This window comes from Rhinopithecus roxellana, chromosome 14, assembly GCF_007565055.1.
Source record: "Rhinopithecus roxellana isolate Shanxi Qingling chromosome 14, ASM756505v1, whole genome shotgun sequence".
Lineage (NCBI taxonomy): Eukaryota > Metazoa > Chordata > Mammalia > Primates > Cercopithecidae > Rhinopithecus > Rhinopithecus roxellana.
In genome coordinates, this window is record NC_044562.1 from 134,058,772 (window position 1) to 134,202,950 (window position 144,179).

Here is a 144,179-nt window from a genome sequence, read left to right on the forward strand (position 1 = left end):
TACCATTATGTAATGGCCTTCTTTGTCTCTTTTGATCTTTGATGGTTTAAAGTCTGTTTTATCAGAGACTAGGATTGCAACCCCTGCTTTTTTTTGTTCTCCATTTGCTTGGTAAATCTTCCTCCATCCCTATGTATGTCTCTGCATGTGAGATGGGTCTCCTGAATACAGCAGACTGATGGGTCTTGACTCTTTATGCAGTTTGCCAGTCTGTGTCTTTTAATTGGAGCATTTAGTCCATTTACATTTAAGGTTAATATTGTTATGTGTGAACTTGATCCTGCCATTATGATATTAACTGGTTATTTTGCTCGCTAGTTGATGCAGTTTCTTCCTAGCCTCGATGGTCTTTACATTTTGGCATGTTTTTGCAATGGCTGGTACCGGTTGTTCCTTTCCATGTTTAGGGCTTCCTTCAGGGTCTCTTGTAAGGCAGGCCTGGTGGTGACAAAATCTCTAAGCATTTGCTTATCTGTAAAGGATTTTATTTCTCCTTCACTTATGAAACTTAGTTTGGCTGGATATGAAATTCTGGGTTTAAAATTCTTTTCTTTAAGAATGTTGAATATTGGCCCTCACTCTCTTCTGGGTTGTAGAGTTTCTGCCGAGAGATCTGCTGTTAGTCTGATGGGCTTCCCTTTGTGGGTAACCCAACCTTTCTCTCTGGCTGCCCTTAAGATTTTTTCCTTCATTTCAACTTTGGTGAATCTGGCAATTATGTGTCTTGGAGTTGCTCTTCTGGAGGAGTATCTTTGTGGCGTTCTCTGTATTTCCTGAATTTGAATGTTGGCCTGCCCTACTAGGTTGGGGAAGTTCTCCTGGATGATATCCTGAAGAGTGTTTTCCAACTTGGTTCCATTTTCCCCCTCACTTTCAGGCACCCCAATCAGATGTAGATTTGGTCTTTTTACATAATCCCATACTTCTTGCAGGGTTTGTTCATTTCTTTTTCTTCTTTTGTCTTTTGGTTTCTCTTCTCGCTTCATGTCATTCATTTGATCCTCAATTGCTGATACTCTTTCTTCCAGTTGATCGAGTCGGTTACTGAAGCTTGTGCATTTGTCACGTATTTCTCGTGTCATGGTTTTCATCTCTGTCATTTCGTTTATGACCTTCTCTGCATTAATTAGTCTAGCTGTCAATTCTTCCACTCTTTTTTCAAGATTTTTAGTTTCTTTGCGCTGGGTACGTAATTCCTCCTTTAGCTCTGAGAAGTTTGATGGACTGAAGCCTTCTTCTCTCATCTCGTCAAAGTCATTCTCTGACCAGCTTTGATCCGTTGCTGGCGATGGGCTGCGCTCCTTTGCAGGGGGAGATGCGCTCTTATTTTTTGAATTTCCAGCTTTTCTGCCCTGCTTTTTCCCCATCTTTGTGGTTTTATCTGCCTCTGGTCTTTGATGATGGTGACGTACTGATGGGGTTTTGGTATAGGTGTCCTTCCTGTTTGATAGTTTTCCTTCTGACAGTCAGGACCCTCAGATGTAGATCTGTTGGAGATTGCTTGAGGTCCACTCCAGACCCTGTTTGCCTGGGTATCAGCAGCAGAGGTTGCAGAAGATAGAATATTGCTGAACAGCGAGTGTACCTGTCTGATTCTTCCTTTGGAAGTTTCCTCTCAGGGGTGTACTCCACCCTGTGAGGTGTGGGGTGTCAGACTGCCCCTAGTGGGGGATGTCTCCCAGTTAGGCTACTCAGGGGTCAGGGACCCACTTGAGCAGGCAGTCTGTCCGTTCTCAGATCTCAACCTCCGTGTTGGGAGATCCACTGCTCTCTTCAAAGCTGTCAGACAGAGTCGTTTGCGTCTGCAGAGGTTCCTGCTGCTTTTGTTGTTGTTGTTGTTAACTGTGCCCTGTCCCCAGAGGTGGAGTCTACAGAGACAGGCAGGTTTCCTTGAGCTGCTGTGAGCTCCACCCAGTTCGAGCTTCCCAGCGGCTTTGTTTACCTACTTAAGCCTCAGCAATGGCGGGCGCCCCTCCCCCAGCCTCGCTGCTGCCTTGCGGTTAGATCGCAGACTGCTGTGTTAGCAATGAGGGAGGCTCCGTGGGCGTGGGACCCTCCCGGCCAGGTGTGGGATATATTCTCCTGGTGTGCCCCTTTGCTTAAAGCGCAGTATTGGGGTGGGAGTCACCCGATTTTCCAGGTGTTGTGTGTCTCAGTTCTCCTGGCTAGGAAAAGGGATTCCCTTCCCCCTTGTGCTTCCCAGGTGAGGTGATGCCTCACCCTGCTTCAGCTCTCGCTGGTCGGGCTGCAGCAGCTGACCAGCACCGATCGTCTGGCACTCCCATGTGAGATGACCCCAGTACCTCCGTTGAAAATGCAGAAATCACCAGTCTTCTGTGTCACTCACGCTGGGAGTTGGAGACTGGAGCTGTTCCTATTCGGCCATCTTGCTCCGCCCCCAGAGTTTTTCAAGAGATGGGTCATACTTTCTATGTCTTGTGATTTTGCTGTTGTTGAGAGTTGGACATTTGAATCTTATAACATGGTAACTCTGGAAATTGGGTTCTCTCCCTTCCTCAAAATTTGTGTTGTTTTTGTTTTTGCATTTTGGTGGGATGTTTCTGTCTTGAGAATCAACGTAAAATAAAATCTTAAGGTCTTTTAGGTTTTTTCTGAGCCTACCTCTTTCCCTGGGAATGCACAATGGCTTTATAAATTTCTTCACATGCATGTTGTTGGTGTCCAAAACAACAGGTACTGCTCTTTTAATTCTCCTGGAATCTGTTCAGTTTTTGGTGTCCAAAACAATAGGCACTGCTTTTTTAAGTCTCCGGAAAGCTGTTCAGTTGATGGAGTTTAAAACAATGACAAACAGCCTCCATGCCTGCCCCATCAGTGGTCAGAAACAACAATCCATAGTCAGAACACAGAACCCTAATATTTGGAGGACAAAGTCCTTACTGCACACTCTAGCTCCAATGAGCCATACAAGAAACATTGGTTGCTGCCAGCTGAGGATTTGAGATGGGTAGTTGTCACTGTGCTGATGGCTGAAATAAATAAAAAATAGCTAAAATTTTGCAGCCAAACTGTTCACTGGAAGAGATAAACATTAAAATAAACTCCAGAGTTCCAAAATAGTCACTTCAGACTGTTTCTAACAGTATAGTTGTTGTCTAGGTGGAGAGACAGATTCTTGCTGCTGCTTACTCCACATTTTCCCTTCCATCACTCCTGACATGTATTAAAAGGACCACTCTGACTGCTATGTTGGATATGGACTATTTAATAGCAAGGACCAAAGTATGCATACCAATTACAAAGTTATTGAAGTAATACAGGTGAGAGATCATGGTTACTTGTACCAGAGTTGTATCAGGAAGTTGGTGAGAAAATTCAAATTGTGAATATATTTGGAAGGTAAAGCCAATGGATTTCCTAACACATTGAATGTTGGGAGAAAGGCAGAGTGAGAGAGATAAAGGAGATCAAAGTTGACACCAAAGTTTCTGATTAAAACAACTGGAGGGATGAAATTCCCATTAAGATGGATGAAAAATCAGGAGTTTTGTTTTGGCATACAGTTTGAAATGCCTATGCAACATATATGTAGAAATTGAAATCTGAAGTTCAAGAGAGAAGTTTGATCAAGAAGTAGAAATTTGAAAATCATGGAATTTAAAACCATGAGACTAGGATACATCACCAAGAAAGTATGTAAGAACGGAAAAGATGACAAAGGCTAGAACCCTGGGGCACTGCAACATTAAGAGGTGAGGAAAAGAGAAGGGATGAGCAGAGTGAACCAAGAGTGACCAGTAAGATAGGAAGACTATCAAGAAACTGTTACGTCTTTTTTTTTTTTTTTTTTTTTTTTTTTTTTTGAGATGGAGTTTTGCTCTTGTTGCCCCGGCTGCAGGGCAATGGCGTGATCTTGGCTCACTGCAACCTCTGCCTCTGGGGGTCAAGCGAGTCTCCTGACTCAGCCTCCTGAGTAGCTGGGATTACAGGCATGCACCACCACACCCAGCTAATTTTGTATTTTTAGTAGAGACAGGGTTTCTCCATGTTGGTCAGGCTGGTCTCGAACTCCCAACCTCAGGTGATCTGCCCGCCTTGGCCTCCCAAAGTGCTGGCATTACAGGCCTGAGACACCATGCCCAGCCAAGAAACTGTTAGGTCTTAAAGGAAAATGTAGAGATTATTTCATGGAGGAGAGAGTGAGCAACCCTAAGAAATGCTTCTGACAAATAAAATGAAAACTTGAATATGACCATAGGATGTCACCATGCAGAGTTCACTGGTGATATTAACATGAGTGGTTTGGTTGAGTGATGGAAATGAAAACTCCACTGGAGTTGATCTAAAAGAGCATGGGAGGAGAGAAATTGAAGACAGTGGGTACAGACAATTCTTTTGAGAAAATTTACTTGAATAGAGAGCAAGAAATTAGGTAGTAAGTTGTAGGACAGGGTGTCAAGAGTAGGTGTTTTAGAATATGAGAAATGGTATGTATGTTCAGCAGTTGGAAATAACTTCAGTAGAGACTGTGGAATCAATGTTGAGAGGAGATTGAAGGAAGAATTGCTACTGAGAAAATGCCCATGAGTAGGTGAGAGGGGATGGAATTAGTGCACAGGTTGAAGTACTGCCTCTTGATAGGAACTTAAAAAGTTCATCTGCATCAAAGAGAGGCAGGCAAGGCCGGGCGCGGTGGCTCAAGCCTGTAATCCCAGCACTTTGGGAGGCCGAGACGGGCAGATTATGAGGTCAGGAGATCGAGACCATCCTGGCTAATACGGTGAAACCCCGTCTCTACTAAAAAATACAAAAAAAAACTAGCCGGGCGACGAGGCGGGCGCCTGTAGTCCCAGCTACTCGGGAGGCTGAGACAGGAGAATGGCGTGAACCCGGGAGGCGGAGCTTGCAGTGAGCTGAGAGCCGGCCACTGCACTCCAGCCTGGGCGGCAGAGCAAGACTCCGTCTCAAAAAAAAAAAAAAAAAAAAAACAAAGAGAGGCAGGCAGAAGCCTTAGCACAGATACTGGTGATGGTGAACGTGCTTTCTGGTTGTTTGGATTTCCTCAGTGAAAGTAAGGTAAGAGTGAAGACAAGATTAAAGAGAAGACAGGTGTGAAATATTTATTTCGGAGAGTGAGTTGAATAAAGACTATTGTACTATTCCCAGACAGGATTAAGGTTTATTTGCAGTTCACGTCACAAAATTAAAGTAAGATCATCAACATGGCCACATCGTTCTCTCCAGTTACATTCAGCTGCACTGAGAGTTGGATCTAACCAGGATTGTGGGTTTTGTCAAGTGAGGACAATGAAGCAAAAAAGGGATAAAGGAGTTAAGGATGTGTGCAAGGGAGTGAGTAACCATAAATTTAAGCTGATTACATAGGGAAGAGAGGACATAAAGTAGATGATGGGCAGTGGCAGAGTAGCAGAATAATAGATAAGAGGTCCTAGAGTCAAAAGATTGTTGGAGTTAGTGCTAAAGAAATGAGCTGGAAAGATAGGAGGCATGGCCAGAAAGAGGAATCAATGAACAATTAGGAAGGAGTTACAGTCACTAAAAATGACAAGATAGGGCACAACCCCACGAGTACATGACTAAGGGAGGGTGAACAGCAAGCTCTTTGGAAAGGGTAAGGTTCTGTTTTCTTTCTCTACTAGCACAGAGCTTGGAACGTAGTAGGCACTCATTATAAATCTGTTGAATGAATGAATGAGGAATAACTACCACCTCCCCAGCAGCTCTAATTGAATTCCTGACTTCTCTATTCCATCCATATGCTCTCAATCCAGGATTGGTCAGGCAAAATGGTTTCAGGTCAATGCAAATTAGCACAGGTGACCCTTGGTAGAACTGTGAAACCTGTAAAGTTTTTATTAGTGGCTCTTGCTCTTCTTTCCATGCATTTATAGCACTCTCTTGTGCAGAGCTTCTAGGGCCTGGGTGCTTCCACTCTCTCTTGTGCGCCCATCTCCTTCAATCCTCCAAACCTGCTCTGAAAAAGAATAATATTGCTCATTTACACTTCAGTGTATGTCTCTGTTTCCTCTCCTAGAGGGGATGTATGTTTACATCTCATTTCTAATTGAGGGAACATAAGGTTTGGTCCCCTGTGAAAACATTGCAGGTGTCAGGAAGGCAGGGCATGGTGTCTGGGGTCAGGAGTACTGGTGTTCCTGAAATCAGACCAGGAAGGCTGCAGATTTCCCAGCCTCTGCCCTTTATGGTCCCTGAATTGGGAGTGCTGAGTCAGTGGAAGAGTCTCATAAGAGACCAGTTTGCTTCTCTTTTCTTTCCTATGTTCTCACAGCGGAGTTTGCAGTCCGAATTCTGCAATCCCAGTGTTCCTGGAACCAAGCTGGGTCTGGCTGCATTTTCTCAAGGCCCAATAATGAGAAGCAGACAAACTAGGAAAGAAGAGAATTTATTGCTGTAGCCGGATACAGGGAGAAGGCCGGAGATAATTCCACCAGACCAACTCAAAGTAGTGCCATTTTCTTAGTGCTTATATAGGTTGGGGTTATGTGCCTACATGCAGTATAGCATTCACTTAAGTCTATTGATAACTAATTTTATTTCAGCTAGAAGGTCAGAGGCAAAAAATACTTGCTAAGTCCAATGAAAAGGTCCCTAGTGCTTTCAAGGCCTGTATACTATGGTACCCGAGTGATTATTTCTGTGTTATCTCCTTTACCGCTTGGTCCAGAGAGCTGCCTTAGGCTCTCCAGTGAATCTATTCAAACAGCTGCCTCAGTTACCTTGAGTCGTCTCAAATTTCATCCACGTGAGACGGGTGCTGGCACTAGGAATGTAAGACTGTCTCTATTATTTTGGCTTGCTTTAGGTTAGGAAGAAGCCCATGCAATGCTCCTACTGACCATGTTTCATTTCTAGCTTTGATATCTGGGCACTGATTTCCCTAGGTTTAACTATTTGCTCAATGTTAAGGCAGCTCTGTGGAAATTTGTAACTGCACAGTAACTGGGGTGCTGTGCAGGCCTGTCTGTGTGACTGTCATGCCTGCCTGTCTGTGTGATTGTCAGGGAGAACTGACCTGCCACACCAGTGAGTGTAAGGATCCTCGTCAGGCAAGAGAGGGTGTGGGTGGCCAGTCCACACCTGTCAGTGGGAGGCTGGCACTGTCACCCTCTCATTCCAATGACTCTCAAACAACAAACCTCTGTGAGTTGGGCCAAGGTCCAACAACAATGATTCTTTTTTATCCTTTAACTTCTGTTTTAATTAACTTTATTGAAGCATGATTTACATACCGTAAAATGCACACACTTCAAGTGTAAAGTTTAGTGACTTTTGTAACTAACACCTCAAACAAGATACAGAACACTTTCCTCTCCCTAGAAGTTTCCTTTGTGTTCCACTGTGGTAGAGTCCCCCTTACTCCCATCCCAGGACCCAGTGGTTCCATTTGCTGACACTTTGAATGAGTTTTGCTTGTTCTAGAAGCCTGTATAAATGGGATCATACGGTATGTCCTGTTTGAAGTCTAGCTTCTTTTGCTCAGCATAATGGGTTCTGAGACTCATTCATGTGGCGTATTTCATTTTACTGCAGACTAGTATTCCACTGCATAGATAGGACACAATTCATTTGCCTGTTGATGGTCGTTTGTGTTGTTGATTTTCTCTAGTTTTTAAATGATTAACACTTCTTGAGCTTCATTAAGTACCAGGAGCTTAGGTAAGCCTGGGCACTCACAACTGGCAGGAAAAATGCAGTCAATAGATAGAACTTTTTAAAATATTTCTCTCTTATACATTCCCTTCAGTCCAGGCTCTCCATCCCTTCTGCTGGTGGACATAGGCAGATGACTGAGCAGATGCGTGGAAGGGACTCCAGAACGGTCCCCAAGGCTTGGTTCGCCTGTCTGCTGTGGATTGGTTGGTTGGTTTTGGACACATGGGTTTGTGCTGGTAATTTTTATATCATGTGTTAACTTGGGCCCCAGTTTTAAGCTGGAATTGGGTTGCTCAAGGAGTCTTCTTGATGATTGGCCAGGCAGCTCACTGACTGAGCTAATTTGGAACCCACTAGCTGATAGGAAATCAGGCTCCACGGAGACCATCAAGAGTAGCCACACTTGCCTGGGACTGCAGCCCCACCACTCCTGTGTGATTAAGCATTGGGAGCCACTTGACTATCACTTCAGAGAATATCAGAACTTGATGTAACTACACTGGGCATTGAGCCCTCTCCAAACGCACATTTAAATACTCCAGTCCAATTATATGCATGCCGCTAGACAAATAAAGCTAGGCCCTGCATTTATTGGACAACTTGGTCTCCAAATGCCACTTCACCTGGGAAGAAACAGCTGGATCTGTGTTCGTGGAGATAAAAGTGTCTGAGTAAAACTTCAGAAGAGACTGTACCATATTTCCTAAATTGTGTGTTTTGTATTTGTAGAAGATTTAAAGGATCTGTAAGGGATTCATTGACAATGCAGTTTTGTATGACATGCTCTCTTGATATAAAATGCTATTCTATATATAGCCCTTTTGTTTACAAATGTACTTACTCATTTATTATTTTATTTGATCCATACATCCACTCTATGGGCAAACAGGGCAACTCTGGGTATCCCATTTTGTAATGGGGATGCTGAAACACAGAGCTAACGAGAGGGCCAGGACTAGGGTAAGCAAATGAGGAGAGTCATTGTAAGTGCAAAATGGGATTCTGTCTTTCTTTAAGATGTTGCTATTTTGTTCATCACAGAATTTTTGCATTAGCTTTGATTTTTTAAATATATTGCACTAAAATATTATTTATATTGATTATTGAATCTTTTGCACTCAAGGGTAGTGAATTACTTGCTTCGTCCTAATCCCTGAGTCTCAGACCCTGCAAGGTGAATGGATTAGTTTGAATCATATAAAGTGTCCATTTAATACATATGAAAAACAGATGATATCAGTCATTTCATATCATTCAACCTAATGGATCCTCCTAGGATGGAGTCAGGAGGCCACACTGCACGTGAGTGCCTCAATTATACTGCTCAATGGTCCTAAGCCTGGTGCACATTAGAGCTCCTTCTGAAATTTTTATTAAAACCAGAGTCTCGGGCTTGCGATGGGAAACTGGCATGTGTGTTATCAAAAAGTTCCTCTACTGCAAACCTCTGGATTGGAACCCCTGGATTAAACCAGAATGAAATCTGTCTATAGTCTGAGGCAGAGAGTCTGGATTCAAATTCTGGTGTAGCTCTTTACAACCACACAATTTGAGGCAAGTTGCAAGTTATGAGTGTTGAGCAATGTACATAAACAGTGTCTGGCATAACAGTAAATCCTGGATAAGAATTAATGCTTGTACAAGCCATTACTTTGTGTAGAAGTTCAGAGAAGTAAGTCAATGAAAGTCACACAGCAAGTCAATGAAAGAGTTGAGTTTGGGACCCAAGTCTCTCTGGCCCCATAGCCAGAGGTGAAGTGACTACACTTGACATCCACTAAGTGCTTCCTCTAAGAGCAGAGATCCTCAATAATTAGCCCATGACATTTTCTAATAAGTCCCCTCCCCACACCCACGAGAATCAAAGCTGAGCTGACTAGGCAGAGGCAGAGGCAGAGCAGGGAGCTCTGCCAGGCTAAGTGAGCAGGTTCCTTTGCCTGGGGGATTGCCCTCCAATGAGCAAATCCCCTGTTATCTGGTCCTATCTACCCCTCAGACTCTGGCTGGAGCCATCACTTCCTCATTTCCAACTCTCCTCTTTAAATTTTTCTGTCCTGGCTTCTGCTGCTTGTCCTCTGGCGGAACCAGTGACTTCCTGAATGTTGAAATTGTGGGCACCACGGGGGACCTCTGCTTTTCAGGGCACTGCTAGGAACTCACTTTCCTGAGTTTCATCCCTTTTCACTTTCTGACATACCACAGGCCAAAGAAAGTGACTTAGCCTGGCTCAGCTTCCCCTCCTGCCACCCGTCTTCCTCACCTCTTACATTTCAAATAGGCCAAAAGTCTATGGCTCCCCTATTCCGGGCCGTCGCACCTCTGAGAGGCTGTGCCTTCCCTCCTTCCTCCCTGGAGGGCCTTTTCCTCATCTTGATCTGGATCAATCCCCCATTATCCCTTTAAGCCCAGCTCTGGTATCTCTTGATTCAGATGATAAAGCTTTCTGTCATATTTCCGCCCTGTCTCCCCTGCCTCCAAGCACTTCTGTCTTTTCAGGAACATCAACCTTTGCCGCACTTCACAGCAGCTTTCTGGAATCTGGTTGTAGCCGCATCCATCTTGCATGCTAGACTGTGAATATCTTTAATGAATAAAAGGCCATTTCTTCATCTCCTTGGCACCCAGCAGGCTCACAATGTCTCCAGTGATAATAATAACAACATGACCATAGTGTTTATTACCTAATACTTCCATCCTAGCCACCTTACATGATTTAAGGCTCACAAAATTCATATCTTCCTTACTTTCACAAACAGAATAGTGAAATGCTCAAAGCTCAAGTGACTTGCCCACTGCCAGACAGCTCCTATGTGGAAGATGTGGAATTTGAAGCCAGGCATTCTAGCTCATAGTGTCTGTGTCTTAACCGCCATGCTATACAGCATCCCTGGTAGAGATGCCTGCCAGGAGGAAGAGAGGGAAGAGGTTACTTTCCTTAAGGAGTCCAGATCTCACTGGGGCCTGGACAAGGACACCTGTAACACATGTACACATGTGCACTTATGTGTACACACACACACAGAGAACATGGGAAAACTACAAGAAGAAATACTAAGTGCTAAAATATGTGGTTCAGAGCAGTGCTTCTCAAACGGTAATGTGTATATAAATCACCTGGGGATCTAGTTAAACTGTAGATTTGGATTTGGTCTGATGGGGTGGGACCAGAGACTCATTGTTAGAACAAGCGAACTTGCATTTCTAACAAGTTCTCAGGTGATCCTGATACTGCTGGTCCATAGACCACATTTTGAGCAGCAAGGATGAACTCTAAAGGTTGAGGCAGGTCAGAGAAGGGAGATTTCACTGTGGGGTGGAAAGGTCCTGGGACAGTGAGCTGAGTCTGGGCCCACAGCAGGGCTTGGTTGGCTCTCTCTGGGGCCATCCAGCTTCTGGGTCTCAGGGACCTGGGAGTGAGGGGGTGATTTCAGAGGCCCGTAACTTGTGCCCCAAAGCCTCCTCCATCCCCCTTAACAAGCAGCAGCACTGTGTAGGAGATTCACATGTGAATAGCCCGTGTTTGAGAAATGTCCAATCCTGATCATGTCAGGAAACATTCTGCAAATTCCGAAATCAGAGCCAAAGGGAAGTGCTGCGAGGTTTACAATCAGCTGTAGTGGTTCTATGGGAAGGATCTTTCTCCGAGTGGTTCCTCTTGAGGGGAGCATTTCTGCTGGCTCCAGGACTTTGGCCATCTATAAAGCTTGGCAATGAGAAATAAGAAAATTCTCAAGGAGGACGAGCTCTTGAGTGAGACCCAACAAGCAGTTTTTCACCAAATTGCAATGGAGCCTTTCGAAATCAGTGGTAAAGTACTATTCCTCAATAATGGAATTGATCAGAAATGTAGTCTTTCTGCTAGCGAGATACGAAAATAGACAAGTCAATAGAAAGTCTGAGTTTGGCCTATTGCTGCATTTTGCACGTAACCATCACTAATATGTGTCTGGAGTGCTTCAGTTTGGAATTTCTGGAATGCTAATAATAGATGCTGTGTCTTTAGCATATAATCAGGTTTTTCTTAGCTTCACTATTGTTTTAATCATATTTAAATATTTTCCCTTGAAAAAATGCCAATGCTTATTAAATGTCTCCTTTTTTTATGAGTGTCTTATTCTGACACACAGGTTGGATGATACAATGAAAACGCAAAACAGGGGCACTGAAAGGGGACCACAAAACTGAAGTCAAGCATAACAGTTTTCAAAACACAGCTTCTTTAAAATTGTTTAAGGGGATTTCTGTTATAACTGATATGCTGGTCAGGAAACATTCTGAATTTCATGTTGACTGAAATATGTTCATAGTTTCATAATTAGTTTGTCTTAGGTTAAACTCAGGTCTGTAATATTCAGTCAACTCTGTCGTGTTTATTTTCTCACTCAGTGTTCAACAGGTGATGCATTTTTTTTTGTCTTTTTTTTTTTTTTTTTTTTTTCCTTTTTGTGGAGAACGGGGTCTCACTGTATTACCCAGGCAGGTCTCGAACTCCTGGGCTCAAGCTATCCTCCCGCCTCTGCCTCCCTAAGAGCTGGGATTACAGGCCTGAGCCACCGCGCCCGGCAGGTGATGCATTTTTAAAATCTTCTAGAATTTGTAGCATTCGAAGTCATGGGTGGGCTTGCATTCCATACATGATCTCTGATTTCCTAGTTCTAGAACATTCTCTTGGGATCATCTTCCAAGTTGATCAATCATTTCCACTCCCAGGCTTTGCTGGAAGATGTCTATGCAGGAAAATTGGTGGCTCTGTCTCCTGGCCAAAGTATCCTTCTCATCCCACACCTGTCTGTCCAGGTTCCTGCCTGGAATTTTTATGGGTACAAAGATGAAGCGTCTGGGGCTCTGCCTCTAGGAATTTACAGTGTAATAACAGAGAAAGGCATGAGTGCTAATGACTATAATAATCATTGGCTATTTAGAACTTCTCAGAATGTAACATTCTGGATATGTAGAATGTAACATGACTGTTGAAGAGACTGAAGATGTTCAAGCATACTGAGCACCTATTTCCAGCAAGCCACTGCGCTCAGTGCCAAGGAAACAGGCTTGAATAAACATAGCCTCTGGCCTCTGGCTTCTGGCAGGAGGGGACAGGGGACAGGGTGAGCTGCCCATGAACTGACAATTTCCATGTTGTGACTGAGACTTCCACAGGACATGATGGATGGATCTAACCGAGTGTAGGGCCCTGGAGGGCAGAGCTGACACCTCTTCCAAAGTTTAAAGGATAAAGGGGATCCGTTAGAGAAAGAAATGAGTGCCTGAGGCAGGGGTGGGCACCACATGTTTGTATTGTATTCACAAGAAATATTTGGAAAAATATAAATAATTCCATACTGTTTGGCCATAATTGGGAGGGAAAGACCAGTGGGGACTGACGCCGGAACCAAAAACGTTGACTTCATCTTGAAGTCAGTGGGGAAGCGGGAAGGGGGCGATGTGGGGCTGAAAGACACTAATGTGTATGTGAGGTTGCTCTTTGTCCTACATGGGAATGGCTGGAGAGAAGCTGAGGACAGAGAGGAACTTGGCAGCAAGAGGTGATGAGGGGCAGTGGATGGAAGGCAGGAAAAAGAGAGGAATGCTCTGGAGAAACCCTGGAAATCAGATCAATTGGACTACAATGGCAGGACAGGGCTGGGGAGGAAGACACAAGAGCTAAAGGTAAACCCCAGATTTCTGACCCCGGTTGTGTGTGTCACCAATTAAAAATGTAACCAAACCAGCGCAGGAGGATTCCTTGAGCCCAGAAATTTCAGACCAGCCTGGGCAACATAGCAAGACCCTATCTCCACCAATAAATAAATAAATAATTTTAAAGTGTCTTACCAAAACACCAAAACTACTCTAATTTGGATGAAACATTTTCTTAAATGCATTCACAACATCCTGCCTTCTAATACAAAGATTGTGGAACATATGAAACTTCCTAGAAGAGTGCCATTATGCAGCTAATCACTGTGAGGCTCTGTAACACAGTGACCCCTCAGGGCCGGCTCTAGGCACCTTATTCATTTATTTATTTATTTATTTTTTGAGACAGAGTCTTGCTCTGTCGCCCAGGCTGGAGTGCAGTGGCCGGATCTCAGCTCACTGCAAGCTCCGCCTCCCAGGTTCACGCCATTCTCCTGCCTCAGCCTCCCGAGTAGCTGGGACTACAGGCGCCCGCCACTGCGCCCAGCTAGTTTTTTGTATTTTTTTAGTAGAGACGGGGTTTTGTTGTTTGCTGAAGATTTATTTATTTAGGCCATATATAGTTTTATTTTCTTTTGAAAATACACTGTCTTAAACTTCCCTCATTTGGTTCATGAAAAACAGCACTGAAAAACATTTCTAATGTCATTTTCCCCATTTATTTTTCTCTATTGTTTGTATTGAAATATAAAATGCTGCTTTTCCCTGATGACAAAGTATTAAACTAGTTTATTATTATTATCCAAGGATACCGGACTAGGAAAGTTTTAACCACATGCTGAAGAAAATTTTAGAAGTGAGTTTGGGAAACTTTTGGAATATAACTTTCATTTTTTCTAAAATTAATCTAAAAACATGATGATGAGTATAAATTTCACAGTATACCCTCTAGAAGCACAGTGCACCTTGCCTCCCTCTTTCCTGACATCACCTCCAGCCTCCCTCATTAGAACAAGCCTCCTTCATTCTGCACTAGAATTAAGGTACTCTTTCTTTTCTTTCTTTTTTATTCTAGCTTTTTAGAATTGTGATTAACAATACAAACTGCATATATTTATGATGTACACATGATGATTTGATATATGTATCCACTGACAAATGACCACCACAAAGACTGCTTTAGTTTCCTGAAGGGACTTGACATAGGGTGGGCTTCTGTGGCCCTCAGGGTCCCACACAATCCCAGGTCTCTCCTCAGAGCCATAGAAACTGCTCTTTTGCCCCATCATCCACCTCAACAATGGAACATTTGGGCTTGAATGAGAGGATTTACCTGTTGACAATATCTTTCTGGGATGTGTCTCTTTCTACCTTTTTGAAAATTAGCAACCTGTGTCTCACTTTAGGCTTCCTGTCACACTTCTGGTACATCTCGTTTCTCAAGGAAGACTACTGTTACCACACCAACAAGCACTTGTTAGGCTGTGCAATGTGATCTGTCGAGACCTCTTTTTTTTTTTTCTTTTTTGAGATGGAGTCTCCTCTGTCACCCAGGCTGGAGTGCAGTGGAGCAATCTCGGCACACTGCAACCTCCATCTCCCGGGTTCAAGTGATTATCATGCCTCAATCTCCCTAGTAGCTGGGATTACAGGTGCCGGCCACCATGCCCGGCTACCTTTTATATTTTTAGTAGAGATGGGGTTTCACCATGTTGGCCAAGCTGGTGTCCAACTCCTGACCTCAAGAGATCTGCCCCCCTTGGCCTCCCAAAGTGCTGGAATTACAGGCATGAGCCACACAGCTGGCCCTGTTGGGACCTCTTACCCCAACTTCTCAACTACTTCAGGCTTCCCACCAACTTCAGTCTGAAGAACATTCTTCCTGAGAGAGAAGATTGAAACAAAATACAAGAAGAAAAGTTAAAGTTTTTATTGTTGTTTTAATTAACACTAACCATTGTCTCTCAGTAGTGAGCCTAACCATCCTTTCTTCCCACCCTTAAGATACTCTAGAGCGACCTTTAACAAACCCAAACCCTCAAGTCCATTCAGGCTTAGTCTTGCTGAGACGACTGCTATTATTTCAGGTCATTGTTCTGACTTTGCTGTTTATCATACCAATATTTCTCAACATCATTTAAAATCTGGCTTTAATGTAGAGTTCTGTCTTCACTTTTTATTGTGAAATACTTATAGATTCAGGGAAAGTTGCAAAAAAATGTACAGAGAAGAAGCTTTTCTGACACTTGACTCATTCTCCCCAGTGGTAACATCTTACATTGCATTAATACAAAATTACAACCAGGAAATTGATATTGGTGCAATCCATAGAGCTTATTCATTAATTTTACATGCACTCATCCATGGGTATGTATATAGTTCTACCAATTCTATGCTAAATAACCCCACATACCCCTTACCCCCCCACCAGCAATCATCAACCCCTGGCAACCACTAATCAGCTTCCCATCTCTATAATTTTGCCATTTTGGGAATGTTACATAAAGAAGTTACACAGTATGTGACTTCTTTAAGATTGATTTTTTTCATATAGTGAAACCCATCCAAGTTGTATCCATCCGTAGTTGGCTCTTCTTATTGAGCAGCATTCCTTGATAAGAATGTATCAGAGATTGTTTAACATTCACCCACTGAAGGACATTTGGGTTGTTTTCAGTTTGGGAGCTATTACAAATAAAGTTGCCATGACCATTTCTGTAAATGCCTTTGTGTGACTTTAAGTTCTCATTTCTCCAAGGTAAATGTTCAAAAGTGTAATTGCAGGATTCTAAGTGTATGTTTGGTTTTATAAGAAGCAGTCAATATATTTTCCAAGGTGACTATACCATTTTACATTCCAGCAGCAATGTACAACTGATCCTGTTTTCTGCAACCTTGCCAACCTTTGACATTATCACTATTTTAAAATGTAACCATTCTCATAGGTGTATAGTGATATTTCATTGTAGACTTAATTTACATTTTCCTAATGGCTATGGAATGTTGATTATCTTCTCATGTGCTTAATTACCATGTGTATAACCTCTTCAGTGAAATGTCTCTTTGTGTCTTTTGCCCATGTTTTAATTGGATCTTTTATTTTTTACTGTTTGGTTTTAAGAGTTCTTTGTATATTCTGTATAGAAGTCCTTTGCTAGATATGCGGTTTGCAAATATTTTCTCCCAGTCTGTAACTTGTATTGCTATGTTCATATCAGCATCTTTCACAGAGCAAAAGTTTTTAATTTTGATAAAGTCCAACCTAACAATTTTTCCATCTATATGTTGTGCTTTCAGTGTCAAGTCTAAGAGCTCTTTAGCCCTTGTTGCTGAAGATTTTCTTCTCTATCTTACCCTAATTTTTTTTTTAGTTTTATGTTTTACAGTTAAGTTCATGCTCTATTTTATTTTTATTTTTATATGTTAGAGACAGGGTCTCACTATGTTGCCCAGGTTGGAGTGTGCAGTGGCTATTCACAGGTGTGATCATAGTGCATTGCAGCCTCAAACTCATGAGCTCATGTGATCTTCCCACTTCAGCCTCCCAAGTAGCTGGGACTACAGGCTCGTACTACCATGCCCAGATCATGCTCATGATCCATTTTGAATTGATTTTTGTATAACGTATAAGGTTTAGGCCAAGGTTTTCATTTGTTTCATTTTGTTGACCATGGATATATCGTCATTCCGTGCACCATTTATTGAAAGGCTATCCTTTCCCTGTTGAATTGCTTTTACACCTTTGTCAAAAACAACTTGGGTAAATTTGTGTGCATCTCATTCTGCATTCTTTATTCTGTTCCAGTGGTCTATGTGACTGTCCCTCTGCCAATACCACAGTGCTTTGATTACTATAGTTATATTGTAAGCCTTAATATCAGGTAGAGTTATTCCTCAAATTTTAGTCTTCTTTTCAAAACTGCTTTAGCTATTCTAGGGTTTTTGCCTTTCCATATAAATTTAAGTGTCAGCTTGTCTATGGTTACAAAAAGATCTTGCTGAAATTTTGATAGGCATTGTGTTACATCTATAGACAAATGTAGAGAAAACTGATATCTTTATTATATGCAGACTTCCAATTTATGTACCTCTCTCCATTTACTTAGGTCTTTGGTTCTTTTAATTAAATTTTCAAAAATTTCAGCATACAGATCCTGTACATGTTTTGTTAGATTTATATCTAAATATTTCATTTCTTAGAAATACCAAAGTTGTTGGAAATAGATAATTGGTGCCACGAAGAAAAATCAGCACAGAGACAAAAGATCTCTCAGCAAGGCCAACTTTACTTTCTACAGAAAGGGTGCACAATCACAGATGGAACAATGGCGGGAGCACACCTGAACAAAAGAAAAGCAGACATATTTATCCCTTATACATTTGGGTCATCCTTACTGCTGTGTCCTGCATCTATTGGCTGGAGCAGGACCTCACAATCTTAAACTGATAGCCGATTTGCTAATAGCCTAAAACTTTCCTAAATAGATAAGTACAGGGAAGAACAAAGAAGTTGGTTACAAAAGGTTTAAGGAAGCAATAACATTTCCAAATAAGGAAGGGGCATAGGCTGTGAGCTGGAACATTCCTGTGAGCATGTTCAACAGTTACATAGGATAGGGCTTCACAAAGAGTTGTTAACACAAAGCAAGGAGGCTTGAAGAAAGTTAGTCCTCAAAAGAAACCATCATTTCCAACACTCACAATTTATTCTTCAACAAGAAGGAAAACTTTGAAGAGGAAATTTTTACTTTCTATAATCCCTCCTCTTTTACTTTTTCGTTTTCCTCTTCAAACTTACTTAACATGTCTTGGCTTAATTGCTTTGATGAACTCCTGGATATATGGTACAACATAATACCTAAGAAGAAAGAGTATACTTATTATAGTTGTTAAAGAAGTAAGAATTGAAGCTGCTTTGTTGTTGTTTTCCTTTTCTCGTTGACAAAATACCAGAGTAAAAGGGATAGGCAATAGAACTAGAGCATAAGTGTTGCTCCAATTATTTGGCAGAGTGTCCAGTAATGGTCCTCCACAATCCCACCATGCATCTGCTCAGGGCGGATGTATGAATAAGGGCAGACTGATGGGTCAGCTCTTGGAAGTGCCTGACTTCACTGCATCCTATTATGTCTCCAAGGAACACCAGATTTTCCCCCCTTGTCATTGGAGATATGAGGTAAAATTGGTTTTGGAAGTTGGAGGCTGGATGACCCTCAAGGGCTGACTGCCAGGGTGTTGAACTTCAGGAAATAGCAGAAAAAGAGCTTGGCACAATTCTTTATTCCAGGAGGTGGAGTCTTGAAAAACAGCTACCATGCACTCCATGTCCGCTTGATTTGAGGGCCATACTAGTGGAAAAACAACAACGTGGGCCTCTGGCCTACCATGTACACAAGCGTAACAGTCACTTTTGTTTAAAGTGCGAACAGAATATTTAATCTATTTTAACCAGGCATTTACATCTTTATACCCTGTTTCAATGGCTATGGTTTGCCGTAGGTCTCCTATTTGTACTACTGAGAACTTGCTTTTGTCATTTGGCATGAGGCGAGTCATAGTTTGATTTTGTAGGTTTGGGAAAGGGGCAGCTGTAGGAGGTGCCTATAGGATCTTTCCAGTGACCTCTGTTCCTAAACCACAGAAGCGCCCTACAGTGGGGTTAGAGTTGCTGGTGGTAGGAATAGTAATGGATATAAGCACTGGGTAAGGAAAGGAAAATATAGATAGACTAAGCTTTCCTTAGCTTTAATTTGGTAGGGCTTGATCCAGGAACAATGGCCTATGATTCTGAGGATAATGGCGCTTGCTTGACTCAGGTGTGATGTGTCCATCCCTTTCTGCTATATGAACAGCAGTCTCAGTGGTTAGCAGCACAAGGTACGGTCCTTCCCACGCTGGCCCGAGTTTCCCTTCTTTCCGCCCTTTGAGGAGAATGTGATCCCCAGGCTGGTGCTGGTGTACTGGAAACTCCAAGGGTGGCACCTGTGCTAAAAGACCTTTTGTTTTAAGGGAAGAGAAGGTGGAGGATAAACCAAGTATATAATTTCTAAGAAATTGATCTTTTGTTTAAAATGTGGGGACATCAACAGTGGACTTTATAGTCCTTGGTGCCTTCTTGCTGAGAAATTTTCTTTATCACCTATTTTTATTAGTTTTTAGACCAAAGAAAGCCCAACACCATTTTATATTTGACAATGCTTCCTGTATGATTTTATACCATATAAGCTAAATTTTACCTTTATATTAGTGTGTTATTAATGTTAAACTTAATTTTAATAAAACTTTGTAGACATATTTATCTAATTTTAATGTCTGACCATAAGGTAAGATTTTTATAGACTGTTTTTAACCTTTTATAATTTTTTGTTAAAGCGCAGGTTAGTGCTTTAAGGAAAACCTGTTGTGTTTTTATTTTAATGTCCAGTTCACAGAAAAACTGGATGACACCCCTTTAACTTTAGCCAATATGTTCACACACAGAATTTCCTTTACAAGTAACGTTTCAAAACTTGCTTGAACCTTCAAAACAAAATTTTTTTACCCTTTTAATGTAGGTGAAAATTCACATTCTTATGCCTCTTTATAATCCTTTTACCAAAAGTATGTTTTGCTTTCCTTACACACCTTGCATGTAAACTGTTTCTTCAATAGTTTCACATTCAGAAGGCCTAATTACTTTTAAATTATACAACATTTCTTGCATAAATTCCCTTTTACAACTTTTTTTTTTTGCAACTTTCACAGACAATTCTTCAATACACCTCAACTTTCTGAGTTGTTGAAAACATCCCTTTCTTTAAACAACCGGTTAATTTATTTTAGGACAAGAATTTACCATATAACATTCCTTTTCCAGTGACCTCTGTCCCCCCTCCTCTTTTTTCCTCAAAGGTGATAACCATTCTTTTCCAAAGTGAAATTACTTCATGTCTGTGGACTAGACTGTTTAAGACCACAAGATTAGAAGTTAGGATAATACGCGTTACACTGTTAACATTTAGCAAACTTTACTTTTGTTGAAAACCTTGTAGGTTTTGGGTTTCAATTATCCTTTGCTATTAATAAAACCTAATTTAATCCAAATTTAACTGAGAATTGGTATAGATGACTCCTTCCTGAATCTGTTAAGTATTTTAAGGCTTGGCTGAGTGCAAACAGCTCACATTTTTGAGCAGACCAATTATTAGGCAATTTTCCTAACTCTGCTTCTACAAGAGTTTCCTTATCACTTACTGAATACCCATTGTGTCTTTTTCCCTAAGTCACCTGGGAGGAACCATCTGTCTTCCTGTCACCCAGGAGGAACCATCAGTCATCCTGTCCTGAAGGGAGTTCCTCCTAGTTCTGGTGGCACCTTTGCTTGGTAATTAAGATTTAGATCCCCTGTTAGGAAACCTACTGGGTCAAGGGAATTTTCAGTGGCTAATGTCAAATCATTTTTTTCTAACAGAATAGCCTCATACCCTAAGGTTCTTGAGTCAGTGAGCTACCTTTTAGCTTTTGGGGTTTTTTGTTTGTTTGTTTGTTTGTTTGTTTATTTTGACCTAGGATAGTTCTGACCTGATGACGTGTGCTCACAATGTTAAGTTTCCTCTGAAAGTTATTTTTCTACTTTGTTCTGGTAACAAAGCAGTTGCTGCTACAGATTGAATGCATTTGGGCCATCTGCGGGTTACTGGGTTAAGGATTTTTGATTAGAAAAGCTACGGGTTATCAGTGGCCTCAGTGCTTTCGGGCTATGCCTTTGTTCCCACTGACAACAAGGTGGTATTGGAGTGTTATAGGGTCATGGAGAAGACCTCCAATTATCAATTATAGGTTTTAAACTTACCCTGGCTTTTAAATGAATAGGGTATACTGTTTTCTATTTACTGCTTCTATCTCTCTCTTTCTCTCTCTCTCTTTGACTCTCTCTCTTCCTCTCTTTTACTCCCTCTTTCTCTCTGTCACTTTCTCTCTTTCTCTCTCTCTCTCTGATTCTCTGTCTCTTTCTCTCTCTCTCTTTGACTCCCTCTTTGTATCTCTGTCTCTCTCTCTTTCTCTCCCTTACTTCCTCTCCCAGTTTCTCTTTCCTCTCTGCTGGTCTTTCCCTGCCTCTGCCAGCCGCTTATGCTGCTGTTCTCCCTTCTCCTTCCCCTTCCCCTGGGAAGCAACCAGCAGGAGTGGAGCTTAGCCTCTTTCTTACCCCTGAGAAGAAGGGAAAGGGGAGTTCTGAATATTTTTCTTACTACCAGAGGTTTGTTTGAGGTTCAACCACCTGAAATTTGAGGAAGGCTCAACCCCTCAAACCAGGGGATGTCTTGCCTTGCCTGCCCTGGGAAGTTGACCTGGTTTCTCCCTTTCCCCCTCTGAAGGTCCCTTGCACACTTCCCACTTGTGTTGTCCTCTGTGGCCACTCCCCCAAGGGAGAATTAGGCCCCTCTTAGTGTTGGCATGCCGGTATAAATCCCATGGCGGGATCCGTCCTAAGCCATATGAGGTAGCTAGGGGACCGCAGAGAGGACCCACTCACTCCGTCCAGCAGTAGGACTTGTCACCATCCACACAAACGACACCGCAAGCAGAGTTGTCTGTGATCATTCACGCACATCCACGTTTAGCCCTCCAGAATTTCATCACCAAGGAAGTACTTTACCAGCTCCTGTGGATTTCCTTCCTTGGTCTGTGCACAAAGTCGTTGCCGCAGTATGTGAGGATCCTTTAAGCTAGGTTGCTGGCCAGTTTCTTTCTGCATTGCTGAGAGCTCGGGTTATTCCTCGCACCAGGTAGGTCTTGGTCCCTTACGCCTGAGGCCACGGCAAGAGGTGGTGTGGTGCCTCCTCATGAAAGAGGACTAGAGACGCCCCTGGAGGATTGCCACAAAAATTGTTAGAAATATCAAAATTGTTAGAAATAGATAATTGGTGCCACAAAGGAAAGTCAGCACAGAGACAAAAGATCTCTCAGCAAGGCCATCTTTACTTTCTGCAGAAAGGGTACAATCTTAAACTGATACCCAATTTGCTAATAGCCTAAAACTTTCCTAAATAGGTAAGTACAGGGAAGAACAAAGAAGTTGGTTACAAAAGGTTTAAGGAAGCAATAACATTTCCAAACAAGGAAGAGGCATAGGCTGTGAGCTGGAATGGGCCTGTGAGCACATTTAACAGTTACATAGGCTAGGGCTTAACAAAAAGTCATTAAACACAAAGCAAGGAGGCTTGAAGAAAGTTAGTCCTCAAAAGAAACCATCATTTCCAACACTCACAATTTATTCTTCAACAAGAAGGAAAACTTTGAAGAGGAAACTTTTTACTTTCTCCATTTGATGTGATTGTCAATTCTATTATGCTTTTAATTTGGTTTCCATTTATTGTTAGTATATAGAAATGTGGTTGATTTTTATGTGTTGATCTTGTATCTTCCAACTTTGTGAATTTATTTATTCATTCTAAAAGTTTTCTGGAGGCGGGGGGATCATGGTGGATGAGAGGTGAGACTAGATTTCTGCTCCAGACAGAGCAGCATGCAGAGGCTTGCTTTGTGAACTTTAGCTCCATATCAACTGCAAGAACAAATCAGCAGTCCTGAGAGGATTCACAGACACTCTGAAGGAAGTGGCCTGCTCCTGAAGGACACAGTAGACACTCCAAATACTGTGAGTGCCCCAGCCATGTAAGTGGGAAAGGGAGACCCTCGTCTCCTGAACACATATCCCCACTGGAGAAGCTGAAGATCTGTTTGCAGGAGAACTTTCCAAATTTACCTGGAGCTGATCAAGTTAAAGAGCTGAGCCAAGTGAAATATAGGGGTGGGGGAAGCAGCAGAAAGGCCCTGGGAGCTTGCTGGGTCCCCAAACAGCCCATGACTGGCTGGCACCACAGGGATCCATCAAGAAGGTGGCCAGAGAAGCAGGGGATAAAACTCCACAGGGAGAAGGAATTATCTAGCTGAACTTGGGTGTAACAATTTGAACAAGGTGAGAAGCCTCCTGACCAGAACTCGGTGGAGGGCACAAATCCAGCTTGCAGACTTCACAGGCAGGGGAAGAATTAAAGTCCTTTTCTTTGGCAGCTGGGAGGCGGACAAAGCTTCAGGCAAGTTTTCAAGGCTGTCTCACCCTCTCCCTGGAAACACACTTGGGGCTGTTGCTGGGGGAACAGTGGGAGTGAGACTGGCCCTTTGGTTTGTGTGGGAGCAGGGTGAGGCCTGTAACTGCCAGCTTTCCCCCACTTCCCTGACAACCTGCATGACTCAGCAGAGGCAGCCATAATCCTCCTAGGTACACAACTCCAGTGACCTGGGAATCTCACCCTCATACCCTAGAGCAGCTGCAGCAAGACCTGCCGAAGGAGACTCTGAGATCATACACACCTAGCCCCACCCCTGGACCTGATGATCTTTCCCTACCTGCCCTGGAAGCAGAAGACAAAGGACATGTGATACTCGGAGTTCTAGGGCTGCACCCACCGCCAGTCCCCCTCTACACTACTACAGCTGATGCTTTCTGGAAATTGCCACCTCCTGGCAGGAGGCCAACCAGCACAAAAATAGAGTATTAAACCACCAAAGCTAAGGACCTTCACAGAGTCCACTGCACCCTCTGCCGCCTCTACTGGAACAGGTGCTAGTATCCACAGCTAAGAGACCCTTAGGCAGTTCACATCAGAGGACTTTGTGCAGACAACCCCCAGTACCAGTCCGGAGTTGGGTAGAGTCACTGGGTGATAGACCCAGAAGAGAGACAAAAATCACTGCAGTTTGACTCACAGGAAGCCACATCCACAGGAAAATGGGGAGAGTCCTACATCAAGGGAACACCCTGTGGAACAAAAAAATCTGAACAGCAATCTTCAGACCTAGGCTTCCCTCTGACAGAACCTACCCAAATGAGAAGGAACCAGAAAACCAACCCTGGTAATATGACAAAACAAGGCTCATCCAGACCCCTAAACCCACTGCCAAAAAAAAAAAAAAAAAAAAAAAAAATCACACTAGTTCACCAGCAATGGATCCAAGCCAAGAAGAAATCCCTGATTTACCTGAAAAAAAATTCTGGAGGTTAGTTATTAAGCTAATCAGGGAGGGACCAGAGAAAGATGAAGCCCAATGCAAGGAAATCCAAAAAATTCTATGAAAAGCAAAGGGAGAAATATTCAAGAAAATAGATAGCTTAAAGAAAAAAAACAGTTAAAAATTCAGGAAACTTTGGACACACTTTTAGAAGTGTGAAATGCTCTGGAAAGTCTCAGCAATAGAATTGAACAAGTAGAAGAAAGAAATTCAGAGTTCAAAGACAAGGTCTTTGAATTAACCCAATCCAACAAAGACAAAGAAAAAAGACTAAGAAAATATGAACAAAGCCTCCAAGAAGTCCGAGATTATGGTAAACAACCAAACCTAAGAATAATTGATGTTCCTGAGGAAAAAGACAATTCTAAAAGCTTGGAAAACATACTTGGGGGAGTAATCAAGGAACACTTCCCTGGCCTTGCTAGAGACTTAAACATGGAAATACAAGAAGCACAAAGAACACCTGGGAAATTCATTGCAAAAAGATCTTCCTCTAGACACATTGTCATCAGGTTATCTAAAGTTAAGATGAAGGAAAGAGTCTTAAGAGCTGTGAGACAGAAGCACCAGTTAACCTATAAAGGAGAACCTATCAGATTAACAGCAGATTTCTCAGCAGAAACCCTACAAGCTAGAAAGGATTGGGGCCCTATCTTTTGCCTTCTCAAACAAAACAATTATCAGCCAAGAATTTTGTATCCAGCAAAACTAAGCCTCCTGTATGAAGGAAAGACATGGTCGTTTTCAGGCAAGCAAATGCCAAGACAATTCGCCATTGCCAAGCCACCACTACAAGAACTGCTAAAAGGAGCCTTAAATCTTGAAACAAATCCCAGAAACACATCAAAACAGAACTTCTTTAAAGCATGAATCACACAGGACCTATAATACAAAAATATAAGTTAAAAAGCAAAAACAAAAAACAAAACAAAGCACAGGCAACAAAGAGCATGATGAATGCAAGGGTACCTCACATTTCAATACTAACATTAAATATAAATGGCCTAAATGCTCCACTTAAAAGATACAGAACTGCAGAATGGATAGGAACTCACCAATCAACTATCTGCTGCCTTCAGAAGACTCACCTAACACATAAGGACTCACATAAACTTAAAATAGAGGGGTGTAAAAAGGCATTTCATGCAAATGGGCACCAAAAGTGAGCAGGGATAGTTATTCTTATATTAGACAAAACAATCTTTAAAGCAACAGAGGTTAAAAGAGACAAAAATGGGACATACATAATGGTAAAAATCCTTGTCCAACAGGAAGATATCACAATCCCAAACATTTATGCACCTAACACTGGAGCTCCCAAATTTATAAAACAATTACTAATAGATCTAAGAAATGAGATAGACAGCAACACAATAATAATTACTGAGGTACTTCAATACTCCACTGGCAGCACAAGAGAAGTCATCAAGACAGAAAGTCAACAAAGAAACGATGGATTTGAACTATACCTTGAAACAAATGGACTTAGCAGATATATACAGAACATTTCATCCAACAACCAAAGAATACACATTCTATTCAACAGTGCATGGAACTTTCTCCAAGACAGACCATATGATAGGCCATAAAATGAGCCTCAATAAATTTAAGAAAATTGAAATTATATCAAGCATTCTCTCAGACTGCAGTGTAATAAAACTGGAAATCAACTCCAAAAGGAACCCTCAAAACCGTGCAAATACATGGAAATTAAATAACCTGCTGCTGAATGAGGATTGAGTCAAAAATGAAATCAAGATGGAAATTAAAAAATTCTTTGAACTGAATGACAATAATGACACAACCTATCAAAACCTCTGGGATACAGCTAAGGTGTTGCTAAGAGGAAAGTTCATACTCCTAAACACTTACATCAAAAAGTCTGAAAGAGCACAGCCAATCTAAGGTCACACCTCAAGGAACTAGAGAAACAAGAACAAACTAAATGCAAACCCAGCAGAAGAAAGGAAATAACCAAGATCAGAGCAGAACTAAATAAAATTGAAACAAAAAATACAAAAGATAAATGAAACAAAAATCTGTTTCTTTAAAAAGATAAACAAAATTGATAGACCATTAACAAGATAAACCAAGAAAAGAAGAGAGAAAAACCAAATAATCTCACTAAGAAACAAAACAGGATATATTACAACTAACACCACTGAAATACAAAAGATCATTCAAGGCTACTATGAACACCTTTACTCACATAAACTAGAAAACCTAGAAGAGATGGATAAATTCCTGGAAAAATGCAACCTTCCTACCTTAAAATTACCCCACCTCCCCAAGAAAAACAACAACAACAACAACAAAATGAACAAACAAACAAACAAACAAACAAACAAAAAACAGTCCAGGACCAGACCGATTCACAGCAGAATTCTATCAGACATTAAGAGAAGAATTGGTACCAATCCCATCTGACACTATTCCACAAGATAGAGAAAGAAGGAACCCTCCCTAATTCATTCTATGAAGCCTTCATTACCCTAATACCAAAACCAGGAAAAGACACAGCCAAAAAAGAAAACTACAGATCAATATCCTTGGTGAACATAGATGTTAAAATCCTTAACAAAATACTAGTTATGATGGATATCAAAAAGATAATCCACCATGGATCAAGTGGGTTTCATACCAGGGATGCAGGGATGGTTTAACATTCCCGGGTCAATAAATGTGATACACTACATAAACAGAATTAAAAACAAAATCACATGATCATTTCAATAGATGCAGAAAAAGCATTCAACAAAATCCAGCATCCCCTTATAATTAAAAACCTCAGTAAAATCAGCATACAAGGGACATACCTTAATGTATTAAAGGCCATCTATGACAAAAACACAGACAACATAATACTGAATGGGAAAAAATTGAAAGCATTCCCTCTGAGAATGGGAACAAGCCAAGGATGCTCACTCTCACCACTCCCCTTCAACATAGTACTGGAAGTCCTAGCCAGAGCAGACAAGAGAAAAAAGATAAAGGGCATCCAAATCGGTAAAGAGGAAATCAAAGTGTCCCTTTTTGCTGATGATATGACTGTTTACCTTGAAAACCCTAAGGGCTCCTCCAGAAAGCTCCTAGAACTGATAAAAGAATTCAGCAAAGTTTCTGGTTACAAGATTGATGTACACAAATCAAAAGCTCTTCCTTACACCAACAGTGACCAATCAGAGAATCAAATCAAGAACTCAATCACATTTGCAATAGCTGCAAAAAAAAAAAAAAAAAAAAAAAGACAATACTTAGGAATGTACCTAACAAAGGAGTCAAAAGAACTCTTCAAGGAAAATTATAAAGCACTGCTGAAAGAAATCATAGATGACTCAAACAAATGGAAACACATCCTATGCTCATGGATGGGTAGAAACAATATTGTGAAAATAACCGTACTGCCAAAAGCAATTTACAAATTCAATGCAATCCCCATCAAAATACCACCATCATTCTTCACAGAGTTAGAAAAAACAATTCTAAAATTCATATGGAACCAAAAAAGAGCATGCATAGCCAAAATAAGACTAAGCAAAAAGAACAAATCTGGAGGCATCACACTATCTAATTTCGAACTATACTATAAGGCCATAGTCACCAAAACAGCGTGGTACTGATACAAAAAATAGGCACATAGACCAATGGAACAGAAAAGAGAACCCAGAAATAAACCCAAATACTTAAAGCAAACAAAAAAAATAAAGTGGGGAAAGGACACCTTTTTCAACAAATGGTGCTGGGATAATTGGCTTGCCACATGTAAGAGAATGAAACTTGATCCTCATCTCTCACCTTATGCAAAAATCAACTCATGATGGATTAAAGACTTAAACCAAAGACCTGAAACTGTAAACATTATAGAAGATAACATTGGGAAAACCCTTCTAGACAGTGGCTTAAGCAAAGATTTCATGACCAAGAACCCAAAAGTAAATGCAATAAAAACAAAGAAAATAGCTGGAACCTAATTAAACTAAAGGGCTTTTGCACGGCAAAAGGAACAGTCATCAGAGTAAACAGACAACCCACAGAGTGGAAGCAAATCTTCACAATCTATACATCTGACAAAGAACTAATGTCCAGAATCTACAACAAACTCAAACAAATCAGTAAGAAAAAAAAAAAATCCATCAAAAAGTGGACTAAGGATGTGAAAAAACAATTCTCAAAAGAAGTTGTAAAATGGCCAAGTGACATACGAAAAAATGCTCAATATCACTAATGATCAGGGAAATGAAAACCAAAACCGCAGTGTGATACTACCTTACTCCTGCAAGAATGGCCGTAATCAACAAATAAAAAAACCGTAGATGTTGGCATGGATGTGGTGATCAGGGAACACTTCTACACTGCTAATAGGAATGTAAACTAGGACAGCTGCTATGGAAAACAGTGCGGAGATTCCTTAAAGAAGTAAAAGTAGAAATACCATTCGATCCAGCAATCCTACTACTGGGTCTCTACCCAGAGGAAAAGAAGTCACTTTGAAAAAGATACTTGCACTTGCATGTTTATAGCAGCACAATTCACAATTGCAAAATCATGGAACCCCAACAAGTGGATAAAGAAACTGTGGTGTATGTATGATGGAATACTACTCAACCATAAAAAGGAATGAATTAGCAGCATTTTCAGTGACCTGGATGAGATTAGAGACTATTATTCTAAGTGAAGTGACTCAGGAATGGAAAACCAAACATCATATGTTATCACTGATATGAGGGAGCTAAGCCATGAAGGCATAAGAATGATACAATGGACTTTGGAGACTTGGAGGGAAGAGTGGGAAGGGGGTGAAGGAAAAAAGACTACAAACATGGTGCAATGTATACTGCGTGGGTGATGGGTGAACCAAAATCTCACAAATCACCACTAGAGAACTTCCTCACATAACCAAATACCACCTATACCCCAAAAACTTACAGAAAAATAAAATAAAATAATAATAATAAATAAAAATAAAAATTTTTTGTAGATTTTGTGGAGTTGTCTATGTAGATAGTCATGTACTCTACAAATAAGAACATTTTAATTTCTTTCCAATCTGTAGGCCTTTTGTTTCTTTTTCTTGCCTTATTTATTGCACTGGCTAGAACTTTCCAGTACTATGTTGACTAATAAGGCAAGAACAGATATCCTTGCCTTGTTTCAAATCTTAAGGGAAAAGTGCCCTCTCTTTCACCATTAAGTATGATGTTAGCTTTAGATATTCTGTAGACGCAATTTTTTAAGTTGAGGAAGTTCTCCTCTATTTCTAGTTTGCTGAGAATTTTTATTGTGAGTTTATTATTTGTTACGAGTCATATTTATGAATTATAACGATGGTAGTTTTACTATGAATTGGATTTTGGCAAGTGCTTTTTCTGCATCAATTTTATGATTTTTCTTCTTTAGCTTGCTGATCTGGTGATTATATGGATTAATTTTAAAATATTGAACCATCCTTGCATATCTGGAATAAATCCCACTTTATTGTGGTGTATAATTTTTAAAATATATTGCTTGATATTATTTACTAATTTTTTATGAAAGTTTTTAAAAAACTTTTGTTTCTATTTTAAGTTCCAGGTTACATGTGCAGAATGTGCAGGTTTGTTACATAGGTAAACATATGCCATGGTGGTTTGCTGCACCCATCAACCCATCACCTAGGTATTAAGCTCAGAATGCATGAGCTATTATTCCTAATGCTCTCCCCATACCCCCATTCCCTGACTGGCCCCAGTGTGTGTTGTTCCCCTCCTTGTGTCCATGTGTTCTCATTGTTCAGCTTCCACTTGTAAGTGAGAACATGCAGTGTTTGGTTTTCTGTTCCTGCGTTAGTTTTCTGAGGATAACAGCTTCCAGCTCCATCCATGTCCCTGCAAAGGACATGATCTCATTCCTTTTTATGGCTGTATAGTATTCCATGGAGTATATGTACCATATTTTCTTTATCCAGATGGATATCACTGATGGACATTTGGGTTGATTCTATGTCTTTGTCATTGTGAAGAGTGTTGCAATGAATATACATGTCCCATCTATCTTTATAATAGAATGGTTTGTAATGGGATTGCTGGGTCAAATGGTATTTCTGGTTCTAGATCTTTGAGGAAGCACCACACTGTCTTCCACAATGGTTGAACTAATTTACACTCCCACCAACAGTGTAAAAGTGTTCCTATTTCTCTGGAACCTCACCAGCATCTGTCGTTTCTTGACTTTTTAATAATCCCCATTCTGACTGACATGAGATGGTATCTCATTGTGGTTTTGATTTTCATTTCTCTAATAATTAGTGATGTTGAGCTTTCTTTTCATATGTGTGTTGGCTACATGAATGTCTTCTATTGAGAAGTGTCTGTTCATGTCCCTTATTCACTTTTTTAATGAGATTGTTTGTTTCTTTTCTTGTAAATTTGTTCAAGCTCCTTGTAGATTCTGAATATTAGACCTTTGTCAGATGGATAGATTGCAAAAATTTTCTCCCACTTTGTAGGTTGCCTGTTCACTCTGATGATAGTTTCTTTTGCTGTGCAAAAGCTCTTTAGTTTAATTAGATCCCATTTGTCAATTTTTGCTTTTGTTGCAGTTGCTTTTGGCAATTGCATCATGAAATCTTTGCCCATGCCTATGTCCTGAATGATATTGCCTAGATTTTCTTCTAGGGTTTTTATAGTTTTGGGTTTTACAGTTAATCCATCTTGGGTTAATTTTTGTATAAGGTGTAAGGAAGGGGTCCAGTTTCAGTTTTCTGCATACGGCCAGCCAGTTTTCCCAGTAACATTTATTGAATAGGAGATCCTTTCCCCATTGCTTGTTTTTGTCAGGTTTGTTGAAGATCAGATGGTTGTAGATGTGCAGTCTTATTTCTGAGTTCTCTATTCTGTTCCATTAGTCTATGTGTCTATTTTTGTAACAGTACTATGCTGTTTTGGTTACTACAGATTTGTAGAATAGTTTGAAATATAGTGGTGTGATGCCTCCAGCTCTGTTCTTTTTGCTTAGGATTTTCTTGGATATAAAAGCTCTTTTTTGTTTCCATATAATTTTAAGATAGTTTCTTCTAATTCTGTGAAGAATGTCAGTGGTAGTTTAATGGAAAATGCATTGAATCTATAAATTACTTTGGACAGTATGGTCATTTTCATGATATTGGTTCTTCCTATTTATGAGGATGAAATGTTTTTCCATTTGTTCATGTCCTCTCTGATTTCCTTGAGCAGCAGTTTGTAGCTCTCCTTGAAGAGGTCCTTCACATCCTCTGTTGGCTGTATTCCTAGGTGTTTTATTCTCTTTGTAGCAATTGTGAATGGAAGTTCATTCACGATTTTGTTCTCTGCTTGCCTTTTACTGAAGACTTTTGTGTCAAAGTTCATGAGAGAGTTATGTTTGTTTCTTTCCTTCTTTTTTTTTTTTTTTTTTTGGATTGCCTTTGATTTTCGTATTAGGATCATTCTGACTTCATAAAATGAGTTATAAAGTGTTTCTTCCTTTTCTATAAGAAGTTGTGTAAAATTGAAGCTAATTCTTCTTTAAATGTTTATTAGGATATGCTAGTAAAACTATCTGGGCCTGAATATTTCTTTTCTGGGAGTTTTTAAATTAAAATTTAGATTTATTTAATGATTATAGATATTCAGATTATCTATTTCACCTTGGCTGAGTTTTGGTAGTTTTCAGGGACTGGCCCATTTCCTTTAAATTGTGAGCATAAAGTTAGTGATAGTATTTTCTTATTTTCTTTTTAATGGCTGCAGGATCTGTAGTAATAGCACCTGTTTCATTTCTGATATGGGCTATCTGTGTCTTCTTTCATTTTTATTTTTGTCAGTCTTACTAGAGATTTGTCAATTTTATTGATTTTGTTCAAAGAGCTAGTTTTGTTTCATTGGTTTTTCTCTATATTCCTATTTTAAATTTTATTTATTTATATTCTTATCTTTATTATTTCCTTTTTCTGGTGATCAGGAATTATTTTGTTCTTTTCTAATTTCTTGAAGAAAAACTTAGTATGTTGATTAGAGGCCCTTTTTATTTTTAGTGTAAACAGTTTGTGGTATAAATTTTCTTTTCAGAGCTGCTTTTGTTTTATCCCATAAATTTTAATATATTATACTTTCATTTCTAGTTTTTTAAAATTATTATACGTTAAGTTCTAGGATACGTGTGCACCACATGCAGGTTTGTTACATATGTATACATGTGCCATGTTGGTGTGCTGCACCCATTAACTCGTCATTTACATTAGGTATATCTCCTAATGCTATCCCTTCCCCCTCCCCCACCCCATGGCAGACTCCAGTGTGTGATGTTCCCCATCCTGTGTCCAAGTGTTCTCATTGTTCAATTCCCACCTATGAGTGAGAACATGTGGTGTTTGGTTTTCTGTCCTTGTGATAGTTTGCTCAGAATGATGGTTTCTAGCTTCATCCATGTCCCTACAAAGGACATAAACTCATCCTTTTTTATGGCTGCATAGTATTCCATGGTGTGTATGTGCCACATTTTCTTAATCCAGTCTATCATTGATGGACATCTGGGTTGGTTCCAGGTCTTTGCTATTGTGAATAGTGCCACAATAAACATACATGTGCATGTGTCTTTATAGCAGCATGATTTATAATCCTTTGGATATATGCCCAGTAATGGGATGGCTGGGTCAAATGGTATTTCTAGTTCTAGATCCTTGAGGAATCACCACACTGTCTTCCACAATGGTTGAACTAGTTTACAGTCCCACCAACAGTGTAAAAGTGTTCCTATTTCTCCACATCCTCTCCAGCACCTGTTGTTTCCTGACTTCTAACTGGTGTGAGATGGCATTTCATTGTGGTTTTGATTAGCATTTCTCTGATGGCCAGTGATGATGAGCATTTTTTCATGTGTCTGTTGGCTGCATAAATGTCTTCTTTTGAGAAGTGTCTGTTCATATCCTTGGCCCATTTTTTTGATGGGATTGTTTGATTTTTTCTTGTAAATTTGTTTAAGTTCTTTGTAGAATCTGAACATTAGCCTTTTGTCAGATAGGTAGATTGTAAAAATTTTCTCCCATTCTATCAGTTGCCTGTTCACTCTGATGATAATTTCTTTTGCTGTGCAGAAACTCTTTAGTTTAATTAGATCCCATTTGTCAATTTTGGCTTTTGTTGCCATTGCTTTTGGTGTTTTAGTCAAGAAGTCCTTGCCCATGCCTATGGCCTGAATGGTATTGCCTGTGTTTTCTTCTAGGGTTTTTATGGTTCTAGGTGTAACATCTAAGTCTTCAATTCATCTTGAATTAATTTTTGTGTAAGGTGTAAGGAAGAGATCCAATTTCACCTTTCTATAAATGGCTAGCCAGTTTTCCCAGCACCATTGATTAAATAGGGAATCCTTTTCCTATTTCTTGTTTTTGTCAGGTTTGTCAAAGATCAGATGGTTGTAGAGGTGTGGTTTATTTCTGAGGGCTCTATTCTGTTCCATTGGTCTATATCTCTGTTTTGGTACCAGTACCATGCTGTTTTGGTTACTGTAGCCTTGTAGTATAGTTTGAAGTCAAGTAGCATGATGCCTCCAGCTTTGTTCTTTTTGCTTCGGATTGTGTTGGCAATTTGGGCTCTTTTTTGGTTCCATATGAACTTTAGAGTCGTTTTTTCCAGTTCTGTGAAGAAAGTCATTTGTAGCTTGATGGGGATGGCACTGAATCTATACATTACCTTGGGCAGTATGACCATTTTCACAATATTGATTCTTCCTGTCAATGAGCATGGAATGTTCTTCCATTTGTTTGTGTCCTCTTTTATTTCGTTGAGCAGTGGTTTGTAGTTCTCCTTGAAGAGGTCCTTCACATCTCTTGTAAGTTGGATTCCTAGGCATTTTATTCTCTTTGAGTAGTTGTGAAATGGGAGTTCACTCATGATTTGGCTCTCTGTTTGTCTATTTTTGGTGTATAGTAATGCTTGTGATTTTTGCACATTGATTTTGTATCCTGAGACTTTGCTCAAGTTGCTTATCAGCTTCAGGAGATTTTGGGCTGAGACGATGGGTTTTTCTAAATATACAATCATGTCATCTGCAAACAGGGCATTTTGACTTCCTCTTTTCCTAATTGAATACGCTTTATATCTTTCTCTTGCCTAATTTCCCTGGCCAGAACTTCCAACACTATGTTGAAGAGGAGTGGTAAGAGAGGGCATCCCTGTCTTGTGCCAGTTTTCAAAGGGAATGCTTCCAATTTTTGCCCATTCACTATGATATTGGCTGTGGGTTTGTCATAAGTAGCCCTTATTATTTTCAGATACGTTCCATCAATATCGAATTATTGAGAGTTTTTAGCATAAAGTGCTGTTGAATTTTGTTGAAGGCCTTTTCTGCATGTATTGAGATAATCATGTGGTTTTTGTCTTTGGTTCTGTTTATATGATGGATTGCATTTATTGATTTGTGGATGTTGAACCAGCCTTGCATCCCAGGGATTAAGTCAACTTGATCATGATGGATAAGATTTTTGATGTGCTGCTGGATTCGGTTTGCCAATATTTTATTGAGGATTTTTGCATCAATGTTCATCAGGGATATTGGTCTAAAATTCTCTTTTTTTGTTGTATCTCTGTCAGGCTTTGGTATCAGGATAATGTTGGCCTCATATAATGATTAGGGAGGATTCCCTCTTTTTCTATTGATTGAAATAGTTTCAGAAGTAATGGTACCAGCTCCTCTTTGTACCTCTGGTAGAATTCACCTGTGAATCCGTCTCATCCTGGACTTTTTTTAGTTGGTAGGCTATTAATTATTGCCTCAATTTCAGAACCTGTTATTGGTCTATTCAGGAATTCAACTTCTTCCTGGTTTAGTTTTGGGAGGGTGTATATGTCCAGGAATTTATCCATTTCTTCTAGATATTCTAATTTATTTGCATAGAGGTGTTTATAGTAGTCTTTGATGGTAGTTTGTATTTCTGTGGGATCTGTGGTGATATCCCCTTTATCATTTTTTATTGCATCTATTTGATTCTTCTCTCTTTTCTTTATTAGTCTTGCTAGCAGTCTATCAATTTTGTTGATCTTTTCAAAAAACCAGCTCCTGGATTCACTGATTTTTTTAAGGGATTTTGTGTCTCTATCTCCTTCAGTTCTGCTCTGATCTTAGTTATTTCTTGCCTTCTGCTAGCTTTTGAATGTGTTTGCTCTTGCTTCTCTAGTTCTTTCAATTGTGATGTTAGGGTGTCAATTTTAGATCTTTCCTGCTTTCTCTTGTGGGCATTTAGTGCTATAAATTTCCCTCTACACACTGCTTTAAATGTGTCCCAGAGATTCTGGTATGTTGTATCTTTGTTCTCATTGGTTTCAAAGAACATCTTTATTTCTGCCTTCATTTCATTATGTACCTAGTAGTCATTCAGGAGCAGGTTGTTCAGTTTCCATGTAGTTGAATGGTTTTGATTGAGTTTCTTAGTCCTGAATTCTAGTTTGACTGCATTGTTGTCTGAGAGACAGTTTGTTATAATTTCTGTTCTTTTACATTTGCTGAGTAGTGCTTTACTTCCAACTATGTGGTCAATGTTGGAATAAGTGTGATGTGGTGCTGAGAAGAATGTATATTCTGTTGATTTGGGGTGGAGAGTTCTATAGATGTCTATTAGGTCCGCTTGGTGCAGAGCTGAATTCAATTCCTGGATATTCTTGTTAACTTTCTGTCTTGCTGATCTGTCTAATGTTGACAGTGGGGTGTTAAAGTATCCCATCATTATTGTGTGGGACTCCAAGTCCCTTTGTAGGTCTCTAAGGACTTGCTTTATGAATCTGGGTGCTCCTGTATTGGGTACATATATATCTAGGATAGTTACCTCTTCTTGTTGAATTGATCCCTTTACCATTATGTAATGGCCTTCTTTGTCTCTTTTGATCTTTGTTTGTTTAAAGTCTGTTTTATCAGAGACTAGGATTGCAACCCCTGCTTTTTTTGTTCTCCATTTGCTTGGTAGATCTTCCTCCATCCCTTTATTTTGAGCCTATGTAAGTCTCTGCATGTGAGATGGGTCTCCTGAATACAGTACACTGATGGATCTTGACTCTCTATCAAATTTGCCAGTCTGTGTCTTTTAATTGCAGCATTCAGCCCATTTACATTTAAGGTTAATATTTTTATGTGTGAACTTGATCCTGTCATTATGATGTTAGCTGGTTATTTTGCTTCTTAGTTGATGCAGTTTCTTCTTAGCATCAATGGTCTTTACAATTTAGCATGTTTTTGCAGTGGCTGGTACCAGTTGTTCCTTTCCATGTTTAGTGCTTCCTTCAGGAGCTCTTGTAAAGCAGGCCTGGTGGTGACAAAATCTCTCAGCATTTGTTTGTTTGTAAAGGATTTCATTTCTCCTTCACTTATGAAGCTTAGTTTGGCTAGATATGAAATTCTGGGTTGAAAATTTTTTTCTTTAAGAATGTTCAATATTGGCTCCCACTCTCTTCTGGCTTGTAGAGTTTCTACTGAGAGATCTGCTGTTAGTCTGATGGGCTTCCCTTTGTGGGTAACCCGACCTTTCTCTCTGGCTGCCCTTAACATTTTTTCCTTCATTTCAACTTTGGTGAATCTGACAATTATGTGTCTTGGGGTTGCTCTTCTCGAGGAGTATCTTTCTGGCATTCTTTGTATTTCCTGAATTTGAATATTGGCCTGCCTTGCTAGGTTGGGGAAGTTCTCCTGGATAATGTCCTGAAGAGTGTTTTCCAAGTTGGTTCCATTCTCCCCGTCACTTTCAGGTACACCAATCAGATGTATATTTGGTCTTTTCACATAGTCCCATATTTCTTATTCGTTTCTTTTTACTCTTTTTTCTCTAAACTTCTCTTCTCACTTCATTTCATTCATTTGATCTTCAATCACTGGTACCCGTTCTTCCACTTCATCAGATCAGCTACTGAAGCTTCTGGATGCGTCATGTAGTTCTCATGCTATGGTTTTCTGCTCCATCAGGTCATTTAAGGACTTCTCTACACTGTTTCTTCTAGTTAGCTATTTGTTCAATCTTTTTTCAAAGTTTTTAGCTTCTTTGCAATGGGTTCGAACATCCTCCTTTAGCTCAGAGAAATTTGTTATTACTGATCATCTGAAGCCTTCTTCTCTCAACTCGTCAAAGTCATTCTCTGTCTAGCTTTGTTCCATTGCTGATGAGAAGCTGTGTTCCTTTGGAGGAGAAGAGGTGCTCTGATTCTTAGAATTTTCAGCTTTTCTCCTCTGGTTTCTCCCTATCTTTGTGGTTTTATCTACCTCTGGTCTTTGATGATGGTGATGTACAGATGGGATTTTGGTGTGGATGTCCTTTCTGTTTGTTAATTTTCCTTCTAACAGTCGGGACCCTCAGCTGCAGGTCTGTTGGAGTTTGCTGGAGGTCCACTTCAGACCCTGTTTGCCTGGGTATCACCAGCGGAGGCTGCAGAACAGCAAATATTGCAGAACGGCAAATGTTGCTGCCTGATCCTTCCTCTGGAAGCTTCGTCTCAGAGGGGCACCCAACTGTATGAGGTGTCAGTCAGCCCCTACTGGGGGCTGTTTCCCAGTTAGGCTACTCGGGGGTCAGGGACCCACTTTAGGAGGCAGTATGTCCGTTCTCAGATCTCAAACTCAATACTGGGAGAATCACTAGTCTCTTCAAAGCTGTCAGACTGGGATGTTTAAGTCTACAGAAGTTTCTACTGCCTTTTGTTCAGCTATGCCCTGCCCCCAGAGGTGGAGTCTACAGAGGCAGGCAGGCCTCCTTGAGCTGTGGTGGGCTCCACCCAGTTCGAGATTCCTGGCCACTTTGTTTACCTACTCAAGCTTCAGCAATGGCAGACACCCCTCCCCCAACCTCGCTGCCACCTTGCAGTTCGATCTCAGACTGCTGTGCTAGCAGTGAGTGAGGCTCCGTGGGCGTGGGACCCTCCAAGCCAGTCGTGGAATATAATCTCCCGGCGTGCTGTTTGCTAAGGCCATTGGAAAAGCACAGTGTAATCGGGTGGGAGTGTCCCGATTTTCCAGGTACCATCTGTCACAGCTTTCCTTTACTAGGAAAGGGAATTCCCTGACCCCTTGCCCTTCCTGGGTGAGGCGATGCCCTGCCCTGCTCCGTGGGCTGCACCCACTGTCTGACAAGCCCCAGTGAGATGAATCCAGTACCTCAGTTGGAAATGCAGAAATCACCTGTCTTCTGCATCGCTCATGCTGGGAGCTGCAGACTGGCGCTGTTCCTATTCGGCCATCTTGGAACCTCTCCAAAACTTCATTTCTAGTTTTAAATTCTTTTTTTGAGACTTTCTTAATGACCCATGCATTTTATAGAAGTCCTTTTTTAAATGTTCCCAATGCTTGGAGATTTTCCTGTTGCCTATCGGTTGTTGATTTTTATTTTTATTGCATTATTGCCAAATAACATATTCTGTATGATTTTTTTTTTCATTTTCTTGAAATTTGTTTTATGACCTAGGATATGGTCTATTTTGGTGAATGTCCCATGTGTCCTTGAAAAGGATGTACATTCTGCTGTTGCTACCTGGAGTATTCTGTGTGTTCATTAGATACTATCAGTCAGTCGTGGTACTGTTTAGTTCTTCCATAACTTTGCAGAGTTTCTATCAATTTCTGAAAGTGGGTGTTAAAGTCTCAATTATAATTGTGTATTTTCTATTTCTTTTTTCAGTTAAATCAGTTTTTGCTTCATGTATTTGGAAGTTCTATTGTTTGATTTCTTATTTATAGCACATAGTTGGATTATGTTTTTAAATATAGTTTGGCAATATCTGTCCTCTGATTTAGACCATTTATACCAAAAGTAATTATTGATATGTCAGGGCTTAAACTGGCCATCTTATTGAGTGTTATTTTTTCTTTGTTTCCCATTCATATATTTTTCTTTTCTTGCCTTCCTGTGGATTATTTGAACAAGTTTTAGAATTCCATTTTGATTTATTTATAGTGTTTTTTATTGAATAGTTTTCTTAATGGTTTCTCTACTTATTGCAATATATATATATATACAGAACTTATCACAGCCTGACTATTGCAGTATATATACAGAACATATCAACATTTTACCATTTTGAGTCAAGTGTAGAAATCTTACTTTCATTTATTTTATTTAGCCTTCTCCACTTTTTAAATGTAATTGTCATATTTCCATTACATTCACTGAATACCACATCAGATGGTATAATTTTTGTGTTAAAAATCTAATGTGATTGTTAAAACTTATGAGGAGAAGGATGGTGTAGTATATACCCCTATTTTTACTCATTCTATTATTGTCTTTCTTTTTTGAAATTCTAGTCTGCTACATCATTTCCTTTCTGTTAGGGGAACTTCCTCTAATCATTCTTTAAAGTTAGTTCTCCCACAAAAGGTTCTCTTCATTTCTCTTCCTCTGAGAGTGTCTTTATTTCTTGTCCATTCCTGAAGCGTATTTTTATTGGCAATAGAATTCCTGGTTGACAATTCTTTTTTTTCAGAACACAAAATAAGCTGCACCTCTTACGTCTGGTCTCCATAGTTTCTGATGAGAAATTTTCTGTCGTTCAAATTGGTACTCCTGGCCAGGCACCATGGCTCATGCCTGTAATCCCAGCATTTTAGGAGGTTGAGGCAGGCAGATCTCTTGAGGTCAGGAATTTGAGACCAGCCTGGACATCAAAGTGAAACCCCATCTCTACTAAAAATATAAAAATTAGCCAAACGTGGTGGTGTGCACCTGTAATCACAACTACTTGGGAGGCTGAGGCACTAGAATCATTTGAACCTGGGAGATGGAAGTTGAAGTGAGCAGACTTCATGCCACTGTACTCCAACCTTGGTGACAGAGTGAGACATCATCTCAAAAAAAAAAAAAAGGTATTCCTTTATAAGTAATGTACCATTTGTCTCTGGCTGCTTTCTAGATTTTTCTTTTTCTTTAGATGTTTAATTTTCTCTGCCTTTCTATGTTTTCAATTTTTTAATTATGATGTGTCTTGATATGGATTTCTTTGAGTTTGTCATGTTTGGGATTTTTACAGTTTCTTTAATCTGTAGGTTTAGATCTTCCACAAAATTTGGGAAATTTTTAGCCATTATTTGCTTAAATATTTTTAAAGCCTCACACTTTTTCTAGGAATTAAATGATATGAATTGTAGGTGTTTTGTTACTGGCTCACAGGTCTCTGAGGCTCTGTTCATGTTTTTTTTGTTTGTTTGTTTTCCTAGCTGACTTTCTCTGTTTTTCAGATGTGTAATTTCTATTGTTCTATCGTTGAGTCCACTGATTCTTTCCTCTGTCACATATATTACACTATTCAGCTCATCTACTGAGTCTTTTTTCTTTAATTGGTATTTTTTAGTTCAATAGTTTCCATTCAGTTCTTTTTTTATATGTTATAGTTTTTTGGTGAGCTTTTAAAAAATTTGTTTCAAGAATAGTTTTAATTGCTCACTAAGCCATTTTGTTACAGCTGCTTTAAAATTCCTGTGGAATAGTTTTAACATCTGTGTCATCTCAATGCTGGTATCTTGATTGTCTCCTCTCATGTGAGTTGTGATTTTCTCTATTCTTGGTATGATGGGTGATTTTCCATTATATAATAGATGTTTTGTATAGTATGTTGGGAGATTCTGGGTCCTACTTAAAACTTCTATTTTAGTAGACAGTCACATAGTCACACAGTTTAGGTTTATTAGGTAGGTTCTGGCTGACTTGTGTGGGCTACGGTACAATGACAATTTAATTTTCAGAGCCCTGTCAGTGTTAGTATGGTCCACTTTGTTTATCTGGTGCCATCAGTGTTCTTGCTGGTCCCCGCTGGTCTTTCCTGAAGGGCAGAAGGCACGTTCCAGTACTGCCTGGTGCTATCAGGTAGGAAGTGAGATACATCAGGCCCAAAGGGAAGACATCACTGCTCTGGGTCTGCTCACCAGGCAGCCCATTGCTAGGGTAGAGTGGGGACTCCTGCTCAATGTCCACTAGTGTTATAGTATGGGAGGAGGACACTCTACCAGCACTACCTGCTACCCCAGGAGGTGGCAGACCTGGAAAGACTTGTGTGCAGCCTTTTTTTCTTCATTGGGATCTTTTACAGACTTGAAACATTATTTTTATTTCCCTCTGGAGCCACTTTTTCACTGTGGGTCAGACAACAGAGCTGTCAAATCTGAAACCTGCTTGCCTAAAATCCTTGCCCATACTCACCAAGGTTCACTCCAGGGAAGGCCATTCTTATTTACTCGAGGCTGTTTTTATCCTCTCATGTCAAGCAGCTCTTCGTCTTTGGTCAAACCTGATCCAGAATAGATGTTTTCTTTATAGTTTCTTCTACCCTCTAAGAGATGAAACGAACAGTGTAGAGGCTAAAGACTTCATCAGACTCGCCATTTTGTACAGAGTGAGTTAGATAGGCCTACAGGCTCAACATTCCCAGTTTCTAAAATACTTTGCCTCTATGCCAGGTGGTAGCTCTGAATTTAAAAAGCATTCTGGGCCTGGATAGCTATCCATGAACTACTGTCGCAGCATTACCATACCTCATTTTTTCTCATTGTATCCTTACTCACATGCCTTCCACCATGCTCTGACCATATGGTTTTAAAATATCTGTATTTTTCATGCTTGCTTCAACCTCCGACATCTGTATTACCTGTGTCTCTGAAGCACAGTTTACCTTTCCACTCCCATGGTGTTATGTTTCATAAAATTTAGCGCTGTCCAAAAACAGTGCTGTCCATGACACTGTATTTGCCAATTTGCCATCCACCACCTTGTGTTAAATGTGAGGCTCCCTTCGTGTGTTACTCATCTTCATCATGATGGTTGCATGAATACTCGAGGCCCTGAGTTGCATTCCTGATGCTCTTTCAACACTTCTAAACTCTGCACGTGTTCAGCACCCAAACCTCTGCAGCCACTCATTCATTCATCTATTCAGTCATTGTCCTCCCAGCATATTGTGTGCCAGATACCATATTGGTGCTGGAATACAGCTCAAAGAGCTTCCAGGCCATTTGGAGAGACAGAGATATAAACATACACAATTCAGGGTGATCAGTGCTATGGAAGAGAGAAACAGAGTGATGTGGGAGAGCTAAGTGGGGTTCCACCCAGCCCAGAAGAACCAGAGAAGGTGTCCTGAAACAGGAAGGGCTCTCTGAACTTCCAAAGGATGAGCAGAAATTAGTCTTGTGAAATGGAAGGAGGAGAGCCAGTATTCAGGGGACATACATTGCCCCAAGTCAGAAAAGTGCCACCATTTGTCATCTGGCCTGGCCATTAGTCAGGACCCACGTGGTGGTGTGACATGGAAGTGCAGCCACAGGAGAGCTGGCCAGAGGGGCTTCAGGTCCCAGGTCATGAGCAGTGAGCCCCCACTGACGGGCTGACAGCAGAGAATGACTTGGCCAGGTTATGTGTTGTGGGGCTTACTCAGGCTGCTGTGTGAGCCTGGATTCTGGGGGGCAGGGTGCAGAGGAGACGGGGTACTTCATACTAAACTGAGTATAATCGAGTACCGCTAGCTAAAGAACCAACCCACCAACAAAACCACTCCTCTCTGTGCTGCCAGAGATACCTCTAGATCATTGTTCATCTGGGCAATTCTCAAGCAGGGCTTCCTGCTGTTCAGGGGTTGGAAGGAATATCAGCAGGGTAAACACAAGAGCTGCAGGTGATAGGAGAAGATCTGGGGTTTAAGTGCATCTGTCACAATAGTTAAAACCCACCTGTCCCTATCACAGAAGCAAATATGGTTGGGCACACATCCCCTTGGGCTGCTTAATTATAATCTCTTTCCCTTTCAGATGTGCCCTTGGAGCTCATTTCAACTGGATCTTTCCTAGAGGCAGTGGTCTGTGCAGGCTAGTGAGGCAAGCTCAGGCCTTTGGGTCACATGCCTGCTGTGTCACCTGCCACCTTAACTTTTTAACCCCAGCTCTCTCCTCTGTAAAGGAGCGTAACCATGCCTACCTTGCAGGGTTGCTGCAATGGTTAGAGATGATGTTGGTAAATGCCTGGTGTGGAATAGGTGCTCATTTAATGTGAGTGGTAGGAGCTGCAGGGCCTTCTGCATCTGGGGCCCTCCCTTTAATACACCTAAACAAGACAGAGTAACAACTGACGAAAGGCTAGAGTCAGGACTTCCAGGCAAGAATTATTACAACCTCCTTTGTAACGTCACAAACTGGAAACAGCTCATCAAAAGGGAAATGTTAGCACAAAGTGTGGCTTTTGTCTCTAAGACATATTAGGCAGCTAATCTCTCTCTACAAAGAAAACTAGGAAAATGTCCATGAAAGTCTTTCATTGTGAAAAGCAATGTGTGGTATTTTATGTTCTATGATAGCGTTTGTAAGATTAAAAGAGAAAAAGGCTGTCTCAGACTATATGGGTTTGTAGGATTTCTGAGCAGGATGGATGGGAGGAAGACCATACCCCAGAGTGCTAATAGAGCTTATCTCATTGGGTTAGGACCTTAGGGTGTTGAGGGATGATTATTAACCCTTGTCATGCCCTGTACATTATTTGATAAAATATATCAAGCATGTTTTGCTTTTATAATTTACAAATCTTAAGAAAAAACAAAAAGACCTAGACATGAATTCCAGATCTGCTTCTTATATCCTAATAAGTTATTTAATTTCTCCAAGCCTCACTACTTGTTTGCTAAGTGGGAACAACCCTCCTCCTCCCAGAGTTTTGAAATTTAAACACATTAATTCATAATTTATTCCACAAATATAGATTGAGAACCCAGCAGGGCCAGGCACCATGCTGGGGCTTCAGTGGTGAACAAGGTTGATAAAACACCTTTTCCAGCAAATGATATATGGCACAGATGTTTGTTTGCCCAGCCACACAGATGAGTGACCAACAGTGGCAATTTTTTCTTTGTGGCAAGAAGGAGGATCGGGGGATGATTCGGGGCTCATGAGCTTTTGGCGTCTTTCCTAGCTGACCTCACAGGGTGCCCCCTGCTCACATGGAGTAGGGCCTAAAGCAGGCGGGGACTCCCTGTGCTGTGCTCTCTGCAGCAGCTACCTTCTGCCTGGCTTGTGTTTCAGATCCAAAGCCCAAGAGGAGAAATGGGGTGAACTTATCCCTGGCTGTGGTGGTCATCTACCTGATCCTGCTCACCGCTGGTGCTGGGCTGCTAGTGGTCCAAGGTAAAGCAGGCTTGGTCCTGTGTAGTCCCTCCTGGGAGAGAGAGGTGACCCAGCTGGGTTCCTCAGGTTGAGTGGAGAGCCTTGAGCCATTGCTCCCATCTGCTGGGAGAGAGTCTCAGTCCCTGGCAGCCACAGTGATGAGAGAAGCGAAGAAGGCAGTGTATGTTGTGTGTATGCGTGCATGAGAGAAGGAGAGAGAAACATCGAGAATGCACTTGGGAGCCTATGTGTCTAAGCAGTGAAAGACACAATAATTTCACACAGGGTATGCCACACATGTATGACATCTAAGACTCCCACCTCTGAGTGGGAAGCGCTTTGCTGATCCAAGTGTCCATTTGAACACGATTTTACTTTTGAAGTAATTCGCAATCTAAAGGTTAGAATCATGAAGTAATTCCATGAGCAGACACTGAAGTCACTCAAGAATGCTGAATGCAAAGTTGTCATAAACACATCATGTGTATATTAAGATCACACACGAATGCTGCTTGCACATATTTAGGTCAGACCAACATGTTAGCTGTCATGCATCCACACCCAGAGCATGCAGGAAGGTCTTAACTGCCTGCAGGTTGGAGATTGATTATGGATGCAGTAGGCACAGCTTTAGGCCATGCAGAAATGTTTTGTGGTTGTGCAATATCATGCCTGAGTGTGGAGCACACATGGTCAAGATGTAGAAAAGGCTCTGTGCTCACGCTGGGTCCTGACAGCACGTGGAATTTGTGTTTACAAATTCAGGGCCCGTAGAAGTTATGCACACATGACACAAGAATGTCAGGGATATGCTCAAATGACTCAGTCCCTAAAAGAATGCTGTGGGGTGGGGCCCAGTTCTGAATCTGCAGGAGCGGCTCCAGGTCCTGGAGATGTATCTCCTCAATGACACTCTGTCGGCTGAGGACAGCCTGCCCTTCTCCTTGCTGCGGTCAACACACTCTGGAGAACACCTGGCTCAGGGTGCATCGAGGCTGCAAGTCCTGCAGTCCCAACTCACCTGGGTCCGTGTCAGCCACGAGCACTTGCTGCAGCGCGTAGACAACTTCACTCAGAACCCAGGTTTGGCCTCCTCCCCTCTGGGTTGGGACTTCTCAACAGAGGTCTGGGAGACAGCCGGATCAGGAACCAGGAAATTAAGGGCTCTGTCTAAGCAAAGTGTGACCTCCAAGAGCCAGGGACTTAGAACAACAAACTCAATGCCAAGTCTGAACCCAGAGTCCCCAGATGGATCCAGAATGTCTGGGAGGGAGGGTAAAACACAGAGCTTAGGGTGGTTCTCTGGACCACTCTTCCACAGCTGACTTACATTGACATGAGGTTGGGGAGAGAGCAACTCAAGGCACCAAACTAGTTCAGACAATATGGGGACTTTGGAGGGAGGAGGACAACCGGACCTGCTGGGGGAAACACAGTGACTTGGGTGGTAGGACTGCAGGCTGGGGAAAACTGAGCCAAGGGTGAAAACCCCGGGAGTGCCCCTTCCCTCACTGCTTTCACGGCCTTGCGGCTTCACCCTCTCCTCTCTCAGGCTGCCCCAAAACGGGAAGAGCCTCGCCCTCAGACAGTTTGGGCAAAACCAGCTGCTAGGTGTGGCCCCACTGTTGTAGGGTTTACCCTGTGACACAGAGCTTCGGCCCCAGCAGGGTTCCTTGTTCTGGGCCCCGTGTGAGCTGAGGCTTAGGAGGGTGATCCCATGGCTGGGTCCTGTGACCAAAGGGTACACCCAGCACAGACCCAGGAGGCAAATCCCTCCAGAGGAGCCTCCCCGGGAGCAAAGATGAAGGCTGAGTGGGGATGTGAAGAGGGGTAATAGCTGTGGGCATATGGATGGAGTCCAGGTTCAGACACTCAGACACCGTGGGAGTGTCCCTTCCTTGAAATGTGAAGGAGCTCATTTTGACCAACACGAAGGGGTTCTACCTCCTCAGGCTGGTTTGAAGCAACCTCCTTTCCCCACCTCCAAGGCTCCCAGGGATCTACAGGTCTCAGGGTGCAGTCCGCTAGTTACAGCTTAGCATCTGGCTCTTTCCAAGGACTCTTTCCCAAAAAACAGCCAGGTGTTTGGCTCCTGTTGTCCAAACCCCCACAGCCTAATGGGAGTCTCACATGGGAGGGCTTACCCTCCCACTAAAGAGCCTGGGCACTTCTCAGTTGGGGCTAGGGCCAAGGGTGCTACACAGCTCAGCTGTAGCTCACTCTCCTTCCCTTGCAGGGATGTTTGGAATCAAAGGTGAACAAGGCCCTCCAGGTAAGTTCATTTCCACTGACACCCACACTGCTCTTTCCACAAAACCTCCCCAGAAGGTCCCCTTGGCCTGTGCCATTCTCAGTCGGGACATCTGACCCCAGCTTACCTTCCCCTGTCCCCACAGCCTCCTTTGTCTTCAGTTGAGTCTCCTCTCTGTTCCTGGACCTTAATTGGACTCCCAGCCTCTGGGCTATCATCCCCCTCCTTACTTAAAGTGGCTTCCTCTCTCCACTCCACCCTTCCAAATCTAGCTACCTTCCCAGGCTGGACCAGGCAGCATTCCAGCTGCCAGGGCAGCCTCTCTCCTGGTCTCCCATAAGCACTCCTTCCAGGTGACTCTTACCTACCACATATATAGCACTTCCCACCAGAGGTGCTGTGCTCATTTCCATGGTGTCTGACTCCTCTCTCCTACAGAGCAGTAACGATCGGAGGCAGGTGTCATGGAGGCACAGGCTGTGCAGTTAGGCCGACTTGAGTTCTAATCCTGGGTCTGGGGCTTACTGGCTGTGTGACTCTGGGTCGGTTGCTTAAGTTTTCTGGAGCCTCAGCCACTCACCTGTGTAGGAAGCAGTGGAGGTAATCTGACTCACCTCACGGAGTTGCTGTAGGACTCAAGTGAGATGCTGTGCAAAAGCTGTCTGACAATGGCATGTGCTCTCTGAGGACAAGGCTATGGCTTGTTTGCCTTTTCTTCCCTCCTCAACCCACATGTGTTGTGTTGCACACACGCTTCACTTCACACAGCCCTGTTCCATTTCATCAGCTGAGTGGTTGAAATTTCCACCTGAGGATAAATATACATGCCATTTTCAGAACAGAATCCTTTGGTCCCATAATATTTCAAGGACGGCCCAGATCACACTATTGACCGGGGAGGGTTTTGAGGCAGCCTTGCATAATGATGGAAGCAGGGACTGGGGAGACCTACAGAAAATCCTGGATCTGCCCCTGTAAACTAGGTGGCCTTGAGCAAATCACCTAACGTTTCTGAGCTCTATATCCTCCCCTATAAGATGGAGATAATGGTAGGACCTCCTAGGATTAGTGTCAGGATAAAACAATAAATGTAAACCTCTTAGTCGAGTGTCCAGCAGAGAGCAAGTACTCAATGATGTTCTTGTCTTCGTCATTATTATGACTATTATTTGCTCTTGTTATTATGGTTGTTATTCTGTTATTCTTGAGAAGACTAAATGCTAATGCTAGGAGAGCCTCCAGCCTGATGAATGCTGGCTCCTCTCCTTCAAGGAGGGGCAGTTTCAACAATTTCAATTGCTTTTGTGGACAGAATCAATGCTTAAACTTCTCAATCCATTGGGTTCAGTACAACCTTCAAAATCTGCCTGTCACCCACCCTAGGCACAGTGCTGCCCACCTCAACCCAGAGCACAGAACATGGGCTCCCTCTGGCTCTCTCTTTCTCTGTAGGAATATAGATGTGCGTACATAGAGAAAAACTCCAACTGTCTCTCTTCATGTCTCCCTCTCTCTCTCTCTCTGAATATAGATGTGTGTACACAGAGAAAATCTCCAACTCTGTCTCTCCATGTCTCTCTCTCTCTGTGTATGAATATAGATGTATGCACACAAAGAAAACCTCCAACTCTCTCCATGTCTCTCTCTCTGTCTCTCTCTTTCTGAATATAGATATATGTACATAGAGAAAAATCTCCAGCTCTCTCTCCATGTCTCCCTCTCTCTCTCTCTCTGAATATAGATGTGTGTACACAGAGAAAATCTCCAACTCTGTCTCTCCCTCTCTCGCTCTCTGTATGAATATAGATGTGTGTACATAAAGAAAACCTCCAACTCTCTCTCTCCATGTCTCTCTCTCTGTCTCTCTCTCTTTCTGAATATAGATATATGTACATAGAGAAAAATCTCCAACTCTCTCTCTCCATGTCTCCCTCTCTGTCTCTCTCTCTTTCTGAATATAGATATATGTACATAGAGAAAAATCTCCAGCTCTCTCTCCATGTCTCCCTCTCTGTCTCTCTCTCTCTTTCTGAATATAGATATATGTACGTAGAGAAAAATCTCCAGCTCTCTCTCCATGTCTCCCTCTCTCTCTCTGAATATACATGTATGTACATAGAGAAAAATCTCCAACTCTGTCTGTCTCTCTGAATATACATGTATACACATAGAGAAAATCTCCAACTGTCTCTCTCCATGTCTTTCTCAGTCTCTCTCTGCCTCTGACTTCTGTCTGTCTCTCTCTTCCCATTCTTTCTTTTTGTGCCCAGAAACCAGAGACAGGAAACTTCTTCCAGCAGCTGGGGCTATAGAGTTCTCGGCTCCTCCTCAGGCACTACGTGCCTCTCCAGATTCCCTGCCCATCGCCCTTTCCCACCCAGGGAGGCTGTGTTCTCTCCCCTTCCCCATGGCTTGCCTTGCCTGACAGGGCTCCCGGTTGGTTTCTTGGCTGAAAAGGCCCCAGTGACAAATAAGTGGGCAGGGGAGGAGGGCTGGGTGTGGAACCCAGAAGTCATGGTCTCGCTGGAGGCAGCCTGCCTGTGGAACTGCCTTCCCACGCAGGCTGCCTGGAACACAGTCAGGGGAACTGCTCCTCAGCCAAGCTTCAGGAAGAGGATTGCAAAACCCACCTGTCTCTCTGTTTCTCTCCCCTATCAATCCTGGACTTCTTTGCTTCCTCCCAACAAATATCTATTGAAAGTTCCATGAGGATGAGAAGTCGCCATAGGCATTGGGGATCCAGACATGAAGAAGACAGACAAGGCCCTGCCCTCGTGAGCCTTCCTGTTTAGGAGGCAACCAATTTGGAGCCTGATGCAGTCACAGCCCTGGCCACTGCTCTGAAAGGATGGGGCAGTTCCCTGGGTAAGAAGGCAGAGAGCTAGCCTGAGCTGCCTGCAGGCAAGGCAGAGAGAGCTATGTGTGCAAAGGCCCTTGGATCAGGACGGAGCTTAGTGAGTCAAAGACCACAGAGAAAGAAAGTTCATGTGTCTGAAGCACAAGAGCAATGGGATGGTGCAGGGAGATGAGCCTACGGAGGGGCAGGGATGAGGTAGGCCCTGAGGGTGCCCCTAGATAAGCACAAGCACTTTGCTATAGGGTTTGTTGACTGATCACACTAACCCCAAGCAACTGTTGGGGTTCAGAGGCACATGGACTCACTCAAGATGATGCAGGCAGGTTTGGAGAAGCTGAATTAGAGTCCTGAGCCTGAGCCTTATCCCTATCCCTGCCCCCAGGGGACAAGGCCACCACAGTGGAGCCGGAACAGCTTGCACTGCTCTTCCTGAGAAGGGATGGTAGAGGTTCTGACACTAATGGGAACAGGATCCTAGGAGCTTACCCTGAAAATCCCCTTCTAGCCTGGGAGTAATGGGGCACTTTCCCTCAGAAGTGCCAGAGGCAGAAACCTCCAGCTTTGATCACCCAGGAGGAGGGACAGCTCTGCAGAGGAGGGGTCTTATCTCTGGCATCGTGGGGTCTCTGAGGTTCTTGTCCCTTCCCTTTGGCCAACAGTAAGAGCCCATTTCACTGGGTTTCTTCCATGCGCCATGGCCTCTGCAGTCCTCCCGAAGACCCTGTAGGGTGGATGTGCTATTCTCATGTACAGAACAAGAAACCAACCAGGGCTAGGCCAAGTGAAGACCCCTATCCAGGTCACGCCGCTCATCAGTGGAAGCAGATGTCAAACCCTGAAATGATTCTCTCTCCAGAGACACATCCAAAAGGGATCCCTTGCTGAAGTGAGAGGTTCTAGTCACCAGTTGAAACTCCATCCTTCCAGCCTTGTATATATAAAATGATAGGACATATGGATCCCACACATTGGATGGGATTCTACTTTGAAATAGAAAGCACATCACAGGCTTCTCCGCCACAGTGGCTTGGCAATGGTGCAGGCTTTGCCCTGGGGAGACCTGGAATCTGTGGTCACACTCTAAAGGTGAGATCTCAGGCAAGACCTGGGCATCTCAGAATATCACTGCCCACCTTGGCGATGGGGACAAGGAGCCCTGTATGCCCCCTCTGATTGTTGTGAGATTCCAGTGAAACTCCATCTGCAAAGTGGTCCTTGGAAATGGTAGAGAATCATGTGAGTTCTAGAAATTATAGGCTCCATTTATCCAGAGCTTGCCTTGTATGTTTTCCATGATTGTCCCCACGTGGTAACCTCAGGACATCCATGTGTAACTAGTACACTAATTCCATCTTACTGATGAGGGAGCTGAGGCTCAAAACGATGATGTAACTTGCAGAAGGTCACCCAGCTAAAGGGGCAGTGCTAATACCTGCCCCCAGGACTGTTTAACTCAGTGTCTCTCTTTTGCTTTCCAGACCATGGGTTTCTTGCAGGAGGAACTCTGTCTTCTTTCCTTCTTTCCACACAGTTGGCTCATCTCCATGCTCAGTGAACGTTTGTTGAATGAATCACCATGTGAGTGATTGCATGGCGTTGTTGCCCGATCCTGTTGGCTGACTCATTAGTGTCTCTGCTTCTCTTCCTCAGGTCTTCAAGGTCATAAGGGGGCCATGGGCATGCCTGGTGCCCCTGGCCCACCGGGGCCACCTGCTGAGAAGGGAGCCAAGGGGGCTGCAGGACGAGATGGAGCAACAGGTACAGGTCTTTGTCTGTTGACCCTTAATCGTTTTCCTCCTCCTTCTTTGGCTTCACTCTGAATTCCCTTTCCCTTCCAGGCCCACCGGGACCCCAAGGCCCACCGGGAGTCAAGGGAGAGGCGGGTGAGTAGGTGCCAGGTGTGTGCCCAGAAATACACAGCAAGCTTCTTAGAATGACTGCCGCGGGTTGCAGACTCAGCCCCACTCTAGAGTCTGGACCTCTGAGGGGTCTGTAGGTGAAGGGAGGTCTGGTGGGAGACCCCAGAGGGGCTGAGAGGCTGGGAAGCACCCTTTCTGGTGGCCAGAGTAGGGCCCTCAGGGGCAGGTATGGCTAGATGGCCTTCATCCTGGGTGGGGCTGGTGGGTGTGACTCCTACCCGCTCCTCTGTGTGAGAATGTAAGTCTGCCAGTGCCATTTCGGAAAGTTGGCCTCCTTGGTCCAACAGGAACTCTGTTGTCAGGCACATGCACCTCCACTTTGGACTAGCTCTGTGCCCTTGGGAATGTTTCCTGATGTTCCCAAAGAAACTGAGCCTCAGTTTCTTTTTCTGTGATTGGGGAAGAGAGGGCTGCAGAGGGCTGCCAGGGGCAGGGGTGATTAGAGACAATGACCCAAAGCTCATGATTGCTCCTGGGAAAATATTAGTTTCCATTTTTTTAAACTGTTGCCTAATTCTGCCCAGCCATCTTATTAATATAATTGGGTTCACGGGGCCCAGTCAGAGAATGGGGAACCCAGAGCTGTCCCTCCCCAGGGACAAACCCAAACATTGGTTTTCCATTCCACTCTGCTCCCATCCACCCTTCATTCAGAACCTCCATCTTACAAATTCCCCAAGGGGTCCAGGCTGCTGGGATGTGAAGATGCAAAGACATTAAGACCTTTGCTAGACAAAGGGCAGACGAGAGGATTTACAAGGGAGTTGGGAGTAAACAAAGCAGGGCTCTAAGCTGCCAGGCTGCTGAGGCAGAAAGAAAACACCACCAGTTACAAGAAAGGAAACTTTTTAGAAGGGAGAATCCTCCAGAAATTGATTTTGGGAAGGAATTTAATAGAAGGGTCCCCAAAGAGCCTATTGATCTGTGTCCAGCAGGGGGTTTTCTGAGGAGGGTTTAAGGGGGGAGGATAGGCAGACCATAAGAAGGAAGGTTTATGGTGCAGTCAGAGGTGTGCACGTACGTTCACACCACACATACTCACACTCATGTCTGAGGGCACATCTGTGCACATACTCACATTCTCACACTCACTCACGCACAAACATAATCACACTCATGCACACACATGCACTCACATACACCCATATACTCATGCACATATATGCACTCACATACATGCATATACTCATGCACACACATGCACTCATACACACGCATATACTCATGCACACCAGTGTCTGAGCACACATCCATGTGCATATTTGCATTCTTACACTTGCACAAGTACAATCACACTTGGGCACATATGCATATGCTCACACACATTTGCAGACATTCACACCCCCCATGCATACACACTCACACTCAGCCTGTGGGGGCTTGAGCAGAGCAAGCTCACTCAGAGGGGACTGGGTCTCCCTCTATCCTCTTTCCTCTGAGAGAGAGGGACTCAGGCTAGGTGCCTGAAACTCACCAGAGTGGAGCCACTGAGGCTGGCTTGAAGGAAAAGCCAGAAGCCTGAGGAGCTCAGTCATTTACTTCAAGAAGGAATAGAGTTGGAGCCTCCCCTTCTCTTTAGGACTCTGATAGGCAGGCACATCACACAGCCCTAACAGAGGGATCAGAGCAGGACTGTGCAATCACTAGCACTAAAACCAGGCAACCCCTTCTTCAGCCCAAATCCTCTGGAACCCACATACTGAAACAGATCCACAAAGCAGGCTGTTGTGCTTCCATAGAGAGTGTGGAGTCCAGAGCCCATCTGCACCTTCTGCTTGGGCCCCACTGGTGTTCTCAGGAAAAGCTTTTGTAATTCAGCAACTCACTAAGAGACTCTCTATATACACCCGCCTCCTCTCACTCCTCTCATTCCCATTGTTTTCCACTTTGCCTCCTGGATCCCTCAATTTGCCCACATACTCTTACCGTTTCTCTCCCCAACAGATCCCTCCCTGCCCCTGCACCTGCACCAGCCCCAGGAACACCCAGCACCTCCAGTCTGTACTCCACATGCTAGCCTTGGATACCTGGGCCACATGGGTGGGAATCACCATTCTCAATTCCATTTTTGTCTTAGAGCACTAATTATGCATCTGCTGAAGACCAGGTAGTCATTACCAGCCCCATTTTACAGATGAGAAAATTGAGGTGCAGAATACTTAAGTGTCTTTTCCAGGGTCATCCAGTTTGGGGAGTGACAGAGCTACAATTCAAACACACTTGCCTGACTCTAAAGCCTTTCCTGCACTGCCATGCAGGACATATTCCCAGGTGCTGTTCCGGACCTTTGGGAAGAGAGCTGTCTTAGCTTGTTTTGTGTCGCTATTACAGAATACCTGAGACTGGGTAATTCACACAGGATAGACGCTCATGATTCTGCAGGCTGGGAAGTTCAAGATTGAGAAGCTCCCTCTGGCAGCTTCTGGTGGGGGCCTTGTGTTGAGTCAAAACGTGGTGGAGAAATGGAACTAGCTCTCTTGGTAACTAATCCAGTCCCACAAGAATGAGAACTCACTCCATCTTGCCAGATGGGATTAATGTCTTCATAAGGAATCTGCCTCTATGACCCAAACACCTTCCCACTAGGACCTGTTGCATTGAGGACCAGTCTGCCAATACACGAACTTTTGAGGGACGCTTTCAAACCATAGCAAGAGCAAACGCTGCCTGGAACTGCCAGGGACTCTGCTGTTTGTGTTTGTGCAATCGTGTGTGTGAGTGTGTATGTGTGTGAGAGAGAAACAGAGAGAGCGAGAGAGAGAGAGAAAGAGAGAGATCTCCTTCTGGGCACCTTGCCCAACTAAGCAGATCTAGAATGTCAGCTGATTAAAGACATTTTAGACATTCTCAGGCCACAGCAACTGAGCTCTTTTTCCCTTCCTCACAGGCCTCCAAGGACCTCAGGGTGCTCCAGGGAAGCAAGGAGCCACTGGTAACTTGTGCTTGCTCTGCTAGGGACAAATGATGCCTTGCCTGAGGCACTGAGGCAGTTCTCCCTGACCTCTCTCCACAGCCCCACCCCAGCCCCAGAAGGTTACCGCCCGCCCTACAGTCCTCTTCTCTTGAGTCTTGCCACACCTCTTCAAGACCACCCAAGAAATGAGCTAGCACATCCCCCAGAAGAAATCCAGGGGTCCCATTCCCTTCTCTCCCAAACGCTTCCTGCCCCTTTGCCTCTAGTAGCCTGTCCCCAAAAGGATAGTGGGAGCCCACCTCACCAGCCGTTCTCTTTGCAGGCACCCCAGGACCCCAAGGAGAGAAGGGCAGCAAAGGAGATGGGGGTCTCATTGGCCCAAAAGGGGAAACTGGAACTAAGGGAGACAAAGGAGACCTGGGCCTCCCAGGTGAGGGCCGTATTGGGGGTGTTGGTGCTTGTCAGGAGGCCTGAGGGAACCGGGGCTTGACCTCTGTCCCATTGGGTCTATTCAGTGCCGAGGGCAGGGCAGTGCTCTGTCTATGGGAACCTCTGGAGGACCACACGTGGTCTCTTCTTCCCGAGTGAGCAAAGAGATGCAATGTGAGAGGGAGAACAATGTCATTCCAGGCATGACTATGGCAAGTCGGGGCACAGGCAGTGCTATGAGCTCAGAGAGGAAGCCGAGGGGATGAGGAGGGTGGGCCTGCACTGGGCCTCGGGAAGCAGGGCAGACTGACTGGCGGCAAGGGCAAGAGGGTTGATTCCAGGAGGGAGACCCCAGGCAGCCAGAATCCCCCACTGACTGAGGGTGCTATCTCTAGAACAGTGTTCCTCAAGCCATGGGCCAATATGATAAGAGCTGTTTGGGTGCTTGCTTAAAATGCAGGGAGGGCTCGAGGGTCTGTTTCAAATGCTCTGGACGGTTCTGACCTTGAAGGTCTGGGCACCAAACTCGGAGAAACACTGGCTTAGGGGCTCTGGACTTGACTGAGCAGTCCGCGCTCTCCACCTCTCAGCCTCCTGCAGCCATCGGGGAGGCTCTGCAGTGAATGGCAGACAGTGAGGATTGTGGGGCCAGGTGGGCTTGGTTCCCATCCCTCCTCTGCACCTGGTCACCTGTGTGACTAAGGCAATACTTCACCCTTCTGAGCTTTAATGTTCTCATTTTAGAAAAGAATGGTAATTAAATTAGGCCGGGCGCGGTGGCTCACGCCTGTAATCCCAGCACTTTGGGAGGCCGAGACAGGCGGATCATGAGGTCGGGAGATCGAGACCATCCTCGCTTACATGGCGAAACCCCGTCTCTACCAAAAAATACAAAACAACTAGCCGGGCATGGTGGTGGGTGCCTGTAGTCCCAGCTACTCAGGAGGCTGAGCCAGGAGAATGGCATAAAACCAGGAGGCGGAGCTTGCAGTGAGCTGAGATCCGGCCACTGCACTACAGCCTGGGCGACAGAGCGAGACTCCGTCTCAAAAAAAAAAAAAAAGAAAGAAAGAAAGAAAGAAAAGAATGGTAATTAAATTAAAATAATAATTAAATTAGACTTATTTTACAAGACAGTAATAAGGGTTAGAGACCATGCCTTCAAACTGTCTGCCACATGATAGGCATTAAATATCTGATAACTAGTAATAGGCATCAAATACGTGATAGCTAGTAATAGTAATAGTCGTAGTAGTAGTAGTAGTAGTAGCAGTAGCAGTAGCAGTAGTAGTAGTAGCAGCAGTAGTAGTATTATCCCATAAGGTAGAAAGGGAAGGACTTCAGTTTCAAGATCAGACAGACCTGGGTTCTGATACAGCTCACTAACTGTGTGACCTTGGGCAAATGACTTAACCTCTCTTCGCCTCAATTTACTCACCTAGAAAAGGGGACTAATAATAATACAAACCTTTAATGAGGATGAATTACTGCAGGAATATAAGACATATGAGATGTGTACCACTGTACCTGGCACATGGGAATTCCTTACAAAAAACTGGGAAGGCTTGCCCTCAAGATGACAGCCCTTAGCAGGGATGTGTTAACCATCCTCAAATATTCAAAGGGCATTTGTGGGAAAGAAAATGGTCTTGCCCAGGGTGGTGCCCAGCAGAAGAGTAAGGACCAAGGGACCAATGGACTAAGGTTTCAGGAGGACCAACTGTGCTAAGGCAAGGAAAGAAGAATGATTCAGAACCTGGGGTTGACCCCTGATGAACTGGGTGGGCATTGGTCTTAGCGGGAAGCTGTCTGCTGGGATGGGAGGAGGGGCTGCAGAATTCTCCTAGGCTGGGCTGATGGGGGATACTGGCACAGGAAGATGGTTGGGCAGTTGACCTCTGAGGATCCTTCCAAAGCTGGAACAACATACTTCTCTCTATAGATGGGAAAGGGAAACCCAGACTTTCTCAAAGTGGTCCCACCAGCCCCAGAGAAGGGGCCACAGCTAGGTCTTTGCCCACTGAGTCTGAGTTATGCTGCTTCCCAACCACACTGTCACAGAGGCAAGCATAGAATCCACACCAAGACTCAGGCCTGGAAACGCTGTGGTCAGTGAAGAGAAAGGCAGCAGTTTGAGTTCTTCAAAAATCAGGACTCTGGCCCACTCCTCCTCTTCCCAAATTTCATTTCCCAAGATCACGAGATCTCTCTTACCCATGGCTTGCTCAAACTACTGCCAGTGGCTGGGCTGCGCAAACCAAGGGAGACCTGACCCCAATAGTGCTGAGATTTTACCTATTCTCTTCCTGCTAGTAGACAGATAAGCCACCAACTTGAAGTCCCAGGGGACAGGCCTATTTTCCTCACCATACCACTTAGCTACAGTTGGAAAGTTCTGAAGTCAGAGGCAGCTGTGCTTCCTTAGCTAGAGCCAGAGTGTGGTCCTCTGACTGGTGTGATACTGCCCTCTTCCCAAAGCCATCCCCTTTGCTGGGGAGTGGAAGTTATAGCAATGCAGATGCAGGCCCAGACCATTCTGAAGAAACCTCATGTGGCCCAGCAATGCTGTAACTTGATGGTCCTGGCCCACAGCAAAAAAGGCACCAACAGATTCCTCCAGGGAAACAGTTCTCAGTGCTTTCTAACAGGTGCCGTTGGCCCCTTCTCTAGAGTGGACACTCTGAATGGCCAAGAACAGCCTTCTCTGCTTTTTGCCCCTCCAGCTGTTATAGGACGGCTCAGTCACAACCAAGTTCCTTAGGATTGCTTTGTCTTCCTCAAGGAGCAGCCACCCTTCAAGTATTCAGCCATATCAAGGGGTCTGATTCATGAGCCTCACAACTCATGAATTCATAGCACTCAATGCCAAGACCCAGGGCTCTCCCTTCTTCCTCACCTCTTCAGAGCTCTCTGCCCCCTTTTCTAAGTCACTGGAGAGAAAGCTGGTGTCATGCCTGAGTCCTCCCCAGCTTCAGAATTATCAAAATCACAGAATGGAGCAATAAATGCCTTTTAACAAAATTGCCTCCCAATAAGCCTTTTTGAAAGCCTAAAAGGTTGTGTTGAAGTGAGATGTTCCTATTTAGACCTTTGCCCCACTCTCCCCAACCCCAGGGGAGTGGAGTTGAGCACAGACACCCAGCTGATGGTGGGACTTCGGCAGCCTACCAGTAGTATCCTGCACTGAGTGGCTGGCAAGGTCCAGGCAGTCCACCTCTAAACCAAAGAAGTCGCAGAGCCCTACCCCAGTGAGGAGCCTCTGTCAATTGATATGCACCAGGCACTAGCAAGAGAGGAGGGAGCGACAGAGGACTCAGAAGGGGACAGCCTAGGATGAGCTCTGAATTCTGATGATAAGTGGAAAATTTGAAATCTTGGGTACCAGGAAAGCCCACGTCTGAAGTGCTGGCAGGAATATGAGCTGTTGCAATGTTTTTCTGTCTATTGATGCCTCAAAGTTGCTATTCTCAGCATTTGGGATCTGCTTTTTGGAATACTCAGGTTTCAATTTTTGAAGTGAATTCAAATAATTGCCAAAATGCAGACACTAAAATGAGCCAGACAGTGCTGGTCGAGACTGGGCTATTGTCCCTCCCAAGGGGACCAGGGTTTTCTGTTGACTGTCAGCCATACCAGGTCACCTCACCAGATTTTCATGAGTTTCTTCCTTGTCTCTGGGGCAAAGTGGTGCGCTCCTTGGGAGCAGTGGTCATATCTTCCACTTGTGGGCACCAAGTAGGAGCCCAAGGAGTTTAGGATTCGGGATTTCAGTGGAATGGGAAGTGTCGGAGGAGGACATGGTGGCCTGATTGGCGTTCCTCCCACACCTAACTGAGACTTTTTGGTTTTTCAGGAAGCAAAGGGGACAAGGGCATGAAAGGAGATGCAGGGGTCATGGGGCCTCCTGGAGCCCAGGGGAGTAAAGGTGACTCCGGGAGGCCAGGCTCACCAGGTAAGAGAGCACGTGGTCACATCCATTGACCTCTAGGTATTTCTTTTTTTTTTTTTTTTTTTTTTTTTCTGGCTGGCTGAGCCAAAGGGAAAAAAAAAATTCCTAAAAGCTCTTTTTCATCTTAGGTTTGGCTGGTTTTCCTGGAGCTAAAGGAGATCCAGGTAAGAACTACAGGAATCTTGGCGTCATCCCAGCTACCACTGTCCCTGGCAGAGTGAAGCTGGGGACCTGGCTCCACCATCTTTTGCTTCATTGTAGTGTTCACCCAGAGCACCTGGGGTTTCTTTAAAACCTGGCCCTGACTAACAGGAACAGAGCAGCCAGCGGGAGGCAGGCCTCACTGATGTTTCTTTCTAGACTTCACCCCACTTTGCCACCCATGGCATGGAGTTAGACAGTCACACCCAGAGCTCCTAGTAAGTCCATAAGTCCCAAACCCTGCAGATGGAAAAGATCAGTAAGTTGCTGAGAATAATTTTCCTACTACTAAGAGGGCTAGCTCATGGCTTCTAAAGAGAGGTGTTAAATCTGCCAAGAGGACTTTAAGGTGTTAAGAGGTACATGTCTCACTGCTGAGAACAGAAGCACCAGGGGTTGGGGCAGCTGGGCCCTCTGCCAACCACCACAGCCTGGCAGTCACTACTTTCCTTTCAGGACAACCTGGACCGCAGGGTGTTCCAGGCCCTCCTGGTGCAGTGGGACAGCCAGGTGCCAAGGGCGAGCCTGGCAGTGCTGGCTCCCGTGGGCTAACAGGTGAGATCCTGGGTCCCGTGGCGAGCACAGAGAGTGATGTGTGAAAACCTGCCTAGTCCAGCCCTTATGCCCTCTGTGCTGTCTGTTGTCCAGGACTTCCAGGGAGCCCCGGGAGTCCAGGAGCCGCGGGCCTGAAAGGAAGCAAAGGGGACACAGGTAACAGAGGGTGCGGTGGGTGAGTAGGTGGGCTTGCTGGGTGGCAGGATGGATAGGGAGAAACACTGCCTCCTGTTAGGCCCACGGAGGAGGCAGAGGGTCTTCTGTGCCTTGGCCTCTGAGGTTCCTGGTTATGGACGGCAGTTGCCCCTGCCAGGACCACTTAAGCCCAAGGGCCTAGAGCTGTTCTTTCTCTTCTCGTAGCTCATGAAAGACCTTGAATGCCATGACCAAACTTCCAGCATCAGGGAGGAGAGCAAAGCACCTTGCCCATAGCATCTCCCTGGTCTGCCTCCCAGCTGTATGTTTCTGCTCTCTCCTGCTGACCCTTCATTGGGACCCCCAGGAGGAGTCCAGGAGTCTGGATTCAGGCTGGAGGATCCAGAAAACTCTTCTTCCACATTTTCCTAAGGGAGCAGCCTGGGAGCACTGACCCACACTAGCCTAACTCACAAAGACGAGTTTATACCATAATGCCAACCAAATCTAGGTTATATACCATCATGTCTATTTAGTCTAGGTTGTAAACCATTGTACCAATATAGTCTACTTTATAAGCCAGTTTGGTCCAGTCGCAGTGTGCTCACTTGGTCTAGAAAGTCCAAACTACTATCACAATGCATAAGACCAATTCCTGCCTTTCTGCCCTCAGACATGCAGGGTATTGCAGTGAACACAGAGACTGTTGCCAGATGGTGTGGGCACACTCTGATTGGGTATTTCTATGGAGAACTGTTGCATACATTGGAAAGCCAGGAGCAGGCAGGAGGGGCTATGGGGAAGGCAGGGTTATGATGTAAAGCTGCATGTCTGCCAAGGACATCTGTAGACAGTCTGCCTCCACCCCTGTCCTCTGCCCGAGAAGAAGGTCATGCTTGTGTCGGACAACCTGGATGCCCTCACCCCCTGTGCTGTGCTAGAGACTCACACTGGGACCTGGTCCTCCACGGTTCTAATCAATTGATTGATTCATTCATCACCACCTCCTGGCAAACCTTGGACCCTGGGCCTGAACTTTTGGGTTGTTTTTAAAGCTGTCGGGAGCCATGGCAAGGGCAGCTTTTACACCCTCTCTGTCTAGTCCCACAGCAGTTGTGATTTTTATGGATGGTGTGTCGATATGGGAGGATCCCTGCTATCTGATCCCATGTGGATGCCACCTGAAGGCCACCAGCAAGGTCTCACCATGGGAAAGTTTCCATCTGGGTATGGTTGTCAGACATTCCTGGCTTGTTCACTGTCCATTCTGATCTGATATTTCCATCTTCGCTGGTCCCCAGTCTCAGAGTCCATCTGACTCTGAGACCTGATGCTCTCTTGCCCCTGAAATTTCTGTGTGGTTTCATGGAGATGATTGCTTTAATCTCTCGGTTGTAAATGGTAGCCACCCTCTGTCCCCACCCCCACTGCCAGACTAATGTTTCTTGACTAACTAAGAGTATCAGAGGGAAAACATGATTTTACCCACAGGAGCACTGTGATCACTCTCCAAGCCCCAAGCCTGGGTCTCCCACAGTCTGAGGGTAGGGAATCCTGCCCTGCCCTTTGCATCTTGGGAGGATTTGCAGAACAAAAGCAGCTCCTGCTAATGAGCATCTTCTTGACACCCAGTGGGACAAGCACTCTCCGCAGCGCAACTTTACAGTCAAACAGCCATTAAAAGATACAGCCAGGTTCAAATCTAGGCCCATACAAGACAAAGCTTGGGGTCTTATTAGTACAATCTATCATGAGGTCTTCCTCCCCAGCCCCACCATCAGGGCGTGCTGATGAGTGACACCTCCTCCCTTTATCCCTGTTCACAAAGGATCAGAGCAGAAGGTCACAGCTTGTTCCATTCCTGGGAGGAAACGTGAAGCTCTCAGGCCCTATCACAGTTCTTAGTTACGTACCCAGGACCCCACACCTATTTTAGCAAAAGACTTTTGGCCCATAGCTTGGGGATCGTTTTAATTTCATCATCATTGAGACCTTGTATATCTGTTGAGCACTCTTATGGAGTTCTCCAATAATTAGGACTAGTAGTGAGTACCAGCCAGCAAATTCTAGGGGTTACCCCAGCTGACCAAGTAAACATGAGGAATTGCATTTCAAGTTGGGGCTTGTGATAATTACTGTTTATCTAAAACTGTACAAGTTGCCCACCCAGTCCAAATGTTTGCCTTGATTAAGTAGCTGACAGTCCACATACACATCTCAGAGGGGAATTCCAATAGGACCATAATCTGACTAATCTAGCTGGGTCTGTAGATCATCCTGGAGTCACAGGCTAATAAACTTCTGGAGAGATTACATTTGACAATTTCTGAAGTGTGAGAAGGAGGGGGCAGGCGGAGAGTGGGAGCCCAATCTCCCCATTATGGAGGACAGTGTATACTTGTCAATGTCAGGATGTCGGTATTCCCCAAACTAAAGCCACTGCAGCGCTTGGTCAGTTTTGATCTATCAACCAGGTTTCCAATCTGACGTATTTCCCATTTTGTAAATAAAATCATTAATCTCTCAAGAGAATATCTAGCCACTTTAAATGAAAACAGAAAAATTGCTGTGTGTTGACTTGACCTAGGTGACAGCTAGGTTTCATTACTGTGCATTAATTATTTTAAAAAGATGAGTGGTCTGTTCATTATTATCAGTGCCTCTGGGCCAGGCACTGTGTCTGGGCCTTGACCCCCATGATCACACTGAACTTACCATTCTACTTTACAACGTAGGAAGCAAAGGCTCAGAGAGAGTAAACCCTTTGCTCACAGTATCACAGGGAGTACGAACTGAATTCAGAAGTGAATCCCAAAGTCTGATTCCATAGTTGTGCTGTTCCAGATTCGATTTTAAGGAAGAATGTAGAGTGTATGATTTGAGAGAAATCAGTTACCTTCACCCTGTCTCCACCCCAGCCACACCTTCCACTCCTCCGTAAATGGGTAAATCCTGGCTTGGTCACCAAACCTTTCTATCTCCCCCACAGCCACTGACCACACTCTACCCTATTCAGGTGAAATGCTTCCTCTTGTTTGCACCTCTTAAGAGAGAGGACCAGCTCATATTAAATAAGACAAAGAGGAAATTCCTTCCATTCTGGTGGGAAGATAACCTCCACATTTTATCAAGCAAGGCATGCAGAACCTTCTCTCAGGGTCACTTTTTTTACCTGCTAGAAACAGACCCTGTCCAGTCTCCATCACTTAGTATTTCTAACTTTTCACTTTCAAAGATTGCAGAAGAATAATCCAATTTTAGCTCTACATATCTTAGCTATTTTGAAATAATATTTGTTTAGAAACAAAGAAGGACTCCATTTCAGCTTGTAATCATGACATTTCTCTTTTTACTGTTTCCACCTCATGAAATAACATTAGAAGCAGCCAAACCATTTAAACTCCAAAACATCAATCTGATTGGAAATTATTTATCTCAATGGCCTTTATGTCTAAACTATAACAGTGTGAATTTTCCATGCCCTTTTATTTTCCTCTTCGGGCAAAACCGAAGTGCAAATAACTCAAAATCCATTTTCTCATCTGTATTTGAAGAAGTTTCTCATCTGCATTTGAAGGTATAATTTCTCAGTTAATTCTATTCCTCATATCTAAGTGCTGAGATAGTCCAATAATGTATTAAATTCTACTAAGTCAAATCACTAAATTGTCATTTATAAAACTCTTCCTCATTTTTCTCTAAGTTTCTTAGAGAGCTCTGCAGAACTCTACACATACCCCAATTTTGAGTCCCTTATCCTTCATGTCACTTCTTACCACAAGGCCAATTTGTCAGTTATTCGCTCAATCCTAAATTTGCTAGTAGCACCTAGCCTCCAAGTTGGCATGGTATTTAGGAAGGTTTCCCCAGCCTGGGCAAGACAGCAATGGCCCCCTCTCTACAAAATACAAAAAAAAATAGCTGGGCATGGTGGCATGTACCTGTAGTCTCAGTTACTCAGGAGGCTGAAGGAGGAGGAGGAGGATCACTTGAGCCAAAGAATTTGAGACTGCAACGAGCTATAATTGCACCACTGCACTCCAGCCTGAGCAACAGAGTAAGACCTTGTCAGAAAGAAAGAAAGAAAGAAAGAAAGAAAGAAAGAAAGAAAGAAAGAAAGAAAGAGAGAGAGAGAGAGAGAGAGAGAGAGAGAGAAAGAAAGAAAGAAAGAAAGAAAGAAAGAAAGAAAGAAAGAAAGAAAGAAAGAAAGAAAGAAAGAAAGAAAGAAAGAAAGAAAGAAGAAAGGAAGAAAGAGAAAGAAAGAAGGAAAGAAAGAAAGAAAAAGAAAGAAAAGAAAGAACGAATGAACGAAAGGAAGGAAGGAAGGAAGGAAGGAAGGAAGGAAGGAAGGAAGGAAGGAAGGAAGGAAGGAAGGAAGGAAGGAAGGAAGGAAGGAAGGAAAGTTTTCTTAATGTGTTGGAAATTTCTCCATTTCACTCAGAATCAGGAGACCTGAGCCTCAACTTGAACTTACCCCTGACTGCTGGGTGACCACAGGCTCAGCTACTTGACTTTGCTGATCCTGTTTCCTTTTCAGTGGCGTGCAGCAGTGTAGAAAAACACCAGGTCCCTGACAGTTTCACAGCACTCTAGGTTTGAAATAGGCAACTTCCCTGGGAGCAGGAACAGTTGAAGACTTTAGTCAGAACACCAGCTCAACACTAAACAACTGGAAGGCATGTGTTTTCTAACTTAACACACGTTTCTTGGGGGAAAATTTTTTCTGTAAAAATACTTTGCAAGTAAATATTTGGAGCCCTCTCAGCTTGATAAGCTGTGATACTCGGGGAAAGCCAGCTTACTTATGGTTAAGAAGAAAAATCCAGCATTTATTTGCTCTCCAGTGTAGTTTTACAACAAGCAGCTCTGGAACCTATTTTTTTGGCCATTTCTCCCTCTACTCTGCAGGAGCTGATCCTATCAGGATGCTGCCTTGATTTATAGTGAAGTAACTACTAGTTCCTCCATCGATTAGTCCATGAACAACCACTCAGCCAGTGTTCTCTTAGAGTCCAGCAAGGCTTGGAGAGAAATCACACAAACCTCAATGCTAATTTCCAATACCCATTAAACACATATCAGAAGACATTTCATCAAGGTCCAACCTCTGCCATATGAACTGTGGGTCTGGGAGGGTTCAGATGCCAGAGGGGCTGTGAGTTCCTATAGAGACAAGGAAGGCTGCTTGTAGGAGGTGGGCTGTGAGCTGGTCCCTCAAAAATGAGTGAGAGTTGTTTAGGGCAGTGCTACTCAAAATGTGGTCCTGAGACCTGCAGCATTAGCATCACCAGGGAACCTGTTAGTAATGTGGATTCTTGGATTCCCACTCCAGCCCCACTGAATCAGTGACTCTGGGTAGGCCCTAGCAAGTTGTTTACTAACAAGATGCACCCAGATGATTCTGATGTATACTCTAGTTTGACTACTCCTCTTTTAGGGGGAAGAAATGGCCCCAGAGAGGCTGGAGGTGTCTTGGGAACCAAGTGCATAGACCAAGTGAAACTCCAGAGAGGGGTGAGCCTAGTACTAGTGGAACAAAGGTGCCTTCAGGGAACAGTGGGAGGCTGGGCCTGGGTGACAGCCCCGACTTCCGCATTCACTCCTATGTGACCTTGGATAACTCACCTAGCATCTCTGAGTGTGTACTTTCTCCCCTGTAAAGGAGGGAAATCACACTGCTTTGGAGGGTGGCAGAAAGATCAAACAAGGCAATGCACGTAAAGCCCCTGGCATGGTGCCTGGCACAATGCAGGCAGCAGAAAATGCTGAGTCCCCTGGAGGTGAGGAGCTAGGAAGGGAGAGTATGGGAAACGAAGAGGGAGGGTCAGGCTTGGGGCCATGAACCTGGTGAACAGGGGCTTTCCTATGATTCCTGTCTTTAGAGGGTGTTTACTTTAGAGGACAGTTGGAGCAGTGCATCTCTTTGGGGGGTCACAATAAAGGGAGGTCACAGTGTTTTGAGGCCCCTTCTGTTTACCTGCATGTGAATAGCATATGTCAAGACTGGTGGGGAGAAAGATCATATTCTATATGTCTATTATGGTGATGAAGTAGGAAACAGTCCACATCCAGACTCTTGGCCCCTTCTATCTGCATCCCAGAGGGTGCCATGTTGCAGAAATCTCTACCTTAAGAGCATGTCCCTAGAGGCGGGGTTCAGGGACCCCAAGACACTGTGATGTGGACTGTTTCCTACTTCATCACCATCATAGACATATAGAATGTCATCTTTCTCCTAACCCATCTTGACATATGCTATTCAGATGCAGGTAAGCAGAAGGGAAACATCTGTCGCTTCTCCTGGACAATCTCAGCTCAGCCCTTCAGGTCCATAGCAGATATTTGTTGGGTGCTAGCTGTGCAGCAATCCTGGTGCTCATATGTGGACTCAACCTCACTACCTGAGGTGCTCCCCCACCTAGAGGGGACACAGGATCCACAGGGTCCTGGGACATCATTTATTTAGCGCTGGTCAGACACGAGGCTCGGCACTTGACACACACAATTTCATTTCAGCCTCACAACTGCCTCAGGAGGCAACAAGGAGACTCAGAGAAGGAAACTGAGGCTCAGAGCAGGGACACCTGACTCAAGGTCACAAAGTCAGTATAAGACAGAAGTGGGCTCAAGCCCAGGCTGTCAGACTATGGAACCACTTTGCTTTAATACCTTGGGAGAAAGGATATCATGTCTTGGGCGAGAGAGGGAAGGCTTCACAGGTGGTGACATCTGATATCTTTGCAGAGTTTACAAGCTAAATGTGAGTTCTCCAGGTGAACCAAAGGGGTGAGACATTCTATTCAGAGGGACAGGTGTGTACATAAATGGCCCGGTGTAAGCTGGGGCCTGTCTGCCAGGGGCTTACCTCTAAGCACCTCCAGCTCTTACAAAAACCTATCCCAGCCTCAGTTCTGTCCCTTTCCCTAACACAAGGAACAGAAGTACCTGCCCTCTCAGAATCTTCTGGCACTTCCTGCTTCTCTTGTTGCCTGGGTCTGCAGCGGCAACTGCCAGCCCCTTGGCTCTCCCGCCCTCCTCCCCAGGCAGTGCCAAGACTGGGGGTGGGATCTGAAATGCCCCTGGATTTCAGGGGCATTCACAACTGCTCTTGCTCATTATTCCAAGAAGCAGCCCTGAAGAGTCCTGCCAGCCTCTTGCCTCTCCCTCTACTGACCAACACACTGCAGGTGCTTGGAAAATCCAGGGATTGAAGTGAGAGGCGGGGCAGGGCGGGCAGAAACTTCCCCAAGGCAACTGCAAGGAGGTTGACTGAGCTCCGTGCCTAGCCAGGGCCACAGATACTTATGACTCATTGTTGGTGTTCCCCTTGTTACCCTCTAGTAACTGTTATTGATAGTCAATAATGAGCTTGCATTTTCCCAAGTTTGTGTAACTGCTTTGAGGAGTCCTATTTCTCTGAAATAAAATAAATATTGGCACTTAGAATCAAGAGGACATAATCTTGCTAAATGAACAAATTATTATCTCACAGTGACCCAGCAGGGCGCTGGGGACAGTGGGTCTTCCATGAAACTTTACTGAAAAAAAAGGATGAATGGACGGAAAGAAGGAAGAATGGGGCAACTTTAACATTAACTACAATAGGATAATCACCAATGATTGTGGTTATTATTTTTCCATTTTCTGGACATTAGACCCTTTAGCCACGTGAATCTTTAGCCACTGGGGGCCACAGTGAAATAAACCAACAAATACTTGTAGAGCATCCACTAGGGGTGAGGACCCCCAAAGCTCCTGGTGGCCACTGAGCCCCCTCCACAGTCTTTTGGCAATAAAGATTACTTTATTTACGAGATATCTCCCAATTCTCTTCCAATATAAATGCAACAGCAGGGAATGGGATTGGATTTAGACGCCAGGTCAGGTTACTGGTGGGCAGGAAAGGCCAGCGGTGCATCTGGGGTCTGTCTGATCCAGGCTTTCATCCAGTACCTTGCTGTTTCACCCCCAATACATCTGTTCTCATTCATCTGCAGACTGTCTCTTTTTATGATCTGCTGAAGAGTCTTTAAACAATCGTGGAGAACCAATGTATCTTTCCATCTGCATTAATCAGACAAAAGGTAGAGGTTGTCTAAGATTAAAAATGTCTAATATCTAAGTTTTATTATCTCCTCTCCTCCTTTTTTTGTTTTGATCTTAGGACTTCAAGGACAGCAAGGAAGAAAAGGAGAACCAGGAGTTCCAGGTAAAGGGCTGACTGCATTTTCATCCCTCAGAGTGATGATGGGGAAGGCCCGCCCACTCAGAGGGCGGGTCTTGTTGACCTTGAACGCACAGCTGTGACCTTCTTCCAAAGTGGAGGTTAAGACTCCAGGGCTCTGTCACTCAAGTCTCAGATTTCTCCACTGCAAAACCTGGGAATAACAGGAACTCAGCATCCTGGGGGGTGTAGCATGTGGGGCAGGGGTTGAGGATGGCAAAGGGGAAAAATGTCAGGAGAGCTGGGATGCAGGCGGAGGCTCCGGGCTGTACAGCCGCCATGGAGCTGTGCCCTTCTGCTCCATCCACGGCTGCTGCTTCCCCGCCTCAGCTGTGGCCCACTTGCCTCTTCGTCTTGGCCCCCAAGCTTCTCCTCTCTGCCTCCCGCTGCCTGTCTCTTGGCTTTCTTATTCTTATCCTCACCTCCAGAGCCTGGGGTTCAGTTGGGTACTGAGCTGGCACCAGCTGCAGAGTGTTTCTAGGCCTCTCAACAGCCCTGCCCCTGTGAGTGCAAAAGTGAAATTTTTCAGACACATTTCTTGAGCAACTTTTCTTCCTCATAAGCTAGATATTCTAGCATTTTGTGTTTTGTTTTGCTTTTTTCCAGTTTTTTTAGAGACAAAGTATCTGTGTCACCCAGGCCCGAGTGCAGTGGTGCCAGGATAGCTCACTGCAGCCTTGGCCTCCGCACCTCAAGTCATCCTCCCACCTTGGCCTCCCAAAGCGTGGGATTACAGGAGTAAGCCACTGTACCCGGCCTCTGTTACTATTTCAATTCACTAAAGGAGACATGGAGGCTTAGAAACATTCTAGCAAATTATCCCAGCGTGGCTAGAACTTCCACGTAACTATGTAATTCCAGAAGGACCAACAATCTGTGGAATACCACCAGCTATTTTAGCCTGCCTGTTCTCAATAGCATTTCCCTAAGAGTTGAGAGACCAGTGCAGCCACCATATGGACCAAAGACAGGCTGAACATTCAGGTAGCCCAGCCATGGGGGAGGTCTGGCAGTTAAGGATAACTCTTTTGTTAAACAGCAAGGCCCTTGGGTCTCTCTTGGGAAGGCAAAGCAGGGTACCTGACCAGGGCAATGTCTCTCCTTCCAGGCCCTGCAGGTGTGAAGGGAGAACAGGGGAGCCCGGGGCTGGCAGGCTCCAAGGGAGCCCCTGGACCAGCTGGCCAGAAGGGAGACCAGGGAATGAAAGGTAAGGCCTCTGCATCTGATTCCTTGGTTCTTAGGACTATGCTTTACAGCCAGTTCTGTACCTGAAAACAGGAAACGCCCTGTTTTAAGAGTTTTGGGAGTTTTCAGAACCCAGGAGGGTAGAGGTTTATTTCCTTAATTGACAAGTCTTGCGCTGGGGGCTGTCCTAGGCATGGAGCACACAGCAGTGGATTAGGCACAGCTCTAGAATCAGAGGCAGGGGTATGAATGTGCACTTGAGCCATGCCCCATGACCCAACACCCCTAGACGGTTTGCATGAAGGAGATGAGCCCATCCCACTCCATGTCCCTGACCAGACCAAGCGTCCCTCACCAATCTAACTTCAACCCCTCTTGCTATAGCTCAGGCCCATTTCTTCCTGCTTAATCATTGACACCCACAGGACGTCCCGTACCCACAATGCCAGGCCACAGGCGAGACCCAGGGAGAGTCTGACCACCCCCACCCCTCCACCCGCTCCCCACTCCTGCAAATGTAGGCAAAGGCATCCTGCCTGGATTTCTTTCAAACCGTGTGGGTTTTCTCCTCATGACAGGATCTTCTGGGGAGAGAGGAGTAAAGGGAGAAAAAGGTGAAACAGGTAATCACTATTTATATTCTCTTTAATGTGTGATTTAAAGTCAATTCTGTACCTGAAAATTGTGTGTGTTGGGGGAAAAGACGGTTCTCAAATAAATTTCTCACTTTGGGGAAGAGTTGAGGGTCTGGTCCCGTGAATGAGCCTGCCCACGGCACACAGCAGCAGTTAGCAGTTTCCCTCCCCCAGCCACTCTCTCACTTCCTTCCTTCTCTCCCTTCCGTCCCCCTTTTGCCTTCTTCCTTTCCTTTTCTCTCTCCCTCCCTCCCTTCCTCCCCTTTTCCTTCTTCCTTTCCTCTCCCTCCCTCCTTCCTTTCCCTCTCTCCCTCCCTCCTTCCTTTCCCTCTCTCCCTCCTTCTTTCCCTCCATTCTTTCCTTCCTTCCTTCTCTTTTCTCAACTTTTCTTTTTTTTCTCTCCACAACACGTGACAAGATCTGGTGTATGCGATTTGCAAACCAGCCACAGGGACACCTGCCCCCCTGGCCTTGTGCCTGCAGGCCCCAGGTGCACGGAGGCTGCATGCCAGGTTGGGTTGGTGCTGTAAAGTGGGATCTTCCGGGCTCTGGTGACAGTCAAGCAGGGGCGTTTCTTTTCCTTAACTGTAGAACTCCAAAATGAAAAGAAAGAGCCCACAGTTACCCAAAGCCCCAAGGGACCTTCCTCGCCTCTCCCACGTGTGTTTCTTCACCCAGGTGGAAACGCAGTGTCCGTCAGGATTGTTGGCAGTAGTAACCGAGGCCGGGCTGAAGTTTACTACAGTGGTACCTGGGGGACCATTTGCGATGATGAATGGCACAATTCTGACGCCACCGTCTTCTGCCGCATGCTGGGTTACTCCAGAGGAAGGGCCCTGTACAAAGTGGGAGCTGGTAAGTGAGTCACCAGCCAAGGGCCTCTTCCCCAGAGGTGTGGATGTGGCTTTCTCTGGCTGGTGGGGTGTTGGCAAGTGACTCAGTGTGGTTTGCCTTAAAAGAAAAGTATTGGTCCAAGCAACCAAAAAGCTCTGCAGCACAGGGCTCCAGGTATGCATCCTTCCAGCTTGGCAACCCCAGCAGAAAGATGACCTGTCTTCTCCAGCGCTGACAGTGAAGGCTGGCCTTGCTTCAGTCAATGTCCATCCAGCCCTGGGGTCAGAATGCCACATGGCTAAGGGTGTTTGCCGGAGATGGCTCTCCAAAGGACAGATGAGTTGTTGGAACTAGAAGAACAGCGAGAAGTTTCAGGGCAGGCAAACACAGACGTTCACTCCAGCTGTCTGCAAACTAGCATCCTGAATTGACCAGCAGTCTTGGCTGTGATCATGTTTAAAGAGAAGATGGGAAGGGAAGAGGAAACAAATCAGAGCAGGGACTTACTAAAATTTGGGGAAAATGTCTTCAGATGCTGGAGACTCGGCCTATGTCTTTCAGCCAAAAGTTCAAACCTTGAGCAAAGGAGTTAAGTCCCCAGGCAGAGCCCTTTTCTCTGGCCATAGAAGCTGCCCCAGCAGGACATGAGGCCAGTTTCCCCCCCTGCTCCCAACCCCAAGTGTTCCCTGTCCTTACTCCAACCCAAAGCAAATGCTAGCTTTAGAGCAGAGTGATGCCATGATTACAGAGGCATGTGAGAAAGGTGGACACAGTAGGAGTGAATTACCAGGGAGGAGACTAAACGCTGGGACACCCCCAACCCCCCAGGAAGATATTTCAAATAGTGTGGGGTTTAAGTATTAAATATTTGCATGAGACTTTCATCAAAGGGTAGAGAATAAAATGGAGGCAGAGTCATTGTTTAAATAAAAAAAAAAAATAGGCTAAGCCAGCCATCAGCACATTGGGCCAGAATGGGCCAGAATGACTGTGAGAAAATTCGGCAGTCTACCCCGGATGGAATCTCCCAGGCACACACGTGGCTGCTTTGCTTTGACTCTAATCCTACCCTTCTTGCTCTCTCTGTCTTGCTTTTTCTCTATCAAGGCACTGGGCAGATCTGGCTGGATAATGTTCAGTGTCGGGGCACGGAGAGTACCCTTTGGAGCTGCATCAAGAATAACTGGGGATTTCATGACTGCAGCCACGAGGAGGACGCAGGCGTGGAGTGCAGCATCTGACCGGGAAACGCTTTCACTGCTTTGCTCCCGAGTGTCCTCGGGCTCACACGTGGGAAGGCAGAGGATCTCTGAGGAGTTCCCTAGGGACAACTGAGCAGCCTCCGGAGAGGAGCCATTAATAAAGCTCAACATCATTGACTGTGGCTGAGTGTCAGTGTGTTCACACCTCCCATCCCCATTGATGTGCCCACTCCATGCACCACAATATTTCATTGAATTCTCTCATGTCCATAGCCAGGGGGAGGAGAGGGTGGAAGTGGTGACACAGAAGGTGAAGGTCACTTATGGTCAACCTTAGTCTTGACCATCTCTTCAGCCATTCAGACATAACATCTCTCATGGTGAGCTCTCTCTACCGTTTTTTGTCCTCCCCTGACCGTCACCTGGTAACATTCCAGCACACACATGAACTCTCTTCATGCCCTGTGCTCTGTGCTCCACCCTGACTCCACCTGCCCCTGGGTCCTTGCTCTCTCTCAGCTCCCTGCCTGCTGGGCTAAGCTCACTCTCCATGTTGCAAACCACATAGTAAGCTTGAAATCAGTCTTAGAGTCTCACTGATCTTTCCTTCCATACATGGGTGGGATTTACAGAATGGAAATATTTATCTGGAGTGAGAGTAATCAAAAAGGTTTTCTGAAAAAACACAATTTGAACTGGACCTTAAAGTGTGGGAAGGATGTGACCCCTTCTTGGCATGCAGTGACTCTGTCATTCTAGGACGTGTAGGTATAAAAGACTTTGTTTTCCTGAGCCTATCCTGTGTCCCTTCTTGTGGCAACAACTGACTAACCATCTACTGAAAGAACACAGAACACTAGGTGTCAGGTTTTGACAGAGGTCCGAGGGGAGTCAGTGGGCAAGTGGCAGGTAGCTGGAAGAACACTCGAGGAATCGTAATGAGTTTTGACATGGTTTTATTCTCTCTCTGGACACAAGCCAGTTGTGGGCATGAGTGAGCCATGGGCACAAGCAAGCCATGAGTGCAAGCCATATGTACAGCATCAGCAAGGTAGTTATACCTTTTACAGACAACAGTGGCTCTGAGCCTCACATGAGCATGTGTGAGTGGTTACATAATGTGCCTCACGTGGCATGGTTACATAATGTTTGGAGTTGTGCGCCTGCACTCCAAACCCACTGAGTCATGCTGCACCGGCTGGCTGCCTCAGCCTATTCCTGGCTGAAGTGCAGCCATTTCCCTTACACTGGGGCATCACATAATATAAATAATATTATTCCCATTTTATAAATGAACAAACTCAGCCTCAGAGTGGGGAAGCAATGTGGTATGCTGGCTGCGCTTTGCCCAGCTTATATTCATGGCACTAACAATGTGATCACAGCTCCTTTCCCCAGAAGCAAGGTCTGCTTCCCACACCTTGACTCTGGGCTGGTTTCAGAGACTTGCTTTGGCTAACAGAAAGTGGCAGAAGTGCTGGGAAGCAGTTCCAAGCCTGGGCCTCAAGGGACCTTGCACTCCCTTGCTCTCTCTTGGAATCCAAGCTGTGTTATGAAAACAAGACTGGCTGGCCCATTAGTTGGGGAGTGAGCAGGTGGAGGGAGCCCAGGTTCCCCAGATGAGGCCATTGTTCATCAGCTGGCTCACAGCTAACCACAGCTGCATTAGTAAGCCCAGCTGAGTTGGTCAAGTTCAGCCCACAGCAGAAGAACTACCTGCCCAACCAACCCACAAACTCTTGAGAAATCACAAATGACTGTGGCTTACCACCACTAGGTTTGGGGGTGGCTTGTTATGCAGCAACTGATAAAAATTAGTTTACAGAGGACACACAGCTATGAAGGGCAGAGGTGGGATTCAAACCCAGGTCTGTCTGGCACCAAAAAGATTGAGAGAAAGGAGGGTTGCTGCTGCCGGCATCTCTGCCAGGTGACTCCTCCCATAAGCTCTCAGGCTGTGCTAAGCTGAAGAGATTTCTCTTTCAGATCCACAGGGGCTGCCGCATGCACATGACTGCCATGTGTCAGGACACTGGTTTTGTAGTTGGTGAACAATGGGGTAAAATCAGCACTACGATGTCATCTGGGGCTGCTGAATGTGAAGCATGGTCTCCACATGACTCTGTGGCAGGAGACTTGGCTGCACTGTCCACTTGAAACACGTCTTCCCTCCTATGCTCCTTTCCTGGCTGAGGCCTGCAGCTCTCGGCAGATTGGCTGGGCAGGACAGAGATGGTGGACCTCTCAAAAAGAAACCCGGTGCACAAGCCCTCCTGCCACTCCCCTGCCTAGCAGGGCACCCCACAGGGCAGATCATAGTGGTGTGGCTGAGAACAAAAGTTCTGGACTCCGATAGCCCAGGTTAGGGTCCTGGTGCTGCTGTACAACAGCTCTGTCATCTGCACAAGAAAGGCATCAAGCCTCTCCAGGCCCGGTTTCCTTCCCTGTAAAATAAATAGTAACAGTTTCTTCCTCGTAGAGTTCTTGTGAGGATTCACTGAAATCATAAACAAAAAGACAGCACACAGTAGGCACTCAGCCTTTGTTGTAGTCATCCTTTAAGACCCTTTCCAGCTCACCCCACCCCAACATTGGCCCCACTGAGCCCTCTGCACATGGTGAATAGGTCTTCTCAGGCCCTCCCATCAGCACCAGGCTTGGGAGGTCTAGGATGGTGAGTCTGTGGCTCCTCCAGAAGCCGACAGAGATGCAGTGAGGAGTGCAAGAGACATACTGGGGGAAGCGTCTGTGAAAGGGAAAATGTTGAGGCAGTGGGATGAGCAGGAGAGCCTCAGACTGTGATGCAGACATGCCCTGACTTGGCTATATTGACAAGGAGATGCAGAGCAAGGATGGCCTCTCAGAGGGATCCTGGGTGGGCAGGAGTAACAGACCCTAGTGCCCTGCCCTGCCTTGCTCAGTCCCTGGCCTCAGGCTGCCCCAAATGCACAGCCTTGACTGGGGAGTGCAAGGGAGTCCTGAAGGTGCCACCGCGGGGCCGGAGGCTCCCATACTCTCTGTGGCCCGATGGCACGTTCTCTCCAGAGGCCAGAGATTCTGAAGCACTAGAGAGATTCAGAGAATTCCTGGCTGCTAGATGGTTTACTGAAAAGAGAATAGGATTTGAGATCAGATTCAGATCCCAGCACTAATGACCAGCTGTGTGACTTTGGGGATACCACAAAGCCTCTCTGAGTTTCTGTTTCTCATCTGTAAGGTGGGAATAATGATAATGAAAATACTGCCATCTGGAGTGACTGCTGTGCTCTTGGCACATACTGGGGACTGAATAACCATAGCTTGATTAGAATTGCTTCTGATACCAAGCCTCATTCTTACCAAGTCCCCACCCAGCATACCTTCCCTTCTTCCTTCCATCACTCCAGAATTCTTCCCACCCTTTAAGGCCCAGTTCAAATTGTGCCTCCTTTAGAAAACCTTTTTGATTGCTCTCACTTCAGATAAATATTTCCTTTCTCTTTATCCATATAGCCCACCCACGTAAAGAAGGAAAGTTCAGTAAGAATCTAAGACTTACTTACCGTGAGGTTTGTAACATGCTAGATGCTAGATGCGTTACATCTTTGCACTAAATACCCATGATTGTTTTTATTCCTCTCAGCAACATTGAGTGAAAAATTCCATTATTATCTCCATTTCAAAAATGTAAAAACTGAGGCTGAGAGAAATAAAATGATTTTCCTTTGGTCTTTAAAACTCATCTTCTGGTCTTTCAGTTTTAAACACATTTTTGCTTGCACCATGCTAGATTCAAGAGGCATTCAGAAAACATGCATTGTTGCAAAATGAATCAGACAGTATATAGGAATCTTTATTATTAAAATTGTACACAAATAGCACTCACCTGATGGTGTTGTTCTGAGTCTGTGGGATTAGCCAGGTGATTAAGCCGACTTCAAGGAATTTGTTGAAACACTCTTCAGCTCCCCTTTGTGCCAGGGTAATCAGAAATGAATAAGGCCAAGTCTTAGGAATATAAACCGAAAACTCACAAAAAGAGAGACCATAGGCTAGTAAACTTATTTTCTAAAATGTTTATCCTCACTTAAAAGAAATGCAAAAAAGAGAGAACATTTATTTGCAAGTTAAATTGGCAATTTAAAATAAAATCCTTCATGCTGACGAGACAGGAAGAAAACAGGCCCCAGGACCCACTGTGAATAGAAATAGAGATGGATTTTCAGTGACAGAAAGGGGCAAAATGGCAAGATGTAACCCAAGCCTTTTTGTTGTTGTTGCACTTTAAGTTCTAGGGCACATGTGCACACTGTGCAGGTTTGTTACATATGTATGCATGTGCCATGTTGGTGTGCTGCACCCATTAACTCAGCATTTACATTAGGTATATCTCCTAATGCTATTTCTCCCCACTCCCCTTACCCCACAACAGGCCCTGGTGTGTGATGTTCCCCTTCCTGTGTCCAGGTGTTCTCATTGTTCAATTCCCACCTATGAGTGAGAACATGCGGTGTTTGGATTTTTGTCCTTGCGATAGTTTGCTGAGAATGATGGTTTCCAGCTTCATCCATGTCCCTACAAAGGACATGAACCCATCCTTTCTTTCTTTTTTTTTTTTTTTTTTTTTGAGACAGAGTGTCGCTCAGTCGCCCAGGCTGGAGTGTAGTGGCTCGATCTCTGCTCACTGCAAGCTCCGCCTCCCGGGTTCATGCTATTCTCCTGCCTCAGCCTCCGGAGTAACTGGGACTACAGGCACCCGCCACCACGCCCGGCTAATACTTTTGTATTTTTTTAGTAGAGTCGGGGTTTCACCATGTTAGCCAGGATGGTCGCGATCTCCTGACCTCGTGATCCACCCGCCTCGGCCTCCCAAAGTGCTGGGATTACAGGCGTGAGCCACTGTGCCTGGCTGAACCCATCCTTTTTTTATGGCTGCGTAGTATTCCACGGTGTATATGTGCACATTTTCTTAATCCAGTCTATCATTGATGGACATTTGGGTTGGTTCCAAGTCTTTGTTATTGTGAATAGTGCCGCGATAAACATATGTGTGCATGTGTCTTTATAGCAGCACAACTTGTAAACCTTTGGGTATATACCCAGTAATGGGATGACTGGGTCAAATGATATTTCTAGTTATAGATCCTTGAGGAATCACCACACTGTTTTCCACAATGGTTCAACTAGTTCACAGTCCCACCAACAGTGTAAAAGTGTTCCTATTTCTCCACATCCTCTCCAGCACCTGTTTCCTGACTTATTAATGATTGCCATTTTAACTGGTGTGAGATGGTATTTCATTGTGGTTTTGATTTGCATTTCTCTGATGGCCAGTGATGATGAGCATTTTTTCATGTGTCTGTTGGCTGCATAAATATCTTCTTTTGAGAAGTGTCTCTTCATATCCTTTGCCCACTTTTTGATGGGGTTGTTTTTTCCTTGTAAATTTGTTTGAGTTCTTTGTAGAGTCTGGATATTAGCCCTTTGTCAGATGAGTAGATTGCAAAAATTTTCTCCCATTCCGTAGGTTGCCTGTTCACTCTGATGGTAGTTTCTTTTGCTGTGCAGAAGCTCTTCAGTTTAATTAGATCCCATTTGTCAGTTTTGGCTTTTGCTGTCATTGCTTTTGGTGTTTTAGTCATAAAGTCCTTGCCCATGCCTGTGTCCTGAATGGTATTGCCTAGGCTTTCTTCTAGGGTTTTCATGGTTTTAGGTCTAACATTTAAGTCTTTAATCCATCTCGAATGAATTTTTGTATAAGGTGTAAGGAAGGGATCCAGTTTCAGCTTTCTACATATGGCTAGCCAGTTTTCCCAGCACCATTTATTAAATAGGGAATCCTTTCCCCAACCCAAGATTTTTTGAAACAAACAAAAACCTAATCAAAATGCCCACTGTATTGGTCAGCTATTGCTGTGTAACAAATCACACTTAGACGGTAGGTTACAACAACTATTTATGCTGACCCACACATCTTTGGGTCAGCTGGAGATTGGCTATCTAAGCTGGACTCGACTAAGCAGCTCTGCCTCAGGCCACAGGACCAGCTGGATTTGACTCCTTGCTGTGGCTCAGGCTCAGGTCTGCTCCATCTGTCTTCTCTCTAGAGGTCTTCTGGTGAAAGTAGTGGATACAAAGGCAAGCAGGAAGACATTGATTTCTCCTAAGGCCTGGGCTCAGAAGCGGCACATTTCACTGGTCAAAGCAAGTCACATGGTCAAGCCCAAAGTCAGAGCAAGGAAGTTCACTCTACCTAGAGTGAAAGGATGGTAAAGCCACATAAAAAAGGGCATGGACAGGAGGGGTGCAGAACCAGGCTAATGAGACAATCTGCCAACCCACAGAAGTACATATGAGCTCTTTGGAGTATTATGAAGAGCACTGTGGAGTCACACAAATGTATCTTTAACTTACGTAAATTCTCCCACCTGTGTTCAGAAACATGTAAAGAAAGCAGCCATTTAAACGGTAGTCTAAAGTGCTATTTCATATGTATCTTCTTTATTATAGGCTACACATTATGTCTTTACACATATACGTTAGTATATGTGGTGTGTATATGAAACAATGAATACTATACTTTATGGATGACTTCAGGGGTTTTCCAAGGTATTTCACTTTATTTGACTATACGTATGAGCTAAGATTTGCTTCTATTCTACGGAAGAATTAGAAATAGCCAATGACCAACAGTACAGGTTTGGTTAACTAAATGATAGTACATTAAATGTAATTACAGACTCATAACTATTATAAACCATATTACAGAGGATGCTTAGGAATATGGGGAAGCATTCACGATATATTTATGGAAAATGTTGCAAAACAATATGTACAGAAGGACTACAATGAAATAACAACAGTTTCCTCCTTCTCCCTCACCGTCTCCACTACAGATTCAACCCAGCACCAAAGACCTGTGAGTCTCCCTCGATGCTCCTTGGGTCTGCCCTCTTATCCCCAACCCCTAGCCTCTCCACCCCTACCCCTTCCATGCCCAAGCTACACCATTCGTGGCCTAGAAGACTGCAATAGCCTCTGAACTGGTCTCTCTCCCTTCAATCATGCTCCCTTCTATCCATTAGACCAAAACAGCCAGAAGGACCTCAGATCTAGTCACTTCCCTTGTTTAAAACCCTTCCAAGACCACCTGCTGCCATTACAAGGAAGTCCCCACTCCCAGCCACAGTGTAAGGCGTCCTCAGTCATCTGGCCCTGATGACCTCTCAGCTTTCGGATCACCACTTTCCACCTATCCGGAATCTACTCTCCAGCCTGAGGTCAACTTTAGTCTAAGAATTCAGAGCGCCTGTGGTCATTCATCTCTCCCTCCACCCTTTTTGTCCTGAGGCTCAGATACCTGGATTCTGCTAACATCATGGTACTCAGCGAGGTCTGGAACTGCTCACTGTCTCTCTCTGCTCTGAGGCAGGGGCTGTATCTACCTTGCTGCAACCCCATTGTTGAGCACCGTGCATGGCACACAGTGAATATATACATATTTAATAAATGAATTGTTTAAAAATGTACATGCTGAGGGGAAAATTACAAAGAAATGGAAGAAAACACACCAAAATGTTTCTCTTTGGCAAAAGGATTATGATTGATTTTAATTTTATTTTTTATACTTTTCCATGGCTTGGGGGTTGTCTACCATGAGTGTACGCTTATAAAAAGAAAAAAAAAATTGCCAGTTAAAGCAAACAATAAAAGTGCAGTGCGCATCATCAAAGAACCCAGAAACCTTCTCCTCCTCCTGAGCTCAGACTTACAGTCTTGGTCACCATGGGTCTGCTGTGTGTCACTGATGGGCGGGCCCACTCCAGGACAGAAGGTACAGTGTCCAGAGAACATGGATGCTGGGCAGGCTGAGAAGAGAAATGAGGCTGAAGATGGGGGAGAGAGAGACAGGGTGCAGGAGAGAACTTGATGTTTTAGAGCAAAATATAATACATCCTGTTTGTATGCCGATGGGAATGACCCAATAGAGAGGGAGAAATCAATAATTCAAGAGACAGGGCATAATTTCAGGAGCAGAGTTGTTATGAGGATGAGAGGGCAAAGGATCCTGAGCCATCGGTGGGAACAGGAATAGTTTTTCCAGTACAGCAGCAAGGAAGACAAAACGATGAATAAAGATGCAGTCACCGGTGGATCTGGTGGTGGGAAGATGAAGGATGAAGGAGTTCTCATCTGAAAATTGCTTCTGTTTTCTTAAAGAGCATGAGCCAAGGTCAGCAACTGCGCGGGTGAGGAGGAGCAGGGGCTGGCAGGTTGTCAAGGGAGAAGGACCCAACTCTAGACTGGGGAGGGAGGGTGTGCTGCTGCCTTTCCTGGAAGTGTCAGGGATCATCAGGAGGCCATCGTTTGAGGGCTCACCCTGTGCCAGGCACACGCTCTCTCATGTAATCTGTAGAGCAACCTGCAAGGTAGATACTGCAAGGACCATTTACAGATGAGGAGCTGTGTGTTCACAGTTATACAGCTGGTAGGAGGCCGAGGCAGGATTTGAACCCAGGTGTGTGTAGAGATGAGTGGTCCTCCACTCATCCTGCAGAAGACATCTGTGCAGCACCTTCATCTCCTCCCTCTCCTTTCTACCCAGCTAGGCACCAAGTCTTGCCATGGCTAGCCTCCTGGTTAAGTCCCATTTCCCAAGAATGGCAAATTTGGGATCTCTAATACATTGATGGCTGCTGATAGTTTAATGTCCTAACCCAAGGGTTCTTCATTGTTTCATCCTGTGCCGCCCCTCTGTTTTCCTTTGTACCTGTCACAACCGTGTCCCCAACCTCATCATCTCATGCTTGAATTCTCCACCACAACTTAGCAGATATTGACACATGCCTGCTATCCATGAGGCACTGTGCTGAACACTGCTGATAGGAAGATCAGAAACCCAGTTCCTGTGCCAAGGCCAGGGTCCACAGAAAACCACTAGGAAGTGTGATTTCAGCACAGTGATGAGCTAGAATGGCCCAGGAAGGTGAGGGCCAGCAGGGCCTCTGATGTGAACTTCTACCAGGCCCAGGGCCAGATTGGGATTCCTTCCTGCACCCCGCTCCCTAACTCCATATAGTACAACCTTAACGAACACGGACAAAATTGCTCTATTTTGTCTCCTCAAAATAATGTTAAAGATAAAACGCGAAATTTGCAGGTTTGTTCAAATGCATGTTAAAACAGTATTTTCCTGGATTTTCTGATTACAGTGCTTGGATCAGCTGATGAGAGCTTTTCTCTACATCTCCACATCTTGGCGGGACTTCGGAAGAAAGTAGCAGGTGTTCCATGGCACACAGAAGTTGCTTGGTACACACGGGTGCTTGGCCCCCGAGGAACTTGGCAAACCCTGGGCGGATGACTGGCTGTTGCAGGTAGTGGCAGGGCCGGAGACTGGGGAACAGCCTGGGGAAGGGTGAGTTTCAGGTCGCTGGGCTCCACAAACGTGACCTGGGCTGCCCCGCCCCAGAACCTTCAGAGTAGAAGAGGGGGCTTCGTCCAGTGGCTGCCGGCCGCGCTGTAGGAGGTTGCTTTCTCTCTCCCGGCACGCGGGGGCGCTGCAGGCCGTGCTCAACCCTCCAGGAGCCGGCCCGTCCCCGCGCTGGCGGGCGGCGCTGGGACCGGGGGAGGCTGCGGCTCCCCGCTAAGGCTCCTGCGGCCGGCCGGCGCCTCCTGGACCCAGCCCTCCCACCTCGGAAGAAATACTCCCCTCTTCAGCTGTACCGGCCCAGGCTCCGCCAAACCCCCTCCTCGCCCTCTCCTTCCGACCCCCCAGTGATGACAAATCCACCGCTGACCCTGGACAGATGGCATTCAAAAAGCTACGTGCAGGGGGCCAGCACCCTTAGGACGCTGGGGAACTCCCCCGACTGTGAACTGGTACTCTGTGGGGTTCTTTATAGACATTAATTCCCCAGAACAATCCCATGACACGCTATAGTGCCCGTGTTACTAAGAAGAAAACCAGCTCAGAGAGGTTAGGTTATTTGCCCAGGGCCACACAGCAAGCTGGTAAGCAACAGAATTGGTGGTCCAAACCTAAGGTTGACCCACAAGGCCATGTCTTCCCCTATACCTGCCACCCTCTTCCCATGCCAACCCCCACGGGGTAAAGAATTTGGGCAGGAGGAGGTGGCTACTCCAGCAGGTTTGCTGGAGGGACTTCTGAAGAGCTTCGGGAGACTAGGAGTTCTGTGGTGGGAAAGCATCAAAGTAGTCAAGGAGCCTGAGTTCTAGTCCCTTGTCTGCCAAATAGTGGGTTATGGCGTCAAGCCAAGTCTTTCTCCTCCAGGTCCTGTTTCCTCCTTCAGACTAGGAAGAGTGGGACGGAGTCATTTAAACACCACCACCATCTCCTACAGTTTGTGCATGGAAGACTCCTGGATCAGGGCTGGTTAGTGAGAAGAGAAGAGAGCCAAGAGGAGGTCTTCACACAACCCATCTTTGGGCTGTGCCATCTGTGAAGTAAAGTTGCTGGATACCAGAGGCCCAGAGACCCTGAAGAGTGGCCCTGGCCACAGGCCTGCCTGGGTGGCAGGGCAGCACAGGCCCACTCCTGCAGGCACTCACCCATGGTCTCAGTGACCACCTGCTGTCTCATGCCCTCTGGCATTTGATAGCCCCCTTCCCCCTGCTGGAAACTGCCTCTCTCCTCCAGCTTTTTTCCTGAGGAGTGTTTCTGGTTTAATTATGTTTCAACAAACTTACCTGGGCTCATTCTAAGTGCCAGGCCTGCAGCAGGTGCTGGGCATGTGACCTGGGCCAGCCGGACCCTCAAGGTGCTCAGCCCAGTGGGGGACAGAACCATCAACAGACAACTAGATGATCTAATATGAGGTGCAGGGACACAGAGGAGGATGGGAACCCGCCTGGGCTGGTGAAGGGCAGAGAGCCTTCCCCTGGGAGCCCCACCTGAGTTGGAAAATGAGTACAAGGCAACAAGGGGAGAAGCAGACACTGCAGGAGGAGGGAGCTGCATAAGCCAGTATGGGGCTGGACATTCAGGGGACACGACCAGTGAGGAGGCCAGCCCAGCAGCCCAGCCATGACAGCATGGGGCAGGGACAGGCCAAGGGGCATGGGATGGGAGGGCCTGCAATGCACAGAACAGCGGGCACAGTCCTAGCTGATTCCAGGTTCCCAGCTGGGGTGCCCAGGAATGTCACCAAAACAGAGAATGTGGGAGACAGGCAGGTCAGGGAGGGATAGGCTTGGGTTTCCCTGTGGGGCCTGAGAAGAGCTGTCCAATTGACATGGGCAGCAGGGACCCTTTGGGGCTACCTGGGCCTGCTGAGGCCCTCCCATGGCACCCCAAGTGTGGGAAGTTCTCAGAGACAATAAAGGCGACTCTGTGATGCTGATTGTGGCCCCTGCTGCCATTGATAAAAGAGGCTGCAAGTAAAAATCAGCCTCCTCCCTGCTGCGTTTACAGATGCTCCCAGCTCTGCACCTGATGGCACTCTATCTCCTGGATGAATGGACTTGACCCTTGCAGAAGCTGACAGCCCAAGGCCAAATCCCCATGGGGCAAGGAGACCAAGGTGCCACTGCTTACATCAGTGTGCCCAGAGAGCCCTCTTCACTCTCATCCATAGAGGGTTAACTTACAGAGCAGGGGCATGGGCAGACCAGAGGGAAAATTACCCTGTAAAGCCTGCAGGCTTCTCAGGCCTACCTGTGGCAAGAAACCACAGGGATGCACTTACTTAAGAAAAGTGTATTGAGCAGCTTCTTTGTGCCAGGTACTGGGGATCCAGGGATGAAAGTCCAGATCCAGGCCCCTCAGGACTTCACAGTCTAGTGGACATCAGGCAATTTCAGCAGGGCATGACACACACATCACACACACAGTCACAGGATGGTGACATAAATGCCTAGAGGAAGGGCATTTGAGAAGACTTGAAGAAGGGGAGGAAGCAGGGCACTCTGTGCTCTCCTATCCTACTTTCTGGTGCAAACATACGAATTTTTTTATTGAGCATCTACTATCTACCAGGTCCCTGAGATGAAGCATCTTTAATCTGTGCCACAACTGAGAAGGCAATTTATAGTGGGAGAAACCACCCTCAGAAAGGATAACTGGCTTGCTCTAGCCCACACTGTTGGTGAGGAGAGGAAAAGAGGTTCAAATCCAGGGTTATCTGACTCCAAGGCCCAAACTCTCCATCCTATAGTGCCGTGTGCTCTAGCCCTCCGTAGGCTGCACTCTACGGGAGCCGCTATAGTAAAGTAGAGAAATGGAAGAATACATAACCAAGGCTTGAGCCAAGGCCTAGGACAAAATGTAAAAAAAGCAGAATGCTAGTGTGAGAGGATTATTAAATGGCATGACTGCCAGGCGCGGTGGCTCACACCTGTAATCCCAGCACTTTGGGAGGCCGAGGCGGGTGGATCACCTGGGGTCAGGAGTTCGAGGCCAGCCTGGCCAACATGGTGAAACCCCATCTCTACGAAAAATACAAAAATTAGCCAGACATGGTGGCGCACGCCTGTAATCCCAGCTACTTGGGAGGCAGAGGCAGGATAATCACTTGAACTCAGGAGGAGGAGGTTGCAGTGAGCTGAGATCACACCACTGTACTCCAGCCTGGGCAACAGAGTGAGACTCAGTCTCAAAATAAATAAATAAATAGATAAATAAATAACATAATGACTTTAGCTGAAGTCCTTCATTTAGAGACAATGGAGGCCTATGGTGGCAACAAGATTGGCCCCAGGACACAGCTGGTTGACTGCTGATCTGGATTAGAATTCAGATCTCCTGGCTCCGAATTCAGGGCTTCATTCACTCAAGAAACTGTGCCACTCTCCTTGGAACACACACACACACACGCACAGAGAGGGTTACTCAAATCAGTGAATGATTCTATCTTTGGGCGGCACAATCCTTTGATGTTTTGAGATCACAGTGAAATGGAAATTACTCAGAACAAACTTCTGCTGTGGGAGTGTCTTGGGCCAGATGAAAAGGGCTGGTGGTAGGGAACATCTCAGACACTTTGCAGGAGATCTTCCTAAGGGCCTCAGTGAACAAGATGCAGTGACAAAAGGACTTCACAAAATAGAGAAACTATGTGGTCAGGGGGGTTGTCAGAGAGACTCCCCGTCCTGGCCCCTGTTCGCTGAGCAATTCAATGACGTTTCTCCTGTGTGGGCCAGCTACTCAATTGTTGTCTTAGTATGTAATTCTTTTTTAAATGCTTGATAAAATAGCAACATATTTAGCTGATAAAAAGTTCAAACAGTTTAAAAATTTTTTGTTTTGTTTATTTTTTTAAATTAATTTTTACTTTTAAGTTCCAGGGTACATGTGCGGGATGTACAGGTCTGTCACACAGGTAAACGTGTGCTGTGATGGTTTGCCGCACCTATCACCCCATCACCTAGGTATTCAGCTCAGCAGGCATTAGCTATTTCTCCCATTGCTCTCCCTCCCCACACCGCACCTCCCACTATTCCCCAGTGTGTGTTGTTCCCCTCCCAAAACAGTTCTTGAAAACATAAAATACACAACACCAGCCTTAGCCTTCCTTTCTACACCCATCCCCACTCAGTTCTCCTCCCACACATACTTTAAACTCCACAGTCAAAAGTCATACTCATGGTTTACACCAAAGGGGCACGTCTTTTTTTTTTTTTTTTTTTTTTACACATTTTTTCTTAGGAATCTGCTCCTACATTTCTTATCTCACTTGATGGAACAACCATTCACACAGTGCACAGCATGTCAAGCCAGAAAAGGTTATTAGTTTCACATGTATCCTCCCCCAAAATAATTTACTGTAATCCGTATACAGTATATAGGGTTTTTATTAACACAAATGGCATGACGCAGAACATACTGTTCTCTGCCAAGCCAATTTTTATCCTTCTTTATGGCTACAGCATATTCCACAGTAGAGACACTGCATAACTCACTCGCCTGGTCCTCAGAGGGTAGTGGTAGGTTGTTTGCAGTCAGGGCTATTGCAAACAGTGCTGCTGGGAGCCCCTGCCCAGGGTCTCTTAGTGAATCTCTGCGGAGGCAGCTGTAGCGGAATTGCTGGATTAAATAGTATATGCAATTGAAATGCTGACATATTCCTAAATTGTCTTCCAAAAACGTTGTGCCCATTGACTCCCACCAGCAATAAGAGGGTGCCGATTTCCCCACACTTTTGACAGTGCCGGATAATAATTTGCATTTTAATATTTGCCAATCTGAGATATGATTAACGAAGGTTCGTTGTTGTTTTGAATTACATTTCTTTAATTATGAGTTGGGATGAGAATATTTCCCTCCCAGCTTTCATGTTTAAGAACTTCTTGTTCACATCTGCTCATCTAGGGTCTTTTTTTCAATGATTCTCTCAACGTAAATTAAGGAAATTAGTCTTTTGTCTGTCATATGCATTTCAAATACCTTTACAGTTTATCCTGAAGCTTTTCCCCTGTCTCTGTACTAAAGCTTTTAAATTTTTGTGTAGTCAAATTTATCAGTCTTTTCCTTTGTGGCTTCGGGGTTAAGCTGTTATTTAAATATTTTATAGGTCGTTTCACTTTTCACCCAAATAAAGTGTAAGCTACTTATGACGTGGCCTGCAGATTCTAACACAATGCCTGGTGTTTGGCAGGTGTGCCTTAAGGTATTTACTGATAAGATAGATGATAGATTTACAGATTAGATAGATAGGTAGGTAGATAGACAGATAGATAGATAGATAGATAGATAGATAGATAGATAGATAGATAGATAGATAGATATGAATAGATGGATGGATGGATGGATAGATAGATAGATAGATAGATAGATAGATAGATAGATATGAATAGATAGATGGATACAGGAAATATTTGACAGTGTTCACCCTTGCTTTGCCCCATTTAAAAAACTGTTTTTAAAATACCAAATGCATTGTATATTTTTTGAAACATTTTCTGCTCACGAGTTTCTCAACCTCTCTTGGAGTCTCAAGCCACTTGTCTCCCAGCCTCTCCCTGAGCCTTCCTCCCTGGCTTCTTTCTCACAGCTTGCCCCTTAAAAGTTGCCACCACCCTCGTCTTTCTTCTCTGTCCACATGTTCCCTAGCAGGGATGACACCAAGGGGTGGTTGGGGGTGGTTACCACCCAACTTCATCTGCTTCCTCCCAAAGAGCCCCACAAAGCAGATGAAGAAAGAGGGGGGAGAAGAGGAGAAAAAAAAAAGAAGCAAAGTGTGTATTTTCTCATTCTTAAGTAAAGCTTGAATGAACACATGTTTCAAAGATTTTGCTATTTCTACTGGGGTCATCTGAGCAAGAGCAGGGTGCTATATGTGTGCATGCAGCCTTGAGCCAAGTGGCCCTCCAGGATTACTGCTGCTCTGTCCCTCCTGGGTGTCACCTTGCTGCCTGGGCCACTTTGCCCACTACCACAGCACTGCCACAGCTCTGCCACCCTCCAGATGCCCCATAAATGCCTTCAACCCACACAACGGATTATATCGTGAAAAGTAAGTCTCACCCTGACTGAAACCCCTCGTTCTCATTCCTGGTCTCTGTTAACAGTTTATTTTGTATCATTCCAAATATATTCTATACATAAGAAGCATGTGTGCTTATCGTTCCACGAGTGTCAGCTTAGTACTCATCCTGCTCTGCATGGCACTTTTCACTTAGCAAAGTATCTGGGAAATGGATCCCCATGACCACAACCTCGATACTATGTTCAGATCCTCGGCAGCCTGATATTCCACCGAATGGCTGTATTGGAACCAATTTAACTAGTTGGCTATGAAAGAACAGTTAGGCTTCTCAAGTTCTTCGAGGTTACAAATAATGCTGCCATGAATATCTTTGTGTATCACTATCCCTAGAATATTGACTCCATGAGGCAGTGTGGCAGGCAGAATAATGGATCCCCAAAGATGCCCATATCCTAGTCCCCTGACCAATGAACGGGTTACCTTACGTGGCAAAGGGGAGTTTGGAAATGTGATTCAATTAAAGATTTTGAGGAGGGAAGATGATCCTGTGTTATCTGGGTGGGCCCGATAGCAAATCCCAGGGTCCAAGGAAGAGGAATGCAGGAGGGTCAAAGTCAGGGCAAGAGTGAGGGGGGCCACGAACGGACCCAGGAGTGCTGGCAGCCTCTAAAGCTGGAAACAGAAGGAAACATTCTTCCCAATAGCTTCCAGTGGGAAGGCAGCACTACTGACACCTTCACAGTAGACCGCTGACCTCTAGAACTGTAAATAATACATCTGTGTGAAGTCACTCTGTTTGTAGCAATTTGTTACCACTGCAACAAGGAACTAATACAGAGATGGTTTGGTGCCTGCACGTTGCATTCCCAATGTCACCACCAGTGCCACGTAGTAGGAGCTTACTACAGATTTGTTGAGTGACTAGCGGTGCATGTGTGTATTACAATTGTAAAATAGCTCCTGCCAGCGGCACTGCCCTCTGAAAGGGAGACACATTTAAATATTGGCAAATATTTTAAAAATATTGCAAATATTGCCAGATTCTCATCCAAGGAGGCTGCACTGATTTACATTCCCATTAGCAGTACACGACTGTTCCTTCCTCCCCATGCCGTGGCCCGCACTGTATATCATCATCATTGTTTTGCCAATATATTTGTGAAAAATGGCATCTCATTGTGCTGATGTGCGTTTTTAATGACGAGTGAGTCTGAGCTTCTTTTCATGTGCTTAGTGATCATTTGTACTTCCCCATTTGTAAACTGGCTAAACGCGTTCATTCCCTCTTTTTAAAAAACTGAGTTATTGCTCTTTTTCACTAATTTGTAAGAGCCCTTCATGTTGCATGGATATGAATATGTAAATATATTCCCTTGGTTTGTCCCTTTGCTTCGTTCATGGTATTTTTTCAAATTTGTCAAATTTTAATTTCACAAAGGCGCGAATGAGGTGCTCATCCTAGTTTGGCAGAGAGGAGAGGGGCGATCATTCAGTCGCACCTGACAGGAGCAAAGGCTCCGAGATAAGAAAGAACAAGGAAGATTAATATGACTGGAGCAGTTAGGGGAGAGAAGGATTGATGAGGTGTGTGTTGTCAGGCCGGGGGAGCCGGAGAGTGACAGTGGAGACAGGTAAAAGCTGGATGGGGGATTTGGATCCTCTACTCCGTGCAGGCAAGTGAACAGTCTTTATTTTTAAACGTTGTAAAAACTCCTTATAAAGTGCAGGTACTGTGTTAAAATTTAAAGTATTTTAAATACGAGGCAAGGTGGCTCACGCCTGTAATCCCAGCACTTCAGGAGGCCAAGGTGGGTAGATGACTTGAGGTCAGGAGTTTGGGACCAGCCTGGCCAACATGGTGAAACCCCATCTCTACTAAAAATACAAAAATTAGCTGGGTGTGGTGGCATGCTCCTATAAACCCAGTCACTTGGGAGGCTGAGGCAGGAGAATTGCTTGAACCCAGGGAGGCAGATGTTGCAGTGAGCCAACATCGTGCCACTACGCTCTAGCCAGGATGACAGAGCAAGACTCCATCTCAAAAATAAATAAATAAAATAAAAAAATAAAATAAACACTTTATCCTATTCTGTCTTCACAGTCCTGGGAGGTAGTACTATTATACCCACTTAAAGACTGAAGAGATGAAGGTTCAGACAGGTTAGGTACCTTGCCTAGGATCATCCAGCCAGTAAAAAACAGAAGCATCTCTGCTTGACCTACAAGTCAAGCTTTCATCACTGTACTCATGACAGTCCTATGAGGCATAAGCATGCCATTCACAGAGGAGGAAACTGGGTCTCAGAGCAGTTAGTTAACTTGTTCAAGGTCACACAGCTTATAAGGGAAGGAATTAGATTTGGACTCAGACCTGCTGACCCCAGACCCTTGCTGTTCTCATTCCCTCTATTTATCCATTCTCTGAGCACAGAAGTCACCAAAGAGCCTGATTAAACTGATCTGGTGTGACTTTGGGAACATCCCCAATTAATACCAATGTCCCATCAGGTTGGGAACCCCTGCCCTGGCTCAGGAAGGCAAGGCCCAGGGAGAAATGCCAGCCTGTTGAGTTATTCTGTGCAAGTAATGACCTCCCTGGGAGAGCTGGGCCACCACCGTCCAAGTTGAGCCCATTTTCCCAGCTTCAGCCCAGCAGGCCCACAGCAATGAGGCTGAATGCTGGACAGGGCCGAGAAATTCCTAAGCAATTTGGTTTTTCATTAACCTTAGATTAAAAATCTCATTCAGCACTTTCTTTGGAAGTATTCCCTAAGGCCCAGGCATGGAGGCCCTGCCCTGGCCCTGTGCCTCAGGTGTCCCCACTTTGGAGTACTTTCCTTGAAATTTTCTGAGTTCCCCTTGGGTACCTGGGCCCAGCGAGGGCTAAGAGTTCTGTTCAGGCAGGCCATCCCAGGCCCAGGCCAAGTCCTGTGTACATCTGAGATTCTAGAAGCACCCCCACCGACATTTCCTTAAGGTCCCTCTAGTACCTGAAAATCTTCAGGGCTAGAGCCATCTATGCTGGACATCTCCAACCACCCAGACCTGAACCAGAAAAGCCTCTGTCCATATTTCTCCCCTTCCAGGTGCTTGGATGCCCTCTTACCTGCACATAAGATCTATAAGACAACTGAAGGAACTCCAGGACTCATGCCTGGAGGGTTGTCCCAAGATAGCCCATGTTTCCAGAAGGCTGGTCTGCTGAGTGGATTGTGACTACTGACCAGGATAGTATTTCTTTCGCTGGATGGCAAGAATATGGGCCTCCAGAATGGTGCTGACTTGCTGACTGGGGATAAGCCTCACTCAAGATGGACAGAGGAGGAATTTAGGGCTTTGAGCTACCCACTATCTCCTTCGGACCCTTGGGTGCAAACCACCTTTGTGTGCCTATGTACTGGTCTCACTGTGCATGTTTCCACCACAATGCTCTCTCAAGTCTATGGCATCTAAGAGTGGTGAGGATGGTGACAGGCATCCTTCACTCCATGCACTTTTTGTCACTGGACCCAGGACGGGCCCCCATCTCCTCCACAGATTCCAAGTCTGGCAGCCTCCAGGGATGGCCATGCCCATCTCTGAGGGCTTTGGAGAGAATGCCAATGGACCTGTCCAATGGATGCATGCTCTTGCAGTGATGGGTGTGGTGACATCATACTCCCTCAGATCATCTTAAGACACATCAAAGTGGGAATGAACCAGTCTTCTTGCTCCCCTCATCTCCTTGCCTATCCTTTGCCCTTGTGATGGTGTGTGGAAGGCAGGGATGTGGGCCACGATGACAGCGGCCACATTCTAGTGATGCAGCGATCACAGCCTAACAAGTTCAAGAGAAGATGTGGGTGGAGGATGTGCTGTTTTATGTTTATGCTACAAAATTCCAAATGGTAAATTTAATATGACTGGAAGATGAATTATTGTTCTTGCATTATTAGGGCAAGGCTTGCACATGTGGTCATCAGCAACACAATAACAGCTCAGAGAGAGTCACCGAAGTCAGCACTCATGGGCAGCACGTGGGTGAGGAAGCATGTAACCAGCATTAAGTAAACAGCATGAAGGAACCGAAGAGGTAAAAAGACTAATATGGTTTCAATCCATACAGGTTACAAAAAGCTGTGGCATTGTGAGCTACAATGATGCTGCCACTTCTTTCTCACAGTAGGAAATATGAAATAAGCCAGGTATGTGATTTGACAGGGAGACAGCTCCTGGACCTGACCAGGAAGACACAGTGCCTATTCACTCCAAATGATCTTCACCGGCACTGACTGGACAATCAGCACACACTTAAGCTCCTTTTCTCTGCTCATTATTCTAAATCTTCATCAGTAAATCATTATACTCCATGTGGATTTCATAACACAGTTTTAATCAAATGTTTTCCTGGGGCTCCATGCACCCTAAGGATCATTCTGTTCTTCGGGCTTGTTGAAGCTGCAAAAATGCACATATTTACTAATGTATATAATTCATTCAGTGCTTCTTACATTCTGTGAACCATGTTAAGCATGGTGTTAGCATTGTTTCATCTTCACATCACCCTCTACGAGGACTGTTCCAGCACCATCTTCATTTTCTACCTGGGGGATCTGAGGCTCAGAGAGCTAAACCAGCTTGCCTGAAGTCACACAGCAGAACAGGTGACCAAAGCAGGATCTGACCCAGTGCCTGTGTGGTTGCTGTCACATTCCCCTTCCCTTGGTCTCTGTTACATTTCAACAGGGCTAGGGTGTCTGCAGCTGGGCAGACCCACTTCCTCCAGCCACAGCAAACACACCCTTAGAGCAGCAGAAGATGAGGTGCTTGATGAGCTTCTATTTTCCTCTTTGAGGACCCATCTCCCTGGGCCCTCCAGTCCTACCTCTGCACTCTCCAGGCTTCCCACTGCCATGGTTGTTTTCTCCCACCTTAACCATACAAGCTAAAGGATGCTGTGGGGAAGCTTTGCCCGTCTGGGGAAGCCTCACTAGGCCCTGAAAGGCTCATCTCGGCCAAAGAGAGGTGTTAGGGGTGGAGAATGACATTGAAGGATGGGAAGACAGGCTGGGAGGGGATGGGTGGAGGCAGAGAAAGGTGCCAAGCATTGGAGAGAGAAATGGATGTTTATTGGTGATCTTCAAGGTGTCAGGCACTGGGCCATGTAAGCATCACCACTGTGTGAAGATCTTATGATGATCAACTGATTCAGAGGAACCTGAGGCCCCAGGAGTCAAACCAAGTGGCCCAAGCATGACGGTGTAAGTGGCAGGGCCAGGCCTGACTCCGAAGCTCAGAGCATCTCATTCCTCCTACACCTCCCAGCAGTCAGGGTCTAAGGAGAGCTGGGATGAGGAGTGTAGAAGTAGGACCACCAGGAGAGATGACCAGACCAACACCATACATAGTGAGCACCCTCACAGCAGAGATGCCATTGAGCTGGGTTTGGCTAGCAGCTCAGTTTGACCCAAGTGGCATTTGTTGAGCATCTGCTCTATGCCAGGGCTTATGGTGGGATGGGGTCAGAAATGAGTAAGGTAAGACACAGTTTTGCCCAGGTGTGGTGGCTTGTGCCTGCAACCTCAGTGCTTTGGGAGGCCAAGGCAGGAGGATTGCTTGAGGCCAAGAGTTCAAGACCTGCCTATGCGACATAGCAAGACCCTGACTCTACAAAAGGAAAATAGATAAAAGTTTTTTAATTAGCTGAGCAAAGTGGCATGTACTTGTAGTCCCAGCTGCTCAGGAGGCTGGAGAGGGAGGATCAGTTGAGCCCAGGGGTTTATGGTTCCAGTGAGGTGTGATCCCAATAATGCATTCCAGCCTGGATGACAGAGCAAGACCCTGTCTCTCTCTCTAAAAAACAACCAAATAAAGAGACAGCCAGTCTCAGGGAGGGCATAGTGAGGAAGAGCAAACCATGAAAGTCAGGCAGCAGGTTGTAGGGGCATGAGGAGCAGGAGTGGGACAGGAAGGGGTGATTCACTCTCCTGGGCTGTGGGCTTTGGGTTTTGGAGAGAATAGGCTGCTCGCAGGGTTTTGTAGAAATCACAGGAGGGGACAGAGATTTGGACAGGGATAAACCAGCATGCAAAGGCTTCAGGATGGGAGCCAGCTCTTGCAGTACCAGGTGAGTACAAGAATCATGGGTGTAAAATGTAGTGGTGGGTGGGACATGTCACAAGGCATGCCTGAGCCTGCAAATGCCCCTCCTCTCTTCGCCCATTCCTCCAAGTTCCAGCCACACCCCAGCTGCCTATGGATTTGTTCCTTCCCTTCCATTAGCCCCATCCTCCCCTTAAAGCCCTCATTGCCCAGGATCTCCTGCCACCTGCAGTCCCAGCTGACCATGAAGCTCTCCCATGGCTTTAGTTGTTCCCAGACGCTGTCTCTTGAAAGGAACTCCAAGCTCCTAGAGGGAGATTCTCTGTCTTCTCATTCTCTGGAAACTCTGCAGCCACATCTGGCAACTGGCAGATGTGCAGCCTGCTCACCAGGCCACAGACAGAAGACTCTCCATGCGGGTGCAGCTGGTCAGCCTCTTCCAGACTGGCTGGGGGTGTGTGTCTGTATGTGGGAGGGAACTGGCCAGAGTGGGACACCAGCTAGTGGATGTTTAATGAGAACCAGCTCCTCTGAGGAGGACTTAAAGGCTGGGATGCAAAGACAAAGTCCCCATGGCAGGCAGGAAACCAGGGTGCTCAAGAGGAGCAACCCCGGAGAGTCCACAGCTGTGGGTTCTTTAACCTTCATACCCAGGACTTGGCAGACTCTTGCAACTCAGGGAGGACCGGGAGACAGGCAGAGAGATGGGAGGGTGGGTGCAGTGCTGGGCAGGCCAGAGAACCCATGGTGAGAGTGCCTGTTTCCAGGCTGGGTGGCCTGGACGGCCAGACAGGCTGGCTGCCCCATCAGGGGTCAGCGATCAAGACTGCCAGCAGCATCTTTCAGTCAGCAATTTTGTGTCTGCTACAGGGCAGGGACGGTGTGCAGAGCTAAACACGAAGACACTATGGGCCACCCCAAGAGGGCTCACACTCTGCTCTCATGGAAGCACAATGGCCCTGCTCCTCCCTGGCTGGCTGGCTCTTGGCTTCTTCTGGACAAGAGGGTAATGACATGTGAAATGGAAAGCCCTGTCTTCTACCTCAAAATTAGCTGTAGGCTGCAAGTGAACAAGCAGGGAGGGGGAGAAATGTCATGCTTAACAGGCAATTAGGCACCTAATAGATGGGTTTTGTTGATGACATAGACCAAGACCCAAAGTAAGACCTGTGATGGGTGTGTCCTCAGGCACTTTACAGATCCCACGTCTGGCCAGCCCTTGTCCAGCAAGTTGGCTGGCATCTAATGAGCCCTAAATGCTCACACAATCAAGATAAATAATCATCTCAACCCATGATAAGCCACCCTATACATATTTCTATAGTGTGCCAGTCTTCTCCCTAATTTTCTAGTTTTTAAAAATTCTTTATCATAGGTTTGTATTTTACAGACAGTAAATGAAAGCTTAGCGGTCCTACAAACTCCACTCATTCATTCATTCTCGATTACAGAGAGTTTGCTTGGTGAATCAATGTGCCTCGCCTCTTTGGGAAGATTTAAAAGTCAGTTCATGTAATTCCTGCCCTCTGTAGACTCCCTGAAGCTGGGAGCCATCATGTCTCACTGATCTCATGGCACCGAGCCCAGTGCCTGGTGTATAGTAGATGGTGAGTAGGTGTGGAAGGAATGCATGAAGGAATGGATAGATGGATGGATGAACAGATGTTCTTAAAGGCCTATGGTATCCTCGAGACATCCTGGTTTGAAAGCTACAGAGCTCTGCTCCATATAACGGTGACAAGAAAGACGTGGATAAAATGTGTCTCAGCCACTTTGTGCCCTAACTGTTGAGGTCTTCCTCTGCTCCCTCTGAGACTTGTTAAACACGTAGATTACTGGGGCTCACCCTACAGAGTCTGACTCACTAGGTCTGACATTGGGCCTGTGAATCTGCATTTTAGCAAGCAACCCCAGTAGATTCCAGTATTAATGAACATTGGAACACACGTTAAAAAACACCACAATTAGCTCAACCCAAATCTCAGTTGTCCAGTGGATATTTTTGCTAATTTTTCGCTATATGAGCAGGAAAGTTTTCCCTGTAGACTGCTGTGTGTTCAAACCTGATCACTACTGCTTCAGAGTCAGGTATCTTTGAACAAAACCGGTGACAATGGTGGTTTTTGTCAGCCTAACTCTCCTTTCATCTCCTGCAACAATACCCCTCCTACTCATTATCCACACCCCCACCCCCACACACTGCCTTGAAAAACTGCTCTTCAGATTCCAGCTGCACCACTGGCTTTCCAGCCATGATGCCACTATGAGGGGTCCAGAGGGTGGGCACGTAAACCTACCTGGATAAATAGAAGAATGTCAGAGCTGCCAGGCGGAGGGTGAGAGTGTGCAGGGAGTGAGACAGCCAGGAGAGGTGGGGAGAGAGCAAGGTGGGGACAAAGGCTCTGGGGTCCACAGCCCCAGGGTTCACACAACACCTTTCTGTGAACCTGAAGATGTGCAGGCACTTCTGTGTAGGTGATGAGCTGCACTGCAAGAAGCATGCTCTCCAGTGCTGCTCTGCACCTGCCACCCTCAGCTCTCGGGCTTGAGCCCGCCATGCCCTCAGCCTGCCCCACTTCCGGGCCAGGGTCCTGCCCATACAAGTTGGTATGGTAGGGGCAAGAGTGGGAGGTGGCTCCTAACGTGAGCTAAGTTTGGGGACCTGAGGCCCCTTTGTCCTTGCTGGGTGGGTCAAGGTCTGGGACCTGTCTTGGGCTGCGGGTGCCTCACCCTCACCTTGCCAGGCCTCTCCCCTGCAGGACGAGCACTATGCAGTCTGAGGTGGCCACTGCTTTTGATCAATCTTTGTGTGCCAGGGTCTAAGCAGGGTGGGACACATAGGTGTCCAGAAGAAGAGGGGTGGGCCAGAAGCTAATGGTATCACTGTGTAAAGTTTTTGACATATGAGCTCTGTAAATGTATGAATATGGACAAAACAAACAAACAAACAAACAAACAAACTCTCCCCCAGAACCCTTTCCCTAAACCTCCTTTCTTGCTTAAGCTACATTGAATTGAGCTTCTGTCACTTGAATCTGGAAGAATTCTCACCTCACCAATGCTCGGCAGCTTCGGTGGTAAAATGGGGATAATATCTTTGAGGCTCTCTTTTGTGAAAATTCCTATTTGAGAGCTCCTTATGCATGAGAGATGCTCAACAGCTATGAATTTCTTGTTTCATTTTAATATCACCTACTTCTTCCCTGGGATCCAGCCGGACCTCTGGGACTTGGTGAGCTCTCTGTATTGAGCTGGCAATTCAGATGGGTATGTGAACTTTGTCTCACGCTCAGCAGAAGCTCAGCAGGTGAATGGACTGGGTGCACGCGGGCACATAGAGTGTGTCCTCTGGAAGCTTGTGTGGAACAGTGATTTTTTTTAAAACTGCAGTCTCAATCTGTCTGCCTATAGAATAAGATTTGCATAGTGGTGTGGGGGAGAACTCAGCAGCTTGTGATTTACAGATGTAAATTGCTTTTTAATTTGGAAGAAAAAACTGCTTGGTCATGAGCAGGGCTTCTCTTTAGAGACACAGTCTTGGCTTGTGAATTATTCTTCCAGCTACAGGGCATTGGCTAAAGACTCTGGTGCTCCCTGTAACTCTGGGAGGGCTATAATTGCTGCACTAACTCCTAAATTTCCCTCTGGCCAGAGACCCTCAATCCAGTCTCATTTAGCAAATCTGCTCAAGATTTATTATTTTCTTTTAGGCTTACTTCAACCTTAAATTTTCCCCTTTTATAAAGTTCCTGATGTTCTCATACATTTGGGCCCTGGGAACCACCCCAACCCTGTCCTTCACAGACACAAACTCCTGCCTCTGCTTCCTCGAGGAAGAGGTGATAGTGCCCTCAGATAAACAACCACCACCCAACAATCACTGGTTCAATACCCACAATACTCCACGCCTGTGCTAAGCATTATGTAAGTATAGATATATATACATGCACACACATATGTGTATATATAATATACTACATAGTATATTGTCCACATTTGTGTATATAAACACATTTATATATACATATAAATGCATATATAAAATATGCTATACATGTATATGTAAAATATGCCATGCATGTATAGATAATATATGCCATACATACATATGGTGTATATTATATATATGTATGTATACAAACACATGCATGTTCACACACATATATGTATGTGTGTATATGTATGATTTATGTGTGTATGTATAAATTTTGTAAGTGAAAGTGGATATTATCTCCCGTTTTGCAGATGGGGAAACTAAGGCTCAGAAACATTAAGTGTATTTGATCATACACCTGCTAAGTGATTGAGCTAAGATTTAAGTATAGAAAGTTCATCCAAGTTCAAAAACTGTGCTTCTAACCACCGGGCTGGCCTGTCTCCCTGTTGAGTAAAGCGGAGCCTTCCGGAACCCAGCCTTGTGGCAGCTCACTAGAGACCCTTCAGGCTGACTCCGGTCTCCTCATGAACACGCTTCTGGGCCGCCTTGTCAAATCCAACCCGAGTCCTCCCCCTGCAGCCGTGTAGCCCACATGCTTCTCTCTCATGAACCGGACAATACTGAGAGACTGTGAAGAGCTTTGCAGATGGGCAGACACCTTCATCAACCAGGTCCATGCGGCACGGCTCTTCTTCGGGAGACCTCACTGGCCAGCTGCTCCCTCCTCACACAGGCATAACTGGACCATTTAACAACTGCATTTGTAGTTTTTTTCCCGGGAATTAATGCCAAGGTCAATGGCCTTTAGTTTTCGATTTGGAAATTGACTTTGTTTTGTGTTTTTGGATTTTGTACATCCAGACAGCATTTGTTGGTTGCGAGCCTTCTCCTCCCTCTTGTCCTTTCTGAGTCTTCAGAGATTCCACACAGTGGATTCCTTGGGCTCATGTCAGGGAGTTCTTTCTGGATTTGAAGTACCATTTGGGGGAGCCCAGGACTTGAATGAAGTCAATGCTGATGATGTTGCTAACATGAATTGCTAGCGGGGAGCTGCCTTCCTCTCCCTAATCTACCCGCCTCACAGCTGGGTTCATTCTCTCGCTGCCTTGAAAACCCCTCGAGAGGAAAACGATGGGAGAGGAGTGGGTGGCTGGGCGGGTGTGCTTTCCCTCTGCCCTGTTACACACCTGTCTGCCCTGTGGGCTTGGGGAGCACCTGGTCACCGAAGGCAGAGAACCCCAGTGGCTCCAAATCGTGGCCACATTTGTATTTTCCTGGCTCCAAACAAAATGAGAGAGAGAGAGAAAAAAAAAAAAAAAGAATTGATTTTCTCTTGTCCTTGGCTTTTTTCTTCCAAACCTCAGCTCATTCCAAACGGTAGCTTTTCCTGATGCTGTTCTTACCGCCCCAGAGCACGCTTCAGCGTTTGTCCTTGGCTGTGTGTCTGCCTTTTGTGTGTCTCCTTCCGACATCCCACTCAGACTCAGCTCCGTGTGCACTCGTGGCCCTGCCTTCCCCACTGCTTCCCTTGGGCTCAGGTGGAATGTGCAGTCAGGACAGCTGGTGGCGTTTAACTTTTCCCCCATTGTGAGGAATGGAGCAGCCCTTCCGGGAGTCATCAGCTCTTCCTTGCTCCTCCACATAGCGGTACTTCAATTGACACGCCTATTCCCAAGCTTACATACAGTGTTGCGAGTTATTTTTTTAGACAGCCTCTTTGCTTTAATAAGGAGCCTCTGTGTTTCAGCCTCATGAATATGTTTAAATTTCAAAGGACCTGGATCACAGAGATCTGCCTCAGAGCCTCAGGCTGAGTAAACATTTTCCCTGCACACACTCATATATAAGACATAAGGCTTTACTTAAATACATAAAGGCTGATGGGGAAGTGCAGGGACAGTGGCAGGAGCTTGCTCATTGTTCCTCCCTCTGTTCCCTGTGGGTCATAGCCCAGGGCTGAGAACTCTCCATTGAGGAACCTGTGTGGTGACTGATTAAACTTTTTCCTTGCCTCAGGTGGAATGTGTTTGTCTCTTTTCTGCCTACAGCCCAGTTCTTACTGGCTGCACTGGCTGCTTGAGTTAGCATGCTGATTTCAGCTACCCAACTAAAACATACTTTACATGAGTCTCATGGACACGGTGAGAAAGGAGAAAGGCAGGAGGAAGGGATTCTCAGGAGAAGGCCACTTGCCTATGGCTACCTTCCTCTCCATTAACAGAGCTCGTTAATTTGATTCTCTCCCAAGTCGACCAGTCTCTGGGGCTAGTGTGTGGCCTGTATGAGGCCATGGGGATAAGGTGAGTCGTGGCCAAGGAAACGAACGTAGAACTTTCTCCTACAGACTCTGTGGCAAAGATGGTAAGGCAGCAGGTCCTCTTGTAGGGAGCTGCCACCCTCCTCTGCCCCTGCTCTCATGTGCCTGGCCAAGAGTGAGTTGAATGAGTAGACTAAGTCCTCCCTGCTCGAGCAGCTGGCAGAATAGGAGGAGCCAGGAAAATGTCCTCCAGATGCCATACATGGTCACCCTCACTGCCGCTGCAGTGAGAGGACTGCTCCACTACTCACCACCAGTTCTGAAACTGCTGCCTCTTGTGAGATGCAGTAACAGGCCGAAAACTCAGGGGAGAACGAAAAAAATACCAGCCCATCTGTAGTGGATGCTGTAATGTGTCACCCTACAGGAATGAAGGGCTCCTCCCTATCCTCAGCTTCTGAGAGGCTCTTGGCAACGGCACTCAATTGTCAGGTCTCTTTGGGAGTTGCCTTGGCATATCCAAGGCAGGCAATATCAAATGCCTCCCTGATACAGGGATATAAAATCCCAGCCCTCTCAACTCGGTTCAGGACAACTCTGAAGAGTCCTAACAGCCTGGTGGCTCTTCACAGAGTGTGGCTTTGTGGAGGCACCCACCACACTCCATTATCTCCCTCTTCTCAACCCTGCTTTCTTCCCTTTTCCTCCAGGGATGGTCCCAAGAGAACTCCCTGATACACCTGTGCAGGACACTCTCCAGCTTACTCTCCTTTCTGGGGATCCCACCTGCAACAATGCTCAAGGTGTCCAGAGTGAGGATGACCTATCAGACAAAGTGCACGCCTAGCCCCAGAAGGCTGCTCTCTTAATCCTTCAATGTCTGATACAATTCAGCTGTGATATCATTGGGCCCTGGTCATTGATTAAAAGGTAGTTTACTTTCTCTCTCTTCTGTCATAATAGGTCTTTTGAAGTGTTCCACTTCTTCTGAAGTCAATTGCGGAAACTTTTGTTTGCTAGAAAATCATCCATTTCTTCTAGATTTTAAAATTATTGCCGAAGTTACATGTACTCTTCTCTTGTAAGTATTTTAATTTCTCTTTTATCTGCGGCTGTGTCTGCTTTCAAATACTTATCTCTGAGACTGAACAGAAAAACAGAGCACTTATTGGTAATCAAGAGCAGGACACGCCTAAAAGACTTTCAAAAGCTAAAGTGTGGATTTCCCAACTACAAAACATAACAAGTGAAGGAAAGAAAAATGTGGCTACTGTTGAGACCTGAATTAGAGTCAAGTGGAAGTAATATATGCCAACACGTAGAGCAAAACTATAAGATGATGAAAATGATGAAGACAAAAACAAGAGTTGGGGAATGGATGCATGAACCTAACATTCAAGTATTGAGGCTCCAGAAGGAAAAAAAAAGGGGGTCTATATAGCAAAAAGATAATAATTCAGTAACAGGAGAAAAATCTGAATGGAGAAGAATGGATTCTCTGGAAATGTGAAATATTAATCTTAAATAATCTGGAAATTGAAGGGCGATATTTCAAGAGAAATTATTACAATAGCCAAAAACGAATAGCACAAAACCATTTCAGCAACACTATTTCAGCAGGGGCAGCGGGAGGGGAAGGAGGTTAGAGACATTCCAAACGTCCGTCTCAGGACTGAGAGAAGGAGGGATGAAGAGAAGGATAACAGAGGAAGGTGTTCTAGTGGTCTTATCTTATGCGGGGAGGAAGGGGAGAAAGCTGTGGAAATGTCTCACCCCGTGAAATAGTCGGTATCTTGTTTCAAAGAACAATAGAGAAATACGTGTTCGATTGTGAGTACAAGGAAATAGAAGCCATTAATAAAATGTAACAGTTTTGTTAGTCCCTACACATTAAAAGATGAGTAACAATTTGACCAAACCACTGAAAAAAAGGGGGAAAAAGCAATTTAAAATAAAGTACAAATGTAAAACAATAGGAAACAGAAAAGACAGCCATGCACATTATTAAACATTTAATTATTAAATATGTGAACAAACTGAATCGTCTCATCAAAAGATACAGCTTGTCAGAGAGGGTTAAAAACCAAAAGCAGGCTGGGCATAGTGGCTCATACTTAAATTAGCACTTTGGGAGGCTGAGGTAGCAGCATTCCTTGAAGCCAGAAGTTCAAAAGCAGCCTGGGTAACACAGTGAGACCCCATCTCTACACAAATAAAATAATTAGCTGGGTGCAGGGGCACATGCCTGTAGTCCCAGCTACTCAGGATGCTGAGGCAGGAAGATCACTGGAGCCCAGGAGTTCGAGGCTGCAGTGAGCTATGATGCAGTTTCATTGCACTCCAACTTGGGCAAGAAAGTGAGACCCTGTTTCAAAAAACGAAAAGAAAACCTACAACATTTATACCCTTAGAATAAATACACTTAAAATAAATTGGTAACAACGAATTCAAATTATAGGGATAAAAGGAGGGATGCCAGGCAAACTGCAAACAAATAAAAAACAAGACTGGCAATATTTAATATTAAATAAGATAGAATTCAAGATTGTATACTAAATAGGATAAAAAAGTGACATTGAATAACAACATATTGTACAATTTATGAAAATATTTCAAAACTGTATGTGCAAAACAACATATAAGCTAAACATATAAAGCTAAAGCTTTTAGAAATATAAGAATAGGCCAGGCACGGTGCCTCATGCCTGTAATCCCAGCACTTTGGGAGGCCGAGGTGGGTGGATCGCCTGAGGTCAGGAATTCGAGACCAGCCTGACCAACATAGTGAAATCCTGTCTCTACTAAAAATGCAAAAAATTACCTGGGTGTGATGTTGGGCACCTATAATCCCAGCTACTCGGGAGGCTGAGGCAGGAGAATCACTTGAACCTGGGAAGTGGAGGTTGCAGTAAGCTGAGACTGCACTACTGCACTCCAGCCTGGTGGCAAGAGTGATACTCCATCTCAAAATAAAAAAAGGAAAGAAATATAAGAATAGCTTGTTTTATAAAATTATACAGAAAAATTTTCAGAAAATGTATTCAAAATATTATATCTAATAAATTAAATTAAATATGGACACATACAAATTTTAAAAAATCAATCTTGACTTCATATATATGATCTATAATTCCTTTGACTTTGTTACATAATAAAATATAAATACAACATAAACAAATCATATAAAATATTGACACTATTTCCCCAAAAGAAACATTTTGAATATTCTATAATCTAGAGATTCATATAAAATAGGAAATTTTTTTATTACATTCTTTTTTTTTTTTTTGGAGACAGAGTCTTGCTCTCATCGCCCAGGTGGGAGTGCAGTGGCGCGATATCAGTTCACTGCAACCTCTGCCTCCTTGGTTCAAGCAATTGTCCTGCCTCAGCCTCCCGAGTAGCTGGTATTACAAGCACGCACCACCATGCCCAGCTAATTTTTGTATTTTTAGTAGAGATGGGGTTTCACCATATTGACCAGGCTGGTCTTGAACTCCTGACCTCAGGTGATCCACCCACCTTGGTCTCCCAAAGTGTTGTGACTACCGGCATGAGCCACTGTGCCCAGCCTTTTTTATTATATCCCAATAAAATTAGAAATAACAAAAAGACAGTTAAAAATCTTAACCACTTACGTAAACTAACACATAAAATCCTAGAATATCCTTGGATAGAAAAAGAAATAAAAAAGGAAATTACAAATTCTGTGGAAGTCAGTAAAAAGAACATTTCATACAAAACTCCTGGGTCACAAAAAAACCATACCAGCAAAAATTAATAGCCTTAAATACCTTTGCTACCTAAAATTAAAATTAAGGCAATTTAGAATTTAAGAAATTAAAGTAAGAAAAGCAAAAAAACCAAAAATCTGTCAATATACAATTCATTAATATAAACTTTGAAATTAAAGAAAAAAACATTCAAAAAGGAAAAGATCTAAAATCAGGTGCTTTGAAAATATTGATAACATAAATAAATCCTCACAAGCTGAATTAAGGAGAAGTGAAAGAGATTAGTAATGTGAAAGTAAATATAAACACACATACAAAATAAATTAAAATACTTTCAAGAAATTAATATGTACAACCTAGGGGCAATAATGTAAAAATCTAGAAGAAATGGATGAATTTCTAACAAATACAAGTACCAAAATTGACCTCAGAAGAAGTGGAACATTTAAATAGCAATTTTCAGAGAAGAGTTAGGAAAGTAGAAATTTCTGGTTCCAAAATGGCAGCATAGAGCAAGTTGGTTTAACTCTCCTCCCAGAAAAACTAAAACAAATATACAGCACCAAGATTATCTCCAGCAATATCCCAAATCTCAAATATAAGAAGGAGACAGTTTCTGAGGCCACAAAGAAGTAAAATAAATAAATAAATAAAAATAAGCAGATAGGAAAAGAACCAGACTTTCATGTCTTTAAAACCCTTCTCCCCAGTCTGCCCAACTCACAGTTTCTACCCTGGAAAAAGTTAGATTGAAGCAGAAACCAAGCTTCCCCATCATCTTGAGTTCCCTAGCAAGAGACATGTCTTAATCCTAACCTACAGAAAGCATCAGAAATGCCTGAAGGGAGAAATATCCCTGAGGACAGTCACAGACAAAGGAGGGAGGCAGGACTACCTTCTCCAGCCCTGAAAACTGTTCTGTAACTCAGCCAAAGGAGACATCAAATAAGAGTGTCTGTTCAACAGCGCCACACTGCATGAAGTTTCTTCCACAGGTCCCTTGGGCATGAATCCTTAGCCTGCCCTCCCACACTACTGGGATATCCCATCCCCTTTGGAACCTCCCTTATCTGGGATGGATAGCACTCTAATTGTTTACTAGAACCAAGCAAGCCAGGGCTTAAAGTGCTATTTAGTGCCAAAATGACCTCAGAAACCTAGTGGGGAAAAAGGAAGGAAGGAAGGAGAAAAAAAGAAAGAGAGAGAGAGAGAGAGAGAAAGAAAGAAGAAAAGAAAAGAAAAGAAACAGAAAGAGAAAGAGAAAAGAGGAGAAAAGAAAAGAAAGAAAATAAGGGGACTTTCCAAGATGACCGAACAGGAACAGCTCTGGTCTGCAGCTCCCAGTGTGATTGATGCAGAAGATGGGTGATTTCTGCGTTTCCAACTGAGGTACCTGGTTCATCTCACTGGGAATGTTTGGGCAGTGGGTGTAGCCCTCAGAGGGCGAGCTGAAGCAGTGCGGGGAAGTGCAAGGGGTTGGGGTATTTCCCTTTCCTGGCCAAGGAAAGCCATGACAGACTACCTGGAAAAAGGGGACACTCCTGCCCAAATGCTGTGCTTTTCCCAAGGTCTTAGCAACCGGCAAACAAGGTAATTCTCTGCTGTGGCTGGCTTGGCGGCGCTCACACCCATGGAGGCTTGCTCACTGCTAGCACAGCAGTCTGAGGTTGATCTGCAAGATGGCAGCCTGGCTGGGGGAAGGGCATCTGCCATAGCTGAGGCTTGAGTAGGTAAACAAAGCGGCCTGGAAGCTCAAACTGGGTAGAGCCCACTGCAGCTCACCAAGGCCTACTGCCTCTAGACTCCACCTCTGTGGGCAGGACATAGCTGAACAAAAGGCAGCAGACAACTTCTGCAGACTCAAATGTCCCTGACAGCTCTGAAAAGAGCAGTGGTTCTCCCAGCACAGTGTTTGAGCTCTGAGAATGGACAGACTGCCTCCTCAAGTGGGTCCCTGATCCCCATGTAGCCTAACTAGAAGGCATCTCCAAGTAGGGACTGACAGATACCTCACATAGACAGCTGCCTTCTGGGATGAAGCTTCCACAGGAAGGATCAGGCAACAATATTTGTTGTTCTGCAATATTTGCTATACTGCAGCCTCTGCTGGTGATACCCAGGCAAACAGGGTCTGGAGTGGAACTCAAACAAAGTCCAACAGACCTGCAGCTGAGGGACCTGACTGTCAGAAGGAAAACTAACAAACAGAAAAGAATAACATCAACATCAACAAAAATTTCATCTATACTAAAACCCCACCTGTAGGTCACCAACATCAAAGACCAAAGGTAGATAAAACCACAAATACAGGGAGAAACCAGAGCAGAAAAACTGAAAATTCTAAAAATCAGAGCACCTCTTCTCCTCCAAAGGATCACAGCTCCTTGACAGCAACAGAACAAAGCTGGACAGAGAATGACTTTGATGAGTTGACAGAAGTAGGCTTCAGAAGGTTGGTAATAACAAATTTCTCCGAGCTAAAGGAGGAAGTTTGAACCCATCGTAAGGAAGCTGAAAACCTTGAAAAAAGATTAAATGAATGGTTAACTAGAATAAACAGTGTGGAGAAGACCTTAAATGACCTGATGGAGCTGAAAACCATGGCATGAGAACTATGTGATGCATGCACAAGCTTCAGTAGCCGATTTGATCAAGTGGAAGAAAGGATATCGGTGATTGAAGATTAAATTAATGAAATAAAGCGAGAATTCAAAGTTAGAGAAAAAAGAGTAAAAAGAAATGAACAAAGCCTCCAAGAAATATGGGACTATTTGAAAAGACCAAATCTACTTTTGATTGGTGTACCTGAAAGTGAAGAGGAGATCGGAAGCAAGTTGCAAAACACTCTTCAGGATATTATCCACGAGAACTTCCCCAACCTAGTAAGGCAGGCCAACATTCAAATTCAGGAAATACAGAGAACACCAAAAAGATACCCCTTGAGAAGAGCAACCCCAAGACACATAATTGTCAGATTCACCAAGGTTGAAATGAAGGAAAGAGTGTTAACAGCAGTCAGAGAGAAAGGTCGGGTTACCCACAAAGGGAAGCCCATCAGACTAAGAGCGGATCTCTCAGCAGAAACCCTACAAGCCAAAAGACAGTGGGGAACCAATATTCAACATACTTAAAGAAAAGAATTTTCAACCCAGAATTTCATATCCAGCCAAACTAAACTTCATAAGTGAAGGGGAAATAAAATCCTTTAAAGACAAGCAAATGCTGAGAGATTTTGTCACCACCAGGCCTGCCTTACAAGAGCTCCTGAAGGAAGCACTAAACATGGAAAGAAACAACCAGCACCAGCCACTGCAAAAACAGGCGGAATTGTAAAGACCACAGACGCTATGAAAAAACTGCATCATTTAATGGGCAAGATAACCAGCGAACACCTTAATGACAGGATCAAATTTACACATAACAATATTAACCTTAAATGTAAACAGGCTAAATGCCCCAATTAAAAGACACTGACAGGCAAATTGGATAAAGTCAAGACCCATCAGTGTGCTGTATTCAAGAGACGCAACTCACATACAGAGATACACATAGGCTCAAAATAAAGGGATGAAGAAAATCTACCAAGCAAATGGGAAAAAAAAAAAAAAAAAAAAAAAAAAAGCAGGGGTTGCAATCCTAGTCTCTCATAAAACAAAATTTAAAGCAACAAAGATCAAAAGAGACAAAGAAAGCCATTACATAATGGTAAAGGGATCAATTCAACAAAAAGAGGTAACTATCCTAAATATATATACACCCAATACAGGAGCACCCAAATTCATAAAGCAAGTCCTTAGAGACCTACGAAGAGATTTAGACTCTCACATAATAAAAATGGGAGACTTTAACACCCCACTGTCAATATTAGACAGATCAATGAGACAGAAAGTTAACAAGGATATCCAGGACCTGAACTCAGCTCTGCAACAAGCAGACCTAATAGATGTCTACAGAACTCTCCACTCCAAATCAACAGAATATACATTCTTCTCAGCACCACATCACACTTATTCTAAAATTGACCACATAATTGGAAGTAAAGCACTCCTCAGCAAATGTAAAAGAAGAGAAATCACAACAAACTGTCTCTCAGACCACAATACAAACAAATTAGAACTCAAGATTAAGAAACTCACTCAGAACCACACAACTACATGGAAACTAAACAACTTGCTCTGGAATGACTACTGCGTAAATAAAGAAATGAAGGCAGAAATAAAGATGTTCTTTGAAACCAATGAGAACAAAGATACAACATACCAGAATCTCTGGGACACATTTAAAGTCGTGTGTAGAGGGAAATGTATAGCACTAAAAGCCCACAAGAGAAAGCAGGAAAGATCTAAAATCGACACCCTAACATCACAATTAAAAGAACTAGAGAAGCAAGAGCAAACATATTCAAAAGCTAGCGGAAGGCAAGAAATAACTAAGATCAGAGCAGAACTGAAAGAGATAGAGACATAATAAAACCGTTCAAAAAATCAATGAATCGAGAAGTTGGTTTTCTGAAAAGATCAACAAAATTGATAGACCACTAGCAAGACTAATAAAGAAGAAAAGAGAGAAGAATCAAATAGACACAATAAAAAATGATAAAGGGGATATCACCACCGACCCCACAGAAATACAAACTACCATCAGAGAATACTATAAACACCTCTATGCAAATAAACTAGAAAATCTAGAAGAAATGGATAAATTCCTGGACACATACACCCTCCCAAGACTAAACTAGGAAGAAGCTAAGAAGCTGAATCTCTAAATAGACCAGTAACAGGCTCTGAAATTGAGGCAATAATTAATAGCCTACCCACCAAAAAAAGTCCAGGACCAGATGGATTCACAGCCAAATTCTACCAGTGGTACAAAGAGGAGCTGGTACCATTCCTTCTGAAATTATTCCAATCAATAGAAAAAGAGAGAATCCTCCCTAACTGATTTTATGAAGCCAACATCATCCTGATACCAAAGCCTGGCAGAGACACAACAAAAAAAGAGAATTTTAGACCAATATCCCTGATGAACATTGATGCAAAAGTCCTCAGTAAAATACTGGCAAACCAAATCCAGCAGCACATCAAAAAGTTTATCCACCACAATCAAGTTATCTTCATCCCTGGGATGCAAGGCTGGTTCAACATCCACAAATCAATAAACGTAATCCAGCATATAAACAGAACCAGTGACAAAAACCACATGATTATCTCAATAGATGCAGAAAAGGCCTTCAACAAAATTCAACAGCCCTTCATGCTAAAAACTCCCAATAAACTAGACATTGATGGAATGTATCTCAAAATAATAAGAGCTATTTATGACAAACCCACATCAAATATCATACTGAATGGGCAAAAATTGGAAGCATTCCCTTTGAAAACTGGCACAAGACAGGGATGCTCTCTATCACCACTCCTATTTAACATAGTGTTGGAAGTTCTGGCCAGGGAAATTAGGCAAGAGAAAGATATAAAGGGTATTCAATTAGGAAAAGAGAAAGTCAGATTGCCCTGTTTGCAGATGACATGATTGTATATTTAGAAAACCCCATCATCTCAGCCCAAAATCTCTGTAAGCTGATAAGCAACTTCAGCAAAGTCTCAGGATACATAATCAATGTGCAAAAATCACATGCATTCCTATACACCATTAACAGGCAAATGGAGAGTCAAATCATGAGTGAATTCCCATTCACAACTGCTTCAAAGAGAATAAAGTACCTAGGAATTCAACTTACAAGGGATGTGAAGGATCTCTTCAAGGAGAACTACAAACCACTGCTCAACAAAATAAAAGAGGACACAAACAAAAGGAAGAATATTCCATGCTCATATATAGGAAGAATCAATATCATGAAAATGGCCATACTACCCAAGGTAATTTATAGATTCGATGCCATCCCCATCAAGCTACCAATGACTTTCTTCACAGAACTGGAAAAAACTACTTTAAAGTTCATATGCAACCAAAAAAGAGCCCGCATTGCCAAGACAATCCTAAGCAAAAAGAACAAAGCTGGAGGCATCATGCTACCTGACTTCAAACTATACTACAAGGCTAAAGTAACCCAAAAAGCATGGTACTGGTACCAAAACAGAGTTATAGACCAATGGAACAGAACAGAGGCCTCAGAAATAACACCACATGACTACAACCGTCTGATCTTTAACAAACCTGAAAAAAACAAGAATGGGGAAAGGATTCCCTATTTAATCATCAGTTCTGGGAAAACAGGCTAGCCATAGGTAGAAAGCTGAAACTGGATCCCTTCCTTACACCTTATACAAAAATTAATTCAAGATGGACTAAAGACTTAAGTGTTAGACCTAAAACCATAAAAACCCTAGAAGAAAACCTAAGCAATACCTTTCAAGACATAGGCATGGGCAAGTTCATGACTAAAACACAAAAAGCAATGGCAACAAAAGCCAAAATAGACAAATAAGATCTAATTAAACTGAAGAGCTTCTGCACAGCAAAAGAAATTACCGTCAGAGTGAACAGGCAACCTACAGAATGGGAGAAATTTTTTGCAATCTACCCATCTGACAAAGGGCTAATATCCAGAATGTACAAAGAACTCAAACAAATTTACAAGAAAAAAAACAAACGACCACATCAAAAAGTGGGCAAAAGATATGAACAGACACTTATCAAAAGAAAACATCTATGCAACCAATAGACACATGAAAGAATGCTCATCATCACTGGTCATCAGAGAAATGCAAAGCAAAACTACAATGTGATATCACCTCAAGCCATTTAGAATGATAATCATTAAAAAGTCAGGAAACAACAGATGCTGGAGAGGATGTGGGGAAATAGGAACGCTTTTACACTGTTGGTGGGAGAGTAAATTAGTTCAACCATTGTGGAAGACAGTGTGGTGATTCCTCAAGGATCTAGAACTAGAATTACCATTTGACCCAGCAATTCCATTACTGGGGATATACCCAAAGGATTATAAATTATTCTACTATAAAGACACATGCACACGTATGTTTATTGCAGCACTATTCACAATAGCAAAGACTCGGAACCAACCTAAATGTCCATCAGCGATAGACTGGATTAAGAAAATGTGGCACATATACACCATGGAATACTATGCCAGCATAAAAAAGGATGAGTTCATGCCCTTTGCAGGGACATGGATGAAGCTGGAAACCATAATTCTGAGCAAACTATCACAAGGACAGAAAACCAAATACCACATGTTCTCACTCATAGGTGGGAATTGACCAATGAGATCACTTGGACACAGGGCGGGGAACATCCCACAATGGGGTCTGTTGTGGTGTCAGGGGCTGGGGAGGAATAGCATTGGAGAAATACCTAATGTAAATGATGAGTTGATGGGTGCAGCAAACCAGCATGGCACATGTATATCTATGTATCAAACCTGCATGTTGTGCACATGTGCCCTAGAACTTAAAGTATAACAACAACAAAAAAGAAAATTAATAGATATATTATAAGTCACAAAGAATCTCTAAGCAAATATACCTAAGAGAAAAATCAGAATAAGCCAGACAGGGAAGACTAGAATAACATAATCCTTCAGTGTAACTCAGTTATTTCCAAGACAACACAGAAGGACAATACGGAAATTTATTAGAGAAAATTAACAAGGAGAATAAAAACTTAAAAAATCAAATAGAACCCTTGGAACTGGCAAAGAGTTTTGCTGAACTGAAAAATTCATTAGAGACTCTCAACAGTGGAATAGATAAAATAGAGGAAAGAACCAGTAAACTCAAAGATAGGCTATTTGAAAATACAATTGGAGTAGAAAAAAGAAAAAAAAGAATAAAAAATATGATGGTCACCTACAAGATACAGAAAATTACCTCAAAAGAACAAATATAAGAATTACTGTTGTTCAAGATGGAGTAGGGCAAGAGCAAGGGGAAGAAAGGTTATTTAAAAAAAAAAAAAAAACAGAAAACTTTTCAAAACTTGAGAAAGGGAGAAATATCCAGCTATAGGAAAGTCAAAGAAAACCAAACAGATTCAAGTCAGATAATACTACCCCACAAGGCATATAATAAACTCTCAAAGGTCAAGGATGAAGAGATCTTAAAAGTAGAATGAGAAAATAAGTCAATAACATATGAAAGATCTCCAATTCATTAGGCAACAGATTTCTCAAAGGAAATCATACAGGGCAGGAATAGGATGACATTTTCAAAGTGCTGAAACTAAAAAACAAAACAATGAAAAAACTGCCATCCAAGAATACTGTGTCTAGCAAAGCTATCCTTCAAATATGAAGGAAAGATAAAGCTTTCCCAGACAAAAAGCTGAGAAAATTCACAACCACCAGACCTGTCTTACAAGAATTGCAAAAGGAAGTCTACAATCTGAAAGAAAATCTTGTCAGACACAGACCTATCTTACGAAGACTGCAAAAGGAAGTCTACAGTCTAAACACACACACACACACACACACACACACACACACACACTAACATGCAAAAAGAAAACATGTAAAGTATCAAACTGACTGGTAAAATTAAGTACACAGACAAACCTAGAATATTCTAATACTGCAATTGTGTTGTGCAATTCACTCACAACTCTATGAAGTTTTTTTTTTTAAGTGAAAACAAGTTTATTAAGAAAGTAAAGGAATGAAAATGTGGTGTCTACTCCATAGGCAGAGCAGCCCTACTATGAAGATTAAAAGATGAAGCTATCAAAAATTATAATAGATATAGCAACCTGTTAAGAGACAGGCAATATGAAAAATATGTAAACTGAGACAACACAAAGTCAAAATGTGTGGGGGGGAATTAAAATGTCAAGTTTTAAAATTGTTTCTTTGTTTCTATTCTTTTAATTGTGATCTAAAATAAGTTGTCATCACTTTAAAATAACTTGTTATATCTATAAGATGTGTTGTGTAAGCCTCATGGTAACAATGATGCAAAAACCAGTAAGAAATTCACTAGAAACAAAAGCAATGAATTAAAACATACTACCAGAGAAAATCACTTAATCACCAAAAAAAGACAGTAAGAAAGGAAAAAAGGAAGAGAGGACTTACAAAACAACCAGAAAGCAAGTAACAACATTAGCTTAGTAAATCCTTACTCATTAAAAAAATGAATCAATGAAAATTGATACAATTTTTCAATTAAAAGGTATAGAGTGGCTGAGTGGGTAAAGAAAAAGAACTAACTCTATGCTACCTACAAGAAACCTACTTCACCTATAAAGACATATATAGGCTGAAGGTGAAGGGGTGAAAAAAGATATTCCAGGCAGTCAAAAACCAGAAAAAGAGCAGGAATACCTACACTTTTTAGATAAAATAGACTACAAATGGGATTACATTAAGTTAAAATGCTTCTGCATAGCAAAGGAAACAATCATCCTAATGAAGACACAACCCACAGAAATAAGAGTAAATATTTGCAAACTAGTCGTGTGACAAGAGATTTTTTTCTCTCCTCATGTGACAGATTATGACAAGAGATTAATAACCAGAATATATGAGAAGCTCAAATAACTTAACAGCAAAAACAAGCAAATAATTTGATTTAACAACGGACAAAAAGATCTGACTAGATATTTATCAAAAGAAAGCATACAAATAATCAACAGGTACATGGAAAAAAATGTTCAACATCATTAATCATAAGATAAATGTAAATCAAAATCACAATGAAATATTATCTCACCCCAGCTTAAATGGCTTTTATCCAAAAGAAAGGGAATAACAGATGTAGGAGTGGATGTGGTAAAAGGAGAACACTCATATACTGTTGATGGGAATATAAATTAGTATAGTCACCATAGAAAACTATTTGGAGGTTCCTCAAAAACTTAAAAATGGAACTACCATATGATCTAGAAATTCCACTGTGGGTATATATCCAAAAGAAAGGAAATAAATATATCAAAGAGGTATCTACACTCCCATGTTTACTGCATCACTAGTCACAATAGCCAAAATATGGCATCAACCTAAGTGCCCATCAGGGGATGAATTGATAAAGAAAATGTGGTGTACATGCACAATGGAATATTATTCAGCTGTAAAAAGAACAGATCTTGCCATTTGCAGCAACATGGATGGAACTGTAGTTCATTATGTTAAGTGAAATAAGTCAAGCACAGAAAGACAAATATCATATGTTCTCACTCATTTATGGAAGCTAAAAATGCAAATCTCATGAAGATAAGATGTAGATTGGTGGTTACCAGAAGCAGCAAGGGTAGGAGAGAAGGGGAGGGTGAAGAGAGATTGATTAATTGATGCAAACATACAGTTTGATGGAAATTTGATAGAAGCAATAAAACCTAGTGTGATGGTTAATATTGAGTGTCAACTTGACTGGATTAAAGGATGCAAAGTATTGTTCCTGGATGTGTCTGTGAGGGTGTTATCGAAGGAGATTAACATTTGAGTCAGTGGACTGGGAAAGGCAGACCCACCCTCAATCTGGGTGGGCACAATCTAAACAGCTGCCAGTACAGCCAGAATAAAAGCAGGCAGAAGAACGTGAAAAGACTGGACCGGCTTACCCTCCCCGTCTACATCTTTCACCTGTTGTGGATCTTTCCTACCATCGAACATCAGACTCCAGGTTCTTCGGCTTTGGGACTTGGACTGGCTTCCTTGCTCCTCAGCTTGCAGACAGCCTATTGTGGGACCTTGTGATCTTGTGTGAGCCAATGCTACTTAATAAACCCCCCTATATATATATGTGTGTGTGTGTGTATACATATAATATATACATACATATTTTATATATATATGTATATCCTATTAGTTCTGTCCCTCTAGAGAACCCTAACGCACCTAGAGTTTGATAGATGAGTAGCGTGGCTATAGTTTAATCTATTGTATATTTCAAAATAACTAGAAGATAAAAATTTGAATGTTTCTAGCATAAATCAAAGACAAATGTTTATGATGATGGATATTCCAAATATAATCTTTACAAATTACATTGTGTTAAATTATCAGATTGCCAAAATATATGCACATCTATTATGTATCAATTTTTTAAATATAAAAGGAAAAGTTGGAAAATGATTCGAGAGCTACTATAAATAATTAGGGCCCACTGGAATCACAGCTGGCTGTTTTGTTTTGTTTTGCTTTGTTTTGTTTTTGAGACAGAGTCTCCCTCTGTTGCCCAGGCTGGAGTGTGATGGCATGATCTTGGTCACTGCAACCTCCGCCTCCTGGGTTCAAGTGATTTTCATGCCTCAGCTTCCCAAGTAGCTGGGATTAAAGGCGTGCACCACCACACCTAGCTTTTTTTTTTTTTTTTTTTTTTTTTTTTTTGTATTTTTAGTAGAGATGGAGTTTCACCATGTTGCCCAGGCTGGTCTCGAACTCCTGAGCTCAGGCAGTCCACCCACCTCAATCTCCCAAAGTGGTAGGATTACAGACGTGAGCCACTACGCCCGACCTGGTTAGGTTTTATTTAATATTTAAGGAGCAGATAAATCCAATGTCAGGTAAACTAATTTAGGTCTTATAAAAATATGGAAAGGTGGCTTGATTTATTTTATGAAGTCAGTATAACTGTAATGTCAAAAACCAAAAAGGAGATTATTTTAATAAGGAATAGGCTAATTTCACATGTTTATAAATGTAAACATTCTAACTAAACTATTACTGAGTAGATCCAACGATATTTAAAAGAAAAATATTCCGTGAAGCAGAGTTTATTGAAGAAATGCAGACTAACTCGGTATCTAGAATTCTATCAACATAATCCAATGTATCAACACACTAAAGAAAAAATATATATTCCCATCAATAAATGCTGAAAGAACATTTGCTATGTCTATGGCCATTCCTAGTTAAAACTTAAATAAAATGGTAAAAGATTACTTAAATATAAATATAATAAAAAGGTGAATATAACATTTAAATATTAATTAGGCAAATTGATAAAAGTTCGACAAACAATAGAAAAATAAGCAAAGAAGTGGAGAAGACAATCCATAGGAAAGTAGAATTAAGTGCCTAAAAGAACATACAATGTACCTAAATTCTGAAGGAGTCAGAGGAACATAAATTAAACTAACAATATAACAAAAAAAGCAAATATTATTCTAGATGCCAAATTCCTAAAAATATTAAACTTAGAAATCAGAAACCAGACAGGAATGCTTGTTCTCATACTGGTTACTCAATTATTTTGTTCTGGTAAACACAGTGAGCTAAAAAAAAAAAAAAAAATGGAATACACATTAAAAAAGAAAAGATAAAAAATGCCCTCTCTTTTTTTTTTTTTTTTTTTTTTGCTAAGACTATTACATTTCTAGAAACTCAATAGACTCTAGAAAAAAAATATTCTTAGACTGTATAAGATAATGTGGTAAAACCTTACAGGTTGCAGAATGTAAGGTAAATATACAAAAAATCAGGAGCTTTTTTTCTATTCCAACAATGAGCATGCCAAAAAAAAAAAAAAAAGTGAGAAAAAGCATCCTATACACAAATTAGAAAATGCTTAGGAATGAAGTTAAAAGAAAGGCATGAGTCTTATGTGAAGCAAATCATAACATGTTATTTAAATTTTTGTTACTCTAGTTACAAAAATAAATTTCAGGTGGCTTAAAAATCTAAAATGTGAAAAAAAATTACTTAAAAATATCTAAGAATCTACACATTTGGAAGGAACAAACACCTTCCAAACGGAGACTGGAAAACCAGAGGCTTTAAAAGCACAGCACAGCAGAGCAATTACAAATTTATGAACACAAGAGATACCATAGATTAAGTCAATAGACATAAAATAGATTTTGGGAAATACTTGCTATGTAGTGGATAGAGAAAGTTAAATCCATGCATTTGTGCAAATTGATAAGAATTGGACAATTAGAGGAAAAATAAGCAAAGAAATTGAGAAGACAATTCATAAAAGAGCAGATTTAAATGATCAACAAACATAAAAATATACCTAAATTCTGAAGGAGTCAGGGGGATGTAAATTAAACTTACAATGATAATTCACTTTATGCCTATTAAGTATGCAAAAATTAAAAGACTGGGACTATTTACTGCATGCTTGAATGCAGAAATCTTAATTATTATGACCATTTTGTGAAAATGATCTGGCAACATCTATTAATATTAAGATATTAAAATTAAGAGCAATCTCATTTATCATAATTTATAACACAGAAATAAAAACACCAATATATAAGAATACACATGCAAGAATATTTATTTACTATAGCAGAAAAATGTAAATGCCTATCAATTCAAAATAGTTGAATAAATTATAGCACATTAATTTATATTATAGCCTATTATCATAATAGCCTATTTTAAAAAATAATTTATATTTATTAATTTGTACTTGTAATTATGGAAATATTATATAGATATATGCAATTATTTGACTACAAACAGTAGAGAGAATGTCAGTATCTTAATAGCACTTATATCTTGATTTAGTTTCCTAGTTAATCTTAGTCACTTAACTTTTGTACAGTTGTGAGTCATAAAAGATCATTATATTGGGCCAGCCATGGTGGCACATGCCTATAATCCCAGCACTTTTTGAGGTTGAGAAGGAGGGATCACTTGAGGTCAGGAGTTCAAGAGCAGCCTGGGTAACATAGCAAGACCCTGACTCTACAAAGAATGTTTTTTGTTAGTTAGTTAGTTAGCTAGTTAGTTAGTTAGTTAGTTAATTAGTTTTAATTAGCTGAATGTGGTGGCTTGTGCAAGTAATCCTAGGGATTCAGGAAGCTTAGGTAGGACATCTCTTGAGTCCAGCACTTTGAGGTTCTGGTGAACTAGGATCACACTGCTGCACTTGAGCCTGTGCAACAGTGCAAGATCTTGTCTCTAAAACCAATCATAATAATAATAATAATAATCGTATTGCTTCTATTTAATTATTTAAGTGTTCTATTCTAAAATTGTGTATGTGTTTACAGTGCTTTAATTACGAGTGCCCCCTCTGATGCGGTGCATTTATTTTTTTGAAAAAACTTTTTATCCTGAAATAATTATAGAAGATATGAAAACAGAGATCACATATACTCTTCATACAGTTTATCCCAATGGTAACATCTTCCATAATTATGGTATCATGTCAAATCTAGGAAGCTGACAGATACAATTCAGGCAGCCTTTTTCAGAATTTCGCCCATTGTACATGCCCTCATTTGTGTATTTAGTTCTAGGCAATTTCATGATGTTTAGATTTGTGTGATCCACCCTAAACCAGTTAAGATACAGAGCAGTTCCATCACAAGGATTCTTCATGCCATTCTTTTATAACCAAAGCCACCTCCTTCCTTAACCCCTGGCAACCACTAATGTGTTCTCTATTGCTACAATTTGATCATTTCAATGATGTTATATAAATGGAATTACACAATGTAATCTTTTGAGATTGGCTTTCTTTACTTAGTACAATTCCCTTGAGATCAATCCAATATGTGTGCACAACAACTTGTTCCTTTTTATGGATTTGTTGTTTTGTTGTTTTATTTTTTACTTTATATCTGGGTATTTTATACAGAGATGTAACAGTGCCTAGTAACATTACTTAAAAATATGTAAAGCAAAAATACAAAAAACAGATGGAGAATTTGATGAAAATCATAGTCTTAATTGAGAAAAAAGATAGCAGATTTTTATATAAATACATTCTTTTTAAAAAACTGAAAATAATTGTACATATTTATTGGGTACATGTGATATTTTGACACATGCATATAACTATAATGACAAAATCAGGGAAATTAGGATATCTATGACCTCAAACATTGATCATTTCTTTGTGTTGGAAACATTTCAAATCTTCCTTTCTGTTTTAAAATATACAATAAATTATTGTTAATTATAGCCACCCTACAATGTAATTGAACATTAAAACATTCCTTCGATCTAACTGTATTTTATTTTAGTGCTATGTCTTGAGTCTATTCAATTATTTTGTAAAAATATATTTTATAGCACATATTTGAAGTTTACAACGTGATGTTATAGGATACATACAAAACATGACTACTGTAATAAAGAAGATTAACATATCTATCATTTCACAATTACTTTTTGTGTGTGTGAAAAGAGTACCCAAAATCTACTTATTTAACAAAAATCCCGAATATAATACAATTTTATTAACTTTAGTCCTCATGTAATACATTAGATCTCTGGACTTGTTCATCTTACGTATCTGCTATTGTGTGTCTTTTGACCTACACTTCCCCATTTTCTCTCCCTCACCACCTCTGGTAACCACTATTTTATTTTCTGTCTCTGTGTATTTGAGCGTGTGTGTGTGTTTGTGTGTGTGTGTGGTGTGTGTGTATTTCACATATAAGTAAAATCATTCAATATTTTTCCTTCTGTGCCTGGCTTATTTCACTTAGCATAATACCCTCCAGGTCTATCCATGCTGTGGTAAATGGCAAAAACCTCTTATTTTCAAGTCTGAATAGTATTCCATTGTGTGTGTGTGTGTGTGTGTGTGTGTGTGTGTGTGTAAACACCACATTTTTAATCCATTTGTCCATTGATGGGCATTTAAGTTGGTTCCATAGCTTTCTTGGCTATTGTGAACACTGCTGCAATGAAAATGGGAGTTCAGATATCTTTACAAGGTGATGATTTTATCTCCTTTGGGTATATATTCAGGAGTGGCATTGCTGGGTCATGTAGTACTATTTTTAATTTCTTTAAGAGTCTCCATTCTGTTTTCCATAATGGCTGGAAACGTATCAGTCTTCTGTATCAGTCTTCTCTCCCATCCACAATGTACTAAGGCCCTCTTTTCTCCACACCCTCATCTATCGTCTCTCGCCCTTTGATAGTAGCTAACTTTACAGGTGTGAAGTGATGACTCGCAATGGTTTTAGTTTGCATTTTCCTTATGATTAGTGATACTGAGCACCTTTGTATATACCTATTAGCCATTCTTATGTCTTCTTTGGAGAAATGTCTATTCAGGTCTTTTGCTCACTTTTCAATTGGGTTATCTGCTTTTCTGCTATTGAGTTGCAAGAGTTCTTTATAAATTTTAGATTTTAACCTCTTAACAGATATGTGGTTTGCAATTATTTTTTCCCAGTCCATAGGTTGCCTTTTTTTGTCAGTCGTTTACTTTGCTGTATAGAGGCTTTTTAGTTTAATGTTGTTCTATTTATTTATTTTCGTTTTTGTAGCCTGTGTTTTTGGTGTGATAACCAAAAAAAAAATTGCCAAGACCAATGTGAAATAGTTTTTCCCTTAGGTTCTCTTCTAATTTTATGGTTTCATATCTTACATTTAAATCTTTTAACCATTTTAATTTTTGTTTACAGAGTAAGTGTCCAATTTCATTTGTTTGCATGTGGAAATTTCTGTAGAGCAGTTTATTGGAGAGACTATTCTTTTCCCATTGTGTTATTTTGATGCCTTTGTCAAAATATAGTTGTCCACATATGTGTGAATTTGTTTCTGGGCTCTCTAAAATGTTCGATTGGTTTATATTTCTATTTTTATACTTGTATCATATTGTTTTGATTACTAAAATTTTGTACTAAAATGTTAAATCAGAAATTGAGTTGCCTCTAACTTTTTTTTCTCTCCAGGATTGCTTGGCCTATTCAGGGTTTGTGTGTGTGTGTGTGTGTGTGTGTGTGTGTGTGTGTGTGTGTGGTTTCCTATGAATTTTAGAATTGTTTTTTCTATTTCTTTGAAGAATGCTATTGGCATTTTGATAGCAATTGTGTTAAATCGGTATGTTCCTATGGGTAGTATGAATATTTTAACAATATTATTTCTTCCAATTCATGAACACGGGATATCTTTCCAGTGATTTGTGTCTTGTTCAGTTTCTTTCCTTGGTGTTTTATTGTCTTTAGTGTAACCATCTTTCACTTCCTTAAATTTATTCCTAGGTATTTTTGTCTGATGCTATCATAAATGGAATTGTTTCCTTAATGTCTTTTTCAGCTAGATCATTATTTATGTATAGAAGTGCTGATTTTTGATGTTGAGTTTCTATCCTGCAACCTTGTTGAAATTTATTTATTAGTTCTAACAGGGTTTTTGTGGAGTCTTTGAGGTTTTCTATATGTAGGATCACATCACCTGCAAATAGAGATAATCCTACTTTTTCCTTTTTATATTTTACTTTTTTTTTTTTTTTTTTTTTGAGACAGAGTCTCGCTCTGTCGCCCAGGCTGCAGTGCAATGGCGCGATCTCGGGTGGCTGCAAGCTCCACCTCCTGAGTTCATGCCATTCTCCTGCCTCGTCCTCTCGAGTAGCTGGGACTACAGGCGCCCGCCACCACGCCCGGCTAATTTTTTGTATTTTTGGTAGAGACGGGGTTTCACTGTGTTAGCCAGGATGGTCTCAATCTTCTGACCTCGTGATTCACCCACCTCGGGCTCCCAAAGTGCTGGGATTACAGGCGTGAGCCACTGCACCGGCCTATATTTACTTTTTAAATTTAAATTTAAATTTTTCTATTTTTCCATAAGTTATTGGGGTATAGGTGGTTTTTGGTTACATGAGTAAGTTCTTTAGTGATGATTTGTGAGATTTTGGTGCACCCATCACCCGAGCAGTATACACTGCACCATATTTGTAGTCTTTTATTCCTCACCCCCCTCTCACTATTCCCAAGTCCCCAAAGTACACTGTATTATGCTTATGCCTTTGCACCCTCATAGTTTAGCTCCCACATATCAGTGAGAACATACGATCTTTGGTTTTCCGTTCCTAAGTTACTTCGCTTAGAATAATAGTTTCCAATCTCATCCAGGTCATTGTAAATGCTATTAATTCATTCCCTTTTATGGCTGAGTAGTATTCCATTGTATGTATATATCACAGTTTCTTTATTCACTTGTTAATTGATGGGCATTTGGGTTGGTTCCACGATTTTTGCAGTTGTGACTTGTGCTGCTAAACATGCGTGTGCAAGTATCTTTTTTGAATAATGACTTCCTCTCCTCTGGGTAGACACCCGGCAGAGGGATTGCTGGATCAAATGGTAGTTCTATTTTTAGTTCTTTAAGGAATCTCCACACTGTTTTCCATAGTGGCTGTACTAGCTTACATTCCAACCAGCAGTGTAGAAGTGTTCCCTGATAGCTGCATCCACACCAACATCTACTGTTATTTTTTATTTTTATTTTTTAATTATGGCTCTTCTTGGAATAAGGTGATATTGCACTGTGGTTTTGATTTGTATTTTCCTGATCATTAGTGATGTTGAGCATTTTTTCATATGTTTGTTGGTCATTTGTATATCTTCTTTTGAGAACTGTCTATTCATGTCCTTAGCCCACTTTTTGATGGGATTGTTTTTTGTTTGCTTTTCTTACTGATTTGTTTGAGTTCATTGTAGATTCTGGATATTAGTTCTTTGTCAGGTGTATAGATTGTGAAGATTTTCTCCCACTCTGTGGGTTGTCTATTTACTTTGCTGACTGTTCCCTGTGCCATGCAAAAGCTCTTAAGTTAAATTAGGTCCCAGCTATTTATCTTTGTTTTTATGCATTTGCTTTTGGGTTCTTAGTCATGAAATCCTTGTCTAAGCCAATGTCTTGAAGGGCTTTTCCAATGTCATCTTCTAGAATTTTTATAGTTTCAGGTCTTAGGTTTAAGTCCTTAATCCATCTTCAGTTGATATTTGTATAAGATGAGAGATGAGGATCCAGTTTCATTCTCCTACATGTGGCTAGCCACTTACCCCAGCATCATTTGTTGAAAAGGGTGTTCTTCCCCACTTTATGTTTTTGTTTGCATTGTGAAGATTGTGGGCTGTAAGTATTTGGGTTTATTTCTGGATTCTCTATTCTGTTCCACTGTTCTATGTACCTATTTTTATACTGGTACCATACTGTTTTGGTGACTAGGGCCTTACAGTTTAGTTTGAAATCAGGTAGTGTGATGCCTCCAGATGTTTTCTCTTTGCTTAGTTTTGCTTTGGATAAGTGGGCTCTTTTTCAGTTCCATATTACTTTTATAATTGCTTTTCCTAAGTCTGTGAAGAATGATCATGGCATTTTGATGGGGATTCCATTGAATTTTTAGATTGCTTTTGGCAGTATGGTCATTTTCACAATATTGATTCTACCCATCCATAAGCATAAGATGTGTTTCCATTTGTTTGTGTCATCTTTGATTTCTTTCAGCGTGTTTTGTAGTTTTCCTTGAGGAGGTCTTTCAAATTCTTTGTTAGGTATATTCCTAAGTTTGTTTGTTTGTTTGTTTGTTTGTTTGTTTGTTTGTTTGTTTGCAGCTATTGTTAAGGTGGTTGAGTAATTGATTTGATTCTCTGCTTGGTTGCTGTTGGTGTAAAGAAGAGCTACTAATTTGTGTACATTAATCATATACCTGGAACTTTTGCTGAATTATTTATCAGTTCTAGGAGCTTTCTGGAGGAGTCCTTAGGGTTTTCAAGGGAAATAATCATATCATCAGCAAACTGGGATAATTTGACTTCCTCTTTACCAATTTGGATGCCCTTTATTTCTTTATCTTGTCTGATTGCTCTGGCTAGGACTTCCAGTAATATGTTGAAGAGCAGTGGTGAGAGTGGGTATCCTTGTCTTGTTCCCATTCTCAGAGGGAATGCTTTCAACTTTTCCCCATTCAGTATTATGCTGGCTGTGGGTTTGTCACAGATGGCTTTTATTATGTTAAGATATGTCCCTTGTATGCCGATTATGCTGAGGGTTTTAATCATAAAGGGATGCTGGATTTTGCTGAATGCTTTTTCTGCATGTATTGAGATGATGCAGATATTTGTTTTTAATTCTGTTTATGTGGTGCATTACATTTACTGACTTGCACATGTTAAGCCATCCCTGCATCCCTGGTATGAAACCCACTTGATCCATGATGGTTTACTTTATGATACGTTGTTGGATTTGGTTAGCAAGCATTTTGTTAAGGATTTTAGCATCTATGTTCACCAAGGATATCAGTCTGTAGTTTTCTTTTATGTTTGTATCCTTTCCTGGTTTGTTATTAGGCTGACGCTGGCTTCATGGAATGAATTAGGGAGAGTTCCTTCTTTCTCTATCTCGTGGAATCGTGTCAAAAGGATTGGTACTAATTATTTGAATGTCTGGTAGAAGTCTGCTGTGAGTCTGTCTGACCCTGGACGTTTTTTGTAGATAATTTTTAAATTACCATTTTAATCTCACTGCATGTTATTGATCTATTCAGGGTACCTAATTCTTCCCAATTTAAGCTAGAAGGATTGTATTTTTCCAGAAATTTATACACGTCTTCTAGGTTTTCTAGTTTATGTGCATAAAGGCATTCACAGTAGCCTTGAATAATCTTTTGTCTTTCAGTAGTGTCAGTTGTAACATCTCCTGTTTCATTTCTTAGTGAGGTTATTTGGATTTTCTCTCTTCTTTTCTTGTTTAATCTTGCTAATGGTCTATCAATTTTATTTATCTTTTCAAAGAACCAGCTCTTTGTTTCATTTATTCTTTGTATTGTTTTTTTCAGTTTCAATTTCATTTTTCTCCTATGATGTTGGTTATTTCCTTTCTTCTGCTGGGTTTCAGTTTGGTTTGTTCTTGTTTAGTTCCTTGAGGTGTTACCATATATTGCCTGTTTCTGCTCTTTCAGACTTTTTGATGTAGGTGTTTAGGGGTATGAAATTTCCTCTTAGTGCCACCTTAGCTGTATCTCAGAGATTTGGATAGGTTGTGTCATTCTTGTCATTCAGTTCAAAGAAATTTTTCAATTTCCATTTTTATTTCATTTTTACCCAATGCTCATTCAGGAGCAAGTTATTTCATTTCCATGTATTTGTGTGGTTTTGAAGGTTCCTTTTGGAGTCGATTTCCAGTTTTATTACACTGTGATCTGAGAGAAAAGTTGACATAATTTCAATTTTCTTAAATTTATTGCAGCTTGTTTTATGGCCCATTATATGGTCTATCTTAGAGAAAGTTTCATGCACTGTTGAATAGAATCTGTATTCTGCAATTGTTGGATGAAATGTTCTGTATAAATCTGTTAAGTCCCTTTGTTCCAAGGTATAGTTTAAATCCATTGTTTCTTTGTTGACTTTGTTGACTTTCTGTCTTGATTACCTCTCTAGTGCTGTCAGTGGAGTATTGAAGTACCTCAGTAATTATTATTGTCTCTGTCTATCTCATTTCTTAGGTCTATTAGTAATTGTTTTATAAATTTGGGAGCTCCAGTGTTAGGTGCCTATATGTTTAAGATTGTGAATTTTTTTGTTGAACAAGACCTTTTACCTTTATATAATGTCACTATTTTCTCTTTTAACCACTGTTGCTTTAAAGTTTGTTTTCTCTGATATAAGAATAGCTATCCTTTTGGTGTCCATTTGCACTAAACGCCTTTTTCCATCCCTTCACTTTAAGTTTATCTGAGCCCTTATGTGTTAGGTATTAGGTGAGTCTCCTGAAGGCAGCAGATAGTTGGTTAGGGAGTTCCTATCCATTCTGTGGTTCTGTATCTTCCAAGTGGAGCATTTAGGCCATTTATATTCAATGTTAGTATGGAAATGTGAAGTACCCTTGCATTCATCGTGCTCTTTGTTGCCTGTGTACCTTGTTTTTTGTTCTTTAGTTTTTAGTTTTTGCTTTGTAACTTGTATTTTTGTTTTATAGGTCCCATGTGATTTATGCTTTAAAGAGGTTCTGTTTTGATGTATTTCTAGGATTTGTTTCTACATTTCGATCTCCTTTTAGCAGTTCTTGTAGTGGTGGCTTGGTAATGATGAATTCTCTCAGTATTTGTTTGTCTGAAAATGACTGTATCTTTCTATTGTATAGGATGATTAGTTTCATTTGATACAAAATTCTTGGCTGATAATTGTTTTGTTTGAGGAGGCTGAAGATAGGGCCCCAATCCCCTCTCACTTATAGGTTAATGCTGAGACATCTGCTGTTAATCTGATAGGTTTTCCTTTATAGGTTACCTGATGCTTCTGTCTCACAGCTCTTACAATTCTTTCCTTCATCTTAACTTTGGATAATCTGATGACAATGTACCTAGGTGAAGATCTTGTTGCAATGAATTTCCCAGGTGTTCTTTTTGCTTCTTGTATTTGCATGTGAGGTCTCCAGCAAGGCCAGGGGAGTTTTGAAGTTTTCCTTGATTATTCCCCCTAAATATGTTTTCCAAGATTTCAGAATTGTCTTCTTCCTCAGAAACACTGATTATTCTTAAGTTTGGTCGTTTAACATAATCCCAGACTACTTGGTGGGTATGCTCATATTTTCTTAGTCTTTGTTGGAGTGGGTTAATTCAAAGACCTTGTCTTCAAGCTCTTTATTTCTTTCTTCCACTTGTTCAATTCTATTGCTGAGACTTTCCAGAGCATTTCACATTTCTTAAAGTGTTCCCAAAGTCTCCTGAATTTTTTATTGTTTTTTTCTTTAAGCTATCTATTTCCTTGACTATTTCTCCCTTCAATTCTTGTATCATTTTTTTTATTGCCTTGCATTGGGCTTTTCCTTTCTCTGGTCCCTCCCTGATTAGCTTAATACCTAACTTCCTGAATTGGTTTTCAGGTAAATCAGGGACTTTTTTCTTGGTTTGGAGTCATTGCTGGTGAAGTAGTGTGATTTTGAGGGGGTGTTGACAGCCTTGTTTTGTCAAATTATGAGGGTTGGTGTTCTGGTTCCTTCTCATTTGGGTAGCCTCTGTCAAAGGGAAGGTCTACGGCTGAAGGCTGTTGTTCAGATTTTTTTGTCCCACGGGGTGTTCCCTTGATGTAGTACTCTCCCTTTTTTTCGGTGGATGCGACCTCCTGTGAGCCAAACTGCAATGATTGTTGTCTCTTGTCTCTCTTCTGGGTCTAACCACCCAGTGAGTCTACCCAGCTCCGGGCTGGTACTGGGGGTTGTCTGCACAAAGTCCTGTGATGTGAACCATTTATGGGTCTCTCAGCTGTGGATACCAGCACCTTTTCCAGTGGAGGTGGCAGAGGGTGCAATGGACTCTGTGAGTGTCCTTGGCTTTGGTGGTTTAATGCTTTATTTTTGTGCTGGTTGGTCTCCTGCCAGGAGGTGGCGCTTTTCATAAGGTATCAGCTATAGTATTGTGGAGAGGGACCGGTGGTGGGTGTGGCTCTAGAACTCCTAAGATTATATGCCCTTTGTCTTCCACTACCAGGGTGAGAAGGGAAGGACTTTCAGGTGGTGGTGGTGCTAGGTGTGTGACCTCAGACCCTCCTTGGGCGGTGATTCCCCCTCCTGGGGGTGGGATTCCCAGGTTATTAGAGTTGTGTACCTAAGAGGATTATGGCTGTCTCTGCTGAGTCATGCAGGTTGTCAGGGAAGTGGGGAAAAGTCTGCAGTCACAGGCCTCACCCAGCTACCACACAGACCAAAGGGCCAGTCTCACTCCCCCGGTGCACCCACCGCCAGCATCCCCAAGTCTGTTTCCAGGAATAGGCTTTCTCTGCCTCCCAGCTGTGGAAGAAAAGGGCTTTAGTTCTTCCCCAACCTGTGAAGTCTGCAAGCTGGATTCACGCCCCGCCAGAGTTCTGGTCAGGAGGCTTCTCACCCTGTTTAAGTTGTTACAAAGTTCAGCTAGAGAATTCCTTCTCCCTGTGGAGTTTTACTGCTTGCTACTCTGGCCACTCTCCTGATGGACCCCTGTAGTTCCAGGCAGGAGTGGGCTGCTTGGGGACCCAGCAAGCTCCCAGGGACTTTCTGTTTCTTCCTCTAACCCTGTATTTCACTTGGCTCAGCTCTCTAACTTAACTCAGCTCCAGGTAAAGTTGGAAACTTCTCTTGCAAACAGACCTTCAGCTTCTCCAGTGGGGCTGCATGTTTGAGAGAGGAGGGTCTCTCTTTCCCACATCCACAGTTGGGGCACTCACAGTATTTGGCGTGTCTCTTGGGTCCTGCAGGAACAGTCTGTTTCCTTCACAGAGACTGTGGATCCTCTCAGGATTGCTGGTTTGTTCTTGCAGTTGATCTGGAGCTAAAATTCACAGTGCAAGCCTCCGCATGCAGCTCTGTCTGGAGCTGCAATCTAGTCCTGCCTCCCATCTGCCATAATCCTGAAAAAAAGAAACACTGCTTTTTCCTTTTCAGTTTGGGTGCCTTTTATTTCTTTTTCTTGACTGATCGCTCTCGCTAGTACTGTCAGTACTACGTTGAACAGAAGTGGCAAGAGTGGGTATCCCTGTCCTGTACCAGATCTTAGTGGAAAAGTTTTCAGTTTTTCACTGTTGATTATGACATTAGCTGTGAGTTTTTCATAAATGGCTTTTATTATGTCAAGAAACTTTCCTTCTACACGTAAACAGTCAAGAGTTGTTATCAAGAAAGGATGCTGAACCTTGTCAAATGCTTTCTCTGGGTCAATTGAGATGACTATGTGGTTCTGATCTTTCATTCTGTTAAAGGGATGTGTCACATTGATTGATTTGCATATGTTAAATCAGCATTGCATGCCAGGGATAAATCCAACTTGGTCATGATGTTTAATCTTTTTGATGTGTTGTTGAATTTGGTTTGCTAATATTTTATTGAGGATTTTTGTGTCAATGCTCCATGATAGCCTGTTATGCAGCCACTTAACAGGGTGCATTAGAAGAACTATAGTAGTTGTCCAGGAGTCATTTTCACAAGTTATTTTTTGGTAAGAGAAGATAAAGATAAATATGCAAGATATGATCTAAATAATAGAAAATGCTGACAAAAAACCAATACTATGTATGTGAGTGATGTATGTCTCTCTATTTATATTTACATATGAGCATAAAAAGGACACATAACACATATCAATTGATGAACCTAGGTTACCCAGAGAAGGGCTAGAGCTGAGGATAGGGGCTGTTGTAAGCAAAGGGTTGAAGAGGAGAGGGAAAGCCAAGCAAAATGGGACTGTTACTAAAAATATGTACAAAATGGTGATATGTAGGGCCGGGCATGGTGGCTCACACCTGTAATCCCAGCACCTTGGGAGGCCAAGGTGAGTGGATCACCTGAGGTCAGGAGTTTGATACCAGCCTGACCAACATGGTAAAACCCCATCTCTACTAAACTACAAAAATTAGCTGGGTGTGGTGGCGTGTGCCTGTTATCCCAGCTACTTGGGAGGCTGAGGCTGGAGAATCACTTGCACTCGGGGGCAGAGGTTGCAGTGAGCCAAGATCGCATCATTGCACTCCAGCCTGGGCAACAAGAGTGAAACTCCATCTCAAAAATAATAATAATAATAATAATAAATATATATATACACACACACATATATACATACATATAGTGATATACATGTAAAATTATGAGTGTACATATATATAGTAATATGCATGTAAAATTATGAGTGTATATGCAAATAAATTTGTAGTAAAAATTCTAAAATAGAAAGGTGTAGGAGTATGCACAAGCGGGAGAGATAACTTTTGAACTGGCTGAATCACTGCAGGGTTGTGGTTAATGTATTGGTTTGAATGTACTGAAACCAATCTGGTGGCAAGACCTGGAACTCTGCTCTTCACCCAGTTCTCATTATCTTGGTGATAATAGGGGAAAGATGTGGAAATCATGTTGATTATACTTGCAGGTAAAAGAAAGAAAGATGAGATAACTTTTTATGTCTGAAAACAGAAATAAGATGTAAAACAAGCCAGAAGATTTAGACCAAAGCTATTGAGTGAACATTAATCAAGATAAAGTTCTGTCTCTAGTTTTAAATACATCCATTTACCTAAACTATTTGTGTGGGGATGATCAGTTTCTTATGTGTAAGTTCCATTAAGTCACTGGCCTTGTCTTATTTATCTTTAAACCCCGGCTATCCACTACCCAGCACAGTGCCTGGCCCATAATCTATTCTGGACAGAGCTCAGAGAGGATCTGAGGGGATGGTAGGAGGTGATGAGATGGAACACAAAAGCAGCGTGTACAAACAGAAGGAAGGACAAACCCGAGGGGCACCATGATGCCAGATTCTATGCCAGGGGTACCTTGAACTCCTGAGAACCCTGGGATGTAGGTGATATTAGATCCACTTTGCAGATGAAGAAACTAGGGGTAAAACTGGATTTGAACCCCAGGTTTGCTCACTTCAAATTTTCCCCTAGGAAACTCGTAGGAGAGCAAGTATTATTTTATAATCATAGACACGTAGAGCTGGGAAATCCCAGGTGCCAGAAGCCAGGGTGGGCTGGGGCCCGGCGGCAGAGCTCTGGGCACACTCCTTCAACCACAGCAGCTTTGCATCATTCTTTTTTGCCTGGTTCTTTGTAAGATTCTCTTTTCTTTGTAAGATTTCATTTGAATAAAGAATTCCCTGGCTGAAAAGAAGAAGCTTAAAATCATTACGTATATCATCCACCCTGCCTCAGTCTTCATTATAGAAATAAGAAAGATAAGGTTCAGAGAAGGGATTGATTCACATGGTCCAGCTAGGGCTGGCCCCAGAACACCACCAGACTAGATTTCTTCTGCCACCTGAGTCCCTGGCCTGGAGTTTTCCTAGAGAGGTTGTTGTCAGGGGGAAAGTTGCCACAAAGCTGCTGCCTCTCCACTCCTCAGCCAGGCTTGCCCAGTGTCTCACTCCCATAGGCCACAAGTCTGCGTTTATTGGTCATCCTCTTGGGGAGGGCCAAGAGCTTGAGGGGAGCCTCTCGGGCCTGTCAATCTTTCTTCAAGTGCATCTGCTTTGCTAGAGAACAGCGCTACCCCCAGTTGCTTAAAAGCCCATTTGGGACCCCCGATGGATGCCCAAGGTTGCCCCACACCAGGAAGCCACTGAGTTGCTTGCTTGGTTGGGTTCCGCCTGTATTCGCTTGACTCAGCAATGCTGACTCAGAGTTGCCCATCCACGTTCCTTCCCAATAAGAGGCTGGCCTGAGAACGTGGCTAGGCCCCCTCTCCTCAGGCCCCTCTGTCCCAACCATTGCATTGCCTCCCTCCCCTTCCAGAATTGGGCAGCCTCAGACATAAGACAGGACAAAGGTTTGGGCCATCTGGCTTGATTTGAGGGGCCTGCTCACAGACAAGCCCCTCAATCTTTATTCCTGTCAGCCAGGAAATTCTCCAATGACTCCCTTCTTGAATGGAAGCCACTGGAGTAAAAAAGTCTTCTGTAAAATAAGTAACACAGGCCAGACGTAGTACTGTGGCCAGCAGTGAGTGCATCTGTCTGAGGCGCTGGTCAGCACATAAGACAGAGTGTGAAATGGGCAGGACTCCACAGCCCCAGGTACAGGCAGCCTGGCTTCCAGATCAGCATATTCCAGAGCAAGCTACTCCCTCTTCAGGAGCCTCAGTGTGTTTTTCACTCTTTCAAACTTTAAGACTCTTGTTAACAAGTCCATGCAGTTTGTGAGCTTGAAAAAAACCTCTCTCTATATAAAGGTGGAGTTTTGGTGGGTTTTTGTTTGTTCACTATTTCGTGGGTCAGGATTTCAGGAAGGGCTAAACCAGGCAGCTCTACTTTGGAGGTCTCTATCAGGGGAACCCGCCCCCAATATTTCAACAGTTGGCTGGCTGATAAATAAAGAGAAAGAGTACAAAGAGAGGAATTTTACAACTGGGCTGCCAGGGGTGACATCTCGTATCAGTAGGACCATGATGCCTTCCTGAGCCACAAAACCAGCAGGTTTTATTAAGGATTTCAAAAGGGGAGGGGGTGCAAGAACAGGGAGTAGGTCACAAGATCACATGCTTCAAAGGGCAAAAAGAACAAAGATCACATGCTTTTGAGGAAACAGGACAAGGGCAAAATCAGAAACTCCTGATAAGGATCCAACAAAGATCACAAGGCAAAGGGCAAAAGCAAAGATCACAAGGCAAAGGGCAAAAGCGGAATTACTGATAAGGGTCTATGTTCACCAGTGCACGTATTGTCTTGATAAACATCTTAAACAAAGAAAACAGGTTTGAGAGCAGAGAACCGGTCTGACCTCAAATTTACCAGGGTGGAGGTTTTTCCCCACCCTAATAAGCCTGAGGGTACTGCAGGAGACCAGGGCATATCTCAGTCCTTATCTCAACCACATAAAACAGACAATCCCAGTGCGGCCATTTAGAGACCTCCCCCCAGGAATGCATTCCTTCTCCAGGGTATTAATTATTAATATTCCTTGCTAGGAAAAGAATTTAGCGATATCTTCCCTACTTCCACGTCCATTTATAGGCTCTCTGCAAGAAGAAAAATATGGCTGTATTTTGCCCGACGCCGCAGTCAGTCAGACCTTATGGTTGTCTTCCCTTGTTCCCTCAAAATAGCTGTTATTCTGTTCTTTTTCAAGGTGCACTGATTTCATATTGTTCAAACACACATGTTTTACAATCAGTTTGTACAGTAAACACAATTATCACAGTGGTCCTGAGGTAACATACATCCTCAGCTTACAAAGATAACAGGGTTAAGAGATTAAAGTAAGAACAGGTGTAAGAAATTATGAAAATATTATTTGGGAACTGGTAAATGTCCACGAAATCTTCACAATTTATGGTCCTCTGCTGCGGCTCTAGCCAGTCCCTCTGTTGGGGATCCCCGACTTCCCACAACAGGTCTCAAGTCAGCTTGCAAAAGTCAGAGGTCTGCCCAGGTTTCAGTTATCCAAAGTCTCAACTGTGTTGGATGGCCCAGCTGGCCCAGTCAAAAGGCTGGTGGTTGATGCTGGCTGTCTATGGTGAGCTGAGCCTGGGCTGTCACCAGAGTGCCTACCCACAGTCTCCACCTGTGGCCTGGGCTTCCTCACAGCATGGCAGTCTTGCGTCATTAGATTTCTTATATGGCAGACCACAGCTCCAAAAGCAAGTATTACAGCCTGTCAAGCTTTCCTTGGTTAAAACTCTTTCAAATGTCAACTCCACAAGATGTGAAAGGATTGAAGGCTTTAAAAACATCATGTTTGCTGTTACTAAAAAGAAAAGTCTGTGGATAAACACAAAATGAAAACCCTGTGCTACGCAGATAATGCTTAGAGCTCTAGTCACTGTGTCAACAGTTTTGTATTTGATGACTTCAGCTCCAACCTGTTTTGTTCACATCTTATTGCTGGAATCTCATATTTGTTAGTCCTTGCTGGCTGTCCACAGGGGCTAACGGTAGAAAAAGCCAACAATTCCTCAGTCCTGCCCTAGTCAGTCTTGGCAGAGGACTTGTTCTCAGCTGCTGAGGCATTTTTCTTTGTCCTCTTGTAATTTAGGGCTTGAAGGCATCTGCAAGATGATCCCGGCAGTGATGGTGAGGAGGCTGCTGAGCTGGTCTCCTGTCTCCTTGGCTGTCTTTATCTGTGTGCCTGCTGCTTGGCTGGCCATCTCCCAGGGCTCCTGTGGAATAGTGGTCATAGTCTGGACACACACATCTTGAGTCTTCCAGTTGTCTTGCTTGTTCTGCTGCCAGCTATTGTCAACCCATTCACCATAGCTTCCCTCTCAGGAGGGCTGGGATCCTGGGGTCAGTGCCCACTGGGTGTCTACATGTTGGGAGGTAGGGACAGCTACCTGAAGAGAAGCAGGAAGGCATTATTGAAGCTGACCTCCTGGTGCACACCCCCATTCCCCCTTGCTTTTCTCATTCTCATCTTTCTGGTTGTTCTGTTAGTGTGATGTGAGGAGACCTTTCACCACAGTTACGTGCATTTTACCTGCTGCTACCAGGAAACTCCCCACCTGGGCCTGTCACCTGCCCCTTGGCAATACCCAACCTCTCAGACCCTCCTGCATGGTCAACGGATGTCCTTAGCACTTTTTCCTATTAGCCAGGATACAGATGCATCTTGCTTATGAAATCCCGTTGTTCCCACCTAGGGCCATGTTCCTGGGTCCCACCTTTTCTTGTGATGATCTTCTAGTCTCTGCTGGCTGCTGTGGTGATATGTGTCTCCTGTCTGGGAGCTGACTTGGCCTGGTAGACTTCTGGACTTTAGCCTCTTGGCTCATGGTGGCATTGATGGTGGCAGCCTGTGATAACAGTGCTTCCAGGTGTGAAGTATTTAGGGAATCAGGCAGCAGTGGAGCCACACAATGCTTTCTGGGATTCACACTCCTTCTTGCTACCAAACTTCTTTCTCGGCCTCAATCTCTTCATCTATCAAATAGGGGCTCTGGACTAGAGGACCTCCTAGGTTAATCCCCAATGATGCTATAATGTGAGCTTGTCAGTTTTAAAACCTCTGTCCAGGTAGGATTGACCAAAGGGCAGATGCACCAGCCACCTCCACACCATTCCCAACTTCTTGGTCAGCCTAATCCAGCCTGCAAACACAGCCTTCTCTGGTACAAGCTTGGCTGTTCCAGGAGTGTGGTGATCCACAACATATACCAAGACTCAACCATTATGGCTGTGCATATCATGCCCAGAACTAGACCCAGAAACCTACCCCCAGTCTTCCCTGCCCTCAGTGCATGGTGGCATTTCTCTAAAGGGCACAGTTGGCCGAAGGTTCCTCCATGGGCCTGCACAGGCAAAAGATATCCACAAGGGGTGCTGGAGGAGCAGAGAGACATGGGAACCCTGCGAGGTGACTGCAGCTCACACCCCGTATGCATAGGGAACACTGTTTTGGAAAGCTTTGGTTGAGGTGGGCAAATGCAGGAATGGGCAAAAACAGGAACTTAGAGAAAGCTATGCTGATGTAACAGCATTAGCATTTGCAGACTGGGCCCACACTGAGTTACATGAGTAACGCCAAAGCCCCATCAGGGACTGAGGGGGTCACTGTTAAAGGGGCAGATGTTGAGTGTGATATAGAATGCTGGATGAGAACAGAATCCATCAGAGTGTGGGAATTAGGGGGCAAAGCAAGAGCTCTAGCTTTAACTGTCTTGGAGTGAAAAGGGAGGAAAAAAAGCAAGCAGAGAAAATATTCCTTCCTGCTCTGGAAAGGACAGTGGCAGGGAAATGGCCCTGCACTCAAAGAAAAACCCAAGAAAAGGAAGAAATCAGGGAAGCCCAAGGTATTGGAAACTGCAGGAGCTGTGACTGCTGAAGGGCTGGCAGGACTTCCATTAGCAGTGCGTTCTACATAAGAGTTTACCAATAGAGTTTTCTGTGATGATGGAAATGTCCCATGTCTGTGCTGTGTAATACAGTAGTCTCAGCCACATGTAGCTACTGAGCACTTAAAATTTGGCCAGTGCAACTGATAAACTGAAATTTTATTTTTAGTTAATTGTAATTGACTTAAATCTACATATCTACATTGGCTAGTGGCTATCATATTGGACAGCACAGAAATAATGGGTTTGTTTCAAAGATATAAAACAATATCATCTCTTGTATTGAAAAGAGGTGTTCAAATGAAAACTCATACATGGGTGTTCATAGCAGCACTATTCATAACATCCAAAAGGGGGAAACAACCCAGTGGCCATCAACAAATGAGAGGATAAGCAATGTAATATGTCCACCCAATGGAGTATTATTCAGCCATAAAAAAGGAACAAGTACTAACGACAACATGAATGACCCTTGAACATATTATGCCAAGTGAAAGAAGCCAAATACAAAAGACCACATATTATATAATTCTATTTATATGAAATGTCCAGAATAGGCAAATCCAAATAGACAGAAAGTAGAATAGTGGTTGCCTGGGGCTGGGGAGGAGGAATTGGGGAATGACTGCGATGAGTATGGTGCTTCCGTTTGGGGATGGTGAAAACGTCTTGGAACTGAGTAGAGGCAAGGTCATACAACAATGTAAATGTACTAAATGTCACTAATGGGTAAATTTTATGCAATGTGCACTTTACCACAATAAAGCAAAACAAAATGAAAACAAAGAAACAAATATTATCTCTCTTTACAGGGTCTCAGTCTGCCACCCAGGCTGCTGGAGTGCAGTGGTATGAACATGGCTCACTGTATCCTTCACCTCCCAGACTCCAGCAATCCTCCTGCCTCAGCTTCCTGAGTACCTGGGACCACAGGCACGAAAATCCATCCACACCTGGCTGGACTTAAAAAAAGAAAAAATTGTACAGATGGGGTGTTGCTATATTGCCCAGGTTCTCAGTGGAATTTTGTCCCCGAGCCATGTTTGGCTTTTTGCCATTTTTTCCCCATCCTCAAGGACAGAGGATATCACTCAGAGGTGAAGCTGAGTTGCTATCTCCAGTGGGACTGGGAAGTGCTTGGTGAGAGGCATACAGTGATGGGAGTGGAACAAGTACCCCAGGTAAGGCCTTCCTAGTCCTCCCAGGACCATCGTAGGTAGCCATGGACAGGCTGGCAACTTGGCCCCACCTGAGAGTTCGAGGCATACCCCTCCCCTGGGCATGGCGAGAGTGTGGGCACTCCTGTGCTCTGATGGAGGGTACTGTGGTGAGATGATTAACAGCCCTCCAGCCCTGCCCTCGTAGAGGGAGAGTGCATGCCTATCAATCAGTGGTAAGTGCTCTTTGCTCAGACGTCTGTTCTCGTGGAGTGGGCCCCAGTGTTCATCGAGGATGTTGCGTGGAGCTCCTAACCTTTTCCAGCAGTCTGCTGGGAATCCCGCCTCCCTTCACGCCCAAGGTGCTGGCCGAAAGGACAGGTACCATCTTCAGCACGGGATGCCACTCAAGAAGTGGTGTGGTTCAGAGATGACCCAAATGAGAGCACACTCCTGGCCCCCAAAATCCATATTCACTGTTGGGACCACCACAAGAGAGACCTCTCCCCACCTGCCAAATAAAATCAATTGTGAAGTCATGTGGCCAAAAGAGAAAACTAGGACATACGAGAAAGGGGAAACGTGGTCTCAGGAGGAAGCACAGAACTCAGAGGTGGATCAGGTCCCAGGTTTTGTCTTCCATTCTGCTACCAAACCCTGCGTTCCCAGACTGTCTTGCCACCTGTAAGTCTCTGAGTCTGTCAGTGTGGCTAGTGAGGCAGTACTGCTGCACTCACAAGACTTACAAGAGCAAGGGTTTCAAGTCGGACAGCGCTGAGTGCAAATTTCAACTCTGCCACTTGCTAGCTCTGCAACCTTTGATAGGTCATGCGATCTCCCTAAGATTGTTTCCACATCTGGGAAATGGGTAGAAGAAAACCTACTTGACAGGACTGTCATGAATATCAAGCGACATAATGGCCTATGAAACCATCAGCACATTCCTGGCCCTTAGTAAGACACGCTCAAGTAATTATACCTAAGATTAGAATTGTGTATACTGTCAAGTAACTCTAGATGGAAAAGCTGTTTCAAAATATGTGGCCTATTTCACCAGGGTGAAGTGGTGGAAAGAGGACTGGGAGGGGAATCAGAAGACATGGGAATGAGTCCTGGTTCTGTGACTGGCTGCCTTTCACTGCTTTTTAAAATCCTGTGCCCCTTCTTGGGTTTGTAAAATAGATGCAGACTGTTCAAATGGGCCCCTGCGAACATCACACACCGGGGCCTGTCGGGGAGGTGGGTGCTGGGGGAGGGATAGCATTAGGAGAAATACCTCATGTAAATAATGAGTTGATGGGTGCAGCAAACCAACATGGCACATGTGTACCTATGTAACAAACCTGCACGTTGTGCACAAGTACCCCAAAACCTAAAGTATAATAAAAAAATGAAAATAAATAAATGAATGTGAAATTCACTATTGTTAAAAATCTCAAAAAAAAAAAAAAAAAGAAAGAAAGAAAAAAGAAAAGGGGCCCCAGCAACCCAGGAAAGTCTTTCGGTGGGCCCTGGAGGGTGCTCTGCTAATTGTCTGGAATGTGGGTCCACACCTCTCTGGCTGACCTCACCTGCCCCAGCTTTCTGTCTGCCTGGACCCCGCAGCTGTCCTCCCCACCTCTTGCTCAGATGTCCCACCTTGCATGCATGTCTGTGGGTGCGCCACCAGCTCCCTCTCTTGGGATCCTGTGGGACTTGACCTCTGGCTTCATCAGCTCAGTTACGGGAGGGAAGCTGTCTCCTTTCCCACACCCCATCCTGCAGGACTGGACGAGGGAGGCAAACACCCAGCTTGTCCACAGCTATCCTTTGGATGTTTGTGTCCCCTGCAAAATTCATGTTGAAACTTAATCCTCAATGCAACAGTCTTAAAGGGTGGAACCTTCAGAAAGTGATTATGCCATGAGGGATGGAATTAACATCTCATAAATGGCTGGAGGAAACTAGCTAGGCCCCTTTTCATCTTTCTTTTCCTTCTGTCGTGTAAGGACACAGCATTCGTCTCCTCCGGAGGATGCAGCCAAAAGGCACCATCCTGGAAGAACAGAGCAGCCCTCACCACACACCAAACCTGCTGGCACCTTGATCTTGAACTTCCAGCCACCAGTAAGAAATAAATTTCTGTTCTTTGTAAATTACCTACTCTTAGGCATTTTGTTACAGCAGTAGGAACAGACTAAAGCACCCACACTAAAATAAGGATGAGTCACTTTCCCCACCCATAAAATAAGGATGTGAAGTCAGATGCTCTTGAAGGTTCCCTTCAGCTTTCACATTTTGTGGTCCTAACTCTACTTATTGGTGTATACAGGACTTTTGTTGTTCTTCTGTAAAATACAACCTGTGAATGCAACCAAGAGACAGTGGCTCTAAAGGTATGAGTTGCGCTGGGGGAACTGAAACCCCAGATTAATTAAATCTTCTCCAAGTGTCTCCCATTTATCTCACCCCCATTACCCTTTCGGCTTGTCAGTTGTGAGAACATTGAGCCACAGAACTGAAGCAAGATGATCCCTGCCCAAGGCATCAGCTGGCTGCTCCACCCTGGGTTGGGGGTGAGGGTACTGCTAGGAGTTGGGGGAAGCAGGAGCCAGGGCTGGAGATGCTCAGAGCAGAGACCCTTCTGAAGCAGCCTCCTAAGGGTAGAAAGTGAGACATTGCCAGTGAGCCTTCCCTAAAGGCACCATCTGGCTGCCCCTATCCCAGGTGTCAGAGCCCCTGAGGTATATTCTATAGCATGAACAGCTTTAGCTGCACTCTCCATCCAGTGGCCGCTAGCCACGAGTGGTTATTTAAATTTCAATGATTAAAATTGAATTCAATTTTAAATTCAGCTCCTCGGTAAAATTAGCCCCCTTTCAAGGATTCAGTAGCCAGCTGTGGCTATTGGCTATCACAACAGACAGCACTAATGGGGAACATTCCTTCATCACATTGGAATGTGTATGGCACTGCTCAGAGCATAGGAAAGGAGGCAACAAGTTTCCCTGGCATGAGAAAGTGCTGAAGATGGAGGTAACTAGACACCCTGAGGTCATACCTCAGTTCACTCTAAAGATGTGCTAGCAATGTCCCAACCCTCCTATTGGACTCCGGTGGGCAGAGGGGTTAGGTTGTTCTATTAAAGGGGGAGCTGTCCTAAATGTCAATATCAACTCAGGATGGCCCCTGAAACCTCAGGCAGTTTCCTCTCCCATGGAGCTCTCCATAGGATAGAAGTGGGGGACTGGTGGGAGATGGCAACTTGCAGTTTTTTTTTTTTTTTTTTAACATTATCTGCATGCCAGGAGTTCTGCTAGACATTTCACGTGTGTTTATTTAATCCTTACAACCAATCGGTGAGATCAGGTAAGTTGCGGTCCTCCCTAATGGCTCCTTGAGATCAGGGACTGCTGAGTTAATATTTGCCAAGTTCTTAAAACAGGGCCTGCAACACCGTTAAGTGCCATACAAGTGTTTGTGAAGAAATAATCCACAGAATTCAGCTTTTAATGTTCCAAGCAAGTTAGTGGTAGAGCAGGGGATAAAATCTAGCCTATGTCTGTTCTCCAGGCTCTTTCTGTTACACCATTGGCTTGGGAGCCTGACAAAGAGGACCTCGGTTGTTTTTTGGACATCTTGTCCCATTCTCTCTTCCTAATAGCATTCTGACTTTCTTTTGGGAAGCCACTATTTCTTACTTTGGATAGTGCTGGAAAACTATAAACTGTGGTGCCCTGCCCTGTCCTGACCAAGAGACAGGAGTTAAGCCAGTGAGACTGTCTTCTAGGACTTTGAATCCTGAGCCCAAAGACACAGTGTCGGAAAGCCTCTTGGGAGCTCCCTCGCCCCAGCATCAGTGCCTGGCAGAGAGTTGTGCAGGTTCTGCTGCGAGGATCCCCAGAGCTGGCCTGTCATATGCTCTGTTTTTAGCCTGGTTCTCCAGCTTTCTGCAAGTCTTTGAGCTGCCTGATAGCCTTCATTTGATTCCCTTTTTGATAGAATGGCAAGAATTGTTTGCTTTGGCTTACAATCAAAGAAGCTTGACTGACCCTCCTTGAAAGGAACACGAAGTCACAGCCCTGAAAAAGAATTGCTGGGAGGAACATGGAGATGAAAGAAATTAGAGTGGAAAAGAGACTTGGGTCTCAACAGCCATTTTTCTATCCCTGAATGATCCCAAATGATCATTTGGGAGAAGTAGAGATGTTGAAGAGTGATGTGATAAATAGGGCAATTGGCCCTAATTCTTCACCCTCCCTGTGTCCACATTCTTTGTCATGTGATTTTGCAATTCCTCCCACTAGAGGTGAAGTATATTTCTCCACTTCTTCAATTTGGCCATGTGACTCTCTTCTCCAAAGACACACTGGTGAACATGATACAGACAGAGGTTTGAAATGTGCTGGTATATTTAAGCTGGCCCTCTTGTGCTCCTGAAGCTGCAATGAGAATGGCATGCCCAAGACCTGTGGAGCAGATCTGGACCCAACAGAATCCTAGAATCACCTGTGGAGCCCAACTAAGCTCAGCAGAACTCAGCTAACCTACAAATAAAAGAGTGAAAGTAAATGCTTATTTTTTTTAAGTCACTGAGTTTTGGAGTTGTTACGCAGCATTATTATTGCAATAGCTAGCCAATACAGGCAGACTGTAAATCAACATGCTAAAGTGCTGTGATAAACAGTAGCATAATTATATATAATAATTACAATTCCCTTTTATTAAGCCTGTTTCAGGTACTGGGTGTCCACTTTGCATGTGCCATTTCAACTATCCATCACAAACAACACTGAGTTGGTGCTATTATTTCCATTTTATAGACAAAGACCCTGAGGCTCAGACTGGATGAGTGACTGATCAGCCTTATACAATAGCAGGTGGCAGGGCTTAGCTTCAAATCCAGGTGTGTCTATCTCTGCTTACTGTGGTTTTAATCCCTCCCCACTCCCCACCCCACTCCACTGCTTCCCATGGCTCTGCCAGTGGGTTTAGATGCCTCTACACAGTTTAGCCCAAGCATAATATATATAATTTTAGGCCCAGGAATTTTATCTCAGAAACTAGTAGAAGGCAACACAAGTATTTAGAAGTATGCTCCATTCCTCACTAAGAATTTGTAGCCAATTGTTTAATAATAGGAAAAGACCCTGAGTTTCATTTTCTACATTTTGTCTACATTCATGATTAAAAGACACAATCTTCCTATTTTCTCTCTTCATCCCTCATACCAGCAGTATGAAAAGTACTGCTGGTTTCCTTACCTCCTACATATCTTGTCAATTTGCCAGTTTCTCTCCATAATTTCATCATCTCTTTTCTGGATTATGCAATCACCTCCTTCTGGGTCTTCCACTTCCAGTCTGGTGCTCTCCAATCCATTTTCCTCTCTGCAGCCAGCGTGATCTTTCAAAAATGCACCCCTGGACAGCTCCTCCCTCTGCTTAAAGTGCTTTAATGACATCTCATTACTTTTCTAATCATAACAAATGACCTGCATATGGCCTGCAAGCGCCTGTGTGCCCTGGCCCTGCCAGCCTTTCAAGCATCTTCTCTAACATGTTCTCTCTTCCTTGCTGTTTTCCAGGTACTCTACATGTTCTACTCTTCCTCAAATATTCCACACTCTCATGTGTTCTTAGACCACAAGGCTTTTGCATATGCTGTTCCTCTTACTGGGACACTCTTCCCACACCCAGCCCTTTTACCTATTGATAGTTAACTCTCACTCATCCTTCATATTGCGCTGTGATCATCACTTCCCAAAACAAGCAACCCCTCCCCAGACTAGGTTAGACTTTCTTACCACATGCTCTTCAAAACCTATGTTCTCCTCCTGTGTAGACTTTGTGGTAGCTGCTATTTATGCACTTACTGCACAATTGCTGGATTGTGGTACCTCTTCCCAACTAGGCCATTTGGAGGAGTAGGTGAGAAACCATCCTAGGCATCACTCACCACTACTTCCAGCCCTGGCACACTGCCAAGCACTTAGATGTGCCTATTAAGTAGCTTATGGAAGGAAGGAAGGAAGGAAGGAAGGAAGGAAGGAAGGAAGGAAGGAAGGAAGGAAGGAAGGAAGGAAGGAAGGAAGGAAGGAAGGATCAATGCTACCCTTCCATCTTCACCACCCCCAAACCTGTTCCCTGTGCAGTCACCTCCACCTCAGCCAACAGCAAATCCATTGTGTTGGTTCTCAAGCCAAAAATCCTGGGGTCATTCCTGACTCCTTTCTTTTTCTCACTCTGTATCTGTGTCTAGCAGCAAATTCCATCAGCTCTCCCTTTACCACACACCCAGCATCCGAGTGCTTCTCACATCTATCACTGCCCATCCTGGTACCACTTGGATCACTGAAGTAGCCTCCTAACTGCTCTCGTTTCTCTGCTGTCTCTTCTCAACAGAACATCCAGAGCAACCTTGTTAAAGCATTAGTCAAATAATGTCTCTCCCTGTTCACACCCTCTCATGGCTGCCATCTCAGCATAATAGCCAAGTCCATTTCCAGCCGCCTTGCCATCTGACCCCTTCCTGTTACTGGGACACTCTTCCCACACCCACCCCTTTCCCATATTAATAGTTAACTCCTGCTCATCCTTCATCCTTCATACTGCCCTATGATCATCACTTCCCCTAACGAGCAACTCAGACTAGGTTAGATTTTCCTACCACATACCCTTCAAAACTAGGTTAGATTTCCAGACTAGGTTAGATTGTCCTACCACATACCCTTCAAAACCCATATTCATCTGTTATTGCTCTCCCCTCACTCACTCCTGAGTTGGCTGCTGACCTCCTCACTGTGCCATAAGCATCCTGGACATGCCCAACTGCAGGGTCTTTGCACATGCCCTTGCATATATCACCCTGGAGTCCTGGAATGTTCTTCCTTCAGACAGCTGCTCCAAGCCTCCCTTGCTTGCTTCCAATCTTTACCTAAACTTCACCTCTCCGCAAGGGTTTCCCCAGTTACCCGGTTTAGAATTCAACCCTACTCCAACACTTCATTCCCCTTCCTATTTTATTTTCTTCTTCTTAGTACGTATCACTTTCTAGCATACCGTGTATTTAATTATTTACTTTGTTTATCAACTGCCCCCTTGACTAGAATACAAGCTCCATGAGGACAGAGATTTTGTCTTTCTGTTCACTGCTGCATTCTCCGTGCCTGGACTATGACTGATACATAGTCAGTGCTCAATAAATGCTGGTTAAATGAATCACTGATGGCCATAGCTGAGTCAACCTTGCAAACCAGATAGCTGATGCCAGATACTAAAGACCTCTGTTTCCCAGCCTGCCCACTGATTCACCAGGGGTGCCAAGTCTTCCTTGGCTGTATAGAGGTTTTTATTTCACTCCTGATTTGGTTGCCTGAGGCCCACCCAGCCAGGAGGTGATCGGTCACACACCCCAGCCATCTCCCTCCTGCTCCCTGGGACCTGAAGTTCCATTCTGCAACCAGAGAGCAGATTTAAAGCCAGTCTCCCTGGGGCAAGTGATACTAGCTTATGTTGGCGTGCAAATTATGGGTGTCAGGACTTCTCCAGACAGCAGGCTTGGTTGGAGGAATAAGAGAAACAGGCTTGAGTTCATTGGGAGAAGAAGGCAGACTAGGATGAGGGAGTGAGCTCCAGGCAGAAAAGAGGAAAGGTCGGTACATGAAAGACATGGGCCGGGCCATGGTTTTTCAGAGGCCTGGATCAGTCCGTCAGAGCTGACCCGTGCAACGCTACAAAGTTAGAAAAACACAGATTAGAAAACATGTCCTGAGGGACAGTGCCGGGGTCCCTGGAAACTGAAATGAAAGAATGAATCCAGGTCTGAGAGAGCTGGCAGCTGTGAGTTAACAGTCACCAGTACATCTAGAAATAGAAGGAGAAGTTGGTAGGCTGGGGGTGAGGGTCTGATATTAAAGGGTGATACCAGCAAGCCCAACACTCAGAAGAGAGAAAGCATCCTGTCCAAGGCTCACCCCTGGGAAGTCAGGGAGCTGAATCAAGCCCAAGCCCCCAAGGCATGGGGCTTCCATGACAGCTCCTGGTATGGGGGAGGGGGAACAGCTGGCACAAAGAGCTCAGGGGAACCGACCCTTACCTCCGTGATCCTGAGGCAGCCCCTAAGACAGCTGGTCAGACAACTCAAGAGGACAAGAGGTGGGACATGAAGGTTTCCATTTTTCTCTGCCCCTAATTCAGGAGGGCCTTTGATACCCTCTGTTTTGTGGAGCCCCAGACTGTGCAACCTGGTCTCTCAGTTTCCTCCCATTCCCTGACATCCGAGCACCTAGGCTCCTGACAGGAATCCCAGAACACAAAGTTCATTTCTCGAGGCATTTCAGCCTGTCCTCTTGCTGAAGCAGGGATGCATGAAGGCTGGGGAGTATTAAAGGCAAGCAGGGCAAAGAAAGGCGCTACCCCTGGGCCCATGAAGCCATTTCTGCTTCTGCATGAACTGGGGCTTTGAAGAATTCTTTTGTGATGGTGTGATTTGTAGGGAGCGCCACCAAAGCTTTCTCACAAAGAGCCCATTTGAACTATAAAGGGAGCGCATGGGCCAGGTCGTGGGTTAACGCCAGAAAAAAATACCTTATCCTTTTGTGGAACACACAGGCCAAGGTGAGGCCCAAGTCCTTCCAGGCCCATCTACAGGGGAAGTGGAGAAGGAAATGCCTTGAGGAAAAAGGAGAGTGTCCTCCCACCCAGGTGCCAGGTCAGATTCATGGGATGAGGGCTGTGTCCAGGGGATAAGTGTGGTTCTGGCACAGCCTGGGTGACCTGGGGGCCCTCTATGGGCCTCAACTTAAGGAATTGCAGATTGGCAGCCCATTTTAGCCAGTAAATATTTTATTTGGTCTGCAAAGCATTTTTTAAAATATGGACATTTCACCTACAAATCTGGATTTATATACAAAGCCATATTTATACACATATTACATACTTATAAACATATACACAACACATACATATAATA

General features: G+C 43.6%; 1 protein-coding gene across 2 annotated transcripts; it reads left to right on the forward strand.

The window, feature by feature from the left end:
- The first annotated feature begins 11,231 nt into the window (after positions 1–11,231).
- On the forward strand, positions 11,232–71,913 carry MARCO (macrophage receptor with collagenous structure). Of its 2 annotated transcripts, none has more exons than XM_030917107.1 (17): positions 11,232–11,463; positions 44,362–44,463; positions 45,301–45,525; positions 46,679–46,714; positions 51,201–51,308; positions 51,389–51,433; positions 54,357–54,401; positions 54,706–54,813; positions 58,666–58,764; positions 58,890–58,925; positions 59,419–59,517; positions 59,611–59,673; positions 67,817–67,855; positions 68,979–69,083; positions 69,640–69,684; positions 70,375–70,551; positions 71,638–71,913. In XM_030917107.1, exons 1-17 carry the CDS (start codon positions 11,367–11,369, stop codon positions 71,769–71,771), a joined length of 1,563 nt encoding a protein of 520 aa, XP_030772967.1. In that variant the 5' UTR covers positions 11,232–11,366; the 3' UTR covers positions 71,772–71,913. The 2 variants fall into 2 exon arrangements, with proteins under 2 accessions (XP_030772967.1, XP_010360458.1); XM_010362156.1 differs by having other exon boundaries at positions 67,817–67,861; positions 68,985–69,083; positions 71,638–71,909.
- The last annotated feature ends 72,266 nt before the right edge of the window (positions 71,914–144,179 follow it).

Excerpts from the sequence above, each read along its gene's own strand:
- MARCO (XM_030917107.1), top strand. The coding sequence starts at position 11,367 with ATGAGAAATAAGAAAATTCTCAAGGAGGACGAGCTCTTGAGTGAGACC. Across the intron at positions 11,464-44,361 it reads GGAGCCTTTCGAAATCAGTG|ATCCAAAGCCCAAGAGGAGA; the intron begins GTAAAGTACTAT and ends CTTGTGTTTCAG. Across the intron at positions 51,309-51,388 it reads AGGACGAGATGGAGCAACAG|GCCCACCGGGACCCCAAGGC; the intron begins GTACAGGTCTTT and ends TTTCCCTTCCAG.